At 32.2% G+C, this 144,179-nt stretch overlaps 3 protein-coding genes and 1 long non-coding RNA gene across 5 annotated transcripts; all 4 read right to left on the bottom strand.

The window, feature by feature from the left end:
• Positions 1-46,429: 46,429 nt before the first annotated feature.
• On the bottom strand, positions 46,430-48,254 carry LOC139897622 (uncharacterized). The gene is made up of 3 exons (XM_071880312.1): positions 47,337-48,254; positions 46,954-47,035; positions 46,430-46,827 (listed from the first exon to the last, which is right to left on the bottom strand). The coding sequence occupies exons 1-3, from the start codon at positions 48,026-48,028 to the stop codon at positions 46,615-46,617; spliced, it is 987 nt and encodes a 328-aa protein (XP_071736413.1). The 5' UTR covers positions 48,029-48,254; the 3' UTR covers positions 46,430-46,614.
• A 5,087-nt stretch (positions 48,255-53,341) lies between these two features.
• Positions 53,342-123,878, bottom strand: LOC139897621 (uncharacterized). 2 transcript variants are annotated; one of them, XR_011776705.1, is made up of 5 exons: positions 123,599-123,878; positions 122,983-123,168; positions 122,286-122,571; positions 122,076-122,133; positions 53,342-53,418 (listed from the first exon to the last, which is right to left on the bottom strand). It is a non-coding gene; the product is annotated as an uncharacterized lncRNA (long non-coding RNA). The 2 variants fall into 2 exon arrangements; XR_011776704.1 differs by having other exon boundaries at positions 122,983-123,084.
• Positions 123,879-125,971: 2,093 nt separating this feature from the next.
• LOC139897620 (uncharacterized) lies at positions 125,972-129,884 on the bottom strand. Its single transcript, XM_071880311.1, has 5 exons — positions 129,638-129,884; positions 128,536-128,692; positions 128,369-128,419; positions 127,908-128,000; positions 125,972-126,240 (listed from the first exon to the last, which is right to left on the bottom strand). The coding sequence occupies exons 1-5, from the start codon at positions 129,859-129,861 to the stop codon at positions 126,163-126,165; spliced, it is 603 nt and encodes a 200-aa protein (XP_071736412.1). The 5' UTR covers positions 129,862-129,884; the 3' UTR covers positions 125,972-126,162.
• A 657-nt stretch (positions 129,885-130,541) lies between these two features.
• On the bottom strand, positions 130,542-131,591 carry LOC139901278 (uncharacterized). Its single transcript, XM_071884005.1, has one exon. It carries the CDS (start codon positions 131,589-131,591, stop codon positions 130,542-130,544), a length of 1,050 nt encoding a protein of 349 aa, XP_071740106.1.
• Positions 131,592-144,179: the final 12,588 nt, after the last annotated feature.

Raw genomic sequence — 144,179 nt, 5'->3', positions numbered from 1 at the left:
GTAAAGCTATTTATAAATAAAAATAAAAAGTGTCATTTACGAAAGTTAGACAAAAGCTATTGGAGAATTGGTTTCCATAATATTCTATTAATCTATTTTCAAACGTACAAAAACGTTTTCAGTTTAAAAAGAACTTTATTATTAAAACGTATATAACTTTTATAAATATCTAGAATCACTTTTGACAACTCATTACTTAACCAGTATAATAAATATAACGATATTTATATTTTATTTCATTAAATATATATAACGATTTAAATCAATATTATATATATTTATACACGTATTATACATACATAGTTTTTATATTTTTACTATACTTTAACTTTACCTTTACTTTACTTTACCTTTACTTTAACTTTAATAATTTACTTTAATAATTCATACTTTAATAATTTACTTTAATAATTCATACTTTAATAATTCACTTTAATAATTCATACTTTAATAATTCACTTTAATAATTCATACTTTAATAATTCACTTTAATAATTCATACTTTAATAATTCACTTTAATAATTCATACTTTAATAATTCACTTTAATAATTCAAAAATCTATTATAAATAGAATTCAATAGGTTTCATTATTTCATAGAAACTTGAAAATATATTTCTCTAAACTCTCTCAATCGATTTACATATATATATATATATATATATATATATATATATATATATATATATATATATATATATATATATATATATATATATATATATATATATATATATATATATATATATATTTGCTCTATATTATTTCAAGATATTATTAGTATACATAAAATATTACGACGGAGTGATGTCCGAGTGATTTCAAAATAGTTTTTTGAATGAGTCGAAGCTAAGGAAATTATGGGTTATAGCTATGAAGGTGATGGGTATGGTTCATGGGTATGCTCGTGAGGTCAATCTAGTTTTTATCATCTCCGTTGCGTCTACGTACTTTCCTGCAATATTGAATCTCAATATTGATACGTGAGCACTCATAACTTAACTTTTATATATCAATAGTGTATCCCTGACTAGTGCTCGAGTATATAGGATTATGCATGCTTGTACATTCGATATTGTCCTTAGATAGGTTTGTTGAATCCTGAATTAGATACATATGCTACTGAGATAGGGTATATGATATGCATGTCATTGGAAAGCTAGCGAAAAATTAAGAACTTTTCATTTAGATATCGAATGGTTTCGATGAACGGATTTGAAGTTATAGTCCACTGAATTTTAGTATTATTGTTAAAATGATTATTATTACTATCGTCGTTATTATTTTAATAGAAATATCATTGTTATTATAAAATATCATTATTACTATTATGTTAGTATTATCATTTTATCATAATAATATTTTTAGTAAATATAAATATTGTTATTTTTTTTATAGAATAATAATAATTATTATTACAAAATAATACAACTTTTACTTATTATTATTATGATCAATATTATTTTATCAAATAAATAGGGGATACAAAGATATTTTTCACCACGCGTAATATAATTACATTAATAATACTTACCACTATAGTTTTACGATATTAAGTGAACTTTATAAATTTTACTACTTAAGATATATAAAAGTATATTTTATCATATATAAACGTTAATATAAATTTTTATTAATAAATGACTTATTATTATAAAATCTAATAAATATATTTAAATATATAAAACGACTATAGCTAAGTTATATAATAAACACGTATAAATTTTAGAAGTCATTTTGGGTCAAGTTGACTTTTGCATATTAGTCTCGAGCATTAGGATTGTGGTACACTATGACTTGACCAAAAATTGTTAGACAAATATTGACCAACATATAAATATATATAATTAATATAGGTTCGTGAATCCGAGGCCAACCTTGCACTTGTTAAATGACGTTATATGTATTTTTACTACGAAATACAGTATGGTGAGTTTCATTTGCTCCCTTTTATATATATTTTTGGGACTGAGAATACATGCGCTGTTTTTATAAATGTTTTACGAAATAGGCACAAGTACTAAAACTAATTCTACGTGGATTTAAACCAGAAATATACCCTTAGCTTGGTAACATTAAACTACTTGTCTATGTACGGTAGGCGCGAATCCTAAAGATAGATCTATTGGGCTTGACAAACCCCATCCTGACTATGGGATGCTTTAGTACTTCGAGGTTATTTTAAACACACCTGATCTGGTGTACTTCAGAGGGTAAAACATGAACGTTAAGGCTTGTTACCGGGTGCCTACAACTTATAGAATACTTTTATACACTTGCGAGTGTACATATATTTATAAACGGAAATCTTGTGGTCTATTAATATATTGAAATGGTTATTATGATAAACCTATGAACTCACCAACCTTTTGGTTGACACTTTAAAGCATGTTTATTCTCAGGTATTAAAGAAATCTTCCGCTGTGCATTAGCTCATTTTAAGGATATTACTTGGAGTCATTCATGGCATATTTTGAAAGACGTTGCATTCGAGTCATTGAGTTCATCAAGATTATTATTATGTCAATTATAGTTGGATGTATTATGAAATGGTGTGCATTCCATCAACTTTCGTTGTAAAGAAAGTTTATCTTTTAAAAACGAATGCAATGTTTGTAAAATGTATCATATAGAGGTCAAAATACCTCGCGATGTAATCAACTATTGTGAATCGTTTATAATGTATATGAACGGGTCCTTTCAGTTGGTATCAGAGCGGTGGTCTTAGCGAACCAGGTCTGCATTAGTGTGTCTGACTGATAGTCGTTAGGATGCATTAATGAGCCTGGACTTCGACCGTGTCTGCATGTCAAAAGTTTTGCTTATCATTTTTGTCGGAAATTGCCTGCTTATCATTCTTAGTCTAGACACGTCTTACTCCATTGATTGCATGAATAGTGTATAGACAAAATTCATATCTTAGCGTATCTGCTAATCCATATCTTAGCGTATCTGTTACTGTAAACTTTGCCTGACATATCCCGTAATTTCCTCCGTAATCTACGAAATCTTTTGCGCTATATATATAGATATTCTATGTAATTAGAATAGCACCCGATAGCCGAAAAATCATTTCATATCGAAAAATTCTATATTCAATCGAACAAAATGGAATTCGTCATTAGTTCAAGTCCCTAGAATTCCGATATGGAATCCCACTCAAGCTCCGAAAGCAGTGTGACCGGAATGGATCAACCAATTAGCCATCATCTATTATGAATGAATTGGGGATAGGTTCGTAGCCTCCTCAATAATTGGAGACAAGAAGAAGGTGATCCCTTCCATCCACTACATTGCCCTCTTGGCGATGAACCTGAAGCACTTACCAGCGAACCGGTCTGAAACACCATTTTCTCTCTCATTTTCAGAGTATCTCGTCACGATTATATACTACATCAAATTCTAGATTTTATTTATCCGCTCGTCCTAACCGATAATCACCCCGATGTAATAGAAGAAGTCAACGAGCTTCGCGCTCGAGTAGTGGCTTTAGAGAATATGGTGCAAGGGTTACAAACACCAACAAATAACGAAGTATTAATTCATAATTTCAATTTTATTGAATAAATACTCCGTAAAAGTTATGTAATTTCTAAAGTCTTTAGGGATTATTCAGTTCTAGTTTCAACCATAAATCAAATGAGTTTAATTTAATATTAACTCATTAAATCTATGTTACATCTGAAGAAAATATGCACATATATATTTTCATAAAGACTGTAATAAAATTCTGTTGTACAAAATATTAATTGTGAAATTTTTTTTAACGGGTAGGTAATACCCGAGAGATATATAAATTCACAATTAATATATTACATTTTTCGAATCTGATTAAGCAAATCATCAACTATACTCTCAAAATCTCACAACAATATACATTCTTGTATAGAAATCAAAACAACCATTCTCACCCAAATTTGATTACGCATTCTGATTTTGACAAATCAAAATCCAAGTCATGATTTAACAGAAGACATCACTCTTAGATTCCTACATCTTTCAAAGCTATACTTTGACTTCAAAACCGTGTTAGGACATCATATGTATATTAACGATTACAAACTGTGTTCAAACTCTCCGAAGTTTTCGAAGACACTTCAAACAATGAACAATCGAGATGATGATCCAATCACATATTACCCACATTTATGTACCTAAAAAGCTCTCGAAGCCAAAGTCATAGTTCGACGCGTATCCGTGTCAAACCCTTTGGCAATTATTAGCTAAAATGACTTTTCAATTCCTTTTCAAAGTAGACAGTTTTGTCACAGCTCCAGCAAGTCAACTTCGACTTTTCAGTCGGACTAGTCTTATTATAACCTCGATAGATACGTTGCCCTTTCGTCATCGTTACTGGGGACCTTTCATATCTCGCCACCTTAGTAATAAACTTACCAACAACTTCAATTATCTTTGACTTTTCAAAAAATCATTATATTTATTGAAATCACATCATTTACTCATTCGCATCTTGTAACGAGAATTGTCATACGAATCATCGAAAAATAGTAACCAGTATTTTGAAATCTCGCAGCATGTCTACGCCAACAGTTATATGTGTACGTAAAACGTCTATCTCCTGGACTTACATACTTTGAATGTGAAGTTCTGAAAAATATTCTGAACTGCAAACTAGTTCTTGAAATGCTGACGAAGCATCAAAAACTGTAAACGATCTTAACAGTAAAAAGTTTAATGACAAAGAATAGTAAGGTGGTAAAGCTGAGAAAAAGAGAAGGTTTGGAACTGGAAAACGGATTGAACAGACTATGAAGGAGGCTGTGGACAAATCACAAAGACTAAATCTGCCTTCAAAGAATTCAAATGATTCAGTGCCTGCTAAAGTCATTAACGAATACCTTACTCTTTATTCTAAACCTTTACAGACAAATCTTCATCATCATCCATCAATATTAGAAATTCTAAGATATTATCATATCTTTCATTATAAATATTCGCGATATTTCTGAAGATATTTTCACAACTAATCTTATCTGAAGTCATTTATCTCTTTGCGCTATCAGTGTTACATCATATAAGAAACTATTAGTTTCTATATTCTATAAACTTTCGAGTTTAAATTATGAATGTTTTGAAGTAGTGTTGGGAACTGAAGCATGAGTTAGTATAATATAATGACACTTGATCAACGTGATTATATTACAGTAAGTCATGCTGAGTTTCTAATGGGACATGACGATTCACAGACCATGCCGTCATCTTGTTCCATGTTACACGACTCTTGTATTCTATTTAATCTCTAAAAATATCAAGAATATATTTTCTTGATGATTCGGTCTTTTCAGGGTATTCTGGTAAATTAACAAATCAAGATTGTGCCATTACCATTTCCTTCTTAGAACATTAACTATGTTCATTCTGAAATTCATATCTGCGAATACTAGACCATTACAAACGTTGCTTAATCGCAAGAAGAAGAAACGAAAGGACAAAACTCCAAAATAGAAATTGGAGTATAAATCGCAGCAAATAGAAGGGAGCATTAACTTGGATGTCAATGATTATAGAAGACAAAAGCAGTGGCTTTGAAATATAAGGGAAGATATAAAACCCAACAACCACCCAAAAATTATAAACCGTATATATCGATGCATATAGCAATATAAAGACACAGAAGAACTAAAAACACTATAAAACCGAGAATATAGTAGAAGTAAATAGATTCTTCCGGAGGCAGATGAAAAAGAAGAATGACAGATATGAAAGTGAGGAGTATATCGAGAATCAGTACTGGATGAAGCATATTGACAAATACTTTAAAATATGAGTTGAGGGAGAAAGAATAGAAGGTGTAAGTTGTAAGGAAACGAAGGAGGTGGATTTATAGTGAAATACCCGACAGAGAAATCAAGATGGATTATCGTATTAATTCGAAGAGAATCATAATCTCCTTAATCACCGAAGCATCAAATCCAACATAGATTACAAAGATTTTCTTTAAATTCGGAGATCAATTGTGATGACGTCAAAAGATATGACGAATCACTATAATCTTATTTCCTTCATTTATGATAACTTCCCTCATACGCTTTGAGTAATCGAATTATTTTTTCCATACTTCTTAGACATGATAAAACTTCATAATCGTCATAATAACATTCTCATTGTTAGCCATAACGACCTCTATCAAATTTCGGGGACGAAATTTCTTTAACGGGTAGGTACTGTGACGACCCGGAAATTTTTGACTAAATTTAAACTTTATCTTTATATTATTCTGACACGATAAGTAATGTTTGTTAAGTTAAATCTCAAGGATTTTAAACTATGTTGATACATTCATTTAAACCTCGACCAAATTCTAATGATTCACGAACCATTAAATGAACATATATGAATATGTATGTATATGTGTATATGTTATAAATTGAAAATGTCAACAAAGTATTTAAAAGTATAATGCTTTATATGAATGTATTTGTTTCAATATGATTATCGACGAAATTAAAAAAAAATATATTAAATGATTGAATTATCAGAAACATTGAATTATGATTACAAGTCTCTGTTGAGAGGTCCACTATGATTTGAGAAATCTATTCCTCTTAACGATATTCGAAATAATTTGTAAAGCTATTTATAAATAAAAATAAAAAGTGTCATTTACGAAAGTTAGACAAAAGCTATTGGAGAATTGGTTTCCATAATATTCTATTAATCTATTTTCAAACGTACAAAAACGTTTTCAGTTTAAAAAGAACTTTATTATTAAAACGTATATAACTTTTATAAATATCTAGAATCACTTTTGACAACTCATTACTTAACCAGTATAATAAATATAACGATATTTATATTTTATTTCATTAAATATATATAACGATTTAAATTAATATTATATATATTTATACACGTATTATACATACATAGTTTTTATATATTTACTATACTTTAACTTTACCTTTACTTTACTTTACCTTTACTTTAACTTTAATAATTTACTTTAATAATTCATACTTTAATAATTTACTTTAATAATTCATACTTTAATAATTCACTTTAATAATTCATACTTTAATAATTCACTTTAATAATTCATACTTTAATAATTCACTTTAATAATTCATACTTTAATAATTCACTTTAATAATTCAAAAATCTATTATAAATAGAATTCAATAGGTTTCATTATTTCATAGAAACTTGAAAATATATTTCTCTAAACTCTCTCAATCGATTTACATATATATATATATATATATATATATATATATATATATATATATATATATATATATATATATATATATATATATATATATATATATTTGCTCTATATTATTTCAAGATATTATTAGTATACATAAAATATTACGACGGAGTGATGTCCGAGTGATTTCAAAATAGTTTTTTGAATGAGTCGAAGCTAAGGAAATTATGGGTTATAGCTATGAAGGTGATGGGTATGGTTCATGGGTATGCTCGTGAGGTCAATCTAGTTTTTATCATCTCCGTTGCGTCTACGTACTTTCCTGCAATATTGAATCTCAATATTGATACGTGAGCACTCATAACTTAACTTTTATATATCAATAGTGTATCCCTGACTAGTGCTCGAGTATATAGGATTATGCATGCTTGTACATTCGATATTGTCCTTAGATAGGTTTGTTGAATCCTGAATTAGATACATATGCTACTGAGATAGGGTATATGATATGCATGTCATTGGAAAGCTAGCGAAAAATTAAGAACTTTTCATTTAGATATCGAATGGTTTCGATGAACGGATTTGAAGTTATAGTCCACTGAATTTTAGTATTATTGTTAAAATGATTATTATTACTATCGTCGTTATTATTTTAATAGAAATATCATTGTTATTATAAAATATCATTATTACTATTATGTTAGTATTATCATTTTATCATAATAATATTTTTAGTAAATATAAATATTGTTATTTTTTTTATAGAATAATAATAATTATTATTACAAAATAATACAACTTTTACTTATTATTATTATGATCAATATTATTTTATCAAATAAATAGGGGATACAAAGATATTTTTCACCACGCGTAATATAATTACATTAATAATACTTACCACTATAGTTTTACGATATTAAGTGAACTTTATAAATTTTACTACTTAAGATACATAAAAGTATATTTTATCATATATAAACGTTAATATAAATTTTTATTAATAAATGACTTATTATTATAAAATCTAATAAATATATTTAAATATATAAAACGACTATAGCTAAGTTATATAATAAACACGTATAAATTTTAGAAGTCATTTTGGGTCAAGTTGACTTTTGCATATTAGTCTCGAGCATTAGGATTGTGGTACACTATGAGTTGACCAAAAATTGTTAGACAAATATTGACCAACATATAAATATATATAATTAATATAGGTTCGTGAATCCGAGGCCAACCTTGCACTTGTTAAATGACGTTATATGTATTTTTACTACGAAATACAGTATGGTGAGTTTCATTTGCTCCCTTTTATATATATTTTTGGGACTGAGAATACATGCGCTGTTTTTATAAATGTTTTACGAAATAGGCACAAGTACTAAAACTAATTCTACGTGGGTTTAAACCAGAAATATACCCTTAGCTTGGTAACATTAAACTACTTGTCTATGTACGGTAGGCGCGAATCCTAAAGATAGATCTATTGGGCTTGACAAACCCCATCCTGACTATGGGATGCTTTAGTACTTCGAGGTTATTTTAAACACACCTGATCTGGTGTACTTCAGAGGGTAAAACATGAACGTTAAGGCTTGTTACCGGGTGCCTACAACTTATAGAATACTTTTATACACTTGCGAGTGTACATATATTTATAAACGGAAATCTTGTGGTCTATTAATATATTGAAATGATTATTATGATAAACCTATGAACTCACCAACCTTTTGGTTGACACTTTAAAGCATGTTTATTCTCAGGTATTAAAGAAATCTTCCGCTGTGCATTAGCTCATTTTAAGGATATTACTTGGAGTCATTCATGGCATATTTTGAAAGACGTTGCATTCGAGTTATTGAGTTCATCAAGATTATTATTATGTCAATTATAGTTGGATGTATTATGAAATGGTGTGCATTCCATCAACTTTCGTTGTAAAGAAAGTTTATCTTTTAAAAACGAATGCAATGTTTGTAAAATGTATCATATAGAGGTCAAAATACCTCGCGATGTAATCAACTATTGTGAATCGTTTATAATGTATATGAACGGGTCCTTTCACAAGATTACATAATATACAATACAAGTTGATTAATTTATGGTTGGAATAGATTTGTTACCAATTTTCACGTAGCTAAAATGAGAAAAATTATCCAATCTTGTTTTACTCATAACTTCTTCATTTTAAATCCGTTTTGAGTGAATCAAATTGCTATGGTTTCATATTGAACTCTATTTTATGAATATAAATAGAAAAATTATAGGTTTATAGTCGGAAAAATAAGTTACAAGTCATTTTTGTAAAGGTAGTCATTTCAGTCGAAAGAACGACGTCTAGACGACCATTTTAGAAAACATACTTCCACTTTGAGTTTAACCATGATTTTTGTATATAGTTTCATGTTCATAATAAAAATTATTTTCTCAGAATAACAACTTTTAAATCAAATTTTATCATAGTTTTTAATTAACTAACCCAAAACAGCCCGCGGTGTTACTACGACGGCGTAAATCCGATTTTACAGTGTTTTTCGTGTTTCCAGGTTTTAAATCATTAAGTTAGCATATCATATAGATATAGAACATGTGTTTAGTTGATTTTAAAAGTCAAGTTAGAAGGATTAACTTTTGTTTGCGAACAAGTTTAGAATTAACTAAACTATGTTCTAGTGATTACAAGTTTAAACCTTCGAATAAGATAGCTTTATATGTATGAATCGAATGATGTTATGAACATCATTACTACCTTAAGTTCCTTGGATAAACCTACTGGAAAAGGGAAAAATGGATCTAGCTTCAACGGATCCTTAGATGGCTCGAAGTTCTTGAAGCAGAATCATGACACGAAAACAAGTTCAAGTAAGATCATCACTTGAAATAAGATTGTTATAGTTATAGAAATTGAACCAAAGTTTGAATATGATTATTACCTTGTATTAGAATGATAACCTACTGTAAGAAACAAAGATTTCTTGAGGTTGGATGATCACCTTACAAGATTGGAAGTGAGCTAGCAAACTTGAAAGTATTCTTGATTTTATGTAACTAGAACTTGTAGAATATATGAAGAACACTTAGAACTTGAAGATAGAACTTGAGAGAGATCAATTAGATGAAGAAAATTGAAGAATGAAAGTGTTTGTAGGTGTTTTTGGTCGTTGGTGTATGGATTAGATATAAAGGATATGTAATTTTGTTTTTATGTAAATAAGTCATGAATGATTACTCATATTTTTGTAATTTTATGAGATATTTCATGCTAGTTGCCAAATGATGGTTCCCACATGTGTTAGGTGACTCACATGGGCTGCTAAGAGCTGATCATTGGAGTGTATATACCAATAGTACATACATCTAAAAGCTGTGTATTGTACTAGTACGAATACGGGTGCATACGAGTAGAATTGTTGATGAAACTGAACGAGGATGTAATTGTAAGCATTTTTGTTAAGTAGAAGTATTTTGATAAGTGTATTGAAGTCTTTCAAAAGTGTATAAATACATATTAAAACACTACATGTATATACATTTTAACTGAGTCGTTAAGTCATCGTTAGTCGTTACATGTAAGTGTTGTTTTGAAACCTTTAGGTTAACGATCTTGTTAAATGTTGTTAACCCAATGTTTATAATATCAAATGAGATTTTAAATTATTATATTATCATGATATTATCATGTATGAATATCTCTTAATATAATATATATACATTAAATGTCTTTACAACGATAATCGTTACATATATGTCTCGTTTAAAAATCATTAAGTTAGTAGTCTTGTTTTTACATATGTAGTTCATTGTTAATATACTTAATGATATGTTTACTTATCATAGTATCATGTTAACTATATATATATATATCCATATATATGTCATCATATAGTTTTTACAAGTTTTAACGTTCGTGAATCACCGGTCAACTTGGGTGGTCAATTGTCTATATGAAACATATTTCAATTAATCAAGTCTTAACAAGTTTGATTGCTTAACATGTTGGAAACATTTAATCATGTAAATATCAATCTCAATTAATATATATAAACATGGAAAATTTTGGGTCACAACAATATTCGGGAAATGAGGGTGGAAATGGTGTTTCAGATAGATTCGCCGGTAGGTGCTTCAGGTTCTTCGCCAAGAGGGCAATTTGGTTGGTGGAAAGGATCGCCTTCTTCGTGTCTCCATTGATTAAGTCAACTACGAACCCATCAGATAAATTGGGGATGGCTGATTGATTGATTCATTCTGGTGACACCGCTTTCGAAGCTTCGGTGAATATCCATGTCGGAATAGCTGTCGAAATAACTATCGGAATAGCTATCGAAATCTGAGGGACTCGAACTGGTTGAAGGATTCATCTCGTACGATCAGATGAAGGATTTTCGATAAGAAATAGATTATAGAATGTAGATTAGTACTCTGCAATACATAATTTACATATGCATATATAATACTAAAATCCCATAAGTTACGGAGGAATCTACGGAAGCTGTCAGGCAAAGGTAACAATAACAGATACGCTAATATATGAATTTATCTATACACTGTCTATGCAATAGAGGCAGTAAGACATGTCTAGACTTTAAGGATGATAAGCAAATAATTTTCGACACAAAATGATAAGCAAAACTTTTGACATGCAGACACGGTCGAAGTCCAGACTCACTAATGCATCCTATCGACTTATCTGTTAGACACACTAATGCAGACCTGGTTCGCTAAGACCTCTGCTCTGATACCAACTCTAACGACCAGTCCTAATCCATCTGGACAAAGTCCATATCGATTATAAACAATTCATAACTGTTGATTTCATTGCGAGGTACTTGACCTCTATATGGTACATTTTACAAACATTGCATTCGTTTTTAAAAAGACAATCTTTCTTTACTCAAAAGTTGAAGGCATGCATACCATTTCATAATATATCTAACTATAATTGACTTAATAATAATCTTGATGAACGCAACGACTCGAATGCAACGTCTTTTGAAATATGTCATGAATGACTCCAAGTAATATCTCTAAAATGAGCAAATGCAGAGCAGAAGATTTCTTTCATACCTGAGAATAAACATGCTTTCAAGTGTCAACCAAAAGGTTGGTGAGTTCATTAGTTTAACATAAATAATCATTTCATAATTTTAATTGACCACAAGATTTCATATTTCCATTTCTCATAAACATACGTCCCATGCATAGAGACAAATATATCATTCATATGGATTGAACACCTGGTAACCGACCTTAACAATATGCATATAACAATATCCCCATCATTTCGGGATCCTCCTTCGGACATGATATAAATTTTGAAGTACTAAAGCATCCAGTACTTTGGATGGGGCTTGTTGGGCCCGATAGATCTATCTTTAGGATTCGCGTCAATTAGGGTGTCTGTTCCCTAATTCGTAGATTATCAGACTAAAAGGGGCATATTCGATTTCGATCATTCAACCATATAATGTAGTTTCGATTACTTGTGTCTATTTCGTCAAACATTTATAAAAGTAGCGCATGTATTCTCAGTCCCAAAAATATATATAGCAAAAGTATTTAAAAGGGAATAATGAAACTCACCTAATGTATTTTGTAGTAAAAATACATATGACTATATTGAACAATGCAGGGTTGGCCTCGGATTTACGAACCTATATTGTTTATATATATATTAACACATATAATTGTAATCGAACGAATTTATATATTACTAGTGATTTAATTGTTATTTTTATTTATGTGTCATTAATAACCTAACTAGGTATATTTATTAATTTTTATTATAAAATATTAATATAAATATGTTATATCTAGTAAATATGATTTTATATAACTAATAGTTAATTGATAAAATAATATTGACAAAAATAACTAAAAGGTTGTTTTATTTTACATTAATAATAATAATAAAAATAATAATAATAATAATAATAATAATAATAATAATAATAATAATAATAATAATAATAATAATAATAATAATAATAATAATAATAATAATAATAATAATAATAATAATAATAATAATATTAATAATAATAATAATAATAATAATAATATTAAATATCAAATTATACCTTAGAAACATTAAAAAAATAAAGTGCCTGGGACGAGACTCGAACCCGCGACCCCTCGTATAACGAACTTCTCGCTGAACCATTGAGCTGTTTATCCCTTTTGGTTTTAATTCACGATCTGTATCCCTATAACCCGTTCCTCTCTAACTTGGCCCAATTTCCCTCAGCCCAACAATGAAATCCATCACACGGCCCAACATCTTTAATCAAATTGAAGTCCAATTAACCTATTAATCCATTGGTTTATATGTGTTTGTTAGTGGACATCCGAAATAGGTTTTTTTTTTTTAACATTATCACTTCGTCATCATGCATCACTATCCATCATACGACATCATCATCTTTATTGTTCGACAAACAGAAAGATACAATAGCACGAAAATAAATAAAAAAAGAATTTTTCCAAAAGCAACAAAAAATGTCGGCCACCTTTCTTGTATCAACTAGTTCCACTTGCTATTTGATATTATGATATAATATTATATCCTCTAGTTGACAAAATTTCCATGGTACAGCTTGATATGTGAGTCAAAAGGCAAAACATCTTGATTAAAATATTGGTAGCGCTAGGCCATAAAGCCAATTGGTGTTGTGGTGTAAGTGTCGAAAATCATAAGAGGGAGAAAAGAGAGAAAAAGGAGAAATTACATTGTGGTTGATGGGTTGTTTAGTGTAACGGTTATAATGGTTTGAAACAGAAACAGAAATAACGAACTGTAGTAGCAGTTACGTATTTGTCGGTTTAGCAGATTAGGAAAATAGAAGTCATAAGTAGCTACACCATTGCGGGTTCGACAGAAAACTTAAACAGGAAACATAAATGTATAATTGTAGTAATAACATATGAATTACAAATCGTGATGTCAATGGTGGTAGAGACAGTTGTGGGCTACAAAATAGAATAACAAAAGTGATGGGGTTCAGTTGTGGGTCTTACCAAAATTGCAGTTGAACACAACAAATGTAAAAGAAGATAGCAGGTGGCGGTTGTTATGATGGTGTTTGGTTGTAGTAAAAAATGGGTTAGCAGCAACAATAAGTATGGGTGTACGTGGAGATGAAGTAGGGTGGAGAAAGTGGTCTACTTGTGGCTCGATTCGAAACATCAAACAGAAATGGACAATGGTTACCGATGGTTTTGGTTCATGGTTTAGGCTGTCCACCGTGATGGTTTTGGATCATAAACCGAGTTAGAAGCTAAGATACATAAGGTGATGAAGTGGTGCTTTGAATAATTTCTTTTGAGAATAAAGTAAATTAATTATTTGGTTTATAACCTAAAGTGTCGACAGAAGGACACTAAGATATATATAAAAAAAATATTTTTGAAAAAGACATCAAACTAATTCTTGTTGGGTTATGGCTTGGAATCGACAAACTAATTCAATCAGAAGAAAAATTTAGCAAAGTGAAAGGGAATGGAATAATTCGTACGATTTTATGTCTTTATTAATAATTCACAATAATTAATAAATATAGTAATAATAATGTTATTACTAAATAATAATAACTACAGAATTAATAAAAAATAAGATTGATAACAAAGAAAATATATTAATAATGACAAAAATTATAGTTTTAATAAAAATACTAAGTTTAATAATAATTAATAATAATGATACATTAATTAATAATGAATTTTGAAAATAATGATATCACTAATAATATAATAAGTTATGCTTATCAATTTTCCATATTTAAATTAGAAATACCGATATCAATATTATAAATGAAAGTAATTGATAGTAAAAAAAAATAACAATTTAAATGCTTAAATTTCATATCTAAATAATATCTATAATATTATAATTAATGCTAATATTAGTTATTAATATTAGTAGTGATAATAATGAAGTAATAATATCATTATAACACTTATATTTTAACTTTTTATTATTAATTATGTAAAACTTAATAATCACATAATATGTTATATAATAACTTTTATTAAGTATTTCGTATTTATAAATTATATATATTACAATGTACATATAGTGGTCGTACATAAGAATCGTATATATATTCATCTTAAATTACACCTAATTATTTTTGTATCTTATTTTACATATTTACTTTTTGTTAAAATTTTACATATACATACCTATATATATATATATATATATATATATATATATATATATATATATATATATATATATATATATATATATATATATATTTGCTCATAACAGTTCGTGAATCGTCAGGGAATAGTCAAAGGTCAAATGAATATATAAACATAGTTCCAAAATTTTCAAGACTCAACATTACAGGCTTTGCTTATCGTGTCGAATTCATATGAAGATAAAGTTTAAATTTGGTCGGAAATTTCTGGGTCATCACATAGTGTAACTTATTAATGTGAAATCTAACTATTCCTCGGGTATTACCTACCCGTTAAAATATTTTCACAATTAATAGTTTGTACAAAAGAATTTTTAATTACAATCTTTATGAAAACATATATACATATATATTCTCTTCAGATGTAATCATGAATTCAATGAGTTAATAATATATTAATCTCATTTGATTTACCGTTAGAACAAGAATATATAATCTCTAAAACATTAGAGATTACATAATCACTATGTAAACGAAGATAAATGATGTAGAACTTCATGTTGAACGATGATTATCGATGTAGAACGATATGTAGAATGAAGATTATGCTTGTAGTATAGATTGTGATGTTGAGGCGTGTGATGTTGAAACTTGGGTTGTTGGTGGTACTGTTGATGCTGGTGATGTTGCTGAAGCTGGTACATTTTGCACCATATTTTCCAAGGCTACAACTCGGGTGCGAAGCTCGTTAACTTCTTCCATTACTCCAGGATGATTGTCGGTCTGAACGAGCAGATGAATAAGGTTTAGAATTTTAGATAGTATATAATCATGACGAGATACTCTGGAAATGAGAGAGAAAATGGTGTTTTCAAACAGGTTCGAAGGTAAGTGCTTCAGGTTCTTCGCTAAGAGGTGAATTCGGTTGGTGGAAGGGATCGCCTTCTTCGCTTCTCCATTGATTAAGTCGACTACGAACCCATCCCCAATTCATCCCGAATAGATGATGGTTGATTGGTTGTTAAATTCCGGTCACGCAGCTTTCAGAGCTCGAGTGAAAATCCATATCGGAATCCGAGGGACTTGAACTAGTGGCGAGTTCCATTTCGTACGATTGAATAAAGAATTTTTGATATTAAATGATTTCCAGCTATCGGGTGGTATTCTAATTATATAGAATATATATATATATATATATATATATATATATATATATATATATATATATATATATATATATATATATATATATATATATATAACAAAAGATTTCGTAGATTACGGAGGAATTTATGGAATATATTAGGCAAAGTTTACAGTAACAGATACGCTAAGGTATGAATTTTGTCTATACACTATTCATGCAATCAATGCAGTAAGATGTGTCTAGACTAAGAATGATAAGCAAGTGATTCCCTAAGAATGATAAGCAGGTAATTTTTGACACAAAAAGATAAGCAAAACTTTTGACATGCAGACACGGTCGAAGTCCAGACCCACTAATGCATCTAAACAACTATCAGTTAGACATACTAATGCAAGACCTGGTTCGCTAAGACCACCGCTCTGATACCACCTATAACGACCTTTCCTAATACATCTGGACGAATACATTACATTTGGTTACATCGCGAGGTATTTGACCTCTATATGATACATTTTACAAATATTGCATTCGTTCTTAAAAGACAAACTTTCATTTCATCAAAAGTTGACAGACATGCATACCATTTCATAATATATCCAACTATAAATGACTTAATAATATTCCTGATGAACTCAACGACTCGAATGCAACGTCTTTTGAAATATGTCATGAATGACTCCAAGTAATATCTCTAAAATGAGCAAATGCACAGCGGAAGATTTCTTTAATACCTGATGAAAGGACCCGTCCTAATCCATCTGGACGAATACATTACATTTGGTTACATCGCGAGGTACTTGACCTCTATATGATACATTTTACAAACATTGCATTCGTTTTTAAAAGACAAACTTTCATTACATCGAAAGTTGACAGCATGAATAACATTTCATAATATATCCAACTATCATTGACTTAATAATAATCTTGTTGAACTTAACAACTCGCATGCAACGTCTTTTGAAATATGTCATGAATGACTCCAAGTAATATCTTTAAAATGAGCAAATACACAGCGAAAGATTTCTTTCATACCTGAGAATAAACATGCTTTAAAGTGTCAACCAAAAGGTTGGTGAGTTTATTAGTTTAACATAAAAATTATTTCCATCATTTTAATAGACAACAAGATTTTCATTTTCAGTTCTCATAAATATACGTCCCATGCATAGAGACAAAAATATCATTCATATGGATTGAACACCTGGTAACCGACATTAACAAGATGCATATAAGAATATCCCCTATCATTCCGGGAAATCCTTCGGACATGATAAAACAACATCGAAGTACTAAAGCATCCGGTACTTTGGATGGGGTTCGTTAGGCCCAATAGATCTATCTTTAGGATTCGCGTCAATTAGGCGTGCACTAATTCTCAAAATTAGTGATGTTCCCTAATTCTTAGGTTACCAGGTAAAAAGGGACATATTCGGCTTCGATCATTCAACCATATAATGTAGTTTCGATTACTTATGTCTATTTCGTAAAACATTTATAAAAATTGCGCATGAATTCTCAGTCCAAAAATATAAAGGGTAAGAAGGAAAATGAAACTCACCATAATATATTTTGTAGTAAAAATACATATAACGATATTTAACAACTGAACAATGCAGGGTTGGCCTCAGATTCACGAACCTATATCATTTGTATATATATTAATACACATGTTTGAAATCGAACAATTATATATATGTGAATTTATTAGTTCTATCATATTTATATTAGTAATATGTATATGTTTCCTATATTCATTTTGTATATAAAATATAAATTTTGTTATGTTATATCTATTACATATATTCATATATATAATTATATATCATTTGGTTGCTAATGAAAATATTAATTATAACAATATTAAAATAATATTAAATATGGTAATAATTATAATACTTTAATTTTCTAAGAAAATAATAATGTTAATATTTCTATTAGTGATAATAATAATGATATTAATGATAATAACTATAAAAATATTAATTTTTCTGTTAATGATAGTTATGATAATGATGTTAGTAATTACATAATAATAATACATATTCGCATTTTATTGTTTTACTAACAATTAACTTAACTATAATAATAATCATATTGATATAAATAATCATTTTAGTGATATTAATTGTAATATTATTAATAACATTTATATTAATAACAATGATAGTAATGATAAATATAATGATAAAACTAATTTTTAAGGATAATAATAATAAATTCAACATGATAGTTATAATAATACTCATCTTAACAATAATAATAATAATAATATTCAGTTTTGTATTTATAATCATAACAATAATAATATTTACTATTTGCATTAGTAATAACAATAATAATAATAATAATAATAATAATAATAATAATAATAATAATAATAATAATAATAATAATAATAATAAAACATGGGACTACCTTTGATGAAGCCTTAAAGGAAAAAAAAACTGCCCACGCCTAGAATTGAACCCGAGACCTCTCGGTCACACAAACCCACTCTCAACCATTTATCCGAATCTATTTATCTGTTATATTTAACCCCGAAATTTATATAACCCATTTTAATGTTCCTTCTTCTTCATCTTAATGCCAAACCAAAATTCAAAACCGAATTGATTGTAACAAACAAGCATTTAGAATCTATAACAAATTCACAAATAATAATACTCATATGTCTGTAAATGAAAAAAATAATAAAAAAAATATAAAAAAAATGATGAACACCTGCTGTTCGACGCAGGTTGTTTTAAAAAAAATTGATTGAGAGATGTGGAGCGTTTTAGGATATGATCACAACATGAAATATATTTCAAATAACCCCTATAAACTATTTGAACCGTCAATTTAACTTAATTCAAAACTAAAACTTCGAATTTTGCTGAAGAACAATCGTTGACTTTTTGAAATTAGAACTTTGACTGCCAAATTCTTACTCAATATAGAGAATTGAAATCTGAGATTTTGAGAAAAGATTCACGACATGAATTAGAAACGTTCTGCATTTATGGATTTTAAAAATTCTTTCGAAATCAAAATATGACCAAAAAGGTAAATAACAAAGGTATCGAGCTGTGATATAATTTTTTTTCCTGCTTTTATCTTCATGGATTGCAATCTGTAATATTTATGATGGAATGGAATAATTGAAGAGAATTAGTCATGGGTTGTTTGTAGTACATCATTGATCGACAAGGATTTCCATCAAAATATAAAGAAATCAAATCAGATAGAGAAAACAAAAACTGATTTCTGGCTTCTATTGGTATTAATACGCGAAATTTTATTATTAAGTATTATATATTATATACTGTATATATACAACGTATAATATATCTGTATAATTCAGGTTTTATCCTATTTATCTGTTTTTATATATATAAGTATATATTTTTATTCATATAACGTATATATATCTAAATGTATGCATTATAATTAATCTTATAAATATAACTACAATAATAATATCACTCTTAATATTATGAATGATAATATAATAATGATACTAATACTATTATTATTAATGATAATTATAACATTTATAAACATAATATTAATAATACTAATAATATTTATTATGATTAAATTTTATAACCATAATATTATTTATAATAATAATATTAATTATAATAATACTAATATTATTAATGATAATAATAATGTTTGTAATAATGATATTATAACAAATCATACATATCAAACTTCATATTTAGATGTTATATATTGAAAATAATACTTCTAGAAATACTGATTTCAATATTAATATTAATAATGATAATAGTAATAATCACAACTCATACATATCCAATCTCATTAAAATTAATAATATTAATAATACATATATTAATATTAATATCAGCATTAGCGAAAATAATGATCATAATACAACATTTATATTTTAAATTGTAATTACATATAATATATTAGCTTTACATTTCATTACTTATGTAATTCTTATTCTATAACATATTTGAATATTTAACATTTATATATTTTTTATATATATATTAATATACTAATTATTAATATAAATCATATATATTTATTCATTTAAATAGTAACTTAATTATTTTATTTATCATTTTACATTTTTAATTCCGATTGATTAAAGTGTATCTCAAAATATTATATATAAACTCTTACATTTGTCTTGCTATATATTTATATTTATTTACAACACTTGTTCGAGAATCGTTGGAATTAGGCATAGGGCAAATGAATTCATGTAAACAGTTTTAAATAACAAAATTTACTACGCAAAATAAATATATATTAAATAATTAAATTAAATATAACAATATATATATATATATATATATATATATATATATATATATATATATATATACAAGTAATATACATATATTATATAAAATAATAGTTTTTATTATAATGTATTTTATTTTTACATATTTATTTATAACAATAAATGTATAGAATAGTTTATTAATGTTCATGTTATTATATACATTATACATATATTTACATATACACATATTTATATATATCCACATATTTACAAGCAATGGTTCGTGAATCATCGAGAACGGTCGAAGGTCACATGAATATATGAAAATAGTTCAAACTTTTTGAGACTCAACTTTACAGACTTTGCATATCGTGTCGAAAACATATAAAGATCAAGTTTAAATTTGGTCGGAAATTCCCGGGTTGTCACACCTGAGAATAAACATGCTTTAAAGTATCAACCAACAGGTTGGTGAGTTCATTAGTTTATCATAAACAATCATTTCCAATTATATAATAGACCACAAGATACTCATATTTAGAAAATAATCTGTGCAGGTCTACTCCTGCTGTAAAATCATTCATATGAAGAACACCAGAACCTTTCAAAACAACTCACCAACGGTAGCTAGTACGTAGTGCAATGCAAAATCATAATACAATATAATTTTACAATGGTAGCTAATGCATAGTGCAATGCAAAATCATCTCATCGAGGGTAGCTAAAACGGTAGCTAGTGCGTAGTGCAATGCAAAATCATCTCACCGTTACTAACTACAAAATCGAATACAATACAATACAATACAATACAATGGTAGCTAACATGTAGTGCAATGCGAAATCATCTCACCGAGGGTAGCTAAAATGGTAGCTAGTGCGTAGTGCAATGCAAAATCATCTCACCGTTACTAACTACTAAATCAACCCATTTCGGTAGCTAGTGCGTAGTGCAATGCAAAATCATCTCACCGATGGTCGATAATACAATCTTTATAGAAATCGAACCTCTGAATCCAAATAATTCTATCATAGAATGTAGTTTTGAATACTTGTGTCTATTTTGTCAATCATTTATAAAAGCAGTTCATGTATTCTCAGTTCAAAAATATATCTCAAAAACATTTAATAAGCATTTATAAAAACAGCACATGTATTCTTAGTCCCAAAAATATAAAGAGTAAAAGGGAATCAAATGAACTCACAATCCAATATTTCATAGTAAAAATATTCATACGACGAAACTGAACAAAGCAGGGTTGGCCTCAGATTCACGAACCTACATCATTTGTATATATATTAACACGTATAATTGTAATCGAACAAATATATATTATTATTAGTGATGTAATTTATATATATAATAAATTAATAAGTTTTATTATATATATTTTTATATATAGGAGTATTAATATAGTTAAGTTATGTGTATTAAATCTTCATTTATATATATAATCTTTCTTTTTATGCTTATAACTTTAATAACATCATTAAAACTTTTATTTTCATAATCATAATTATTTTAATAATAATGATATAGATAATACTGATAACAATGATAATGATAGTTTTGGTGATATCAAAATAATAATTTTAGTAAAAATGATAATTTTAATAAAAATTAGTTTCAACAATAATACTACTTACATTAAAAATGATAATAATGATAATAATAATAATAATAATAAAAATAATAATAATAATAATAATAATAATAATAATAATAATAATAATAATAATAATAATAATAAAAATAATAAAAATAAAAATAACAATCATGATACATATAATAATAATAATACAATTAATAATAACCTCAAATCATAATAATAATCATGATAATAATTAATATTCTAATAATAATAACATTAATAATATTAATAATGATTTTTGGTTTTTGAAATTACCTCCACATGTGTCTAAAAAAATAATCGTCGCCAGTCGGACTACCTCTTGAATACCGTCAACACTCCTAACTATTGGGCTGTCGCCCATTTATCTGTTTTATATCCCTCTGAATTTATTATAACCCGTTTATATCGTTTTGGCCCAACAACTTAAGTCCCATTTTGTAAACCCATATAAACCATATATGGCCCAATTCAATATATCTGACTCAATTCTTAAACAACATACAAGCCATACAGTAATGGGTCTCGATCAAAGAAAAAGAAAAAAAATAAACGGATTCATCATCCCAGAAACCCTCTTCTCCTTCAATATCATCATCTTGTGTCTTCCATTGCGTACATCGTCATCATCATACTTCGACTACCATAATCATCATCATCACTATTTACGATCATCATTATAGACTCGTATCATCATCAAATCATCTTCATTCATCATCATTCTACATAGACATGTAACCATCGTACATCTTCACAGACTCATAACATCGTCATTATTATCATTATAACAAAAATATAAAACGATAACGAGCAGCGGAAATATCAACAACCGACAGTTTCAATAGCTGTAACCTCGTACTGTTCATCGTCTTTAATCTCCTGGGTTCTTCGTCTATTAACAGAAACAATAACAAGTAAGCTGCAATAGCGGTTTCAGTAGAATACAACAAGGAAATATGGTTTTGTGATGGTTTTGAAGTTCACGATCAAAGAAGAAGGAGAGAGAGAGACATAGGTGACAGTTGTTGATGGCATCGATGGTGGTTTTGCTTTAGATCAGTGAACAAAAAGCTGGGCAACAGGAAAATGTCTTTTGTTTTGGAGTGGTTCACGATTTAAAACAAGATCATCATATGGTGGCGGTTGGAGTGGTGTTGTGGTGGTTCTTGAATGGTGGTGACCGGTGTTGCTACGGTTGAAGAGAGTGGGGTGGATGGTTTTCATGGTTTTATATAGATGATGGTGCAAGTGAAAGATCGTGTGTGATGGCAGTTTGATTTCAAAGTGGTGGTAATTGTTAACGATGGAAATGGTGACGATGGTTGTGATGATGGGTGATCAATCGATAGCAGCTTAGGTATTGTAGTGGTGATGGAAAGTTGAGAGTGAAGAAATGTATGTATATGCCTATATTTATAAACATATAGATATAATATGACACAAAGAATCAAACTTGACACAGTAATAAATCATGATATTAATCATCCACAACAGTGTCAAATAGGAAAGCCATTGTTTATTTTGGATTGTTTCTACCGACAGTTTTTACGCACTGTGTATCGTGCGAAATCAGCGGCGGATAAAAGTGTTCAGAAAAATTCCATATTTTTAAATTAACTATATTTATTTATTTTGGTCATTATGATATAAAATTCGATCATTAACTATTAAATAAAAATTACATTAATTATTCACTCACAACCCCAAGTAAAATATGAAAAGTTTTAGAATTTAACAAATAGTTCCTAAATACATTTTTAATAAGCCTAAAATTTATATTACTCATTTTCGGATCACCGTTATTTTAAAATAATATAAGTTTGAATTTTAACTTGCTTAATATCAATCGAATGATAATTGAGTGTTACTCTCGTTTACTAAATAACTTCGAAACCCTATTTATATATTCTATATATTTTATTTATATATATAGATAATAATTATTTTATGTTATTATTATTTTACATAAATAATTCCAACAATTACAATATACAATATTTCATATTATATATATATATATATATATATATATATATATATATATGTATGTACATATATATATGTATATATATATATGTATATATATATATATATGTATATATATATATACATATATATATATATATGTGTATATATATATATATATATAAATATGTATATATATATATACACATATATTTATACTTATATTTATATTTATACACATTTATTTACAATTAATGGTTCGTGAATCGTCAGAGATAGTTGAAGGGTAATTGCGTATTTGGGACAGTTCAAAATTTTTGAGACTTAACATTACAGACTTTGCTTATCATGTCGAAATCATATAAAGATTAAGTTTAAATTTGGTCGAAAATTTCCAGGTCGTCACATAAAGTTTTTGTAGCTAAATACCATCTCTCCCCCATGTTGAGGTCTAGGAAACCTCCTTTCAACTTCTTCTTTCACGGCATCGGCCATTTGTTCTCGAATCAAATCAACCACATGTTCCGACACCGACTCTTCAAGTATTTGCTTAACTTTTCGGGAGAAAACTGAGACGTAGTTTTCTAGAGCGGCCTCTATTTTGGTGGTCATTTCGTCTGCTTCCTCATGTGGAGGACCACCACCGTTGTTTGTCTCCATTACATTTCTCATCTTCATTCTAAGAATTGAAACGGATTAGATATAATCAACAAAATAATACATATACGTATATATACATATGCATATTACCGCACACGCATCACACCTAACTCAATACTTGTTGCACGTTCTTGCTTGACTTGACTTGCAATCATAATAGTTGTCGCGAATCACTATTACGCTCACACGCCATGCCCCGCTCAAACGTATCACAACCATCTTGCTCGATGTTCAAAACAATAACACATGATTAGTAACGACATAACATTAGCATAGTTAATCCACCTATTCGCTAAGGCACTAAACTAAAACCGTACCGACCCATAGTCCTACAAGTCCCCATATAAAATAGCAACACAAAAAGTCTAAGTCTAGTCGCCTATCTCAAGTCACCTAAATCCCTTAGACCATGCTCTGATACCACTTGCAAAACATTGCAAAACATTTTTTTTTTAAAGGACAGGCCAAGCCTGTCAGACAATTCTCGCGGCGCGGTCCTTCTGGCCGCGGCGTGACCCAAGCTGGAAACTGAAGGTCAGAGACCATCAAAAAGTTGATACCAAAATGCGTTAAATCTCGCGGTGCGACAATACCCTGGATCTGGTTCTGACTTGTACAAAAATTGTACAACAACAAATTTCATGGTAAACGACAACCATCAACACAAAGACTTTCCACCACGTAAGTAAATAAAGTTTACATGTTTTAACATCCACAAATCGTATTTGACCACCGAGCATCATGCGCTCATCTACACATCAAAATATAAGTTTCGACCCACAAGTTTAAATACCAAACAAAACCCGAGCATGTTGTTTGGGGTTAAACTATCCAAACCTAGGTCGAACCTCAAAAGCAATACACTAGCATAAACATTAAGGAGCCCGCTAGTCCAAGCAAATACCCTTGTCTTTATCCACGCCGGAGCCTAAAAATGTAAACAACGAGAGGGTAAGCTAAAGCTTAGTGAGTAGAATAAATATATACATGCATATACAACTTACCCACTCGCATCCACGACATCATATAATGCATATAATTGCATGTCATCACATAACAAAAGCTAGTATCGTCAAATCGTACAACTAGCAACATCATTAGCATAGTAATCATAATAATAATGAAATGCTAAACAACAACAAGTATAAACCATGGTTAACCAATAATCGCAAGGGAATGACCTCGCGAACAAGTCATCGGTGTTCATAACAACCGTTAGTGCCCAAAAACGGCTATGGTATGCTAACCCCGAGGTGTTCCAAAAATGGCTATGACATCACCTCCAAGTGTTCCAAAATGGCTATGGCATCACTTGATCACGTGTGAGTAAGAACCGGCTATTCGGTTAGCTCCCAAAACGGCTATGGTATGCTAACCCCGAGGTATTCTAAAACGGCTATGGTATTACCCCAAAGTGTTCCAAAACGGCTATGGCATCACTTAATAACGGCTATTACTCACAACCATTGCACAAAATGGCTATGTGCACAATTAATACGGGCAAATAAATCATATACATACGTACATAAACATTCCACTCACCTTATCGTCCTCGTGAGATTCCAACAATAAACTTGCAACCTTCAAAGCAAGTCACCTAATACAATTAATGCCCAATTAATACACATAACAAGTTGGACTATTTACCAACTAACCTCACTAGTGCATTTATGACCCAAAAGGGTATTTATGACCCATTTGCACTAGAATCACCCAACAAGGTCAAAGTCCACATCTAATCACTAAAAGCTAGTGCTTAAAGTCCAATAACACCAACTAACACAAGTTAGGGTATTTTCATACCCAATTTAACCCACTAGGTCAAACTTACCCATTTGACCCATTTCAAGTCAATCATGACCCAAATAACAAATCTTTCACTAACATCTAAGTGTGCTAGTGATTCAACAACACAAATAACCCTACAACTTCAAATTTCATGGCTAAACCCTAGATTTCAAACCTTAGGGTTTCCATTCATCAAGTTCACCCCAATATCGCCCATTTAACCCTAAAATGGGCCTTACAACAAAAACCATAACCAAATCACTAGTCATAAAACAATTAAGAGTTAAAACCTGGAATTAACACTTACCACTACTATCAAATCGTAGCTAGAGACGTAGTGAACAATTTTAATACTTGGACTCGGGCGAGATTTGGCCTTCTCCTTCCCCAAAGTGAGCTCTCTCACTCTAAAACTCAATCTCTCTCTAAAATTGAATTGGAAGAGATAAGGTTGGTGTGAGAGGAGTAAATGATCCTCCTAAACTGATCTTGTGGCCTTAAATTCGTTCAACAAGTGAAAGTACCAAAATGCCCCTCTTTATAATTAAATAAAGCAAAAGAATCACCATCTGACGCTGGTCGCACCGCGAGCCTATTGCCCGTGCCGCGGCCCCCTGCTGAAACTGATACCGGCAGCTTTTAATATATTCACAAATATGTACCATTCGAATTTGGGTCTTAAAACCTTTCATTCTGATATAATTGTGAATTGCCATGGATGCTATCACGATATTAACTTTTGTTTCATATAAATAATTTACATGCATATCTTTTAATATTGCCCATCTTGTCTTCCATACTCCAAATGTTCGTTCAATCACATTTGTCAATGATGAGTAGTGTGAAAGGACCCGTCCTAATCCATCCGGACGAAGTCCATATCGATTATAAACGATTCACAACAGTTGATTACATCGCGAGGTACTTGACCTCTATATGATACATTTTACTAACATTGCATTCGTTTTGAAAAGACAATCTTTCATTTCATCAGAAGTTGACAGACATGCATACCATTTCATAATATATCCAACTATAATTGACTTAATAATGATCTTGATAAACTCAACGACTCGAATGCAACGTCTTTTGAAATATGTCATGAATGACTCCAAGTAATATCTTTAAAATGGTCAAATGCACAGCGGAAGATTTCTTTCGTACCTGAGAATAAACATGCTTTCAAGTGTCAACCAAAAGGTTGGTGAATTCATTAGTTTAGCATAAATAATCATTTCATAATTTTAATAGACCACAAGATTTCATATTTCCAATTCTCATAAACATACGTCCCATACATAGAGACAAAAATATCATTCATATGGATTGAACACCTGGTAACCGACATTCACAATATGCATATAAGAATATCCCCATCATTCCGGGATCCTCCTTCGGACATGATATAAATTTCGAAGTACTAAAGCATCCGGTACTTTGGATGGGGCTTGTTGGGCCCGATAGATCTATCTTTAGAGTTCGCATCAATTAGGGTGTCTGTTCCCTAATTCTTAGATTACCAGACTTAATAAAAAGGGCATATTCGGTTTAATAATCCAACCATAGAATGTAGTTTCGATCACTTGTGTCTATTTCGTAAAGCATTTATAAAAATTGCGCATGTATTCTCAGCCCAAAAATATAAAGGGTAAAAAGGCAAATGAAACTCACCTAATGTATTTTGTAGTAAAAATACATATGACAACATTAAACAACAGAAAAACGCAGAGTTGGCCTCGGATTCACGAACCTATATCATTTATATATATTAATACACATATTTGCAATTGAACAATTGTATATATATATGAATTTAGTAGTTATGTTATATTTATACTAATAATATGTATATATCTTTATATTTTCATTTTGTATATAAAAATATAAATTTTATTATGTTATATGTATTAAGTATGTTTTTATATGCATTTCATTTATTTACAGAAATAATATTTATAATAATATTAGAATAAATATAATAATAATAGTAAAATATATATATTTTTTTTGACACCAATAATAATGATAATGATAATAGTAATAATTTTTATTGAAGATGATAGTTTTAATAAACATAATAATTTTTGTAATAAAGATACTAATAATAATAATAATAATAATAATCAATATATTAGTAATAATAGTAATAATAATAAAGATAATACTTATTAATATTAACGATTAAGTTTTATGACTAAAACTTATAACATTTCTTTTTGTCAAGTTTAAATAATAATAACATCATTCTTATTACTTAATATTTTAATTATATTATTAAGCATAATCGTAATTGAAGTCGTTTTACCTTTATATGTCATACACGTTTTCATAAGCGTATCAAGTTTATATCTATACTTAACCATACTATATAATTATATCATTTTGTCATGTCATACATATTATAAACATAATCATACTTATTTTATCCATAATACAATAATTATAATTATCCTAACCATTATATTATTTATATCAATAACAATAAATATAATACCTATATTAATATTAGTAATAATTATCATGTTACTAGTACTCAAACTTGTCATTTTTAATTATATCAATTATAAGTAATACTTAATATTAATATTAGTATTAATGTTATCATATTAATCACAATAACAATTTCTAACAATATCATCAACAACAACAACAACAACAACAACAATAATAATAATAATAATAATAATAATAATAATAATAATAATAATAATAATAATAATAATAATAATAATAATAATAATAATAATAATAATAATAATAATAATAGTAATAATAATAATCATCATCATCATATTAATAGAAGTGGAAATGTATACCCCTTAAATAGCCATCCTAAAAAGAATTGTCCCATATGAGACTCGAACTCTCGACCTCCCGCTCATTCGAAAACACCCTCAACCGTTGCACCACTTCCATTTTTCTGAATTAATACCCAAAGTATAAATATATAACCTATATCTAATTAACTGCATCTTCTTCTTCTTCACAATTACACCGAAGTGAATCATAACAACCCATATAAAATTGATGTAAGGATTGACATTTAAAACAGACACGACCCGAATGCTTGAATTGAAGTACAGGAAAAAAATTTGAATTCAAATAAGCAACTGTAACAGTCCCGGTTATGAACACAAGAACTTGAAACTTGATTTTAGAATTTAGACACTTTTAAGCTTAGGTTCCTACACGAAATAGTTTGCAAATTACATCTAGAAACTTTCTCAATAATCGATTGCATCAGAAACACCAATACGAGTTCAAATTTCTCGATGAACAAAATTATTGACTTTTTAATAATAAGCTTTGACTCAGAAATTGAAACACGATACAAAAAATTGGAAACTATAAATTTCCAGATAGTTTAAGAAGAAGATTTATAGCAATACTGCAATTTTACATTTTAAAAATTGATTCGTTTTCGAGGGTTTTGAAAAATGAGATTTAGAACAGAGATACGCGAGCTGTAAGGTTTTATTTGGGTTTCAAATTCAGTAAATTGAGTTATCTGAAGTTGTTATTTGGTAAAGATGAAGAGAGAACTGAATTATTTGACTCATATCATTGAATGATTTGTTTATTAAGTACAGATAGCAGCTCGACAGATTAGTTTTTCATAAGGACAGGAATAATTAAAAAAATACAATTGAATAGATGGCTAACAGATTTTTAACTTTATGTGTGATGTATAATTGATTCTGATACAGTGTTAGAGATAGGAATTTAAAAGATTGATCGTGATAGAAACTGAACCTGATTCTATATACAGTTTATTTAATTAATGTTAATATTAAATAATAAATACATTAATATTACTAATAATATTATTATTTATATAATAAAAATACTGATAATAATATAAATAATTATAAATATATTACTAGTCAAAAATAATACTAATAGTATCAATAACATTCATAATATTGATTATTATAATAATAATAATAATAATAATACAAGTAATAATAAAGATATAACAACCTTACATGTTTTAAATTTTTGTATCCATATTTTATATGTTATAATAGTATTAATAATACATATATTAATATTAATATTTGATGATAATAGTGAAAGTAATAATAATAATATTAGTATAACATTTATAGTTTGATATATTAATATTACATTTTATTAATTGTGTAATATTTAACTTTTATTGAACATTTAATATTTATATATTTTACATATATTACAATAAAATTATTAATAGAAATCATATATATCATAATATTATCACATATATATTTATCTATTTTAATAATAATTAATTATTATTTTATATATATATACTTACATTTATATTTACATATTTATTTGTACACAGTTGTTCGTGAATCGTCGAGCATAGTCAAAGGTCGAATGTATTCATGTAAACAGTTATAAAGTTTCTGAGACTTATCATTACATACATTGCTTATCGTGTCAAAATCATTTAAAGATTAAAGTTTAAATTTGATCGGAAATTCCCGGGTCGTCACAATACCTACCCGTTAAAGAAATTTCGTCCCGAAATTTGAGTGTGGTTGTCATGGTTAACGTTAAATATGTTTTCCTGACGAATATAAGCTGATAAATAGAGTTTTATCATTATTGAATAATACAGATAAAATAATTCGATTATTCGAAGAGCACGAATGAAGCTATCACAAAAGTGTGAAATGAGTAAATGCAAGTTTGTCTTAACCAGTGACGTAGAAATTGTTGATTTTCCAGAATTTAAGGGATTTAAAGAAAATCTTGGAAATCTATAAGATCTGATTCTTCGAGATTTAAGGAAATTAGGATCTCCTTAATTAAATGTGATGATCTGTCCCGATTACTACGTCTGATATTTTCTTTATAAATTTACCCTTTCCGTTCCATTAGTTTTCACCACTTCTATACTCAATTCCCAATTTCAAAAGATTTATAAAAATGCTTAACCCTGTTCTGATCCTTGCTCTTATTCTAACTATCGCAATAATCGTTCTTCTTTTCCAACTCCCACCTGAAGAATCTGCTTACTTCTACTTTGCTCTTGGGGTTATAGTGCTTTTAATTCTCCCGTGTCTTTATATTGCGATAAACATTGATATACACGGTTTGTAATTTATGCGTTGTTATCGGGCTTTATATCTCTCCTTATATTTCAATGTCCCCCTTTCTGTTCCCTATAATCATTGTCATCCACAGTTAATACTCCTTCCTATTTACTGCGATTTATACTCCAATTTCTATTTCTTTTAGAGCTTTGTCCCTTCGTTTCTTCTTTTTACGATTGGACATCTCTTGTAATGGTCCAGAATTCGTAAGTATGGAGTTTTGAATGAATATAATGTTCTAAACGAGAAAGAACGTAATAGCACGATTTGATTTGTCAAATTACCAGAATCACTGAGAATAGAACTATTAAGAATATATTTTCTTGATATGTTCAGAAGTTTATCAGAATGAAAGAATTATGTAACATGTCACATGATGACGTTATAATCTGTTAACCATCATGTTCCATTTAGAAACTCAGCATGACTTACTATAATATAATCACGTTGATCAAGTGTCATTATATTATACTAACTCATGCATCAGTTCCCAATATTACTTCAATAACATTCATATTTTAAGCTCAAAAGTTTACAATTATAAAAATTAACAGCTTCTATATGATGTAACACTGATAGCATGAAGAGATTAATGATTTCAGATAAGAATAGTTATGAAAATATCTTCAGAAACATGAAGGATATTTATAATGAAAGATATGATGATATCTTGTAATTTCTAATATCGATGGATGATGAAGAAGATTTATCCGTAAAGGTTTAGATTCGGAAGCAAGGTATTCGCTACAGATTTCATCAGAAACAGAATCATTTGGATTCTTTGAAGTCAAACTTATTCTTTGTGATTTGTCCACAGCTTCCTTCATAGTTTCGCATAATCCGCTTTTCGACACTAATTTTCTATTGTGTGTTTCCAATACAATGATACACAGGAAGCACGAAGAGGTATACAATTTCGGACGAAAATATTTATGAAAATATCCTCAGAAATATCGAAGATATTGATGATGATATTTTGGAATTTCTAAGTTCGATGGTTGATGGAGAAATATTTTCCGCAAGATTTTAACATGACTTCGGAGCAAGATATTCTCTAAAGATTTCAACGGATCTAGATTTATCTGGGTTCTATGAATTTAGGGTATGTTACTTGTATTTCTCCTTGGTTTCCTTTATGGTTAGCTTAATCCGCTTTCCAGTTCCAACTTTTCTGAGCTTTTCCAACATACTAATCTTTATCATCAAACTTTCGATAATTATGGTCGTTTACGGTTATCTACAGTTTCTGCTGCTTCATTCAGCTTTTTCAATATTCAGAGTATTGATTTGTGACTGAGTGCTTTTCAGAATTTCAGAATGAGAGATCATAATTCTAAGAGATAAATGTCATATATATAACTGTTGATGTAGATATGCTGTGAGTTTTCAAAGTACTGATTGCTGATTCCCGGTAATTGTTATGGCAATTATTGTTACAGTGTGTAGATGAATACAAGATGGGGTTTCAATGAATAAATATAATGATTCTTCGGAGAAATTAAGTCGATGAGTAATGAAGTTGCTGATAAGTTTCTGTTAATGTGGTGAAATATAAACAGTTCCCCGGTAACGATGACGAAAGGTGGGCTTATAAATCAAGTTATAATAAGTTTAATCCAAATGAAAGTCAAAGTTGATTTGCTGGAGCTATGACAAAATTGGCTAATTGGGAAAGGAATTGTAAAGTTATTTTCGGTAGTAACAACGCCCAAGGAGCTAGCACAGATACGTGTTAAACGTTTACTCATGTTCTGAGTGTTTCCAGGTGCATAACTATATGCATCAATCTTTTCTTTCGTTGATGAAGTGCGGTTGGTTCATCCTCTCGATTGAGGTGTTTTCAAGAATCATGAAAGGTTTGAACGCAGATTGTAATCGTCAAGATACAAATGAGGTTTAAAATGAAATCAAGTGGGAACTTGAAGAAATGTTTAGTTTCATATGTTATATTCAATATTTTAATTCATTTTAATTGTCCAATGTCATTAGTCCACAGTCGATAGTCCACATTTAACAGTCCAATAATTCATATATAATTTAATATATAATATTCGAATTAATTAATACGTATCGTGACCCGTATACGTCTCAGACTCGATCACAACTCAAAGTATATATATTATTTGAGAATCAACCTCAACCCTGTATAGAGAACTCGATCATTACTGCATATAGAGTGTCCATGGTGATTCCAAATAATATATATAGATGCTTCGATATGATATGTCAAAACCTTGTATACGTGTCCCGATATTTAAAGTGCGTAAAATAAATACAGAAATTAAATGACGATAAATAAAATACGTAAAGTAAATAACAGAAATTAAATGACAATAATTAAAATTGCGATAATTAAATTGCGATAATTAAATGGTAATACGAAATTAACAGTTAGCTAGGAACAGTTAGCTAGGATTTTGTTAGCGTAGATTCGTAATAGAATTTCATATTGTTAATTAATCTGTTTCTAATCAATTTTTATTGTGTCAATTATTTCTTCGTTATGCCACTTAATGGATTCTGATAAATCAAAATCCAAATATGTAATTGGATGAAAATGGTTATTCTATGATGAACGGATTTGTATATCGGTGGATGTAAGTAGGATAGTAAATGAATGTTGAATCAGATTCGAAGAATGTACAGTGTAACTTATTCATGTAGAATCTAAATATTCCTCGGGTGTTACCTACCCGTTAAAATATTTTCACCATTAACAGTTTGTACAATAAAAATTTTAATTACAATCTCTATGAAAACATATATACATATATATTTTCTTCAGACGTAATCATGGATTTAATGAGTCAATGGGAAATTAAACTCATTTAGTTTTCGGTTGGAACTAGAATAAATAATCTCTAAAACTTTAGAGATTACATATTCTCCATGTAGAACGAAGATAAATGAGGTAGAACGATACGTAGAACGAAGATCATACTCAAGGTACAGATGATGATATTGAAGCATGGATTGTTGATGGTACTGGTGCTGTTATTGATGGTACTGTTGGTGCTGGTGATGTTGCTGAAGCTGGTACATTTTTCACCATATTCTCCGAATTAATTATTCGAGCGCGAAGTTGGTTGACTTATTACTCCAGGATGATTGTCGGTTAGAACGAGCGGATAAATAAGGTTCAGAATTGTGGATAGAATATAGTCTTGTCGAGTTACCCTAAAAATGAGACTGAAAATGGTGTCTCGAACAGGTTCGCCGGTAAATGCTTCAGGTTCATTGTCAAGAGGTGAATTCGGTTGATGGAAGGGATTGCCTACTACGCGTTTCCATTAATTAAGTCGACTATGAAACCATCAGATGAATTGATAATGGCTGATTGGTTGATTCATGCCGATGACGCTGTTTTCGGAGCTTAGGTGAACATCTATGTCGGAATAGCTGTCGGAATAACTATCGGAATCTGAGGGACTCGAACTGGTTGCAGGATTCATCTCATACGATCAGATGAAGGATTTTGGATAAGAAATAGATTATAGGATGTAGATTAGTACTCTGCAATACATAATTTACATATGCATATATAATACTAAAATCCCATAAGTTACGGAGGAAATCTACGAAAGTTGTCAGACAAAGTTACAGTAATAGATACGCTAAAATATGAAGTAACAGATACGCTAAGATATGAATTTTGTCTATACACTATTCATGCAGTCAATGCAGTAAAACGTGTCTAGACTAAGAATGATAAGCAAGTGATTCTCTAAGAATAATAAGCAGGAAAATTTTCGACACGAAGTGATAAGCAAAACTTTTGACATGCAGACACGGTCGAAGTCCAGACTTACTAATGCATCCTAACGACTTATTAGTTAGACACACTAATGCAGACCTGGTTCGCTAAGACCTCTGCTCTGATACCAACTGAAAGGACCCGTTCTAATCCATCCGGACGAAGTCCATATCGATTATAAACGATTCACAACAGTTGATTACATCGCGAGGTACTTGACCTCTATATGATACATTTTACAAACATTGCATTCGTTTTAAAAAGACAATCTTTCATTTCATCAGAAGTTGACAGACATGCATACCATTTCATAATATATCCAACTATAATTGACTTAATAATGATCTTGATAAACTCAACGACTCGAATGCAACGTCTTTTGAAATATGTCATGAATGACTCCAAGTAATATCTTTAAAATGATCAAATGCATAGAGGAAGATTTCTTTCGTACCTGAGAATAAACATGCTTTCAAGTGTCAACCAAAAGGTTGGTGAATTCATTAGTTTAGCATAAATAATCATTTCATAATTTTAATAGACCACAAGATTTCATATTTCCAATTCTCATAAATATACGTCCCATACATAGAGACAAAAATATCATTCATATGGATTGAACACCTGGTAACCGACATTCACAATATGCATATAAGAATATCCCCATCATTCCGGGATCCTCCTTCGGACATGATATAAATTTCGAAGTACTAAAGCATCCGGTACTTTGGATGGGGCTTGTTGGGCCCGATAGATCTATCTTTAGAGTTCGCGTCAATTAGGGTGTCTGTTCCCTAATTCTTAGATTACCAGACTTAATAAAAAGGGCATATTCGGTTTAATAATCCAATCATAGAATGTAGTTTCGATCACTTGTGTCTATTTCGTAAAGCATTTATAAAAATTGCGCATGTATTCTCAGCCCAAAAATATAAAGGGTAAAAAGGTAAATAAAACTCACCTAATGTATTTTGTAGTAAAAATACATATGACAACATTAAACAACAGAACAACGCAGAGTTGGCCTCGGATTCACGAACCTATATCATTTATATATATTAATACACATATTTGCAATTGAACAATTGTATATATATATATATATATATATATATATATGAATTTAGTAGTTATGTTATATTTATACTAATAATATGTATATATCTTTATATTTTCATTTTGTATATAAAAATATAAATTTTATTATGTTATATGTATTAAGTATGTTTTTATATGCATTTCATTTGTTTACAGAAATAATATTTATAATAATATTAGAATAAATATAATAATAATAGTAAAATATATATATATATTTTTTAACACCAATAATAATGATAATGATAATAGTAATAATTTTTATTGAAGATGATAGTTTTAATAAACATAATAATTTTTGTAATAAAGATACTACTAATAATAATAATAATAATCAATATATTAGTAATAATAGTAATGATAATAAAGATAATACTTATTAATATTAACGATTAAGTTTTATGACTAAAACTTATAACATTTCTTTTTGTCAAGTTTAAATAATAATAACATCATTCTTATTACTTAATATTTTAATTATATTATTAAGCGTAATCGTAATTGAAGTCGTTTTACCTTTATATGTCATACACGTTTTCATAAGCGTATCAAGTTTATATCTATACTTAACCATACTATATAATTATATCATTTTGTCATGTCATACATAATTATAAACATAATCATACTTATTTTATCCATAATACAATAATTATAATTATCCTAACCATTATATTATTTATATCAATAACAATAAATATAATACCTATATTAATATTTGTAATAATTATCATGTTACTAGTACTCAAACTTGTCATTTTTAATTATATCAATTATAAGTAATACTTAATATTAATATTAGTATTAATGTTATCATATTAATCACAATAACAATTTCTAACAATATCATCAACAACAACAACAATAATAATAATAATAATAATAATAATAATAATAATAATAATAATAATAATAATAATAATAATAATCATCATCATCATCATCATCATATTAATAGAAGTGGAAGTGTATACCCCTTAAATAGCCATCCTAAAAAGAATTGTCCCATATGAGACTCGAACCCTTGACCTCCCACTCATTCGAAAACACCCTCAACCGTTGCACCACTTCCATTTTTCTGAATTAATACCCAAAGTATAAATATATAACCCATATCTAATTAACTGCATCTTCTTCTTCTTCACAATTACACCGAAGTGAATCATAACAACCCATATAAAATTGATGTAAGGATTGACATTTAAAACAGACACGACCCGAATGCTTGAATTGAAATACAGAAAAAAAAATTTGAATTCAAATAAGCAACTGTAACAGTCCCGGTTATGAACACAAGAACTTGAAACTTGATTTTAGAATTTAGACACTTTTAAGCTTAGGTTCCTACACGAAATAGTTTGCAAATTACATCTAGAAACTTTCTCAATAATCGATTGCATCAGAAACACCAATACGAGTTCGAATTTCTCGATGAACAAAATTATTGACTTTTTAATAATAAGCTTTGACTCAGAAATTGAAACACGATACAAAAAATTGGAAGCTATAAATTTCCAGATAGTTTAAGAAGAAGATTTATAGCAATACTACAATTTTACATTTTAAAAATTGATTCATTTTCGAGGGTTTTGAAAAATGAGATTTAGAACAGAGATACGCGAGCTGTAAGGTTTTATTTGGGTTTCAAATTCAGTAAATTGAGTTATCTGAAGTTGTTATTTGGTAAAGATGAAGAGAGAACTGAATTATTTGACTCATATCATTGAATGATTTGTTTATTAAGTACAGATAGCAGCTCGACAGATTATTTTTTCATAAGGACAGGAATAATTAAAAAAAATACAATTGAATAGATGGCTAACAGATTTTTAACTTCATGTGTGATGTATAATTGATTCTGATACAGTGTTAGAGATAGGAATTTAAAAGATTGATCGTGATCGAAACTGAACCTGATTCTATATACAGTTTATTTAATTAATGTTAATATTAAATAATAAATACATTAATATTACTAATAATATTATTATTTATATAATAAAAATACTGATAATAATATAAATAATTATAAATATATTACTAGTCAAAAATAATACTAATAGTATCAACAACATTCATAATATTGATTATTATAATAATAATAATAATACAAGTAATAATAAAGATATAACAACCTTACATGTTTTAAATTTTTGTATCCATATTTTATATGTTATAATAGTATTAATAATACATATATTAATATTAATATTTGATGATAATAGTGAAAGTAATAATAATAATATTAGTATAATATTTATAGTTTGATATATTAATATTACATTTTATTAATTGTGTAATATTTAACTTTTATTGAACATTTAATATTTATATATTTTACATATATTACAATATAATTATTAATAGAAATCATATATATCATAATATTATCACATATATATTTATCTATTTTAATAATAATTAATTATTATTTTATATATATATACTTACATTTATATTTACATATTTATTTGTACACAGTTGTTCGTGAATCGTCGAGCATAGTCAAAGGTCGAATGTATTCATGTAAACAGTTATAAAGTTTCTGAGACTTATCATTACATACATTGCTTATCGTGTCAAAATCATTTAAAGATTAAAGTTTAAATTTGATCGGAAATTCCCGGGTCGTCACATAGTGATAGTTAAATGTCTCTTTCGTTCCTTTAGGAGCACGCTTGGCAGCAGTTTCACCGCGACAAAAATCTGGTATATGATAATGAATATTGTTTCCTTTGTACGGAGCAAGATATCCTCTGGTATTTGGATACCCAGCATCAACAACGTAGTATTTATCTGTTATGAGATAAAGAGAACATTATTGGTATATACAGAATTATATGTAAGCAACAAAATATTAAAATATATAAGTTAACTAACCTCCAATTGGTGTGGAAAATTCACTTCTTGTCTTCGTAACGCTTCTAGAAAAAATCTTGTATCATGTGTCGTGCCTTTCCAACCCGCCCAGACAAATGTAGAACACATGTTAAAATCACATGCTGCCATAATATTTTGGGTTGGATATCCTTTTCTACATATATATTTGGCTTGTTCATGCTCTCGAACAGACGCTCTCACATGTGTACCATCAATAGCTCCAATGCAATCCTATAAGCACAAAGTATTAGTTAATTATAAGCAACCTTTGTAAGTTAGATGCAACTAAAATTTCAAAGGAGTAACATTACTTACCTTGAACATAGGATAGTAGCGAGAATCGTTCAAAAGTTGTGGTGGTACTTCTTCATTGTAATAAGCACTTGGCTTTATAATGTTCCCGCTTAGATTAAGCACAGCTTTCAAAATCTTATGAAAATGTCTATGAATAGTTTCTCCCGAATGGTTAAAAGTTTTCTGAGCTAATCTATTTCCACATCCATGTGCTAGTATTAACAAAAATATACCAACTGACTCCTCAATAGAAACATTACGAGTTGACATTACACCGTAACGCATTTAAGATTTAAGCATAAGCTCTTAAACACATCAATATGTTACCTAAAATCCTTATAACATCTTCGAGGATGACCATTTAGTATTTCTTGGATAAAAATATTGCCTGTACGACAAGATGTACGATAAGGGATACGAGACTTATTCAACATATTATGACCTATAATTACCCCTTTAATGGCTATACCACATAATAATAGCCATCTATGCTCATCCTCGATCCAATCTTCTTCATCCAAGTCAATTTTGTCATCATCACCATCCGAATTAATATATACGCCCGCATTTAATATGTCCATCCTATTAGAGTACCAATACACATTAACAAATTATATAAAATAATTTTTAATATAAAATGGGCTTCAATATGTTATACGGAGATAATGATAAAACAATATGAAACATTATTCTTAACATACTAATGACTTTATTTTAAGTATCTCAAACATCAAATGACGAGAACTATGCAATTAACCATCCAAGACAAATCTAACGGGAGATAAAAAGTACATAAACAAAACATGTAATGTCACTCATCCATAAAAACATATTACAGAGTAGTACATATTATCGATTAATTTCATGGTGCACATGAATTCGTACAAACTACAAAGTGAATTTTCATACTCATCAATCACAAAATGTCAGAATCAAAAAGATAAGTCAAGAAAAAGAATAGGTGTAGCTTATCTAGAATATAAAAGGTTGAAGATAGCCACAGAGCTTTAAGAATATAGTCGGGTTTTTTATTGTAGAGAAATAATTTATTATTTATAAGGGTACAACGGTAAAAAAAATTGGCAGGAGATTTATAGAGAACAACGTTTTCTCCACAGTGACCCCTGACCCACTTTTTAGAAAACGCATTTTTGAGCTAAGAAAACGTGGAAAATCAATTTTGGAATTTATTTGCCAAACACTTGAATATTGATTTTTTATGATTTGTAAACGTGATAATCAAAAAATCAGGCTCAAATCGCAAACACAAACACCCCCTTACTTGTAAATAAATAATAAATAATAATATAATAAAGCAATTATAAAGAAGTTAAAGACATCATCATTACATAATCATTCATATCTAAATTGAAAAAGTGAAGAAAAGTTAACTAAAATAATAAATTAACAACAAAAACAAAAAGATAAATAGCATCATAATTAAACAATTATTATGCAATTTAGTCAAAAAGTTGGTTTATTTATCTATAGCCTTATGTTAACAATTTTATAATGTAAATACTTCGTTATTATTACAGAGCCATTTCTTGTTAAGAGTCAAAATCAGAAACCAAGGATGATGCATTACATATATTTCAAACTAATTTATCGAATTATATAAATTTTTGACATAGTGTGTGTGTCACCCATGCATGTGTTTATTTTTCGTTTGGTGCATCATTGCATCAAACAACAAAATTGTGATGCTTCAATTTGAAAAACAAAACTTGTGCAGAATCGTTAACTTCATTGAATACTGACCCAGTGACCTTTCATGCGATCTCATACTTAATTTCAGCTAGCGGGTCCCATGTTTTTATGTCTGGATTTTAACAGAGAAGTTAGAGTGCTCCCATCATGACCGCCCAGGCTGAGCGCCGATGGCACCAAACCCGCCTAGGGGGTCGCCCAGGCCTCCCGTCCTCATTCCCGTCCATTTACAACATGTTTGTGGACGAATTTTTGGGCATTTTTTTGACCGTTTGAAAAAAAAAATTAAAAAGCCTTCAACGGCTATATAACGGCTAATTGCCATTTTTTGTTTTTTTGTTTTTATTTATTTTATCCTTTTTACTCTATTTAAACTCCACCCATTTCCTTCATTTTACACACCCAAATTTCATATTTTCTCTCATTTCTATCTTTTTTATATACTTCAACTCTCACTTTTTTTAACACCAAAAAATGAGTTCCAAAAAAACACCAAACAAAGGCAAAGCTAAACAACGTCCTGTAGTTCAAGTTTCAAATGCGGTGAGTCGAGATATGATGCAAAATTTACTCGATTACACACAACAAACCACCGTGTTTTCTCGATATGCGGATACTAATTCATTTGCGGGTATGTTTGGAAATATCCAACAACAAAGTCAACAATCTCAACAAATACCATTCTACCCGAACCAACAACAAACTCAACAAACACCATTCTACCCGAACCAACAACAAACTCAACAAACACCATTCTACCCGAACCAACAATCTCAACAAGTTCCTTACTACCCGAACCAACAACAAACTCAACCAACACCTTATTATCGAAATCTAAGTCTCCGTGACGAATCTTCCGACGAAGAAGTTCCCGAAACACCACTCCAAAAAGAACCCGAATTCGAGCCCGAGCCCAAACCCGAACCCGAACGTGATCCGGAAAAGGGAAAATGAAAGAATGTGAAGTGTCCGAAGACTCAATGGACCGACTTGGAGAAAAAAATTTTAGCGGAGCGTTTTGTGTATGTTTCCGAACATCCGAGCGTTGGAAACGACCAAAGTCATAATTCATTTTGGGGTGAAGTCCGAAGACAATATAATTCGTTGGTTCCGGTGAAAAGACGTCCGGATCAAATAAGTGGAAAATGGTCTAAAATTCAAAGGGATGTCAAGATATTTATTGGTATTTACAACAAATACGAGAGAATGTGGGAAAGTGGTTGTAATAACGACGACATTATGACTGCGGCCTGAACCGCATTCAATGCGCAAACGAGAAGGTACTTTGTGTTCGAGCAAGCGTGGCGAGTGTTAAAGGATTGCCCGAAGTTTCTAGAAGGTGAAAGTATTTCGGCTACCAACAAACAAAAAGAACCCGATGATATACCAATTAATTTTCCAACCGAGGGAAGTTCCAACCCGAATACAAGCATGCAACCCGACTCAATCCAAATGGAAATTTTGTTAAAGGATACCGACCCAATCCGACGTCCTCCAAGTCGAGCTAAAAGTCAAAGGGACTCTTACTCATCAGATGCCGCGAGCCGTTTGTCTTCCGATGAAGTTCGCTTTAAAATTGCTCAATCAGCCCAAGCTTCACAAGATGTGGCGAATCAAACAATGAAAAAGCTACAACAAGACTCCAACATGTGGACTATGTTTAAAGGGTTGAAGCTTCTTTCCAAACCGGTGTTACGAGATTTGCCTTCCGATGAATACGATATGCTAATGCTTGCTCGAGAAAAAATTAAGAAAAAATATGCGAAGCAATTGCAAAACATGGACGACGACGACGAGGAGTAGTTTGATTATTTAGTTTTCTAGTATTTTATTTTAATTGTCGTAATGTTTTAATTTTTAACTATTATATATTTTTTTAATTTTAATGGAATGGTAGTTTTATGTTTTTTATTTAAAATTTATCTTATAAATATTAATAATTATTTGATAATATAAAAAAACTAAAAAAAAAAATAATAAAAAAATGGAAGGAGGAGTGTCATTGTTGGCAGTGTTTAGTCCAAGTTTAGTCCTGAAAAGGAAGTGAGATGGAGGTGCTGATGTGGCGCTGAATGGTTGGTTAGTCCTGGAAGAAACAATGTCATGGTTGGGAGCACTCTTAGATTGAACAGAATTTTACAATGCGAGTATGCTGACACATAGTTACAATGGTGAAATTCAGTGTAGGACAATTCAGGAAGCATAGTTTTTGGTTTATAAAAATACCAGGTTTGTAATATTGTTTATAACATCCCCCTTTATTAAAGATGAAAAGAAAAACCTCTGTTGATTCATTCCCGAATATATATAAGCAAAGTTGAAAAAGACGTGAGATGGAGCCGAAATGTTAGCGACCTCAAAATGTCGCAACGAAAAAAACGGAGTCGAGACGGATGTTGACTAATGTTAACTTATATATATATATATATATATATATATATATATATATATATATATATATATATATATATATATATATATATATATAAAGTTGGCCTTTTTTTTCTTCTTTAACCTTTTTTTCCCCGTTTTTCCCCATCTTTGACCGTTTTTTTCGTCTTTAACCGTTTTTTTTACCGTTTTTAGCTTTGTTGACCGTTTTTAAGTGTTGACCGTCTTTTTTGCCGTTTCAAGGCCCGTTGCAACGATAGTAAGGCAAATCCGTTGCGGCGTCCGTTGCGGTGCCCGTTTCGGCCGTTTTTTACAGCACTGTATATAAGTATACTAGGTTTAGAGCCCGTGCGTTGCACGGCTACTAAAAAACCGTTAAAATCATTAGTTACATATAGATACAGTTTTTAGTCTATGATTGATATTCAAATGAGGGAACCATTTTAAACAAATAAAGACCATAAGTTATTATACAACAAATTACAGTAATTAATACCACAATATAGAAAATACAAATTTGTGACTTTTACAATATGCACTATCATCCTAGAAGAACTTTGACACGGACAATTGTAGTGTTTGCCCAAAACGTTCAAACAATAACTTTGAGGTTTAACTAACTCTAACAGTCACCCTATCCAAATCAATTGTAGTTGTCGAATGCTGTTGCTTCTTATTAAGCAAGATGAGCAGTACTATGCGTTAGAAATTATGTAACATAGCATGATATGTTTATTCAAAATCACTACTAAACGGTAAAATTACAAACAAAGGTTACAGATGGCTATGTTTTGGGTTGCGTTGCACCTAAATGGTATGCATTTTCACACATGTTTTGATTCTAAATTGAAGGTATAACTTAAATGATCACAAACTATACTTAAATAAAACAGACTTACATTATACCGATTCTTATTCTTATATGCATTAAAGGAAATATATGCATTAAAGGAAATGAATACTTATTTTGGCTCCCTTTTGGGTTTTGTTCAATTTTGTTGGAGCAAGTTGCTTCTTCCATCCACAAGTATTAGTTCATTGATTAGGTTGTGCTTATCATATTCATATCCCTTTTGTACCCACATCCTTACAACTTTGATTCAGATGGCAAAATTCACGAGTTCAAGGGTACTATCACGTACATGAATGATAGCAAGTTCAGTTTTCTAATAATACATTTAAACAGGTTAGCATGACAATATATAAAATTGATGTGAAGCAAACAACAAATTATTCAAGAACTTATCACTTATGGACAAAAAATATACAATAGGACTTACAGTGATTGGAAGATATGAATTGTATTATGATTTGGTACTCTTGATGTGAATAATGGTTTGAAGGATGTTGGCGATATTTAAAATAGGAATAAACACGGAATACTATCACATTTCTATAATTTCGGTGTGGTTTGTTTAGAAGATACATTAAATTACGGGGGAAAAATCTGTACTCAGCATTAATCATTAAATTTAAATCGAAATTAAGAATAAAATAATATCTTTGTTTCATATTGTCCATAACGATTAAACAAAATCGAAAATATAAAATTAAAATTCGTAACAAAAAAAAAAAAAAACAAAAAAACAAAAGTACTAATATACATCAGTTGTCTTGGTTAGAAATGTACATCCGTAGGAAAAAATCGCCCAAACATTCGTTGTACTAATTTCAGGGCTTAAAAATAAACAATAAAAAATTACTAACAATTAACAATGATCACAGGATTAAAATTGCATAAATCAAATTAAAATTTCCAGAACAACCTAGGAATTCAGATTAAGTACCTTTTTTTGCATTAATTGAATCAAAGACAACTTTTTTGTATAAATTGAATCGAAGACAACCTTTTTGGAAGAGAAGATAGGTTTTGAGATAAGATCATCAATTAGATGCTATACGATTGTTGCGCTGTATGTTAAACCATTTGATTATAACCTTTGATTATCCTTATCCTTTGACCATAGCGATTGATAATACATCGTGATTTTTTGAAAAAGGGAATAGAGATAGAGGGAATAAAGATTAGGTTTTTGAAAAAAGAACGTGAGAGTTTTTATTAATATATTTGCTTAACTAATGTATTAATTTTTTATTGATCTCCCAGTTATCATTATTTATTTAATATATATTTATTTAATTGATTTTAATCATAACCACTAAGAATCTGACAGCTGTATTTTACACATGTCATTTGTTGCTAGTAATACGGATTTAATGACAATTAAGCTAAAATTAACTCTCTTTTATATAAGTATATAGATATAGATAGATATAGATAGATATAGATATAGATATAGAAGATAGAAGATAGAAGATAGATATCTAACATATGGGTGAGTTCTAAATGACATACTATTTGACTCTAATCACATATGCTATTTGATCAAATATTCTAATATACGCAACGAACCCACAAAAAACGATCACATCACACCAATTGACTAATAAAGGTTTCGCGATATAACCAAGTAAACGGTCTCATGTTTACATTTAAACAGCTGATTGTATATCGTAAAAACTCAATATCTTGAAAGAAATCAGTCTTCACATAGTAACAAAAAGAAAAAAATTGAAACAGACATTATACAAAAGAAAAAAAAAAACTGAATGAAAGATCAATAGCCAACTGCAGAAAGGGTGATGTGCTACCAGCAGCAACATGAAGGCAATTTAATGGAAAACGAAGAAGGCATGTGACCAGTTCTTCGTATATAATCTGCACTTTCGCTTGTTTTTACAGCTTTTTCATTCAACGCAGCCTCAGCTTTAGCTCGTTTCTCCTCTGCTATTCTCCTTGTAGAAGCGAGTTTGTTCGTATACTTCTCCTGTGCTCGAGATTTCAGCCTTTCTGCCTTAGCCTTACCACAATTTTAAGCATCACAAAATCAAATTTAATCTTTACACAATAAAAAAAGGCCAGTTTTCTAATATGATCAAGTATCATGAATTTCAATTAAGTAAACAAAAATATAAAAAAATCTTACCTCCATTTTTTTCAGTTGCATTTCGGCTTTTCTCTTTTCGTGATTCTCCCAAGCTTCTATTTTCACCTCTTCGCGCTTGAACCTACCGATCAACAACCAAAACTTCATGACTAAAAGGTATTTTTATAGATACAATAAGTGCGATATGAACCATGGTAATCAGATAACCTAACCTGAACAGGAAAAACCTTATTCGTTTAATCAGATTATAACGAACTAAAATAAAACATGGTGAGGGGATGATATTATGATGTGCTCATGTTACTAGTATCAAATGACATTTTAATGTAGCAACAACCATATAATCACTTTCAAAAGATACCAATTTAATCTAAAGTGCATATAAAAGTTAAGTACTAATAAAGTTTGTAAAAAAGGATCACCTAGCCATGTATTTAGCGCGTTCGGCCTCATCCCAAGCCATTGCTCGCGTTTCAAGAGAATTTAGCTTAGAATCTTGACATGGCGTTCGGATTTCAACCACATTAGTTTCTTCGTTTTCTCTACCAAACCTCGTGGTGGTCCCACTCGTGTCAGCTTTTGACACAGGTGCAACCACGGGTGCTACATGCGGACCATCCCTTACGGGACCCGAGGAACCAGATGCTGTTGGGCTGCGTGCAGCTGGCGTTGTGGCTCTAACTGGTGTAACAGATCTAGAAGGCTCTTGGCTACCAGCCGGAGTCATTTCAGTCCCCATATCTCTTACGAAAATCGAATTACCAAACATTGAATCACCCAAATCAACCTTTTTTGTTTCTATTGCTACATGTTCTTCATCTTCACTACTAGGATAATCTTTTTTAGGAACCAATGCAATTAGTCTCCTATCATCTGCATTTGAATCGCGTGGCTCTGCATTTGGGTGGCTCTTATCTACACCTCTTGATAAATTAACCAACCATTTTTGAGCATCATCCCATTTCGATGGTGTCGGTTTCCCTAGACCTGTTCGGTGGTGGTGCGAACCACGGCTCATCCCATTTCCTTTTGGAAACTCGAAACCTGAACCGCTACCTCGAATCTCTTGAGGTGATGCAATAGTCAAACAACCCTTATCCTCAATGGATCTCATGATCACTTTTCTTGATCAAAGATTGAATTTTCACCCTCAATACACCTGTTTTTTACTATTTGTATTGTAAATTTATATTCAAATTGTATCTAATGACATCAAACAGTAAAACAAACCACAACCCAGAAGTAAAAATCTAATTTTTAGCTAAACTACTCAAACGGATCTTACAAAAGTTGTGTCTTTATGATTGCAAGAATTCAATTTGTATTAAATGTACATTCAAGAAATGTAATTTTACTCAAAACAGTAGTTGAAATCTAACTAGTTTAGTGTAGCGAGGGTTGAAAGGTAATAGCTATAATGAATCAAACTACAATAAACAAATAACAAATAACAGGAAATTTAATGACAAAAAAGTGATATATTACTCAAACATTGTCAGCAAGAAGAAAGGGGAAGTATAAGTATGCAGATTGAGAATGTTACTGGCAAAATAAGTGAACTCAGAAGTGAGTTATAAATGCAGCAGCACAAATCAACTTAGCTTAAATCGAAGATTCTAAATGCAAATATAAGTATAAAAAAATAAAAAATAATGGTATTAATATTAATTTGTAAGATATAGGCTAATGATGTGTGAAACAAACTGTTCAATTCAAGGAAGATGAAAGGGAAGCAGAAAACAAAGCCTTTAAGGAAATTCAGGAATTTTTGAGATTTGCAAGATTATAAATAATTATTTTATTAATTTATTTAAAAATTATAAAATTGAAGATCTGGTTCATTGAACAACAAAGAAGTAAGTCAAGTAACCGTTCAAGATTTATTTCTACTTTGTTTATTTGTTACGGAGTATTTGGATATTTACATTTTTACTCGTATTTAAGTTTGTGTCATGTAAAACAAAAAGTAAATATCAAAAAGGTAATTGACCTATACAACATAAGTGTAAAAAAGTAGTTGACCTATATGAATATTCTTGAAAGCAAGCCCAACTTAAACACTAGTAAAAATTATTGAATGTATAATAAATAAGAATAAGGAATTCGTAGCATAAGTTCATCAAAAACAAGAGTTATTTTTTTTATTTTTTTTATTTTTTTTTTGGCAAAAAACAGAAATATATAAAAATGAATTTTCACAAAAATGTGCAGTTCTTTCGTTCCATTTAAAGCTAAAAAGGTTTCGGGTTATTATTTTAGGTTTTTGATTAAAAATGTTCACTTTATTATTAAATCGATAAAAGGCTTATTAAATAAATATGATATATAATTGTTGATTTAATATAATAAATATGATATATTAATATTACTAGTGAAATGATTCGTGAAATCACGGGTTTAGTTAAAAGAAATAGTTTAATGATATGTTTTAAGAATTAAGTGAATGTAAATGCTAAAGTCGTTTAGTTTAATGACCCGCAAAACTACGGATACTAAGAAACTTGTCGTTGTTTTTAAAAACATATAGAGACATGTATTTTCGCATACATATGTAACGTAATTAATCCCGAATTTGAATAGTAATATTATAATAATAATAATAATAATAATAATAATAATAATAATAATAATAATAAAGTTTGCTTTAAAATTAAGTATTTATATTTTTAATAATAATTATTACTAATGAAAAATGCCTTTTGAAATTTTTTTAAAAATTATAAAGATTAAATTATATCTTAATCATAATAATTGAATTATAACTAATCGTAAAGACTAAATTTTAATCATAAATTCAATTGATTTATGATCTCATCCAAGTATATTATATTTTTTTCTATTTTTATTTTTATTTTTTTCAATGAAGAAAAATGAGTATTTATGATGCCATCATTATAGCATTTTAATATTAACTATAGATATATTTAATCTAGAATTATAACTTTTGTGTTGGACACTGAATATATTATTGTTAACGCACTAATTAATATGTTTAGAACAATATAAACTTTGTATAAGCTTAGTAAGATTCTCTATTAGAATTTTATACATGTTCAAACATTATAATAAAAATGTTTGATATATTATAAATATCGAAAATTAAGCAGTTCAAATGCACAGTGATTTTGTAGTTCGATATCTGTTTTTAACGTTTTTACCATTTTTTAACGTTTTGATCTTTTTTACTGTCTTTGACCGTTGACTGTTTTTCACCCGTTTTTAGATCCATCGCAATAGTAGGTAAATCCGTTGTGACGGTCGAAGCGACTGTTTTCTACAACACTGCATAGGTAAATAGAGTTGAAAAGTACTCGTATATCATTTTTGTTACTAGAAGTACCGGCTCCCTTCCCCATAGAAATATATTACGGAGTAAGTAACTGAATTTAAAAAGTACGGTGATGGCTTAGATTTGGTTTGACACATTAACGGCAAAAAGGAGTAGGTGTGACACGTCGACGGTCAAGATTTAACAAATTATGGGTGTGGTTGTCCCTGAGAAATTTCACATGGGAGGTTGTCGCTAGTGATGGATAATGGATTAATGGATTTAAAGAACGTAAAATAAAACAAGTACAAATTTAAGGCGTATGGGACCAATAAGGCAATATTGTTTTATTGAATAATATAAGGTGAGGTGGGCCAGGTTTAATTCGGATCTTTCTCCGGTTCGCATGTTCAAGTTGGTGTATTGTGTAGTTTTTATTTAGAACGGCGAAGAATATATAGAAAAACAAAAGGCACTAGCAATAAACTAGAGAAGATTACAAAAGCTGAAAAAGTCAGCCGTTCTGACCATTATATGTTATCTACGTCTATACATTAATCAAGAGTGAAATTAAACCAAAATTGACTTGAGTACAAGTATGTAAAGATTGGACTAATCTTCGGAAGATATTCTTACTGTTAATAATGATGGATTTGGGTGGTGTTGTGGTGGATGTCTTTTGGCAAGCCTTCAAGGTGAGCTTGAAAAGAAGATTAGAGATAAGTGTGTGAAATTGACCTCCAAATGACAAAGCTAGTATTTTTAGTGACACAATCGACGGTTATGTTAATAACTGTTATATTATTAACTGTTCAATCAATAGTCAACTTTAAACTCTTCCAATCGCCTACAAACTACTCCATGATCTCTATGTCCTCATATAATTTCGGACATGCACTAGCTCAACATAGATTGGTCAACAATAAGACGCTACGCTACCAGTGGCCATGGCCGGATATTGGGGTGTGCAAAGCGTGCGGCCGCACATGACCCAATATCCATAAGGGCCCAAAAATTATATTTTAACTAAGTTTGTGATCCGCGCTTCGCAGCGGATTAGTATTATTTTAACGCTACTATATGGTTACCCATTTTTCGACCTGAAAGTCATCGAAATCACAATATAAACCTTGGATACAAAAGACCTGGCAACATTGTTTGTTGTGAGCATAATATGGTTCTACAAAATGTTGGTTATTGTTGAGCTAGTCTTTCTTTTTCTTTGACTTGTTCACACATGTTGAACACATACTGAAAGCATTAGATAAATAAAAATTATAAGTCAAATAATCACTTTTAACCATAACAAACTGTATATAAAGTTAGTTATTAACATAAAAACACAAAGCATACCACACTTAACATTCTCTTGGGGTCTCACAGACTGGTTAACAGGTGAATAAACCGATTTTCATCCATGCACCGTTGTTTGAAACAAAAGCAATCGTTGCACTCTTAAGCCTCTTCCTGTTCCATCTTTCTCTTTTTAAAAAGACTGACCCTTTCATATATTGCATTGTTGTTGGTACATAATTGCTAATACATGTGTTAGTACAAATGTCACACGTATAGATTCGGTTACGATATGCATCAAATTGGATTGACAGTCTGCAACTTTCCTTCCATCAACTACAAAAAACCGTCAAAAGTATAAGTTAGTTCACAAAAGTTAGTTGGATAAGGTGTGCGTTAATAAAATTCAATTATCATGTACAAAAAACGAACACACAGTTTTCAATTAGTCAACATACCTTCAAGTGCCAAATTTTCTGCATAATTAGATGATGTAGACGCACAAAGCCTCCATGTTAAAATTCACGGCTTGTTCATTTCACACGGTAACTTGTACAACCGTGTCAGTTTATAAGATACAAAGTAAGAAGTAACATAAGGAAGAAAGACTTTGCACAATATGAAATGTAAAGAAAAAAATAACACACATAGCAAGTACGAAAGCAAATAATATTTATATAACATATGAAGCAATCATTATAATCTATAAATGTTATTAATCAAGTTGCAATATCAGTGTTTGATATTAACACGAATTACATAAAATTCATGATATATAGAGTTGTTTACTGCATATGTCCTTAAACAGGTTGTATGTGCTATAAAGTTTGAAATGTTTCAAGGAGTGTAAATGTCAAATATCTATCAAAAGAGAGGAAACCTTCAAATCCAGCTATTATATTTTCTAAGAAGTTGTTGACCATGAGATTCTTCATTATTTTAGGTGGGTCTACCGCTCTAGAAGACCATACTCAACCATGTTTACAACATCCATGATAATGAATATAACGATCGTTTGAATAATACCGTAAAGAAGTGATTGCGGCATTATCAATGTGTTTGTTTTTGTACACGAGTCAAAACTTAACACCTACACACAAAAAGAAAACCATTAAAGAAAACATTATGTAACAATACATTAAGCTAAAACGATAGTAATAACAGAATGTTATGTTATTGGAATTTATTACTATTGTTTGTTTTTTTAAAAGTTCTTAGATGTTTCAATGTAAGCTTTTTTGTTTAAATGTCTGAACTTTATGCTTGGACAAACTGTAAGAGTGTAAGACACTGCCTAAAAATGTAGTGTTTAGAAAATAGTTAAATCAAGGTTATCTGGAAAAAACTTACGGTCTGTCATAAAAAAAATCCTATAATGCCATAAACTCGATCTTCATACTGGTTAAAGCTTCATGGTCTGTAGTTCTGCGCTGACAAAGAAAACATCGACTGGATAGATAAATATTATGTGTTCGTTGTACATATTTGCCGTTTGTGTTCCTCTAATGTATGTACTTGTATACGTAAAATGTTTATATCGAACTTTAGATGACAAAAATATGTACATTATCACTTATATCACACAAATTATCTGGAGAAACAACTGCTCGACCCATAAGTTGCGACTCAAAACTCTATGTGTATATCGATACATACAGTGCCATAATAAATTTAAATTATTAAGATAAATAAGAAAAATTATTTAGAAAATGATTATCTAACCTGCATCAACACTCGTTGGTTATGAACCATAAGAGTATTCTTCATGTACTTATCTGAAAATTGGAGACACCAATTTATTGGCATACATTTGGACAATAAATAGTACATTAAAACTTTGTCAATAATTTATTTTTGAACACACACCAAATAACCGAAGCACATCCGCCAAATGAGTCGGAAGCCCCAAAGATATGTCTTTGGTCCCATGGGTATACGTAAACCTATAAGAAAAATATTAAGCCATAAATTGATTTCATGCCATCCTATTTTATAAGACCATAGCTTCGACATTTACATGTTACATACTTTGAGATATATAAATGAAAAGTATCATGTATGTAATCATTAGCTACTAGAGTATAACAACCCTCACATTTTCATTCTAAAATTACCAAAATACCCTTAGGGTTTTTCATCTGTTCCTCTGAGTAATTAATTTAGGGTTGTTATCCATTTCGACCAACGAGCTAAAATTTATGCTTGCATTAAATTATCACATTTATTATTTAAACCCTAATATTATTTAAAACCCTAAACCTAACCCTATACATTAAATACGAAACCCTAATAGCATTTAATATTGAATATTAAACCCTAACCCTAATACTAAATAAATAATATAAACAATGTGTCATAAATTAAATGTGACATTTATATGAATTAAAAATTTATAAGAACTAATATGAACCAAATCAACAACTAATAAAAGTTAGGGTCTAATAAATAAATAAAATGTAATTTAAATAAATGTAACCCTAATAATAATAATAATAATAATAATAATAATAATAATAATAATAATAATAATAATAATAATAATAATAATAATAATAATATATAAATAAATAAAAGGAATCGTAAATATATATATATATATATATATATATATATATATATATATATATATATATATATATATATATATATATATAAATGAGTGATGCAAATAGATCGGCTATTAGGAAATAAAAAGTAGAAACATAAACTTGATCACTAAGTTTACATATCCTAGTTTAATACCAATTAGAGTTCTTGATCTCCAAGTAACTTGAGAGCATTTAGGAAACCAACTAATCTATAAATACCTTCATGATCTTCCAAGTAATTCACATAGATAAACCCCTAGTTTAGTCGACTATTATCCAGTCTTTTCCCTCCAAACCTGTCGATACTTCCAGCTTCTTTTCAGCCTTTTCTGTTGACTGAAAACAAACCCAAAAACCCTCCTGCCAATCGACTAAAAACCACTCATCAAACCTGCTGTAAAACCCTCCCGTTTCCTACTCCAGTTGCTGCATATTCTGCTATTGAATCTGCTGCTAATTCGCCTTCAAAAACAGCCCAAGATTTTCCATTGTTGCTGCGTTTTTTGTCCTGGTTGCTGTTGGTTCTGTCGTGATCAAACAGGTCAAGAAAACCTGTGTTTTGAGTCGTGGATTGTTGCTGAGCTGCTGCTGTTTTTCTGTCGATCAAAGAGGACCCAAGAAGACCTTTTGTGGGTCGTTATTGCTGCTGCTTGGTTTCTGTTTCTGTATCGTATCATCATCATCCTAGGTCTTAATCTTAGTAAGGTATCCTAATAACCCTAGTCTAATTGTGTGTTTAAATCAATTACTATTAGGATGATCAATAAGTATTATGTTAAGTATAATGATTATGAAGTATGAATAATAATTATGTTTTAAAGTTGATAAAGATTTATGAATGTTGTAAGGATAATTATAATGAACAATGTTAATGGATATGATCAAGATTAAAAGAATAATGATAAGGTTATGGTTAAGATTTTATGTAAGTGAATAATTAGGAGATTAATTAGTCATAATGAAAGATTAGTGTTTTGATTAATAAGCTAGATTATGATAATAGTTGTAAGATTATGATGATAAAAAGGTATGAACTAGTATTATGATTATGATTTTATGTAGGTGAAGGTTATCATTAATAAGATTGTAAAAATTTAAAAAGTGTTATGGTTGTTAATAAGCTAGGTTAAAAGATTAAAAGATTATGAATGAATATTGGTAATGTGAGATTAGGGTTAATAATAGTTGATTAGTAAATAATAATGATTATGATATAGATTATAAAGATGAGTTAAGTATGATTAATAAGGATTAGAGTTAATGAAGGTGATCAGGTTAGGTTTATGATAAAAGGTTATGATTGTGGATTAGTAAAGTAATTATGATTATGGTGTACGTGCGTGCATGCATGCATACGTGCATATGTATATGTGTGTGTATATATATACATACGTGTAGGTGTATGTGTATATATGTATGTATATGTACGTATGTATGTATGTATGAATGTGCATTATGTAAGTTATATAAGTTAGTAAACTTAATAATAAAAAGTAATAAGTGTGTGTGTATATATATATATATATATATATGTATTATCTTACACTTATGTATATGTAACACCTACACCTAATATATATAAACCATATAGTTATGAACACATACATGTATAATAATGAATAAAGAATATATATGTATGTATCACATAGGTGTATATTATCTATGTAACGTATAATGAACAAGTATTCATAATAGTTGATTAATTAAATAATAATACTATTATAACTTACACACTTAATTATATAGTAACACTTAAGTATAATATCACTTATATAAATATAATTTTTCTCGAAAACCGTCACTGTTAATATAGTTAGCTATATTAATAAACAAACTTTATGTCTATTAGACATTAACTAATCGAACATAATATCTCTAGGTTGAGATCTCCGTGTTCAACACTTCGATCATATAACTTGCGTGGAATATCTATATGCTATTAAGGTGAACTTCATAGCCCCTCTTTTTACTATTTCTTAACTGTTTTATAACTTTGGGGTGAGACACATGCTTGCTTTTTAAACTGTTTTACGCTTAGACACGAGTACATGAAAACTTTATCTTGATTAGTTCAAACTGTGCTAACATGCTTTGATTCATGCTAAATCCCTGCCATGATATCGTTAATTGCTACGTATAAAGGCAAGCTTAGTTATTGTGAATAGCGCAATTGAGAGTGACGTCTCTATCCGGATGACCGTTGGTCAATGGATACATAATAATGATGCACGACATGAACGTGATGTGTTTAGGGTAACTTATGGTTAGTATCGATATCATTTACACCAGCACTACTATCGAACTGATTAAACTTTATAATTAAATCTTGTGGTCTAAAACTTGGTTATTATTGATAAACCTATGTTGTTCACTCAACCATTTATGGTTAACACTTTAAGCATATTTTGTCTCAGGTGAAGATTGCTAAAGATTAGTTGCTATTTGGACTTTGCTGCTTTTGGAGTCCACATTTATACATTCATATTATTGCATTAGAACACCTATTGTAATGAGTTAATACTTTCCGCTGCTTTAATACATTGGTTATATTAAAGACGTCTCATATAGAGTCGTTCTCATTTATACATACTTGTGTTGTGATATTGTGAAGTCATATTTCCCCGACCTTATTTGGGGATATGACAGAGTGGTATCAGAGCCAGGTTATTATAGAGAACCAGGATTGCATTTTTATGTGTGCCTTATGTGTTAGTTAGGTGCCTTAGCAATCTATAGGTCTATAACCTTTCCTGTTTTAGTTTCTAGTGCATTTCCCCCCTTACGTTCTATTCGTGCTTTTGCGTCATCCTTAGAACCTACCTAATTATATCTCTTTCTTTTCATTTAGGATGTCTCGCCTTAACCCAATTGTCATTTCTGACTCCGAGGAATCGTACTCCGAAAGATCTGTCTGCACACCGGCTTATGGACCCGTTTCCCCGCCATTATCACCAACTCACCCATAATATATCCCTTCTAGTCAACCACACTCCCCTCATTTGGAAGAATACCACACAAATGCTAACTATGATGGGGATGACGAGGAGGAAGAGTTTGTGGAAGAGATGATTGAAGAAGAAGTGGAAGAGGAGCCTTCTAAGGAAGAACCCGAGGAAGAATCCAAGTCCGAGCCCTCTGTTGCCTTACCTTCTTCTTCAAAAAGAAAGGAACCCGAATCATCAAAAACCGAGAGTTCAAGTCCATCCAAGGAACCCCGTCTTACCACTGTACCCGTGCTTTGTACGAACTCTGTTGAACATGCTAAGGTAAAGAGTGATTTACAAGAAGTGAAGACAGAATTTGGTAAGATAAAGGAACTTCTTGATTGACAATTTAGTACGCTTGAAGATCAACAAGAGGAATTGTCAAAATACTCGTATGATGTGTATAACATCTTTAGAAAGACTGCTAGGATACATGATAGAGAGATTGAGCTTCAAGATCAAAGGATTGAGGAACTAGAGAAGGAGGTGCAGTTTCTCAAGGAACTTCTGTGGGAACATTTTCTAGACCCAACCTCCATCACCTAAGAATTTGATCTTAGGATTTCTTTTCTATTTCCGTATTAGTTTTCGTTCATTGTAAAGGCTTTGCCTAAACCTACTATCTTAGTTTTGTTTCTTGTTTATTCTAGTTTCGTTTAATGTGTAATAAAAGATGTTAGTTATCTTTGTGGTGTTTAATGAAATTCAAGTGTTTTTAAAACATCTCGTTATTTCTCCTATCTATTTTCCTAATATATGTTGTGTGAAATTTATGCATCATTAAACAAACTTATAACTTCATAACTTTTAGACTAATACTGTTGTATGTGTTGAAGATCAATGGCTCAACCAACTCATGGTGCTAACGCTCTTCCAAACGTCACTTTGACTCCCGCACAATTTCAACAACTGTTGGCTGCAGCGCAAGGCAATGGAAACAATAGCGCACCGCGAAGCCTTTCGACTATTTGTTCTCATCAAAGTTTTATAAACTACCCGCCCCCTACATACAATAGTACTGAAAAACCTGGGCTCAGTAATATAGAAATGGTGAATGCTGATCTCTTGAGCTACACCAACCGATTCCAAGAGTTTGCTCTCATGGCTACTCCCGAGTATCTAGGGATCCAATGCTACATCAATGGATTACCTGATGAAGTCCGGAGAGATGTTATCTTGGAGAACCCGAGCACCATACAAGAAGCTGCTTGCATGGCAAGCTATTTCATCGACAAACATAAGGAGAAAGAAGGTACAAAGAGGAAGAGAGAAGGAATGGAGCAAGAAAATTTTAAAAGCAAATTCAACAAGCTTTATAAGGAAAAATTCAACAAGTTGTATAAGGGAAAACGTCCTTATTGCAAAAGATGTGAGAGACATCATGAAGGATGGTGTAAGGCCAAGTGCACCAAGTGCAAGAAGGTGGGTCATGTAGCCAAGAATTGTAGAGTTGTTATTCCATCAACCAAAACTCCAGCCACAAAGGCAAATGCAACCGTTCCTACTTGCTATAACTGCGGAGAAGTAGGTCATTTCAAAAATCAATGTTCGGATAAGAAGAAGAATGAAGAGGCACATTGAAGAGTTTTTGGAAACCACTAGAGACATTTAAATTTTCATTTTCATAGTATTCTTTATGTTACCATTTAGTACTTTTACATTTTGGAAGATTTCGTTAAGTTTCTGTAATACTCTGGTTATTTTCTTTTAAATGAATGAATGATATTATTTTCTTTCCATTCATTTTCCATTGAATTATTCGCCTCGAAGAAGATGCATATTGACTAGATGACATAGTAGTAACCTTATGGAGTGATAAAAGTATGATTTAGAATAATATAATGACACTTGATCAACGTCATTATATTATGATAAGTCATACAGAAATCCTAATGGATCATGATGGGAATAAGATTTGATCAACCTTAGGACCATTGTGTACCATTACATACTCCTTATCACTATATTGTCAACTAAAAATATCAACCCTAGATATTATATATTCTTCACTTGTCAATTATCCACACCCGGTGCTGTACCTATTGCATAGGTACCATATCTCTTAGCTCCATCCGAAAGGAAGGAATTATCTAACCAACTCCAAGAACTTTTGGAGAAAGGTTCCATTCATCTTAGCTTGCCTCCGTAAGGAGCACCCGTTCTATTTGTCAAGAAGAAAGATGGCAAGTTGAGAATGTGTATTGATTACCGAGAACTCAACAAGCTAACCATCAAAAATAGTTATCCATTCCCGCTTATTGATGACCTGTTTGACCAACTGCAAGGATCAAGTCTCAATTCGAAGATTGATCTTAGGTCGAGTTATCATCAATTGAGAGTTGAGGAAACTGATGCTTTTAAGACTACTTTCCGAACTCGTTGTAGACACTATGAGTTTCTTGTTATGCCTTTTGGCTTAACCAATGCTCATGCTGTATTCATGGATCTTATGAACCGTGCATGCAAACCTTATCTTAATAAATTCGTGATCGTTTTCATTGATGACATACTTGTTAAATTGCACTTCACCGAAACACCTATAGAAGTTATGGATCGTGAGGTTAATCGTTTGAAACAAAGCTTTATTCCTGTTGTTAAGCTCCGTAGGAATTCACGTAAAGGCCCCGAGTATACCAGGGAACGTGAAGACCAGATGAAGCGAAAGTATCCACATCTATACTCACCTGCTGATGCATCCGAGAAGCCTTCCTGAAACTTCGGGACAAAGTTTAAATTAACGGGGAGGTACTATAACAACCCTCACATTTCAGTTCTGAAATTACCAAAATACCCTTAGGGTTTTTCATCTGTTCCTTTGAGTAATTAATTTAGGGTTGTTATCCATTTCGACCAACGAGCTAAAATTTATGCTTGCATTAAATTATCACATTTATTATTTAAACCCTAATATTATTTAAAACCCTAAACCTAACCCTATACATTAAATACGAAACCCTAATAGCATTTAATATTGAATATTAAACCCTAACCCTAATACTAAATAAATAACATAAACAATGTGTCATAAATTAAATGTGACATTTATATGAATTAAAAATTTATAAGAACTAATATGAACCAAATCAACAACTAATAAAAGTTAGGGTCTAATAAATAAATAAAATGTAATTTAAATAAATGTAACCCTAATAATAATAATAATAATAATAATAATAATAATAATAATAATAATAATAATAATAATAATAATAATAATAATAATATATAAATAAATAAAAGGAATCGTAATATATATATATATATATATATATATATATATATATATATATATATATATATATATATATATATATATATATATATATATATATATATATATATATATATATATATATAAATGAGTGATGCAAATAGATCGGCTATTAGGAAATAAAAAGTAGAAACATAAACTTGATCACTAAGTTTACATATCCTAGTTTAATACCAATTAGAGTTCTTGATCTCCAAGTAACTTGAGAGCATTTAGGAAACCAACTAATCTATAAATACCTTCATGATCTTCCAAGTAATTCACATAGATAAACCCCTAGTTTAGTCGACTATTATCCAGTCTTTTCCCTCCAAACCTGTCGATACTTCCAGCTTCTTTTCAGCCTTTTCTGTTGACTGAAAACAAACCCAAAAACCCTCCTGCCAATCGACTAAAAACCACTCATCAAACCTGCTGCAAAACCCTGCTGTTTCCTGCTCCAGTTGCTGCATATTCTGCTATTGAATCTGCTGCTAATTCGCCTTCAAAAATAGCCCAAGATTTTCCATTGTTGCTGCATTTTTTGTCCTGGTTGCTGCTGGTTCTGTCGTGATCAAACAGGTCAAGAAAACCTGTGTTTTGGGTCGTGGATTGTTGCTGAGCTGCTGCTATTTTTCTGTCGATCAAAGAGGACCCAAGAAGACCTTTTGTGGGTCGTTATTACTGCTGCTTGGTTTCTGTTTCTGCATCATATCATCATCATCCTAGGTCTTAATCTTAGTAAGGTATCCTAATAACCCTAGTCTAATTGTGTGTTTAAATCAATTACTATTAGGATGATCAATAAGTATTATGTTAAGTATAATGATTATGAAGTATGAATAATAATTATGTTTTAAGTTGATAAAGATTTATGAATGTTGTAAGGATAATTATAATGAACAATGTTAATGGATATGATCAAGATTAAAAGAATAATGATAAGGTTATGGTTAAGATTTTATGTAAGTGAATAATTAGGAGATTAATTAGTTATAATGAAAGATTAGTGTTTTGATTAATAAGCTAGATAATGATTGAAATGTCCCGTTCTTATTGATTAAAAACGTTCCATATTAATTGATTTCGTTGCGAGGTTTTGACCTCTATATGAGACGTTTTTCAAAGACTGCATTCATTTTTAAAATAAACCATAACCTTTATTTCATAAATAAAGGTTTAAAAACCTTTACGTAGATTATCAAATAATGATAATCTAAAATATCCTGTTTACACACGACCATTACATAATGGTTTACAATACAAATATGTTACATCGAAATCAGTTTCTTGAATGCAGTTTTTACACAATATCATACAAACATGGACTCCAAATCTTGTCCTTATTTTAGTATGCAACAGCGGAAGCTCTTAGTATTCACCTGAGAATAAACATGCTTTAAATGTCAACAAAAATGTTGGTGAGTTATAGGTTTAACCTATATATATCAAATCGTAACAATAGACCACAAGATTTCATATTTCAATACACATCCCATACATAGAGATAAAAATCATTCATATGGTGAACACCTGGTAACTGACATTAACAAGATGCATATATATAAGAATATCCCCATCATTCCGGGACACCCTTCGGATATGATATAAATTTCGAAGTACTAAAGCATCCGGTACTTTGGATGGGGTTTGTTAGGCCCAATAGATCTATCTTTAGGATTCGCGTCAATTAGGGTGTCTGTTCCCTAATTCTTAGATTACCAGACTTAATAAAAAGGGGCATATTCGATTTCGATAATTCAACCATAGAATGTAGTTTCACGTACTTGTGTCTATTTTGTAAATCATTTATAAAACCTGCATGTATTCTCATCCCAAAAATATTAGATTTTAAAAGTGGGACTATAACTCACTTTCACATATTTTTACTTCGTCGGGAAGTAAGACTTGGCCACTGGTTGATTCACGAACCTATAACAATATATACATATATATCAAAGTTTGTTTAAAATATATTTACAACACTTTTAATATATTTTGATGTTTTAAGTTTATTAAGTCAGCTGTCCTCGTTAGTAACCTACAACTAGTTGTCCACGGTTAGATGTACAGAAATAAATCGATAAATATTATCTTGAATCAATCCACGACCCAGTGTATACGTATCTCAGTATTGATCACAACTCAAACTATATATATTTTGGAATCAACCTCAACCCTGTATAGCTAACTCCAACATTCACATATAGATTGTCTATGGTTGTTCCGAAATATATATAGATGTGTCGACATGATAGGTCGAAACATTGTATACGTGTCTATGGTATCTCAAGATTACATAATATACAATACAAGTTGATTAAGTTATGGTTGGAATAGATTTGTTACCAATTTTCACGTAGCTAAAATGAGAAAAATTATCCAATCTTGTTTTACCCATAACTTCTTCATTTTAAATCCGTTTTGAGTGAATCAAATTGCAATGGTTTTATATTGAACTCTATTTTATGAATCTAAACAGAAAAGTATAGGTTTATAGTCGGAAAAATAAGTTACAAGTCATTTTTGTAAAGGTAGTCATTTCAGTTGAAAGAACGACGTCTAGATGACCATTTTAGAAAACATACTTCCACTTTGAGTTTAACCATAATTTTTGGATATAGTTTCATGTTCATAATAAAAATCATTTTCTCAGAATAAAAACTTTTAAATCAAAGTTTATCATAGTTTTTAATTAACTAACCCAAAACAGCCCGCGGTGTTACTACGACGGCGTAAATCCGGTTTTACGGTGTTTTTCGTGTTTTCAGGTTTTAAATCATTAAGTTAGCATATCATATAGATATATAACATGTGTGTAGTTAATTTTAAAAGTCAAGTTAGAAGGATTAACTTTTGTTTGCGAACAAGTTTAGAATTAACTAAACTATGTTCTAGTGATTACGAGTTTAAACCTTCGAATAAGATAGTTATATATATATGAATCGAATGATATTATGAACATCATTACTACCTCAAGTTTAGTAGGTAAACCTACTGGAAGTGACAAGAAATGATCTAGCTTCAAAGGATCTTGGATGGCTTGAAAGTTCTTGAAGTAGGATCATGACACAAAAACAAGTTCAAGTAAGATTTTTACTCGAATTAAGATAGTTTATAGTTATAGAAATTGAATCAAAGTTTGAATATGAATATTACCTTGAATAATAAAGATAACCTACTGTATATAACAAAGGTTTCTTGATCTTAGATGATTACTTGGAATGGATTAGAAAGCTTGGAAGTAAATTAGTAAACTTGAAGGGATTTTTGAAGTGTTCTTGAAGTGTTCTTCCTATGATGATTATAGCTTGATTCTTGAAGTGATTTTTAATGAAGATGATGATTAACTACTGGAAAAATACATTCATAATAGTGTGTGTGTGTTGAGAGAGAATTAGAAAGAGAATTGGAAGTGAAATGGAGTGAATGATGAGTGGTAATTGGTGAGTGGTGAGTGGGGTTAAAAGGAGTTCTAGTTAGTTGACTAGCTCATGGTAGAAGTTAAAATTGATTAGTCATACATGACATAATCAAGTGTGGAATCCCATGCTAGTTCCTATTGGTATATACTCATAGTAAGTACGTTTTGAAGCTGTGTATAATACGGGTAAGAATACGACTAGAATTCTTGATGAAAGAAAAGAATGGAAAAGTAACTGTAACCATTTTCGTTAAGTATGAGTGTTTTGATATATGTCTTGAATTCTTCCAAAAGTATTTTAATACATCTAAATACACTACATGTATATACATTTTAACTGAGTCGTTAAGTCATCGTTAGTCGTTACATGTAAGTGTTGTTTTGAAACCTTTAAGTTAACGATCTCAATTAATGTTGTTAACCCATTGTTTATTATATCTAATGAGATGTTAAATTATTATATTATCATGATATTATGATATATTAATATATCTTAATATGATATATATACATTTAAATGTCGTTACAACGATAATCGTTACATATATGTCTCGTTTCGAAATCCTTAAGTTAGTAGTCTTGTTTATATGTATATAACTCATTGTTAATATACTTATGGAGATACTTACTTATCATAATCTCATGTTAACCATATGTATATCCATATATATATCGTCATGTCGTTTTACAAGTTTTAACGTTCGTGAATCGCCGGTCAACTTGGGTGGTCAATTGTCTATATGAAACATATTTCAATTAATCAAGTCTTAACAAGTTTGATTGCTTAACATGTTGGAAAAATTTAATCATGTAAATATCAATCTCAATTAATATATATAAACATGGAAAAGTTCGGGTCACTACAGTACCTACCCATTAAATAAATTTCGTCCCGAAATTTTAAGCTGTTGAAGGTGTTGACGAATCTTCTGGAAATAGATGCGGGTATTTCTTCTTCATCTGATCTTCACGCTCCCAGGTGAACTCGGGTCCTCTACGAGCATTCCATCGAACCTTAACAATTGGTATCTTGTTTTGCTTAAGTCGTTTAACCTCACGATCCATTATTTCGACGGGTTCTTCGATGAATTGGAGTTTTTCGTTGATTTGGATTTCATATAACGGAATAGTGAGATCTTCTTTAGCAAAACATTTCTTCAAATTCGAGACGTGGAAAGTGTTATGTACAGCCGCGAGTTGTTGAGGTAACTCAAGTCGGTAAGCTACTGGTCCGACACGATCAATAATCTTGAATGGTCCAATATACCTTGGATTTAATTTCCCTCGTTTACCAAATCGAACAACGCCTTTCCAAGGTGCAACTTTAAGCATGACCATCTCTCCAATTTCAAATTCTATATCTTTTCTTTTAATGTCAGCGTAGCTCTTTTGTCGACTTTGGGCGGTTTTCAACCGTTGTTAAATTTGGATGATCTTCTCGGTAGTTTCTTGTATAATCTCCGGACCCGTAATCTGTCTATCCCCCACTTCACTCCAACAAATCGGAGACCTGCACTTTCTACCATAAAGTTCTTCAAACGGCGTCATCTCAATGCTTGAATGGTAGCTGTTGTTGTAGGAAAATTCTGCTAATGGTAGATGTCGATCCCAACTGTTTCCGAAATCAATAACACATGCTCGTAGCATATATTCAAGCGTTTGTATCGTCCTTTCGCTCTGCCCATCAGTTTGTGGATGATAGGCAGTACTCATGTGTAGACGAGTTCCTAATGCTTGCTGTAATGTCTGCCAGAATCTTGAAATAAATCTGCCATCCCTATCAGAGATAATAGAGATTGGTATTCCATGTCTGGAGACGACTTCCTTCAAATACAGTCGTGCTAACTTCTCCATCTTGTCATCTTCTCTTATTGGCAGGAAATGTGCTGATTTGGTGAGACGATCAACTATTACCCAAATAGTATCAAAACCACTTGCAGTCCTTGGCAATTTAGTGATGAAATCCATGGTAATGTTTTCCCATTTCCATTCCGGGATTTTGGGTTGTTGAAGTAGACCTGATGGTTTCTGATGCTCAGCTTTGACCTTAGAACACGTCAAACATTCTCCTACGTATTTAGCAACATCGGCTTTCATACCCGGCCACCAAAAATATTTCCTGAGGTCCTTGTACATCTTCCCCGTTCCAGGATGTATTGAGTATCTGGTTTTATGAGCTTCTCTAAGTACCATTTCTCTCATATCTCCAAGTTTTGGTACCCAAATCCTTTCATCCCTATACCGGGTTCCGTCTTCCCGAATATTAAGATGTTTCTCCGATCCTTTGGGTATTTCATCCTTTAAATTTCCCTCTTTTAAAACTCCTTGTTGCGCCTCCTTTATTTGAGTAGTAAGGTTATTATGAATCATTATATTCATAGATTTTACTCGAATAGTTTCTCTGTCCTTCCTGCTCAAGGCATCGGCTACCACATTTGCCTTCCCCGGGTGGTAACGAATCTCAAAGTCGTAATCATTCAATAATTCAATCCACCTACGCTGCCTCATATTCAGTTGTTTCTGATTAAATATGTGTTGAAGACTTTTGTGGTCGGTATATATAATACTTTTGACCCCATATAAGTAGTGCCTCCAAGTCTTTAATGCAAAAACAACCGCGCCTAATTCCAAATCATGCGTCGTATAATTTTGTTCGTGAATCTTCAATTGTCTAGACGCATAAGCAATCACCTTCGTTCGTTGCATTAATACACAACCGAGACCTTTCTTTGATGCGTCACAATAAATCACAAAATCATCATTCCCTTCAGGCAATGACAATATAGGTGCCGTAGTTAGCTTTTTCTTCAATAACTGAAACGCTTTCTCTTGTTCATCATTCCATTCAAATTTCTTCCCTTTATGCGTTAATGCAGTCAAGGGTTTTGCTATTCTGGAAAAGTCTTGGATGAACCTTCTGTAGTAACCAGCTAGTCCTAAAAACTGGCGTATGTGTTTCGGAGTTTTCGGGGTTTCCCACTTTTCAACAGTTTCTATCTTTGCCGGATCCACCTTAATACCTTCTTTGTTCACTATGTGACCGAGGAATTGAACTTCTTCCAACCAAAATGCACACTTTGAAAACTTAGCGTACAATTCTTCCTTCCTCAATACTTCTAACACCTTTTTCAAATGTTCACCGTGTTCTTGGTCATTCTTTGAGTAAATAAGTATGTCATCAATGAAAACAATGACAAACTTGTCAAGGTATGGTCCACACACTCGGTTCATAAGGTCCATGAACACAGCTGGTGCATTAGTTAAACCAAACGGCATGACCATAAACTCGTAATGACCGTAACGTGTTCTGAAAGCAGTCTTTGGAATATCATCTTCTTTCACCCGCATTTGATGATACTCGGAACGTAAGTCAATCTTTGAATAAACAGACGAGCCTTGTAGTTGATCAAATAAGTCGTCGATTCTCGGTAGTGGGTAGCGGTTCTTGATGGTAAGTTTGTTCAACTCTCGGTAGTCGATACACAACCTGAATGTACCATCTTTCTTCTTGACAAACAAAACAGGAGCTCCCCACGGTGATGTGCTTGGTCGAATGAAACCACGCTCTAAAAGTTATTGTAATTGGCTTTGCAGTTCATTCATCTCGCTGGGTGCGAGTCTGTAAGGAGCACAAGCTATTGGTGCAGATCCTGGTACAAGATCTATTTGAAATTCAACGGATCGCTGTGGGGGTAATCCCGGTAATTCTTTCAGAAATACATCGGGAAATTCTTTTGCAATGGGAACATCATTGATGCTCTTTTCTTCAGTTTGTACTTTCTCGACGTGTGCTAGAACAGCATAGCAACCTTTTCTTATTAGTTTTTGTGCCTTCAAATTACTAATAATATGTAGCTTCGTGTTGCCCTTTTCTCCGTACACCATTAAGGGTTTTCCTTTTTCTCGTATAATGCGAATTGCATTTTTGTAACAAACGATCTCTGCTTTCACTTCTTTCAACCAGTCCATACCGATTATCACATCAAAACTCCCTAACTCTACTGGTATCAAATCAATCTTAAATGTTTCGCTAACCAGTTTAATTTCTCGATTCCGACATATATTATCTGCTGAAATTAATTTACCATTTGCTAATTCGAGTAAAAATTTACTATCTAAAGGCGTCAATGGACAACTTAATTTAGCACAAAAATCTCTACTCATATAGCTTCTATCCGCACCTGAATCAAATAAAACGTAAGCAGATTTATTGTCAATAAGAAACGTACCCGTAACAAGCTCCGGGTCTTCCTATGCCTCTGCCGCATTAATATTGAAAACTCTTCCGCGGCCTTGTCTATTCGTGTTCTCCTGGTTCGGGAAATTTCTAATAATGTGGCCCGGTTTTCCACATTTATAACAAACTACATTGGCATAACTTGCTCCGACACTACTTGCTCCGCCATTACTCGTTCCGACACCATTTGTTCCTTTCGTTCTATTAACCCCTGGTCTGTAGACCTCACACTTCGCCGCGCTATGACCATTTCTTTTACACTTGTTGCAAAATTTGGTGCAGAACCCCGAGTGATACTTTTCACACCTTTGGCATAGCTGCTTCTGATTGTTGTTGTTGTTGCGGTTATTATTGTTGTTGGGATGATTGTTGTAGTTGCTATTGTTGTTGTTGTTGTTGTTGTTGTTGTTGGGCCGTTTGTTGTAGTTGCGATTGATGTTGCGATTGTTGGGATAATTGTTGCGATTATTGTTGTAATTGCTGTTGTTGTTGTATTGGTGATTCTTATCACCGTTTTCCTCCCACTTTCTTTTGACTTGCTTCACATTGGCCTCTTCAGCAGTCTGTTCTTTAATTCTTTCTTCAATCTGGTTCACTAGTTTGTGAGCCATTCTACATGCCTGTTGTATGGAGGCGGGCTCGTGTGAACTTATATCTTCTTGGATTCTTTCCGGTAATCCTTCCACAAACGCGTCGATCTTCTCTTCCTCATCTTCAAATGCTCCCGGACACAATAGGCACAATTCTGTGAATCGTCTTTCGTACGTGGTAATATCAAATCCTTGGGTTCGTAACCCTCTAAGTTCTGTCTTGAGCTTATTGACCTCGGTTCTGGGACGGTACTTCTCGTTCATCAAGTGCTTGAATGCTGACCACGGTAGTACGTACGCATCATCTTGTCCCACTTGCTCTAGATAGGTATTCCACCATGTTAACGCAGAACCTGTGAAGGTATGCATAGCGTACTTCACTTTGTCCTCTTCAGTACACTTACTTATGGCAAACACCGATTCGACCTTCTCGGTCCACCGTTTCAATCCGATCGGTCCTTCGGTTCCATCAAATTCCAAAGGTTTGCAGGCAGTGAATTCTTTGTAGGTGCATCCTACATGATTTCCTGTACTGCCAGATCCAAGGTTATTGTTGGTATGTAGCGCAGCCTGTATTGCGGCTATGTTTGAAGCTAGAAAAGTACGGAATTCCTCTTCATTCATATTCATGGTGTGTCGAGTAGTCGGTGCCATTTCCTTCAAAATAGTCAAATGGAACAAGTTGATCATACAGAATATTAAGAGTAGTTAATAGTATTTCGTAGCATAATATGAACTCATTTATAAAAGCTTTTTCTTCATATTAGCGTTTTATAAGTTTAAATTCGGGTAGTACCTACCCGTAAAGTTCATACTTAGTAGCTAATATACAATTCAACTACTACAATTCTATATGAAAAACTGATTGTAATAATATTTCGCGTTCAAACTTTTATACAATATTTTACAAACTTACAATACCGCTTATTTTACATAAAGCATGAAATATAGCACACAATAACTTTGATACAAGATAGTTGTGAAGATAATTCTAGGTAGTACACAAGTCGTTCAGCAAAGGCAATAAAGACACGTAATTCATACGTCCAGAAATAAGTCATGCATTCTGGTTTTACTAGGACTACTTCCCATCCTTGGTCTTGTGGAACATAACCGTTATGGCCGTTGATAAGACAGCGTGTTGTAACGTCGTCAAAGGGACGAGGGTTACGTAATGACCAACAGTCTCGTAATAACCTAAAAACCTCATTTCTTACCCCAATTACCGACTCCGTCACTTGTGGGAACGTTTTGTTTAATAGTTGTAGCCCGATGTTCTTGTTCTCACTTTGGTGAGAAGCGAACATTACTAACCCATAAGCATAACATGCCTCTTTATGTTGCATGTTAGCCGCTTTTTCTAAATCACGAAGTCCTATATTCGGATATACTGAGTCAAAATAATTTCTTAACCCGTTGCGTAAAATAGCATTTGGGTTCCCCGCAATATATGCGTCAAAGTAAACACATCATAACTTATGGATTTCCCAATGTGATATCCCCCATCTTTCGAACGAAAGCCTTTTATAAACCAAGGCATTCTTGGAACGTTCTTCGAATGTCTTACAAACTGATCTCGCCTTAAATAGTTGTGCAGAGGAATTCTGACAGACTCTAGACAAGATTTCATCAATCATGTCTCCGGGTAGGTCTCTTAAAATATTGGGTTGTCTATCCATTTTGTATTTTTATACTGTAAAATAGACAAGAGTTAGATTCATAAAAAAAAATACTTATTAATACAAGCAATTTTTACATATATCATAAAGCATAAGCACACTATATTACATATATTACACCACACGAATACAACTATCTTATTCCGACTCGCTCTTTTCTTCTTGTTCGGTTTTGGTTCGTTTTGCCAAGTTTCTAGGGATATATGATGTTCCCCTAATACGATGTCCACATTGGTTTAGAAAAACCTGGTGGTTTAGAGGTTCCCGGGTCATTGTTACAACTTAAGGACTTCGGGGGTTGACGATACATATAAAGTTCATCGGGGTTGGAATTAGATTTCTCTATTTTTATGCCATTTCCCTTATTATTTTCTTTTGCCTTTTTAAATTCAGTTGGGGTAATTTCTATAACATCATCGGAATTCTCGTCGGAATCCGATTCATCGGAGAATTGGTAATCCTCCCAATATTTTGCTTCCTTGGCGGAAAAACCATTGACCATAATTAACCTTGGTCGGTTGGTTGAGGATTCTCTTTTACTTAACCGTTTTATTATTTCCCCCACCGGTTCTATTTCTTCTTCCGGTTTCGATTCTTCTTCCGGTTCCGATTCTTCTTCCGGTTCCGATTCTTCTTCTGGTTCCGACTCTTCTTCCGGTTCCTCTTCGGGAACTTGTGAATCAGTCCACGAATCATTCTAATTTACATTTGACTCTTCATTATTATTAGGTGAGTCAATGTGACTTGTTCTAGAGGTAGACATCTATCACATAATATCAAACACGTTAAGAGATTAATATATCACATAATATTCATATGTTAAAAATATATAGTTTCCAACAAAAATGTTAAGCAATCATTTTTAAAGAAAACACGGTCAAAGTCCAGACTCACTAATGCATCCTAACAAACTCGATAAGACACACTAATGCAAATTTTATGGTTCTCTAAGACCAACGCTCGGATACCAACTGAAATGTCCCGTTCTTATTGATTAAAAACGTTCCACATTAATTGATTACGTTGCGAGGTTTTGACCTCTATATGAGACGTTTTTCAAAGACTGCATTCATTTTTAAAACAAACCATAACCTTTATTTCATAAATAAAGGTTTAAAAAGCTTTACGTAGATTATCAAATAATGATAATCTAAAATATCCTGTTTACACACGACCATTACATAATGGTTTACAATACAAATATGTTACATCGAAATCAGTTTCTTGAATGCAGTTTTTACACAATATCATACAAACATGGACTCCAAATCCTGTCCTTATTTTAGTATGCAACAGCGGAAGCTCTTAGTATTCACCTGAGAATAAACATGCTTTAAATGTCAACAAAAATGTTGGTGAGTTATAGGTTTAACCTATATATATCAAATCGTAACAATAGACCACAAGATTTCATATTTCAATACACATCCCATACATAGAGATAAAAATCATTCATATGGTGAACACCTGGTAACCGACATTAATAAGATGCATATATAAGAATATCCCCATCATTCCGGGACACCCTTCGGATATGATATAAATTTCGAAGTACTAAAGCATCCGGTACTTTGGATGGGGTGTGTTAGACCCAATAGATCTATCTTTAGGATTCGCGTCAATTAGGGTGTCTGTTCCCTAATTCTTAGATTACCAGACTTAATAAAAAGGGGCATATTCGATTTCGATAATTCAACCATAGAATGTAGTTTCACGTACTTGTGTCTATTTTGTAAATCATTTATAAAACCTGCATGTATTCTCATCCCAAAAATATTAGATTTTAAAAGTGGGACTATAACTCACTTTTACAGATTTTTACTTCGTCGGGAAGTAAGACTTGGCCACTGGTTGATTCACGAACCTATAACAATATATACATATATATCAAAGTATGTTTAAAATATATTTACAACACTTTTAATATATTTTGATGTTTTAAGTTTATTAAGTCTGCTGTCCTCGTTAGTAACCTACAACTAGTTGTCCACGGTTAGATGTACAGAAATAAATCGATAAATATTATCTTGAATCAATCCACGACCCAGTGTATACGTATCTCAGTATTGATCACAACTCAAACTATATATATTTTGGAATCAACCTCAACCCTGTATAGCTAACTCCAACATTCACATATAGAGTGTCTATGGTTGTTCCGAAATATATATAGATGTGTCGACATGATAGGTCGAAACATTGTATACGTGTCTATGGTATCTCAAGATTACATAATATACAATACAAGTTGATTAAGTTATGGTTGGAATAGATTTGTTACCAATTTTCACGTAGCTAAAATGAGAAAAATTATCCAATCTTGTTTTACCCATAACTTCTTCATTTTAAATCCGTTTTGAGTGAATCAAATTGCTATGGTTTCATATTGAACTCTATTTTATGAATCTAAACAGAAATGTATAGGTTTATAGTCGGAAAAATAAGTTACAAGTCATTTTTGTAAAGGTAGTTATTTCAGTCGAAAGAACGACGTCTAGATGACCATTTTAGAAAACATACTTCCACTTTGAGTTTAACCATAATTTTTGGATATAGTTTCATGTTCATAATAAAAATCATTTTCTCAGAATAACAACTTTTAAATCAAAGTTTATCATAGTTTTTAATTAACTAACCCAAAACAGCCCGCGGTGTTACTACGACGGCGTAAATCCGGTTTTACGGTGTTTTTCGTGTTTCCAGGTTTTAAATCATTAAGTTAGCATATCATATAGATATAGAACATGTGTGTAGTTAACTTTAAAAGTCAAGTTAGAAGGATTAACTTTTGTTTGCGAACAAGTTTAGAATTAACTAAACTATGTTCTAGTGATTACGAGTTTAAACCTTCGAATAAGATAGTTTTATATATATGAATTGAATGATATTATGAACATCATTACTACCTCAAGTTTAGTAGGTAAACCTACTGGAAGTGACAATAAATGATCTAGATTCAAAGGATCTTGGATGGCTTGAAAGTTCTTGAAGTAGGATCATGACACAAAAACAAGTTCAAGTAAGATTTTTACTCGAATTAAGATAGTTTATAGTTATAGAAATTGAATCAAAGTTTGAATATGAATATTACCTTGAATAAGAAAGATAACCTACTATATATAACAAAGGTTTCTTGATCTTAGATGATTACTTGGAATGGATTAGAAAGCTTGGAAGTAAATTAGTAAACTTGAAGGGATTTTTGAAGTGTTCTTGAAGTGTTCTTCCTATGATGATTATAGCTTGATTCTTGAAGTGATTTTTGATGAAGATGATGATTAACTACTGGAAAAATACGTTCATAATAGTGTGTGTGTGTTGAGAGAGAATTAGAAAGAGAATTGGAAGTGAAATGGAGTGAATGATGAGTGGTAATTGGTGAGTGGTGAGTGGGGTTAAAAGGAGTTCTAGTTAGTTGACTAGCTCATGGTAGAAGTTAAAATTGATTAGTCATACATGACATAATCAAGATTGGAATCCCATGCTAGTTCCTATTGGTATATACTCATAGTAAGTACGTTTTGAAGCTGTGTATAATACGGGTAAGAATACGACTAGAATTCTTGATGAAAGAAAAGAATGGAAAAGTAACTGTAACCATTTTTGTTAAGTATGAGTGTTTTGATATATGTCTTGAAGTCTTCCAAAAGTATTTTAATACATCTAAATACACTACATGTATATACATTTTAACTGAGTCGTTAAGTCATCGTTAGTCGTTACATGTAAGTGTTGTTTTGAAACCTTTAAGTTAACGATCTCAATTAATGTTGTTAACCCATTGTTTATTATATCTAATGAGATGTTAAATTATTATATTATCATGATATTATGATATATTAATATATCTTAATATGATATATATACATTTAAATGTCGTTACAACGATAATCGTTACATATATGTCTCGTTTTGAAATCCTTAAGTTAGTAGTCTTGTTTATATGTATATAACTCATTGTTAATATACTTATGGAGATACTTACTTATCATAATCTCATGTTAACCATATGTATATCCATATATATATCGTCATGTCGTTTTTACAAGTTTTAACGTTCGTGAATCGCCGGTCAACTTGGGTGGTCAATTGTCTATATGAAACATATTTCAATTAATCAAGTCTTAACAAGTTTGATTGCTTAACATGTTGGAAACATTTAATCATGTAAATATCAATCTCAATTAATATATATAAACATGGAAAAGTTCGGGTCACTACAATGATAATAGTTGTAAGATTATGATGATAAAAAAGGTATGAACTAGTATTATGATTATGATTTTATGTAGGTGAAGGTTATGATTAATAAGATTGTAAAAATTTAAAAAGTGTTATGGTTGTTAATAAGCTAGGTTAAAAGATTAAAAGATTATGAATGAATATTGGTAATGTGAGATTAGGGTTAATAATAGTTGATTAGTAAATAATAATGATTATGATATCTATATATACTTAAATTTTGACTCCTAAGGCCATAAATTAGGATATTTAATTCATTCTTCTACTACATGGTGACTCATTATGGTAGATACTACATAGTAACTCATTATGATTTAAACCCACTATTTAATATTATGATTTAAATCCACTTTTTAGCCTAAACATACATAACTCTACCAATATTATTATTATTTTATTATTTATACTTACTATAGATACATAACTCTACCAATATTATTTTTATTATTATTTATTGATTGATTATGAAAAAAATAAAAAATAAAACCCTTGAACCCACTTGAGCTCTACATTTAATAAAATAAGATATACATTTGTCACCGTACTAAATAAATTTTTTAAACCCACCGCCTCCTTAAACCTCCCAAATCTAAGAACCCTGTATAACTGACAAATTCACCTTCGATGGGCAATAGGGTCGCCGTTTTTACATGTCGTCGTCGTCTGCTGCCTCCACCACCGACTGCCTCTCCTTCGGCCTCCATGTAATCTCAGGTAAGAGGTTGTCCTTCTTCGATGAGGGTCCATTCACGTTCCTCAGCAAAATGCTCTAATTTGGCATTAATTCTGTTCATTAAGTAGGTTGATTCCATTCAATTAAATTAAATTTCGTAACTCCCTGACATACAATTGGGGAATTTGATTGGAAGGTCCATTCATATTCTTAATTAAATTATGATTCCAAAAAATAGCTGCATTACTTACCGTTCATAGCTGGGTATAAATTGAGGGGTTATACATTAGTATTATGCATTATCATTGTTAGCTTATACATTCTTCGCTTATACATTGTTATCTTCCAATGGCACTATCAACTGAAACATCCAATGAACATGCTACCCAAAGAACGTATGCTTACCTCCATGATTTGCAGATATGTAAGGAAGCGGAGGTGAAGATCATGATATGCCGGACGTGGGATACTCACACGGTTTACAAGGAAACTTTCACAAACCTTAGTCATAATATATAAAGGTACTTCTACTCCCAATCTACTGCCACTTTTAAACTGTTTTTAAACTGTTTTTATTTATTATTAACTCACATGCCATGTGTATTTTCAGTGTTAACTCCATAGTCTCTCGTTACCTTCACATAGAAACTCTCATTTCTCACTACACTGTCCCCTTCTAAAATGAATTCTGTTTGGATTTGAATTCGATGATATATGCTTAATATTTTACCAGTCTTCTGTTTTGACCTTCAGGACTATATCTGGAACACCCTGTTGTTATGTGATTATAGCCTTGGTTGAAGTTTTTTGGTGGGAGACATATCTATATTGCAATCCAACTATGATCCATAGAAAATATACAAAGTAGGTTTGTTTTAGAATACATATTGTTATTTTTTAATCAGATTTACAGTTAGCTAAAATTCTGTGATAACTGCTCTAATCATTCTTCTCATTTTGGTACCTAACTCTGTAGGTGATGGCAACATGATTTTGGAGGTTCCTAACCTATGCACTGCTTCTGTCTTTCAAAATTAGTGTATTCTTTAGTAATATGTATTTGTTACTCCGAGATAAGTAAGATAAATAATTTGTGGCTATGGAAGTCGTATGAGTCATATATTTTATTAAAAATAACTACGCCATTATAATTTTATTTGGGAGTGTTTAACAGGTGTTTTCATTTCCTTGCATCACCGTCATTTCCCTGTATAACCTTATACATGGAATTTAAGACAATTGCAAATTTGCAGTCCAGTTAAGTCATTCCAAAATTGAACACATTCACTAAATTTTCAACAAGTTATGACTTTATTACCACTAAGTTTCAGGAACGTTGCCTGCCATACCCTCATTAAAAAGGACATTATTATCAGCTTTACATTTTTTACATCCCAGGTAAACCGTGACGCTCTTTAGAACGTTAGCTGCATTTTTACCACTATATGACTTAAATTCCATTTTGTTTCGCCATGTTGGTAGATAAATTGTCTGCTCCTAAGACACCCAGCTACCCAGCTCACGCATTCAGGCAACTTAAACTGGTCCACCATCAAATCTACTGCCCACATAATATATTCTTTTTACTTTTCGGAATATTTGTTTCCTTTTACCACCCCAAAAACAGTTTACTATTCAAAAAGTAAACTTTGAACCACCATACCATGAACCAACATTCCCAATCGACATATCACAAAATTACTGTTCACGTGCAACGCACGGGCATTGTTCACTAGTAGATTATAAAGATGAGTTAAGAATGATTAATAAGGATTAGAGTTAATGAAGGTGATCAGGTTAGGTTTATGATAAAAGGTTATGATTATGGATTAGTAAAGTAATTATGATTATGGTGTACGTGCGTGCATGCATGCATACGTGCGTATGTGCATGTATACACTGTATGTATATATGTGTGTAAATATATACATACGTGTAGGTGTATGTGTATATATGTATGTATATGTACGTATGTATGTATGTAAGAATGTGCATTATGTAAGTTATATAAGTTAGTAAACTTAATAATAAAAAGTAATAAGTGTGTATATATATATATATGTATATATATATATATATATATATATATATATATATATATATGTAACACCTACACCTAATATATATAAACCATATAGTTATGAACACATACATGTATAATAATGAATAAAGAATATATATGTATGTATCACATAGGTGTATATTATCTATGTAACGTATAATGAACAAGTATACATAATAGTTGATTAATTAAATAATAATACTATTATAACTGTAGTGACCCGAACTTTTCCATGTTTATATATATTAAATGAAATTGTTATTTACATGATTAAGTGTTTCCAACATGTTAAGCAATCAAACTTGTTAAGACTTGATTAATTGAAATAGGTTTCATATAGACAATTGACCACCCAAGTTGACCGGTGATTCACGAACGTTAAAACTTGTAAAATCTATATGATGACATATATATGATTATACATATAGTTAACATGATATTATGATAAGTAAGTATCTCATTAGGTATTTTAACAATGAGTTATATACATAAAATTGAGTTTATTGAATTAAGAAACTCGAAACGATATATATAACGATTATCGTTATAACAACGTCTTACTAAATACATATGAATCATATTAAGATATTGATACACTATGTTTAATCATGATAAATGATAAGTAAACATGTCATTAAGTGTATTAACAATGAACTACATATGTAAAAACAAGACTACTAACTTAATGATTTCGAAACGAGACATATATGTAACGATTATCGTTGCAACGACATTTAACTGTATATATATCATACTAAGATATATTATATATCATAATATCATGATAATGTAACAATTTAAGATTTCTTTAGAAATAATAAACATTGGGTTAACAACATTTAACATGATCGTTAACTTAAAGGTTTCAAATCAACATTTACATGTAACGACTAACGATGACTTAACGACTCAGTTAAAATGTATATACATGTAGTGTTTTAATATGTATTCATACACTTTTAAAAGACTTCAATACACTTATCAAAATACTTCTACTTAACAAAAATGCTTACAATTACATCCTCGTTCAGTTTCATCAACAATTCTACTCGTATGCACCCGTATTCGTACTCGTACAATACACAGCTTTTAGATGTATGTACTATTGGTATATACACTCCAATGATCAGCTCTTAGCAGCCCATGTGAGTCACCTAACACATGTGGGAACCATCATTTGGCAACTAGCATGAAATATCTCCTAAAATTACAAAAATATTAGTAATCATTCATGACTTATTTACATGTAAACAAAATTACACATCCTTTATATCTAATCCATATACCAACTACCAAAAACACCTACAAACACTTTCATTCTTCAATTTTATTCATCTAATTGATCTCTCTCAAGTTCTATCTTCAAGTTCTAAGTGTTCTTCATAAATTCTACAAGTTCTAGTTTCATAAAAATCAAGAATACTTTCAAGTTTACTAGCTCACTTCCAATCTTGTAAAGTGATCATCCAACCTCAAGAAATCCTTGTTGTTTATAGTAAGATATCATTCTAAATCAAGGTAATACTCATATACAAACTTTGATTCAATTCCTATAACTATAACTATCTTAATTCGAGTGATAATCTTACTTGAACTGTTTTCGTGTCATGATTCTACTTCAAGAACTTTCAAGCCATCCAAGATCCTTTGAAGCTAGATCATTTCTTGTCACTTCTAGTAGGTTTACCTACTAAACTTGAGGTAGTAATGATGTTCATAACATCATTCGATTCATACATATAAAACTATCTTATTCGAAGATTTGAACATGTAATCACTAGAACATAGTTTAGTTAATTCTAAACTTGTTCGCAAACAAAAGTTAATCCTTCTAACTTGACTTTTAAAATCAACTAAACACATGTTCTATATCTATATGATATGCTAACTTAATGATTTAAAACCGGAAAACACGAAAAACACCGTAAAACCGGATATACGCCGTCGTAGTAACACCACGGGCTGTTTTGGGTTTGATAATTAAAAACTATGATAAACTTTGATTTAAAAGTTGTTCTTCTGGAAAAATGATTTTTGTTATGAACATGAAACTATATCCAAAAATCATGTTTAAACTCAAAGTGGAAGTATGTTTTTCAAAATGGTCATCAAGACGTAGTTCTTTCGGCTGAAATGACTACCTCTTACAAAAATGACTTATAACTTATATTTCCGACTATAAACCTATACTTTTTCTGTTTAGATTCATAAAATAAAGTTCAATATGAAACCATAGCAATTTGATTCACTCAAAACGGATTTAAAACGAAGAAAGTTATGGGTAAAACAAGATTGGATATTTTTTTATTGTTGTAGCTACGGGAAATATTATAACAATTCTATACAAATCATATCCTAGCTAACTTATATTATATTATACATATATTCTAATATATTATGTAATCTTGGGATATCATAGACACGTATGCAAATGTTTTGACATATCATATCGACCCATGTATATATATTATTTGGAACAACCATAGACACTCTATATGCAGTAATGTTGGAGTTAGCTATACAGGGTTGAGGTTGATTCCAAAAATATATATACTTTGAGTTGTGATCTAGCCTGAGACGTGTATACACTGGGTCGTGGATTGATTCAAGATAATATATATCGATTTATTTTTGTACATCTAACTGTGGACAACTAGTTGTAGGTTACTAAGGAGGACAGCTGACCTAATAAATTTAAAACAGTAAAACGTATTAAAAATATTGTAATTATATTTTGAACATACTTTGATATATATGTACATATTTGTTATAGGTTCGTGAACCGACCAGTGGCCAAGTCTTACTTCCCAACGAAGTAAAAATCTGTGAAAGTGAGTTATAGTCCCACTTTTAAAATCTAATATTTTGGGATGAGAATACATGCAGTTTTATAAATGTTTTACGAAATAGACACAAGTAAATGAAACTACATTATATGGGTGAATGATCGAATCCGAATATGCCCCTTTTGCTTGGTAGCCTAAGAATTAGTAAACCGATCTACTAATTGACGCGAATCCTAAAGATAGATCTATTGGGCCTAACGAACCCCATCCAAAGTATCGGATGCTTTAGTACTTCGAATTCGTTTATATCATGTCCGAAGGATTTCCTGGAATGATAGGGGATATTCTTATATGCATCTTGTTAATGTCGGTTACCAGGTGTTCACCATATGAATGAATTTTATCTCTATGTGTGGGATGTATATTGAAATATGAAATCTTGTGGTCTATTATTATGATTTGATAATATATAGGTTAAACCTATAACTCACCAACATTTTTGTTGACGTTTTAAGCATGTTTATTCTCAGGTGATTATTAAGAGCTTTCGCTGTTGCATACTAAAATAAGGACAAGATTTGGAGTCCATGCTTGTATGATATTATGTAAAAAATGCATTCAAGAAACTTATTTTTGATGTAATATATTCTTATTGTAAACCATTATGTAATGGTCGTGTGTAAACGGTATATTTTAGATTATCATTATTTGATAATCTACGTAATGCTTTTTAAACCTTTATCGATAAAATAAAGGTTATGGTTGTTTTTAAAAATGAATGCAGTCTTTGAAAAATGCCTCATATAGAGGTCAAAACCTCGCGACGAAATCAATTAATATGGAACGTTTATAATCAATATGAACGGGACATTTCAGTTGGTATCCGAGCGTTGGTCTTAGAGAACCAGAAAATTGCATTAGTGTGTCTTACCAAGTTTGTTAGGATGCATTAGTGAGTCTAGACTTCGACCGTGTTTTTCTTCAAAAACGATTGCTTAACATTTTTTTTGTTGGAAACTATATATTATTAACATGTAAATATTATGTGATATATTAATCTCTTAACGTGTTTGATATTGTGTGATAGATATCTACCTCTAGTACAAATCTCATCGATTCACCTAATAATAATGAAGAGTCGAATATATTTTGGGAAGATTCACAAATTCCCGAAGAGGAACCGGAAGAGGAGGAACCGGAAGAGGAGGAACCGGAAGAAGAGGAACCAGAAGAGGAGGAATCGGAAGAGGAGGAACCAGAAGAAGTAGAGGTTCCGGAGGAAGAAATATTGATACCTATAGTAAATCGATTAAATAAAAGAAAATCCTCAACCAACGGACCAAAGTTAATAATGGTCAATGGTGTTTCCGCCGAGGAAGCAAAATATTGGGAAGATTACCAATTTTCCGATGAATCGGATCCCGATGAGGATTCTAGTGATGTTATAGAAATTACCTCGACCCAATTTAATAAAGCGAAAGAAAATAATAAGGGAAAAGGTATAAAAATAGAGAAACCCGATTCCAACCCCGATGAACTTTATATGTATCGGCAACATCCGTATTTCCTAAAATGTAACAATGACCCGGGAACCTCTAAACCACCAGGTTTTTCTAAACCATTATGGAAAACGACGGCTCGTATTAGAGGAACACCATATATTCCTAGAAAATTAGGAAAACGAACCAAGTCCGAAGAAGAAGAAACCAGTGATTCAGATTAGAGGGTTGTAATCATGTTGTGTATTATATGTATTGTAGTGTGCTTGTACTTTTATGTTCTATGTAAAAATTGCTTGTATTGTTTGTTATTACGAATCTAATCCTTGTCTATTTTACAGTATAAAAACAAAATGGACGTTAAGGGTAGACAACCGAATATTTTAGAAGACCTACCAGAGGATATGATTGAGGAAATCTTGTCTAGAGTCGGTCAGAATTCATCAGCACATTTAGTTATGGCGAAATTAACTTGTCAAACATTTGAAAGACTTTCCAGAAATGCCTTAGTTTATAAAAGGCTTTCCTTTGATAGGTGGGGTATATCACATTGGGGAGACCGTAAGTTACGCCGTGTTTTCTTTAAAGCATTAAATGCGGGGAACCCAAATGCAATTTTACGCTACGGGTTAAGAACCTATTTTGACTCAACATATCCCAACATAGGATTTCGTGAATTAGAAAGAGCTTCTAACATGCAACATAAAGAAGCATGTTATGCTTACGGGTTAGTGATGTTCGCTTCTTACCAAAGTGTGAAAAAGAACATCGGATTGCAACTTTTAAATAAAACCTTCCCACAAGTGACGGATTCAGTAGTTGGGGTGAGAAACAAGGTTTTTAGATTATTACGGGGCTGTTGGACATTACGAAACCCTCGTCCTTTTGACGACATTACAACATGCTGCCTAGCCAATGGTCATAACGGTTATTTCCCACAAGACCAAGGATGGGAAGTCGTCTTAGTAAAATCAGAATGCATGACTTGTTTCTGGACTTATGAATTACGTGTCTTTATTTCCTTTGCTGAACAACTTGCGTATTAACTAGATTTATCTTCAAAACTGTCCTGTATCATAGTGTACTATATTTCATGTTATATGTAATATAGCGAAGTTGTAAGTTTGAAGAATATTTGTATGTGATATATTATTATAATCAGTTTTTCATATGGAATTGTAGTAGTTGAATTGTATATTAGCTACTAAGTATGAACTTAACGGGTAGGTAGTACCCGAATTTAAACTTATAAAACGCTAATATGAAGAAAAAGCTTTTATAAACGAGTTCATATTATGCTACGAAATACTATTGACTACTCTTAATATTCTGTATGATTAACTCGATTCAGTTGGCTATTTTGAAGGAAATGGCACCGACTACTCGACACACCATGAATATGAGCGAAGAAGAATTTCGTACCTTTCTTGCTGCAAACATAGCCACAGTACAGGCTCTGCTACATACCAACAATAACTCTGAATCTAGCAATGCAGCTAACGGCGCAAGAAATCGTGTAGGATGCTCCTACAAAGAATTCACTTCCTGCAAACCTTTGGAATTTGATGGAACCGAAGGACCAATTGGATTGAAACGGTGGACCGAGAAAGTCGAATCGGTGTTTGCCATAAGTAAGTGTACTGAAGAGGACAAAGTTAAGTACGCTACGCATACCTTCACAGGTACTGCGTTAACGTGGTGGAACACCTATCTTGAACAGGTAGGACAAAATGCTGCTTACGCACTACCGTGGTCGGCATTCAAGCAATTGATGAACGAGCAGTACCGTCCTAGAAACGAAGTCAATAAACTCAAGGCAGAACTTAGAGAGTTACGAACACAAGGGTTCGACGTTACCACATATGAATGACGATTCACAGAGTTGTGACTATTGTGTCCGGGAGCATTCGAAGATGAAGAAGAGAAGATCGACGTGTTTGTAAAAGGGTTACCAGTAAGGATTCAAGAAGATGTGAGTTCACACGAGCCCGCTTCTATACAGAAGGCAAGTCGAATGGCTCATAAACTTATAAATCAGATTGAGGGAAAAATTAAAGAGCAGGAGGCCAAAGAAGCCAACACGAAACAACTCAAGAGGAAGTGGGAGGAAAACGGTGACAAGAGTCACCAGTACAACAACAACAACAATTACAGCCACAATCGCAACAACTATCCCAACAACCGCAACAACAATCGCAACAATAACCGCAATCCTAACAATAACTACAACAAACATCCCAACAACAACAACAACTACAACAACCGTTTCAACAACAATAACAATCCCAACAACAACCTCAATAACAACAACTGCAATAAAAACCAAAAACAGCCATGTCATAGGTGTGAAGAAAATCATCAGGGGTTTTGCACGACATTTTGCAACAGGTGTAAAAGAAATGGTCATAGCGCGACAAAGTGTGAGGTCTACGGACCAAAGTTTAATAGAACCAAAGGAACAAATAATATCGGAACAAGTAATGCCGAAACGAATAGTGTCGGAGCAAGTAATACCAACGATGTTTGTTATAAATGTGGAAAACCGGGCCACATTATTAGAAATTTCCCGAATCAGGGGAATACTAATGGGCAGGGTCGTGGAAGAGTTTTCAATATTAATGCGGCAGAAGCACAGGAAGACCCGGAGCTTGTTACGGGTACGTTTCTTATTGATGATAAATCTGCTTATGTTTTATTTGATTCGGGTGCGGATAGAAGCTATATGAGTAGAGAATTTTGTGCTAAATTAAGTTGCCCATTGACGCCTTTGGATAGTAAATTTTTACTCGAATTAGCAAATGGTAAATTAATTTCAGCAGATAATATATGTCGGGAGAGAGAAATTAAACTGGGGGATGAAACGTTTAAAATTGATTTAATACCAGTCGAGTTAGGAAGTTTTGATGTAATAATTAGCATGGACTGGTTGAAGAAGGTGAGAGCAGAGGTCATTTGTTACAAAAATGCGATTCACATTATGCGTGAAAAAGGAAAACCTTTAATGGTGTACGGAGAAAAGAACAACGCGAAGTTAAATCTTATTAGTAGTTTGAAGGCGCAAAAACTAATAACAAAAGGTTGTTACGTCATTCTAGCACACATCGAGGAAGTTAAACCTGAAGAAAAGAACATCAGTGATGTTCCCGTCGCAAAAGAATTTTTCGATGTATTTTTGAAAGAATTACCGGGATTACCCCCACATCGATCCGTTGAATTTCAAATAAACCTTGTACCAGGAGCTGCACCAATAGCTCGTGCTCCATACTGACTCGCACCCAGCAAAATGAAAGAATTAGAAAGTCAGTTACAAGAACTTTTAGAGCGTGGTTTCATTCGACCAAATACATCACCATGGGGAGCTCCTGTTCTGTTTGTCAAGAAGAAAGATGGTACATTCAGGTTGTGTATCGACTACCGAGAGTTGAACAAACTTACCATCAAGAACCGTTACCCATTACCGAGAATCGACGACTTATTTGATCAACTACAAGGCTCGTCGGTTTATTCGAAGATCGATTTACGTTCTGGATATCACCAAATGTGGGTGAAAGAGGATGACATTCCGAAGACTGCTTTTAGGACGCGTTATGGTCATTACGAGTTTATGGTTTTGCCGTTTGGACTGACGAACGCACCAGCTGTGTTCATGGACCTCATGAACTGAAATGTCCCGTTCTTATTGATTAAAAACGTTCCATATTAATTGATTTCGTTGCGAGGTTTTGACCTCTATATGAGACGTTTTTCAAAGACTGCATTCATTTTTAAAACAAACCATAACCTTTATTTCATAAATAAAGGTTTAAAAAGCTTTACGTAGATTATCAAATAATGATAATCTAAAATATCCTGTTTATACACGACCATTACATAATGGTTTACAATACAAATATGTTACATCGAAATCAGTTTCTTGAATGCAGTTTTTACACAATATCATACAAACATGGACTCCAAATCTTGTCCTTATTTTAGTATGCAACAGCGGAAGCTCTTAATATTCACCTGAGAATAAACATGCTTTAAATGTTAACAAAAATGTTGGTGAGTTATAGGTTTAACCTATATATATCAAATCGTAACAATAGACCACAAGATTTCATATTTCAATACACATCCCATACATAGAGATAAAAATCATTCATATGGTGAACACCTGGTAACCAACATTAACAAGATGCATATATAAGAATATCCCCATCATTCCGGGACACCCTTCGGATATGATATAAATTTCGAAGTACTAAAGCATCCGGTACTTTGGATGGGGTTTGTTAGGCCCAATAGATCTATCTTTAGGATTCGCGTCAATTAGGGTGTCTGTTCCCTAATTCTTAGATTACCAGACTTAATAAAAAGGGGCATATTCGATTTCGATAATTCAACCATAGAATGTAGTTTCACGTACTTGTGTCTATTTTGTAAATCATTTATAAAACCTGCATGTATTCTCATCCCAAAAATATTAGATTTTAAAAGTGGGACTATAACTCACTTTCACAGATTTTTTACTTCGTCGGGAAGTAAGACTTGGCCACTGGTTGATTCACGAACCTATAACAATATATACATATATATCAAAGTATGTTCAAAATATATTTACAACACTTTTAATATATTTTGATGTTTTAAGTTTATTAAGTCAGCTGTCCTCGTTAGTAACCTACAACTAGTTGTCCACAGTTAGATGTACAGAAATAAATCGATAAATATTATCTTGAATCAATCCACGACCCAGTGTATACGTATCTCAGTATTGACACAACTCAAACTATATATATTTTGGAATCAACCTCAACCCTGTATAGCTAACTCCAACATTCACATATAGAGTGTCAATGGTTGTTCCGAAATATATATAGATGTGTCGACATGATAGGTCGAAACATTGTATACGTGTCTATGGTATCTCAAGATTACATAATATACAATACAAGTTAATTAAGTTATGGTTGGAATAGATTTGTTACCTATTTTCACGTAGCTAAAATGAGAAAAATTATCCAATCTTGTTTTACCCATAACTTCTTCATTTTAAATCTGTTTTGAGTGAATCAAATTGCTATGGTTTCATATTGAACTCTATTTTATGAATCTAAACAGAAAAAGTATAGGTTTATAGTCGGAAAATAAGTTACAAGTCGTTTTTGTAAAGGTAGTCATTTTAGTCGAAAGAACGACGTCTAGATGACCATTTTAGAAAACATACTTCCACTTTGAGTTTAACCATAATTTTTGGATATAGTTTCATGTTCATAATAAAAATCATTTTCTCAGAATAACAACTTTTAAATCAAAGTTTATCATAGTTTTTAATTAACTAACCCAAAACAGCCCGCGGTGTTACTACGACGGCGTAAATCCGGTTTTACGGTGTTTTTCGTGTTTCCAGGTTTTAAATCATTAAGTTAGCATATCATATAGATATAGAACATGTGTTTAGTTGATTTTAAAATTCAAGTTAGAAGGATTAACTTTTGTTTGCGAACAAGTTTAGAATTAACTAAACTATGTTCTAGTGATTACAAGTTTAAACCTTTGAATAAGATAGCTTTATATGTATGAATCGAATGATGTTATGAACATCATTACTACCTTAAGTTCCTTGGATAAACCTACTGGAAAAGAGAAAAATGGATCTAGCTTCAATGGATCCTTGGATGGCTCGAAGTTCTTGAAGCAGAATCATGACACGAAAACAAGTTCAAGTAAGATCATCACTTGAAATAAGATTGTTATAGTTATAGAAATTGAACCAAAGTTTGAATATGATTATTACCTTGTATTAGAATGATAACCTACTGTAAGAAACAAAGATTTCTTGAGGTTGGATGATCACCTTACAAGATTGGAAGTGAGCTAGCAAACTTGAAAGTATTCTTGATTTTATGAAACTAGAACTTTTGGAATTTATGAAGAACACTTAGAACTTGAAGATAGAACTTGAGAGAGATCAATTAGATGAAGAAAATTTAAGAATGAAAGTGTTTGTAGGTGTTTTTGGTCGTTGGTGTATGGATTAGATATAAAGGATATGTAATTTTGTTTTCATGTAAATAAGTCATGAATGATTACTCATATTTTTGTAATTTTATGAGATATTTCATGCTAGTTGCCAAATGATGGTTCCCACATGTGTTAGGTGACTCACATGGGCTGCTAAGAGCTGATCATTGGAGTGTATATACCAATAGTACATACATCTAAAAGCTGTGTATTGTACGAGTACGAATACGGGTGCATACGAGTAGAATTGTTGATGAAACTGAACGAGGATGTAATTGTAAGCATTTTTGTTAAGTAGAAGTATTTTGATAAGTGTATTGAAGTCTTTCAAAAGTGTATAAATACATATTAAAACACTACATGTATATACATTTTAACTGAGTCGTTAAGTCATCGTTAGTCGTTACATGTAAGTGTTGTTTTGAAACCTTTAGGTTAACGATCTTGTTAAATGTTGTTAACCCAATGTTTATAATATCAAATGAGATTTTAAATTATTATATTATCATGATATTATCATGTATGAATATCTCTTAATATGATATATATACATTAAATGTCTTTACAACGATAATCGTTACATATATGTCTCGTTTAAAAATCATTAAGTTAGTAGTCTTGTTTTTACATATGTAGTTCATTGTTAATATACTTAATGATATGTTTACTTATCATAGTATCATGTTAACTATATATATATCCATATATATGTCATCATATAGTTTTTACAAGTTTTAACGTTCGTGAATCACCGGTCAACTTGGGTGGTCAATTGTCTATATGAAACATATTTCAATTAATCAAGTCTTAACAAGTTTGATTGCTTAACATGTTGGAAACATTTAATCATGTAAATATCAATCTCAATTAATATATATAAACATGGAAAAGTTCGGGTCACTACAGTACCTACCCGTTAAATAAATTTCGTCCCGAAATTTTAAGCTGTTGAAGGTGTTGACGAATCTTCTGGAAATAGATGCGGGTATTTCTTCTTCATCTGATCTTCACGCTCCCAGGTGAACTCGGGTCCTCTACGAGCATTCCATCGAACCTTAACAATTGGTATCTTGTTTTGCTTAAGTCTTTTAACCTCACGATCCATTATTTGGACGGGTTCTTCGATGAATTGAAGTTTTTCGTTGATTTGGATTTCATCTAACGGAATAGTGAGATCTTCTTTAGCAAAACATTTCTTCAAATTCGAGACGTGGAAAGTGTTATGTACAGTCGCGAGTTGTTGAGGTAACTCAAGTCGGTAAGCTACTGGTCCGACACGATCAATAATCTTGAATGGTCCAATATACCTTGGATTTAATTTCCCTCGTTTACCAAATCGAACAACGCCTTTCCAAGGTGCAACTTTAAGCATGACCATCTCTCCAATTTCAAATTCTATATCTTTTCTTTTAATGTCAGCGTAGCTCTTTTGTCGACTTTGGGCGGTTTTCAACCATTGTTGAATTTGGATGATCTTCTCGGTAGTTTCTTGTATAATCTCCGGACCCGTAATCTGTCTATCCCCCACTTCACTCCAACAAATCGGAGACCTGCACTTTCTACCATAAAGTGCTTCAAACGGCGCCATCTCAATGCTTGAATGGTAGCTGTTGTTGTAGGAAAATTCTGCTAATGGTAGATGTCGATCCCAACTGTTTCCGAAATCAATAACACATGCTCGTAGCATGTCTTCAAGCGTTTGTATTGTCCTTTCACTCTGTCCATCAGTTTGTGGATGATAGGCAGTACTCATGTCTAGACGAGTTCCTAATGCTTGCTGTAATGTCTGCCAGAATCTTGAAATAAATCTGCCATCCCTATCAGAGATAATAGAGATTGGTATTCCATGTCTGGAGACGACTTCCTTCAAATACAGTCGTGCTAACTTCTCCATCTTGTCATCTTCTCTTATTGGCAGGAAGTGTGCTGATTTGGTGAGACGATCAACTATTACCCAAATAGTATCAAAACCACTTGCAGTCCTTGGCAATTTAGTGATGAAATCCATGGTAATGTTTTCCCATTTCCATTCTGGGATTTCGGGTTGTTGAAGTAGACCTGATGGTTTCTGATGCTCAGCTTTGACCTTAGAACACGTCAAACATTCTCCTACGTATTTAGCAACATCGGCTTTCATACCCGGCCACCAAAAATGTTTCTTGAGATCCTTGTACATCTTCCCCGTTCCAGGATGTATTGAGTATCTGGTTTTATGAGCTTCTCTAAGTACCATTTCTCTCATATCTCCAAATTTTGGTACCCAAATCCTTTCAGCCCTATACCGGGTTCCGTCTTCCTGAATATTAAGATGCTTCTCCGATCCTTTGGGTATTTCATCCTTTAAATTTCCCTCTTTTAAAACTCCTTGTTGCGCCTCCTTTATTTGAGTAGTAAGGTTATTATGAATCATTATATTCATAGATTTTACTCGAATGGGTTCTCTGTCCTTCCTGCTCAAGGCATCGGCTACCACATTTGCCTTCCCCGGGTGGTAACGAATCTCAAAGTCGTAATCATTCAATAATTCAATCCACCTACGCTGCCTCATATTCAGTTGTTTCTGATTAAATATGTGTTGAAGACTTTTGTGGTCGGTATATATAATACTTTTGACCCCATATAAGTAGTGCCTCCAAGTCTTTAATGCAAAAACAACCGCGCCTAATTCCAAATCATGCGTCGTATAATTTTGTTCGTGAATCTTCAATTGTCTAGACGCATAAGCAATCACCTTCGTTCGTTGCATTAATACACAACCGAGACCTTGCTTTGATGCATCACAATAAATCACAAAATCATCATTCTCTTCAGGCAATGACAATATAGGTGCCGTAGTTAGCTTTTTCCTTAATAACTGAAACGCTTTCTCTTGTTCATCATTCCATTCAAATTTCTTCCCTTTATGCGTTAATGCAGTCAAGGGTTTTGCTATTCTGGAAAAGTCTTGGATGAACCTTCTGTAGTAACCAGCTAGTCCTAAAAACTGGCGTATGTGTTTCGGAGTTTTCGGGGTTTCCCACTTTTCAACAGTTTCTATCTTTGCCGGATCCACCTTAATACCTTCTTTGTTCACTATGTGACCGAGGAATTGAACTTCTTCCAACCAAAATGCACACTTTGAAAACTTAGCGTACAATTCTTCCTTCCTCAATACTTCTAACACCTTTCTCAAATGTTCACCGTGTTCTTGGTCATTCTTTGAGTAAATAAGTATGTCATCAATGAAAACAATGACAAACTTGTCAAGGTATGGTCCACACACTCGGTTCATAAGGTCCATGAACACAGCTGGTGCATTAGTTAAACCAAACGGCATGACCATAAACTCGTAATGACCGTAACGTGTTCTGAAAGCAGTCTTTGGAATATCATCTTCTTTAACCCGCATTTGATGATACCCGGAACGTAAGTCAATCTTTGAATAAACAGACAAGCCTTGTAGTTGATCAAATAAGTCATCGATTCTCGGTAGTGGGTAGCGGTTCTTGATGGTAAGTTTGTTCAACTCTCGGTAGTCGATACACAACCTGAATGTACCATCTTTCTTCTTGACAAACAAAACAGGAGCTCCCCACGGTGATGTGCTTGGTCGAATGAAACCACGCTCTAAAAGTTCTTGTAATTGGCTTTGTAGTTCTTTCATCTCACTGGGTGCGAGTCTGTAAGGAGCACGAGCTATTGGTGCAGCTCCTGGTATAAGATCTATTTGAAATTCAACGGATCGATGTGGGGGTAATCCCGGTAATTCTTTCGGAAATACATCAGGAAATTCTTTTACGACGGGAACATCATTGATGCTCTTTTCTTCAGTTTGTACTTTCTCGACGTGTGCTAGAACAGCATAGCAACCTTTTCTTATTAGTTTTTGTGCCTTCAAATTACTAATAAGATGTAGCTTCGTGTTGCCCTTTTCTCCGTACACCATTAAGGGTTTTCCTTTTTTTCGTATAATGCGAATTGCATTTTTGTAACAAACGATCTCCGCTTTCACTTCTTTCAACCAGTCCATACCGATTATCACATCAAAACTCCCTAACTCTACTGGTATCAAATCAATCTTAAATGTTTCGCTAACCAGTTTAATTTCTCGATTCCGACATATATTATCTGCTGAAATTAATTTACCATTTGCTAATTCGAGTAAAAATTTACTATCCAAAGGCGTCAATGGACAACTTAATTTAGCACAAAAATCTCTACTCATATAGCTTCTATCCGCACCCGAATCAAATAAAACGTAAGCAGATTTATTGTCAATAAGAAACGTACCCGTAACAAGCTCCGGGTCTTCCTGTGCCTCTGCCGCATTAATATTGAAAACTCTTCCGCGGCCTTGTCCATTCGTGTTCTCCTGGTTCGGGCAATTTCTAATAATGTGGCCCGGTTTTCCACATTTATAACAAACTACATTGGCATAACTTGCTCCGACACTACTTGCTCCGCCATTACTCGTTCCGACACCATTTGTTCCTTTCGTTCTATTAACCCCTGGTCCATAGACCTCACACTTCGCCGTGCTATGACCATTTCTTTTACACTTGTTGCAAAACTTGGTGCAGAACCCCGAGTGATTCTTTTCACACCTTTGGCATAGCTGCTTCTGATTGTTGTTGTTGTTGCGGTTATTATTGTTGTTGGGATGATTGTTGTAGTTGCTGTTGTTGTTGTTGTTGTTGTTGGGCCGTTTGTTGTAGTTGCGATTGATGTTGCGATTTTTGGGATAATTGTTGCGATTATTGTTGTAATTACTGTTGTTGTTGTATTGGTGATTCTTATCACCGTTTTCCTCCCACTTTCTTTTGACTTGCTTCACATTGGCCTCTTCAGCAGTCTGTTCTTTAATTCTTTCTTCAATCTGGTTCACGAGTTTGTGAGCCATTCTACATGCCTGTTGTATGGAGGCGGGCTCGTGTGAACTTATATCTTCTTGGATTCTTTCCGGTAATCCTTTCACAAACGCGTCGATCTTCTCTTCCTCATCTTCGAATGCTCCCGGACACAATAGGCACAATTCTGTGAATCGTCTTTCGTATGTGGTAATATCAAATCCTTGGGTTCGTAACCCTCTAAGTTCTGTCTTGAGCTTATTGACCTCGGTTCTGGGACGGTACTTCTCGTTCATCAAGTGCTTGAATGCTGACCACGGTAGTGCGTACGCATCGTCTTGTCCCACTTGCTCTAGATAGGTATTCCACCATGTTAACGCAGAACCTGTGAAGGTATGCTTAGCGTACTTTACTTTGTCCTCTTCAGTACACTTACTTATGGCAAACACCGATTCGACCTTCTCGGTCCACCGTTTCAATCCGATCGGTCCTTCGGTTCCATCAAATTCCAAAGGTTTGCAGGCAGTGAATTCTTTGTAGGTGCATCCTACACGATTTCCTGTACTGCTAGATCCAAGGTTATTGTTGGTATGTAGCGCAGCCTGTACTGCGGCTATGTTTGAAGCTAGAAAAGTACGGAATTCCTCTTCATTCATATTCACGGTGTGTCGAGTAGTCGGTGCCATTTCCTTCAAAATAGTTAAATGGAACAAGTTAATCATACAGAATATTAAGAGTAGTTAATAGTATTTCGTAGCATAATATGAACTCATTTATAAAAGCTTTTTCTTCATATTAGCGTTTTATAAGTTTAAATTCGGGTAGTACCTACCCGTTAAGTTCATACTTAGTAGCTAATATACAATTCAACTACTACAATTCTATATGAAAAACTGATTATAATAATATTTCGCGTTCAAACTTTTATACAATATTTTACAAACTTACAATACCGCTTATTTTACATATAGCATGAAATATAGCACACAATAAATTTGATACAAGATGGTTGTGAAGATAATTCTAGCTAGTACACAAGTCGTTCAGCAAAGGCAATAAAGACACGTAATTCATACGTCCAGAAACAAGTCATGCATTCTGGTTTTACTAGGACTACTTCCCATCCTTGGTCTTGTGGAACATAACCGTTATGGCCATTGATAAGACAGCGTGTTGTAACGTCGTCAAAGGGACGAGGGTTACGTAATGTCCAACAGTCCCGTAATAATCTAAAAACCTCATTTCTTACCCCAATTACCGACTCCGTCACTTGTGGAAACGTTTTGTTTAATAGTTGTAGCCCGATGTTCTTGTTCTCACTTTGGTGAGAAGCGAACATTACTAATCCGTAAGCATAACATGCTTCTTTATGTTGCATGTTAGCCGCTTTTTCTAAATCACGAAGTCCAATATTCGGATATATTGAGTCAAAATAATTTCTTAACCCGTTGCGTAAAATAGCATTTGGGTTCCCCGCAATATATGCGTCAAAGTAAACACATCGTAACTTATGGGTTTCCCAATGTGATATCCCCCATCTTTCAAACAAAAGTCTCTTATAAACCAAGACATTCTTGGAACGTTCTTCGAATGTCTTACAAACTGATCTCGCCTTAAATAGTTGTGCCGAGGAATTCTGGCCGACTCTAGACAAGATTTCATCAATCATGTCTCCGGGTAGGTCTCTTAAAATATTGGGTTGTCTATCCATTTTGTGTTTTTAAACTGTAAAATAGACAAGAGTTAGATTCATAAAAAAATACTTATTAATACAAGCAATTTTTACATATATCATAAAGCATAAGAACACTATATTACATATATTACACCACACGAATACAACTATCTTATTCCAACTCGCTCGTTTCTTCTTCTTCGGTTTTGGTTCGTTTTGCCAAGTTTCTAGGGATATATGATGTTCCCCTAATACGAGCCGTCGTTGTCCACATTGGTTTAGAAAAACCTGGTGGTTTAGAGGTTCCCGGGTCATTGTTACAACTTAAGGACTTCGGGCGTTGACGATACATATAAAGTTCATCGGGGTTGGAATTAGATTTCTCTATTTTTATGCCCTTTCCCTTATTATTTTCTTTTGCCTTTTTAAATTCAGTTGGGGTAATTTCTATAACATCATCGGAATTCTCGTCGGAATCCGATTCATCGGAGAATTGGTAATCCTCCCAATATTTTGCTTCCTTGGCGGAAACACCATTGACCATAATTAACCTTGGTCGGTTGGTTGAGGATTTTCTTTTACTTAACCGTTTTATTATTTCCCCCACCGGTTCTATTTCTTCATCCGGTTCCGATTCTTCTTCAGGTTCCGATTCTTCTTCCGGTTCCGACTCTTCTTCCGGTTCCTCTTTGGGAACTTGTGAATCAGTCCACGAATCATTCCAATTTACATTTGACTCTTCATTATTATTAGGTGAGTCAATGGGACTTGTTCTAGAGGTAGACATCTATCACATAATATCAAACGCGTTAAGAGATTAATATATCACATAATATTCACATGTTAAAAATATATAGTTTCCAACAAAATTTGTTAAGCAATCATTTTTCAAGTAAACACGGTCGAAGTCCAGACTCACTAATGCATCCTAACAAACTCGATAAGACACACTAATGAAAAATTCTGGTTCTCTAAGACCAACGCTCTGATACCAACTGAAATGTCCCGTTCTTATTGATTAAAAACGTTCCATATTAATTGATTTCGTTGCGAGGTTTTGACCTCTATATGAGACATTTTTCAAAGACTGCATTCATTTTTAAAACAAACCATAACCTTTATTTCATAAATAAAGGTTTAAAAAGCTTTACGTAGATTATCAAATAATGATAATCTAAAATATCCTGTTTATACACGACCATTACATAATGGTTTACAATACAAATATGTTACATCGAAATCAGTTTCTTGAATGCAGTTTTTACACAATATCATACAAACATGGACTCCAAATCTTGTCCTTATTTTAGTATGCAAAAGCGGAAGCTCTTAATATTCACCTGAGAATAAACATGCTTTAAACGTCAACAAAAATGTTGGTGAGTTATAGGTTTAACCTATATATATCAAATCGTAACAATAGACCACAAGATTTCATATTTCAATACACAACCCATACATAGAGATAAAAATCATTCATATGGTGAACACCTGGTAACCAACATTAACAAGATGCATATATAAGAATATCCCCATCATTCCGGGACACCCTTCGGATATGATATAAATTTCGAAGTACTAAAGCATCCGGTACTTTGGATGGGGTTTGTTAGGCCCAATAGATCTATCTTTAGGATTCGCGTCAATTAGGGTGTCTGTTCCCTAATTCTTAGATTACCAGACTTAATAAAAAGGGGCATATTCGATTTTGATAATTCAACCATAGAATGTAGTTTCACGTACTTGTGTCTATTTTGTAAATCATTTATAAAACCTGCATGTATTCTCATCCCAAAAATATTAGATTTTAAAAGTGGGACTATAACTCACTTTCACAGATTTTTTACTTCGTCGGGAAGTAAGACTTGGCCACTGGTTGATTCACGAACCTATAACAATATATACATATATATCAAAGTATGTTCTAAATATATTTACAACACTTTTAATATATTTTGATGTTTTAAGTTTATTAAGTCAGCTGTCCTCGTTAGTAACCTACAACTAGTTGTCCACAGTTAGATGTACAGAAATAAATCGATAAATATTATCTTGAATCAATCCACGACCCAGTGTATACGTATCTCAGTATTGATCACAACTCAAACTATATATATTTTGGAATCAACCTCAACCCTGTATAGCTAACTCCAACATTCACATATAGAGTGTCAATGGTTGTTCCGAAATATATATAGATGTGTCGACATGATAGGTCGAAACATTGTATACGTGTCTATGGTATCTCAAGATTACATAATATACAATACAAGTTAATTAAGTTATGGTTGGAATAGATTTGTTACCTATTTTCACGTAGCTAAAATGAGAAAAATTATCCAATCTTGTTTTACCCATAACTTCTTCATTTTAAATCCGTTTTGAGTGAATCAAATTGCTATGGTTTCATATTGAAATCTATTTTATGAATCTAAACAGAAAAAGTATAGGTTTATAGTCGGAAAAATAAGTTACAAGTCGTTTTTGTAAAGGTAGTCATTTCAGTCGAAAGAACGACGTCTAGATGACCATTTTAGAAAACATACTTCCACTTTGAGTTTAACCATAATTTTTGGATATAGTTTCATGTTCATAATAAAAATCATTTTCTCAGAATAACAACTTTTAAATCAAAGTTTATCATAGTTTTTAATTAACTAACCCAAAACAGCCCGCGGTGTTACTACGACGGCGTAAATCCGGTTTTACGGTGTTTTTCGTGTTTCCAGGTTTTAAATCATTAAGTTAGCATATCATATAGATATAGAACATGTGTTTAGTTGATTTTAAAAGTCAAGTTAGAAGGATTAACTTTTGTTTGCGAACAAGTTTAGAATTAACTAAACTATGTTCTAGTGATTACAAGTTTAAACCTTCGAATAAGATAGCTTTATATGTATGAATCGAATGATGTTATGAACATCATTACTACCTTAAGTTCCTTGGATAAACCTACTGGAAAAGAGAAAAATGGATCTAGCTTCAATGGATCTTTGGATGGCTCGAAGTTCTTGAAGCAGAATCATGACACGAAAACAAGTTCAAGTAAGATCATCACTTGAAATAAGATTGTTATAGTTATAGAAATTGAACCAAAGTTTGAATATGATTATTACCTTGTATTAGAATGATAACCTACTGTAAGAAACAAATATTTCTTGAGGTTGGATGATCACCTTACAAGATTGGAAGTGAGCTAGCAAACTTGAAAGTATTCTTGATTTTATGAAACTAGAACTTTTGGAATTTATGAAGAACACTTAGAACTTGAAGATAGAACTTGAGAGAGATCAATTAGATGAAGAAAATTGAAGAATGAAAGTTTTTGTAGGTGTTTTTGGTCGTTGGTGTATGGATTAGATATAAAGGATATGTAATTTTGTTTTCATGTAAATAAGTCATGAATGATTACTCATATTTTTGTAATTTTATGAGATATTTCATGCTAAATGCCAAATGATGGTTCCCACATGTGTTAGGTGACTCACATGGGCTGCTAAGAGCTAATCATTGGAGTGTATATACCAATAGTACATACATCTAAAAGGTGTGTATTGTACGAGTACGAATACGGGTGCATACGAGTAGAATTGTTGATGAAACTGAACGAGGATGTAATTGTAAGTATTTTTGTTAAGTAGAAGTATTTTGATAAGTGTATTGAAGTCTTTCAAAAGTGTATAAATACATATTAAAACACTACATGTATATACATTTTAACTGAGTCGTTAAGTCATCGTTAGTCGTTACATGTAAGTGTTGTTTTGAAACCTTTAGGTTAACGATCTTGTTAACTGTTGTTAACCCAATGTTTATAATATCAAATGAGATTTTAAATTATTATATTATCATGATATTATCATGTATGAATATCTCTTAATATGATATATATACATTAAATGTCTTTACAACGATAATCGTTACATATATGTCTCGTTTAAAAATCATTAAGTTAGTAGTTTTGTTTTTACATATGTAGTTCATTGTTAATATACTTAATGATATGTTTACTTATCATAGTATCATGTTAACTATATATATATCCATATATATGTCATCATATAGTTTTTACAAGTTTTAACGTTCGTGAATCACCGGTCAACTTGGGTGGTCAATTGTCTATATGAAACATATTTCAATTAATCAAGTCTTAACAAGTTTGATTGCTTAACATGTTGGAAACATTTAATCATGTAAATATCAATCTCAATTAATATATATAAACATGGAAAAGTTCGGGTCACTACATGAACCGAGTGTGTGGGCCATATCTTGACAAGTTTGTCATTGTTTTCATCGATGACATACTTATTTACTCGAAGAATGATCAAGAGCATGAAGAACATTTAAGAAAAGTGCTAGAGTTGCTGAGAAAAGAAAAACTGTACGGTAAGTTTTCAAAGTGTGCATTTTGGTTGGAAGAAGTTCAATTCCTCGGTCACATAGTGAACAAAGAAGGTATTCAGGTGGATCCAGCAAAGATTGAAACCGTTGAGAAATGGGAAACCCCGAAAACTCCAAAACACATACGCCAATTTTAGGGCTAGCTGGTTATTACACGAGATTCATCCAAGATTTTCCCAAAATAGCAAAACCTTTGACTGCATTAACGCATAAAGGGAGAAAATTTGAATGGAAGGATGAACAAGAAAAAGTGTTTCAATTGTTGAAGAAAAAGTTAACTACGGCACCTATATTGTCATTACCTGAAGGGAATGATGATTTTGTGATATATTGTGATGCTTCAAAGCAATGTCTCGGTTGTGTATTAATGCAACGAACGAAGGTAATTGCTTATGCGTCTAGACAATTGAAGATTCACGAGCAGAATTATACGACGCATGATTTGGAATTAGGCGCGGTTATTTTTACATTAAAGACTTGGAGGCACTACTTATATGGGGTCAAAAGTAATATATATACCGACCACAAAAGTATTCAACACATATTTAATCGGAAACAACTGAACATGAGGCAGCGCAGATGGATTGAATTGTTGAATGATTACGACTTTGAGATTCGTTATCACCTGGGGAAGGCAAATGTGGTAGCCGACGCCTTGAGCAGAAAGGACAGAGAACCCATTCGAGTAAAAGCTATGAATATAATGATTCACACTAACCTTACCACTCAAATAAAGGAGGCACAACAAGGAGTTTTAAAAGAGGGAAATTTAAAGGATGAAATACCCAAAGGATCGGAGAAGCATCTTAATATTCTGGAAGACGGAACCCGGTATAGGGCTGAAAGGATTTGGGTACCAAAATTTGGAGATATGAGAGAAATGGTACTTACAGAAGCTCATAAAACCAGATACTCAATCCATCCTGGAATGGGGAAGATGTACAAGGATCTCAAAAAACATTTTTGGTGGCCAGGTATGAAAGCTGATGTTGCTAAATACGTAGGAGAATGTTTGGCGTGTTCTAAGGTCAAAGCTAAGCATCAGAAACCATCAGGTCTACTTCAACAACCCGAAATCTCGGAATGGAAATGGGAAAACATTACCATAGATTTCATCACTAAATTGTCAAGGACTGCAAGTGATTTTGATACTATTTGGGTAATAGTTGATCGTCTCACCAAATCAGCACACTTCCTGCCAATAAGAGAAGATGACAAGATGGAGAAGTTAGCACGACTGTATTTGAAGGAAGTCGTCTCCAGACATGGAATACCAATCTCTATTATCTCTGATAGGGATGGTAGATTTATTTCAAGATTCTGGCGGACATTACAGCAAGTATTAGGAACTCGTCTAGACATGAGTACTGCCTATCATCCCCAAACTGATGGGCAGAGTGAAAGAACAATACAAACGCTTGAAGACATGCTACGAGCATGTGTTATTTATTTTGGAAACAGTTGGGATCGACACCTTCCGTTAGCAGAATTTTCCTACAACAACAGCTACCATTCAAGCATTGAGATGGCGCCGTTTGAAGCACTTTATGGTAGAAAGTGCAGGTCTCCGATTTGTTGGAGTGAAGTAGGGGATAGACAGATTACGGGTCCGGAGATAATACAAGAAACTACAGAGAAGATCATCCAAATTCAACAACGGTTGAAAACCGCCCAAAGTCGACAAAAGAGCTACGCCGACATTAAAAGAAAAGATATAGAATTTGAAATTGGAGAGATGTTCATGCTTAAGGTTGCACCTTGGAAAGGCGTTGTTCGATTTGGTAAACGAGGGAAATTAAATCCAAGGTATAATGGACCATTCAAGATTATTGATCGTGTCGGACCAGTAGCTTACCGACTTGAGTTACCTCAACAACTCGCGGCTGTACATAACACTTTCCACGTCTCGAATTTGAAGAAATGTTTTGCTAAAGAAGATCTCACTATTCCGTTAGAAGAAATCCAAATCAACGAAAAACTTCAATTCATCGAAGAACCCGTTGAAATAATGGATCGTGAGGTTAAAAGACTTAAGCAAAACAAGATACCAATTGTTAAGGTTCGATGGAATGCTCGTAGAGGACCCGAGTTCACCTGGGAACGAGAAGATCAGATGAATAAGAAATACCCGCACTTATTTCCAGAAGATACGTCAACACCTCCAACTGCTTAAAATTTCGGGATGAAATTTATTTAACGGGTAGGTACTGTAGTGACCCGAACTTTTCCATGTTTATATATATTAAATGAAATTTTTATTTACATGATTAAGTGTTTCCAACATGTTAAGCAATCAAACTTGTTAAGACTTGATTAATTGAAATAGGTTTCATATAGACAATTGACCACCCAAGTTGACCGGTGATTCACGAACGTTAAAACTTGTAAAAACTATATGATGACATATATATGATTATACATATAGTTAACATGATATTATGATAAGTAAGTATCTCATTAGGTATTTTAACAATGAGTTATTGATGTTTCGCGAGGTGTATATAAAATAGCTATTAAATTTAGCAGGAAATACTATTAAATACGATACAATTTTACACAAGATATTTATTTATTTAGAGAATGGATATACTTAAACCTTGCTACAACACTTATAGGCAGTGTACCTAATTGTACAGTAGTGTAGTTTTTAGTAAGTCCGGTTCGTTCCACAGGGAAATCTTTAAACAAAGCTTAACGCTATATTAGTTTACTTTTATGAAAATACAAATATATATATAAGTAATATTATTATTATAAAGGGGGGTTTTTACCGTTTAATGACCGGTTTGTCGATTTTAAAACTTTAGTCGCAGTTAAAACCAAATGTAAAATATTAAAAATAAATACAAGACTTAAATTAAAGCGTAAAGTAAATAACGATAATGAAATTGCGAATAATAAAAGTGCGATAAAATAAACTTGCGATAATTAAAAAGTACGATAATTAAAAGTGCAATTAAATACAATAACAATAAAAATGCGATAATTAGAAGTGCAATTAAATATAAAATAAAGGAAATTAAATATGAAATAAAAGAATTATGCTTATTTAAACTTCCGTAATCATGATGTTTGACGTGCTGATTTTAGTTTTATGCCCATGGGTTAATTGTCCTTTGTCCTGGATTATTTAATATGTCCGTCTGGTTTTTGTCCATAACAGTCCATCAGTCATAAATATAAAGTGCGAGTGTCCTCGTCAAATTATCCTTATACCCGAAGTTAAATATTCCAACTAATTGGGGACTTAAACTGTAACAAGATTTTAATACTTTGTTTAATAATTACACCAGGATGTCGACTGAGTGTAACCCAAGGTTTTAATATTTTGTTATCAATTATGCCAAGTGTCCTTTTACATAATTTCACCCCTATTTTAATTATTCTAGTGGCTATTAATCCATTCCCGTGTCCGGTTAAATGAACGATTATTCGTACATATAAATACCTCGCCCATCGTGTCCGATCGAGTGTATATGGTAATTTATAGGGACGCCCAATTGTAAATCTTTATATTAACATTAACAAACTATCATTTAGTTAAACAAATATAAAGCCCATTAATAGCCCATAGTCTAATTTCCACAAGTGTCGTTCTTTTGTCCAAACCCCAATTATGGTACAAAGCCCAATTACCCAATTTTAGCAATTAGCCCAACATCATGATTACTTCGGATTAAATAAGCATAATAATAACTTAGCTACGAGACATTAAATTAAAAAGGTTGAACATAACTTACAATGATTAAAAATAGCGTAGCGTTACACGGACAGAATTTCGACTTACACCCTTACAATATTCGCTAACATACCCTTATTATTAGGATTAAAAAGTAAAATTAAAATTAAAATATAAATTATATATATATTTTTACGTATATATTGAGAGAGAGATAGATATTAGATGATGAAAAATGATCAGAATTCGGTTGGCTTTATAGGGAGTTTCAGAAATTGGGGCTCCGCGACTCGCGGCATTTTTTGCCTTCAAACTCCGCGAGTCACGGAGTTTGAAATTACAGCTCACAAACTTTGGAGTCTTTCTTGCCGACGGATTTTTATTATTTATTATAATATATAAATAATTATAAGAATTATTTAAATATTATATTATATTTATGTGCATAGTTGACTTGTAATTTTTAGTCCGTTGCGTCGAGCGTTGAGAGTTGACTCTGGTCCCGGTTCCGGATTTTCGAACGTCCTTGCGTACAATTTAATATCTTGTACTTTGCGTTTTGAATCTTGTACTCTTGTAATTTCGAGACGTTTCTTATCAATAATTGGAACCTCTTTGATTGTATTTTGTACTTTTGAGCTTTTTGATCGTTTGCATCTTCAATTCGTCGAATCTGTCTTTTGTCTTCACCTTTTATTATTTAAACGAATATCACTTTTAAATAGAACAATTGCAACTAAAAGCTTGTCTTTCTTGAGGAATAATGCTATGAAATATATGTTCGTTTTTAGCATTATCAAATATTCCCACACTTAAGCGTTGCTTGTCCTCAAGCAATATCGTCTTGAAATACTAGAATCACTTCTTTATTCTTCACACTTTGTACATCAGTGATTTCTATACGGCGGTATAAACAATGGTAGTAACGATATGGTTTACAGTCCCACATGACTATAAAAATTTAGATCCATTAAGGAAATTGGATCTTTATGAAAACATTTGATCTTTTGAAAATTAAATCTAGTTTTTACCCTAGATAAGTTTTTCGGAATAACCCTTCACCGGTGTTTGCAAAATATTTTTGTGGGTTTGGTGGGTTTCAGATTTGAAAATTTTAGCTCAAAACTTGCGGTTTTGTGTCACCCACTTGCTAACCTTGTATTTGGAAAGCAACACGTCCAGTTTACTTGTCCCGTATATTACCTTTCGGTAAACTACCGTCCGGTTATAAAGGAAAGCGTTGAACAAGCAACTGTTAAGGCAATGCCCCCTGACATGCTTTTAATTATGGTCTATAACGTGTCGGACGCAATTACTATCCTTGGTAGAAGCAATAGTAAAGCTCACCCTTATGATTTTTCGGTCTGGCACAAGGTCCTGTCTTTGACCATGCTATGCAACCACCGTTCTTACGGTTGACACCCGATTTGGTTCAGGTGACCTAATGAATTCCAGGTGAATTCCTAGGATTTTACGTTCAATGGTAATGAACGCATTGAGAATAGGGTTTTCAGAAAACAAATCGGTTTATAATTTTGATCAAAATATTTTCTCGTTCAAGCTCGAGTTTAGATATCATTGAATTCCATGAGTTTGAATTCTCAATCTTTAAGATCAATCTCAAGGATTGAGTAATATCAGTCTTAAAAGCTGATTTTTAATCTTTAAGGAGATTATCCTTTCTGGAGATCTGATTCATTAGTCTTATCAAGCTAATTTGCACGATGTTCCCCCCATTGTACGAGATAAATCCTTCTCATGGTTAGGATAAATCTGACCACTTGGCGACCCTGTTTGATGCTGAGGTCCATGGATTTCCTGCTGATTTTAGTGATGACTTTTCTAGATTTTTCGTCAACCTACAGCTGGTCTGGACGACAACTTCATGACCTAAATCAAGAAGCGCGTGTCTTTTTCGGAAGACTTTACTTCCTTTTAATGATGGAATTGATTCATCGTGTAGATCCATCTTTCTTACAGTAAATCAGGTAAAACTTTTTAGTTTAGTCCAAAGCAAAAGTATTTTCAGTTATTTGTACAAAAATATGTGATATATGTTTTGAATAACTTGAAGAATTTTCCCACACTTGGCTTTTATTTTCCTTTTTATCGTCCTCTATTCCATTTTAAATGAATTTTAACATTTTGGTTTGTTTCTCAATTTATGTCCTTTCCGAGGTAACAATAATTTCGGTGTTAAAACCTAGTTTTATCGTTCATAAATATGTATAAACATGATTTTGAGTTCATTTAATTGAAAATTTTGAAAAATTTTACTAGAATTGGGTAGTCAGTATATAAGACTAGGGTTGTTCTTTATTATCAGAGAGCACTAGATTCTAATACAACTACTGCTTTACTAGTATTTTTAATGGTAACCAAGTGTTTAAGATAAAAATTATAAAATCCGAAAGAATTTAACCCCTTCCCACACTTAAGATCTTGCAATGCCCTCATTTGCAAGAAATCAGTAACAATTTAAATTATTGAGGGTGATTTGTGTGAAAATGATTAAATTTTTACCAAAGTTTCCAAATATATTGGCGTTTGTTTGCTGAATGATAAATGGTGCACATCATTTGTTCATTCCGTCTAGTTGTTATTTCACATATATTTTGCATCTTGTCGTCAAAATTAGTTGCTTTTGCTGAACTTAATGCCAGTCTTTGAAAATGCGTTGTTTTACCCTGTTGTGTACATAAGATAAACTGCAAACATATATACATATTTTTGAAGTTTGGTATATTACCCCACATTCAAAAATTATTAAAATCTAAGAATAAAAGTTAGAAAATTATAAAAACTATTACAATATTAACATAAGTATTAAACGTATCAATATTACAAATTAAAAAATAAATAAAACTAAGTAGACTAGGGATGATACTGATACCAATAGGGGTTCCAAGCATAACCATAGGTGCTATAAAATGCTTCGGCAGGGTTATACGTAGGATACGGTGGTTGCATCTCTATAGACCAGGGAGGGAATATGGGTTTTGGCGTAGGAATATAGTTTCTACCTATATGTTGGCAATGAGCTATGATTTGGTTTTGATGAACTTGCCAATCTTCAAATGCTCTCTGTCTAGCATTTTCGTACTCCTGTGAAGCTATAAACCTTTGCATTTCTTGCATTTCATTTCCCCCTCCTACATTACCTTGCTGTTGGTTTCTCTCAACCTGTGGATGTCTACCATGGTATTGTACTGCGGCGTTATTTCGCCTCTTCAAAACTTTTGCACCATGGTATACATTTAAACCTATAGTATCGCGGAGTTCTGGTTCTTCGACTAATAATCCCCCCGACTTATATCCACACCGAGATATTCAGCAATCAAAGTAATAAAAATACCACCTCCTATTATGATATGCGGTCTCATCCCCCTAACCATAGCTGATAAATAATAACCCACACAATAAGGTATACTTACAGCGCTTTGTGGGTCTCGAATACACATATGGTAAAATAAATCCTGTTCATTTACCTTTTCCTTGTTCTTACCTCTTTGTGTAATCGAATTAGCTAAAAACCTATGAATCACTCTTAATTCAGCTCTATCTATATCCAAATAAGAATAATTTCCCCCTTTGAATCGGTGATGGCTTGTCATTTGACTCCATACACCGTGTGTATCAAAATTTTCATCTATCTTTCTACCATTTAGTATCAACCCTCTACAATCGGCAGATGCTAACTCCTCAGGCGTATATATACGTAAAACCTGAGCCATGTCTAGTAAAGACATGTGGCGCATCGAACCTCCTAACAAAAATCTAATAAAAGATCGATCGGTTAAACTAGCTACCTGATCATTTAATTCTATACTACACAACAATTCTTCACACCATACTTTATATACAGGTCTACGCATGGTGAATAAACGTACCCAGTCATTAAAAGTAGAATTACCATACCTCTGTGCAAGTAATTCCCTAATTGGCCCGGCCAATTCTACAGCTTCTAATGGTCCCCATTCTATGACCCTAGGTACCTCAACAACTTTAGAATGAAGAGTATGCAAACCTCTTTGCTATTTTGGATAATCTATCCAAAGTCTGTCAAATCTCAGGTTCGGATGCAAATCTTCCAAGTGCATATCAGAAAATGTCATGACTGGATGAGGTATATCTTACTTGTAGTAGTTATCCACCTCCTGTTGTTCTGCATTCTCAGCAGGAGCATTGCGAGCTTGGGATGAAGATTCACCCCTTTCAGTCTGCAAAACACATCAAACACAATTTTTGTGCATCCAAATATGCATTAGTATCAACAAAATCATCAATCAAAATAATTACAATGACATGATCAATTTATATCAAATTTAAGCTCATTTTCACATTTTTATCAAATCTACACTTTTTCAAATAAGCATATACGAAAATGTTCGCCAAGTTCATAAGCATTCAACTCAAATAATCTGTCAAAATAATCATTACTAGCAGTTAAACAAGTTTCAAATGGCATTATCTCTCAAAAATCAAGTTCATGAATTTTAGACTTGAAAAAGTCCACTTTAATTCTCAAAATCATGTTTAGGCTCAAAGTTTGGATCATTTAACTACCTAAACATGTTACACTACTTAATTTAGCAACAATTCATGACAAAAATCGGCCATAACCTGTTTATATCAAAAAGCCCCAAATTTGCTCAAGAACACAAACCCTAGATTACTCAAAATTTGAAGTTTAAGGCTTCTAATCATGTTAAATAGCATCAATCTAGGTTATACAAGCATAATACATAACCAATTTAAGCATAATTACACTAAAAAGCATCAAAATCAAATTGGGGAAAAAATTGCTCAAGAACACTAATTTTCGGATTAAATGGTGTTTAGTGTAGAAATTTACCATTTTTCTTGAGTAATTCCTTGATAGCATCCTTCTCAACATGATTTTAGTAAAAGATTTGATGATTAACGGTTAAAAATTGTGATTTTGGGGGTGTTTTTTCGAGTTTTTTCGGCAGTATTTCGCTGTATTTTCTGTTTTTGTGGTGTGGACTGATCAGTTCTTGCGTTTTTATTTTTTCTGAGTTTTGGTCCTCCCGCGAGTCGCGGTGTTTGGACCCTTCAAACTCCGCGACTCGCGGAGTTTGTTTTTTTTTTATTTTTATTTTTTATAACATCTTATACTAATTAAAACAATTAAGTAATTACTTTTAAATTTTTGTTTCCCTTGTTATTTAGGACGAGGTCGTTTCGGATTGATGTCCTAGTCCATCCTTCGACAAAATTTTAAAATTTGTCTTTTTGTAGCGATTGTTTTAAAAGCTAAGATTTTTGGGTTTTTAATGTTTTTGGCATACTTTAATTCAATAAGATTAAAAATAATGATAATAAAAGTTCCCGTCCCTCCCTTGGGTAAAGCAATTTCGGTTTAAAGACCTAGTCTTCAACTTACGACGAATTTTAAAAATCATATTTTTAACTTAATGAGATAAAGTAAATTTTTGTTTTTAAATTCACACAATTTAAATATAAAATTCAAAATTAATATTAAAAATTCACACCAAACTTAAAATTTGAAATGCATAAAATTAAAAATTCATATTTTAAAAAATAAAAATTCACACCAAACTTAATTTAAAAATTCATATTATAAATTCACACCAAACTTATATTAATTTTTCAAATATTTACAATTTTAAATATATTGTTTTTACAAAGTTTACAATATTAATTTAAGATTTATATATTAATTTTAAAAACATGGTAAAAATAAAATTAAAAATCTTTTTGGCTTTTTATCCCACTTTAATCAATCAAATATTATCAAAAATATGCGCCCCTCTTTTCGGTAAAGTAAATTCGGTTCCAAAACCTAATTTAACTCATGACGAATTTTTGAAATATTTTGGGTTGATTGTTTAAAGATATTTATACCTTAAGAATAAACGTTAAATTTTGCAGTGATGTAATAAATTTTTGAATGATATCAATAATTTCGGTCGCCAAACCTAATTTTATTCAATACCAATTTAATACTTTATAGCGAACAAATTAGCGTTTATTATCAAAAGGTTAAAAATAAAAAAAATAAAATAAAAACTGTACAAACTTACCTGTGAGATAGTATTCTTAGTTATATGATCTATCCCATTCATAAGATAGTCGGTTTAATTGGTTTTCCATAGCTACATAGGCGTAACCTCGAGCATTCAGTGTCTTTTCTTCTAAACATATGAACGGTCCGTCTCTGCATAAAGTAACAAATTCGGTATTTGAATAGGTTTGATTATTTGAACATTTACCTCCATGTGACCATTTTCCGCATTTGTGACATCTTTCTAGGTGTCGTGCTCTTCTTTTCGCTGCGGATTTTGATTTTCCTTTACCAAATTGTAACTTATTATCTTCGCATCTGGATTCTTTTCTAACTCCGTCCATTCTTTCTCTGATTACTGATACTATTTCACTGGGAAGTGTGTCATTATTACGTTTAGTGATCAAAGTGTGTAGCATTAGACCATGGTTTAGTTCACAGGAAGTCTTCATTTTGTAAAAACCTAAAAAAAATAAAAATTCAGAATGGTGGGAGAAGACTAGTTCTTTAGGGTCTGCTAGGGAAAGACCATTCAGGTTCCATTTTCGAGAACTACACGAAAACAGACAATCTAACTCTAACAGAAATACATATTATCCTTTAAAGACTTGATTCTCCCCACACTTAGTTAGCTGTGGTGTCGAAATTGTGATTAACTTCGTTGTCGACTTCCATCGGACTATCTATGTAGTGTTTAACTCTGTGACCATTAACTTTAAATTCAATCCCATTTGAATTTATTAATTCTATCATTTCGTATGGGAAAACTCTTTTAACTATGAATGGTCCAGACCATCTTGATTTCAATTTTCCAGAAAATAGCTTGAATCGTGAATTGAAAAGAAGAACTCTGTCTCCTTCTTTAAATTCTTTTGAACTTCTGATTCTTTTATCATGCCATTTCTTAGTTCTTTCTTTATAGATTAACGAATTTTCGTATGCTTCATGTCTTAATTCTTCTAATTCATTTAGTTGACTTAATCGTAGACGTCCGGCTTCATGTAAATCAAGATTACATGTCTTCAAAGCCCAAAATGCTTTGTGTTCAATTTCTACTGGAAGATGACATGCTTTTCCATAAACAAGTCTAAAAGGTGTGGTTCCAATTGGAGTTTTGTAGGCTGTTCTAAAAGCCCAGAGTGCATCCTCCAATTTAATGGACCATTCCTTCGGATTTGATCCTACGGTTTTCTCTAGAATACATTTTAAAGCTCGGTTGGTATTTTCAACTTGTCCACTTGTTTGTGGATGATATGCGGTGGAGATTTTATGAGTTACTCCATATCTTTTAAGAACTTTCTCAAGTTGATTATTACAGAAATGAGTACCCCGATCACTTATTAAAGCTTTCGGTGTTCCAAACCTTGCAAAAAGACGTTTTAAAAAGTTGACTACAACTCGTGCATCGTTAGTTGGGAGAGCTTGTGCTTCCGCCCATTTAGATACATAATCAATGGCTACGAGTATATATAGATTATTATGAGATTTTGGAAATGGACCCATAAAGTCAATACCTCAAATGTCAAATACTTCACATACTTGGATGACATTTTGTGGCATTTCATCACGTTGACTTATTTTTCCGGCCCTTTAACAAGCATCACAGGATTTGCAAAGAAGGTGTGCGTCTTTGTAAATTGTAGGCCAATAGAATCCAGCATCATAAACTTTTCTTGCTGTTAGTTGAGGCCCATAATGCCCTCCTGTTGGTCCTGTGTGACAATGGTTTAATATTTTACTAGCTTCATTTCCAAATACACATCGGCGTATTATTCCATCGGGACAACTTTTAAACAGATGTGGATCTTCCCAAAAATAGTGTTTTATATCACTGAAGAATTTCTTTCGTTTTTGGTACGATAATCCTTTTTCAAGGAATCCACAAACTAAGTAGTTTGCATAGTCTGCAAACCATGGAATTTCTTTATAATCTATCTTCAATAGATATTCATCAGGAAAGTTGCCTTGTATGGCCGATTCATTTAGAACTTCTAATTCGGGATTTTCAAGACGAGAAAGATGATCAGCGGCGAGATTTTCTGCTCCTCTTTTATCTCGGATTTCAATATCAAACTCTTGTAAGAGTAAGTTCCAACGGATTAATCTTGGTTTAGCATCTTGTTTCGAAAATAGGTATCTAAGAGCAGAATGGTCGGTATAGACCACCATTTTTGCTAGAACGAGATATGATCGAAATTTGTCAAAAGCAAAGACAATAGCAAGGAGTTCTTTTTCAGTAGTTGTATAGTTCGTTTGTGCTCCTTGTAACGTCTTACTAGCATAATATATAGGTTGAAATCGTTTTTCAATCCTTTGTCCTAAAACGGCTCCCATTGCAAAATCACTTGCATCGCACATTAGTTCAAATGGTAGATTCCAATTTGGTGTTATCATGATCGGCGCATTAGTTAGTTTCTCTTTAAGAATATTAAAAGATTTGATACACTCATCTGAAAAGATGAATGGAGCATCCTTTTCTAGGAGTTTATTCATAGGAGTGGCAATTTTAGAAAAATCTTTTATGAAACGTCGGTAAAAACCCGCATGCCCTAGAAAACTCCTAACTCCTCTAACATTGGTGGGATGTGGAAGTTTAGCAATTACATCTACTTTAGCTCTATCCACTTCAATTCCTTCTTTTGAAATTTTATGACCAAGAACGATGCCTTCTTTAACCATGAAATGGCATTTCTCCCAATTAAGTACTAGATTTGATTGTTCGCATCTAATAAGCATTCGTTCCAGATTAACTAGACATGATTCAAATGTATCACCGAAGACTGAAAAGTCATCCATGAAAACTTCCATGCATTCTTCTATCATGTCATGAAAAATTGCCATCATACACCTTTGAAAGGTTGTAGGGGCGTTGCAAAGTCCAAATGGCATGCGTTTGTAAGCAAAAGTACCATAAGGGCACGTGAATGTGGTTTTCTCTTGATCTTCGGGTGCTATTGGAATTTGAAAATATCCGAAAAATCCATCTAGAAAACAATAGTAACTATTTCCGGCTAATCTTTCCAACATTTGATCTATGAAAGGTAAGGGAAAGTGATCTTTTCTGGTGGCGTCATTTAATTTTCTATAATCAATACACACACGCCATCCTGTTACAGTCCTAGTAGGAATAAGCTCATTTTTCTCATTTGTAATGACAGTCATGCCACCCTTTTTAGGCACGCATTGAACTGGGCTTACCCATGGACTATCAGAAATTGGATAAATTAGACCTGCATCTAGCAGTTTAATAATCTCTTTCTTAACTACATCTTGCATATTAGGATTTAGTCTTCATTGGCGTTGCACATATGTTTTATGACCTTCTTCCATAAGGATTTTATGCGTGCAATATGAAGGACTTATTCCTTTAATGTCATGAATCTTCCATGCAATGGCTGGTTTATGAGCTTTCAACACAGAAATGAGTTGTGATTTCTCATTTTCAGTAAGAGAAGACGATATTATTACAGGTAATTCAGATTCACCATGTAAATAAGCGTATTCCAAATGGTTTAGAAGTGGCTTTAACTCTAATTTCGGAGGTTCTTCTATCGATGATTTGTATCGATATCTGTCTTCTTCTTTTAGCATTTGAATTTCTTCTGTTGTTGGTTCATATCCATTAGCTATAAGTGTAGCTAACATTTCAGCTTCATCAATTGGTTCATTACCTTCTCCTAAAGAACATTCTCCTGTTCCTTGTAATTCTGGAAATTCTTCTAATAATTCTGCATGTGCATCTATAGTTTGAATATAATAACATGTATCATCTGCAGATTGTGGTTGTTGCATTGCTCTATCAACTGAAAAGGTAACACTCTCATCCTCTATACTTAGGGTCAATTTCTTACCGAACACGTCTATCATTGCTTTAGCCGTGTTTAAGAATGGTCTTCCTAATATGAGAGGAACTTGAGAATCTTCTTCCATGTCCAGAACAACAAAATCTACTGGAAATACTAAAGTACCAACTTTAACTAGCATGTTCTCCATTATCCCTCTAGGATATTTTATTGATCTATCGGCTACTTGTATGCTTATTCTGGTTGGTTTCAATTCTCCAAGGTCTAGTTTAGCGTATAATGAATACGGCATTAGATTTATACTAGCACCTAAGTCTGCCAATGCTTCTATTGAACTAAGACTACCCAGAAAACATGGAATTGTGAAACTTCCTGGATCAGATAATTTTTCTGGTATCTTATTCAACAGCACTGCTGAACAATTAGCATTCATGGTAACAGCCGAGAGTTCTTCCATTTTCTTTCTATTTGAGATTAGATCTTTCAAAAATTTAGCATATCTAGGCATTCCTGAAATCACATCAATGAAAGGAAGATTTACATTTATCTGTTTAAACATATCCAAGAATTTGGATTGCTCGGCTTCAAGTTTCTCTTTCTTCATTTTACTTGGGTAAGGAAGTGGTGGTTGGTATGGTTTAACATAAGGTTTAGCCTTAACTGTGTTATCTTCATTAACCTTTTCAACTACCGGTTCTTTTTCCTTATCTTGATCAGGTTGTGGTTCTTGTGGAGTAGGAATAGATTCATCAGAAGTTACAGGTATTTCAGGTGGTTTAATTATTGTACCACTTCTTGTGGTAATGACTTTAGCTGTTTCATTCCGGGGGTTAGCGTTTGTATCACTAGGTAGACTTCCCGGTTTTCTTTCACCTATTAACCTTGCTAGGTTACTTACTTCTTGTTCCAGATTTTGAATAGAAGCTTGTTGATTTCTAAATGCTTGAGCATTTTGTTCATTAGTTTGTTTTTGAGATGTGAAAAACTGCGTTTGAGTCTCAACTAGCTTCGTCATCATATCTTCTAAATTCGGCTTTTTATCATCGGTTTGTTGTGGTGGTTTGTTTTGAAAATTAGGTCTTTGCTGATTGTAATTATTATTGGATACTTGTTGATTGCTAGGATCTTGTTGATTGTTGTATGGAATATTTCGGTTATAATTCTAGTTTTAATTGTAAATTGGTCTTGGCGGTTGATAATTATTCTGATAATTATTTCCAGGCCTTTGGTTTATGTATGAAATATTCTCTCTTTGTTCCATTGTTAATTCAATACTGAGACAATCTTTTGTCAAATGTGGTCCTCCACACTGCTCACAACTAATTCGTATTGAGTGAATATCCTTAGTCATCTTTTCCATTCGTCTCTCGACAGCATCTATCTTTGCGGAAATGGAATCTAAGTCATGGCTAGAATCGGCTCTAGCTGCTTTAGATGATCTAACGATATCTTTTTCTTGGTGCCACTCATGTGAGTGGGAAGCAGTGTTATCAATAATTTTGTAAGCATCAGTTTCGGTTTTCTTCATAATAGAACCACCAGCTGCTATATCTATGTCTTTCCTTGTAGTGATGTCGCATCCTTGGTAAAATATTTGTACTATTTGACAGGTGTCTAAACCATGTTGCGGACATCCTCTTAACAACTTTCCAAATCTTGTCCACGCCTCATATAGAGTTTCATTTGGCTTCTGTGTAAATGTAACAATTTCTGCTTGAAGTCTTACGGCTTTAGATGCAGGAAAGAATTGTTTAAGAAATTTTTCAACTAAAACATCCCATGTATCAATCGCCCCTTCAGGTAACGATTCCAACCAATCTTTGGCTTCTCCCTTTAAAGTCCAGGGAAATAACATGAGATATATCTGTTCATCCTCCACTTCTCGGATTTTAAATAGTGTGCAGATCCTATTAAAGGTACGTAGATGTTCATTTGGATCTTCCTTCGGCGCACCACTAAATTGGCATTGATTAGTCACCATGTGTAGAATTTGTCCTTTGATTTCATAATCTGGCGCATTAATGTCTGGATGAGTAATTGCGTGACCTTGGCCAGTGCGTTTAGCTCTCATTCGGTCTTCCATACTTAAAGGTTCCAGATTCTCCATAATTGAATTTGTTGAATCGGAATCACTAGAGGATTCTGATTTTATGGTTCGTTCCTCAACAATCTCTGTTTGAATGATTGGTGGTTCTGGAGGAAAGTTTAGTGGTTCAGGATCTATGAATCGTCCCTGAATATTCTCCGGATTCTCAATTGTGAGGTCGGGTTCAAAAAATGGATTATCGGAAATTTGAACTGGAGTACTTGGTCGACTGGATGACGATTCTAAAGAAAAATCAACGGCAGTAATATTTGCTAAATGTCTTGATCTAGTTACAGGTGGTGAACGTACAAAAGGTGGTGAACGTCTTGCTCGGTGCATTCACTGAATATCCTATTAGTTTTTAAAAGGAAAGAAAAATTATAATAAGTTATCCAATCAATAGACTTTTCTGATTTTACCCACGTTTCGAATAGCCAAAAGATGCAGCAGAGGGGCAGGATTCGTTTGGTCTCAATATAATTGAGGACTGTTTGGCTCCAATAACCCGGTCCACGTACAAATTCAACTATTACTACGAACCAGAAAATTTTGATGTCTATCAATTTAACCACTTAAAATAAATTTTCGAAATTTTAAGAAATTTAGATAAGAAGTAGAATAAAAATCTATGTCCTAAAACTAGAATATCGAGAAATAAGAAAGAAAAAGAGTTCGTCGAAAAAGGTCGAAAAAGAAAAATGGTTGAAAAATAAAAGGTGACGGAAAAATAAAAGAAACTTATAAAACTTAAAAACACTTGACTAACCTAACCTTATTACTACAACTAACTTAAAATTATAATCGCAAATTGAGATTACTAATTGGAATGATAATTGATACATAGGTAAAAGTCGTCTAAAAATATTAAAGCTTACAGGAAAAACTAAATCCTAAATGGAAATAACTTAAAAAGAAACTAAAACTTAAAAAGGCGTCGCAAAACTCTAAAGCACCTAAATCTTAGTCTAAAGAAAAAGCACTTAAGGAATTCTACGGCAAAGTCTAAAAATCTAGAAGTAAAAATAACTATGGCAAAAACTAAGTTTAAAACTAAATATGAGCTAAAAATACAAATATTACGCTAAAACGATTAAAAAGGGACAAAATATAAAAATATACAAAAAGTTGTAAAAAAATACAATTTTTTATAAAAATATTATTTTTATATTATTTATTTTATAATAGTATTAATTTTTATATATAAATAAAACTAATTAAAATTTAATATTACAAATTAATTAAAAACTTAAACTAAATAATATTATATATATAACCTAATTAGGTTTAATAATAATAATAATAATAAATAATTAAAACCTAAATCGTATTAATTGCTGGACCAGGTTCGTGTCAAACGGCTCCGCGAGTCGCGGTTCTCGAAGCTTCAAACTCCGCGAGTCGCGGGGTTCCAATTTTCAACTCAGGTACAGTTTAAAATTCGACGCGTTATTTTTTTTTTTTTTTCTGTTTTATATTTTTCTGTTTTATAATCTAAAATTTATATAATAAAAACTTATATTTAAAAACTAAAATAAAAATAGAATTACTTTATAATTTTATAAATATCTAAAAAATAGATTTATATATATTAAATTTTTTTTTATATGTTTTAAATAAAAACAAAATACTTAAAAAATAAAGAAACTTTATAAAACTTAAATATTTAACAAAATCTTAAAAATACTTTATATTTTTGTTTTTCTTTTTATATTTTCGAATATTTAAAAACGTATTTTTATATAAAAACGAATTTTAATAAAAGTAAACTAAAAATCTGTTTTTTTTTTTATATTAGCGTTGCGCTTCCGGCGTTTTAAGAGTTTCCCCGGCAGCGGCGCCAAAAATAACTTGATGTTTCGCGAGGTGTATATAAAATAGCTATTAAATTTAGCAGGAAATACTATTAAATACGATACAATTTTACACAAGATATTTATTTATTTAGAGAATGGATATACTTAAACCTTGCTACAACACTTATAGGCAGTGTACCTAATCGTACAGTAGTGTAGTTTTTAGTAAGTCCGGTTCGTTCCACATGGAAATCTTTAAACAAAGCTTAACGCTATATTAGTTTACTTTTATGAAAATACAAATATATATATAAGTAATATTATTATTATAAAGGGGGGTTTTTACCGTTTAATGACCGGTTTGTCGATTTTAAAACTTTAGTCGCAGTTAAAACCAAATGTAAAATATTAAAAATAAATACAAGACTTAAATTAAAGCGTAAAGTAAATAACGATAATGAAATTGCGAATAATAAAAGTGCGATAAAATAAACTTGCGATAATTAAAAAGTACGATAATTAAAAGTGCAATTAAATACAATAACAATAAAAATGCGATAATTAGAAGTGAAATTAAATATAAAATAAAGGAAATTAAATATGAAATAAAAGAATTATGCTTATTTAAACTTCCGTAATCATGATATTTGACGTGTTGATTTTAGTTTTATGCCCATGGGTTAATTGTCCTTTGTCCTGGATTATTTAATATGTCCGTCTGGTTTTTGTCCATAACAGTCCATCAGTCATAAATATAAAGTGCGAGTGTCCTCGTCAAATTATCCTTATACCCGAAGTTAAATATTCCAACTAATTGGGGACTTAAACTGTAACAAGATTTTAATACTTTGTTTAATAATTACACCAGGATGTCGACTGAGTGTAACCCAAGGTTTTAATATTTTGTTATCAATTATGCCAAGTGTCCTTTTACATAATTTCACCCCTGTTTTAATTATTCTAGTGGCTATTAATCCATTCCCGTGTCCGGTTAAATGAACGATTATTCGTACATATAAATACCCCGCCCATCGTGTCCGATCGAGTGTATATGGTAATTTATAGGGACGCCCAATTGCAAATCTTTATATTAACATTAACAAACTATCATTTAGTTAAACAAATATAAAGCCCATTAATAGCCCATAGTCTAATTTCCACAAGTGTCGTTCTTTTGTCCAAACCCCAATTATGGTACAAAGTCCAATTACCCAATTTTAGTAATTAGCCCAACATCATGATTACGTCGGATTAAATAAGCATAATAATAACTTAGCTACGAGACATTAAATTAAAAAGGTTGAACATAACTTACAATGATTAAAAATAGCGTAGCGTTACACGAACAGAATTTCGACTTACACCCTTACAATATTCGCTAACATACCCTTATTATTAGGATTAAAAAGTAAAATTAAAATTAAAATATAAATTATATATATATTTTTACGTATATATTGAGAGAGAGATAGATATTAGATGATGAAAAATGATCAGAATTCGGTTGGCTTTATAGGGAGTTTCAGAAATTGGGGTTCCGCGACTCGCGGCATTTTTTGCCTTCAAACTCCGCGAGTCGCGGAGTTTGAAATTACAGCTCACAAACTTTGGAGTCTTTCTTGCCGACAGATTTTTATTATTTATTATAATATATAAATAATTATAAGAATTATTTAAATATTATATTATATTTATGTGCATAGTTGACTTGTAATTTTTAGTCCGTTGCGTCGAGCGTTGAGAGTTGACTCTGGTCCCGGTTCCGGATTTTCGAACGTCCTTGCGTACAATTTAATATCTTGTACTTTGCGTTTTGAATCTTGTACTCTTGTAATTTCGAGACGTTTCTTATCAATAATTGGAACCTCTTTGATTGTATTTTGTACTTTTGAGCTTTTTGGTCGTTTGCATCTTCAATTCGTCGAATCTGTCTTTTGTCTTCACCTTTTATTATTTAAACGAATATCACTTTTAAATAGAACAATTGCAACTAAAAGCTTGTCTTTCTTGAGGAATAATGCTATGAAATATATGTTCGTTTTTAGCATTATCAGTTATATACATAAAATTGAGTTTATTGAATTAAGAAACTCGAAACGATATATATAACGATTATCGTTATAACAACGTCTTACTAAATACATATGAATCATATTAAGATATTTATACACTATGTTTAATCATGATAAATGATAAGTAAACATGTCATTAAGTGTATTAACAATGAACTACATATGCAAAAATAAGACTACTAACTTAATGATTTCGAAACGAGACATATATGTAACGATTATCGTTGTAACGACATTTAACTGTATATATATCATACTAAGATATATTATATATCATAATATCATGATAATGTAACAATTTAACATCTCTTTAGATATAATAAACATTGGGTTAACAACATTTAACATGATCGTTAACTTAAAGGTTTCAAATCAACATTTACATGTAACGACTAACGATGACTTAACGACTCAGTTAAAATGTATATACATGTAGTGTTTTAATATGTATTCATACACTTTTGAAAGACTTCAAGACACTTATCAAAATACTTCTACTTAACAAAAATGCTTACGATTACATCCTCGTTCAGTTTCATCAACAATTCTACTCGTATGCACCCGTATTCGTACTCGTACAATACACAGCTTTTAGATGTATGTACTATTAGTATATACACTCCAATGATCAGCTCTTAGCAGCCCATGTGAGTCACCTAACACATGTGGGAACCATCATTTGGCAACTAGCATGAAATATCTCATAAAATTACAAAAATATTAGTAATCATTCATGACTTATTTACATGTAAACAAAATTACACATCCTTTATATCTAATCCATATACCAACGACCAAAAACACCTACAAACACTTTCATTCTTCAATTTTCTTCATATAATTGATCTCTCTCAAGTTCTATCTTCAAGTTCTAAGTGTTCTTCATTAATTCTACAAGTTCTAGTTTCATAAAAATCAAGAATACTTCCAAGTTTACTAGCTCACTTCTAATCTTGTAAAGTGATCATCCAACCTCAAAAAATCCTTGTTGTTTACAGTAATATATCATTCTAAATCAAGGTAATACTCATATACAAACTTTGATTCAATTCCTATAACTATAACTATCTTAATTCGAGTGATAATCTTACTTGAACTTGTTTTCGTGTCATGATTCTACTTCAAGAACTTTCAAGCCATCCAAGATCCTTTGAAGCTAGATCATTTCTTGTCACTTCCAGTAGGTTTACCTACTAAACCTGAGGTATTAATGATGTTCATAACATCATTCGATTCATACATATAAAACTATCTTATTCGAAGATTTGAACATGTAATCACTAGAACATAGTTTAGTTAATTCTAAACTTGTTCGCAAACAAAAGTTAATCCTTCTAACTTGACTTTTAAAATCAACTAAACACATGTTCTATATCTATACGATATGCTAACTTAATGATTTAAAACCGAAAAACACGAAAAACACCGTAAAACCGGATATACGCCGTCGTAGTAACACCGCGGGCTGTTTTGGGTTTGATAATTAAAAACTATGATAAACTTTGATTTAAAATTGTTCTTCTGGGAAAATGATTTTTATTATGAACATGAAACTATATCCAAAAATCATGGTTAAACTCAAAGTGGAAGTATGTTTTTCAAAATGGTCATCAAGACGTCGTTCTTTCGACTGAAATGACTACCTCTTACAAAAACGACTTGTAACTTATATTTCCGACTATAAACCTATACTTTTCTGTTTATATTCATAAAATAGAGTTCAATATGAAACCATAGCAAATTGATTCACTCAAAACGGATTTAAAACGAAGAAGTTATGGGTAAAACAAGATTGGATATTTTTTGATTGTTGTAGCTACGGGAAATATTGTAACAATTCTATACAAATCATATCCTAGCTAACTTATATTATATTATACATGTATTCTAATATATTATGTAATCTTGGGATACCATAGACACGTATGCAAATGTTTTGACATATCATATCGACCCATGTATATATGTTATTTGGAATAACCATAGACACTCTATATGCAGTAATGTTGGAGTTAGCTATACAGGGTTGAGGTTGATTTCAAAAATAAATATACTTTGAGTTGTGATCTAGCCTGAGACGTGTATACACTGGGTCGCGGATTGATTCAAGATAATATATATCGATTTATTTCTGTACATCTAACTGTGGACAACTAGTTGTAGGTTACTAACGAGGACAACTGACCTAATAAATTTAAAACAGTAAAACGTATTAAAAATGTTGTAATTATATTTTGAACATACTTTGATATATATGTACATATTTGTTATAGGTTCGTGAATCGGCCAGTGGCCAAGTCTTACTTCCCGACGAAGTAAAAATCTGTGAAAGTGAGTTATAGTCCCACTTTTAAAATCTAATATTTTGGGATGAGAATACATGCAGTTTTATAAATGTTTTACGAAATAGACACAAGTAAATGAAACTACATTATATGGGTGAATGATCGAAGCCGAATATGCCCCTTTTGCTATGTAGCCTAAGAATTAGTAAACCAATCTACTAATTGACGCGAATCCTAAATATAGATCTATTGGGCCTAACGAACCCCATCCAAAGTACCGGATGCTTTAGTACTTCGAATTCGTTTATATCATGTCCGAAGAATTTTCCGGAATGATAGGGGATATTCTTATATGCATCTTGTTAATGTCGATTACCAGGTGTTCACCATATGAATGAATTTTATCTCTATGTATGGGATGTATATTGAAATATGAAATCTTGTGGTCTATTATTATGATTTGATAATATATAGGTTAAACCTATAACTCACCAACATTTTTGTTGACGTTTTAAGCATGTTTATTCTCAGGTGATTATTAAGTGCTTCCGCTGTTGCATACTAAAATAAGGACAAGATTTGAAGTCCATGCTTGTATGATATTATGTAAAAACTGCATTCAAGAAACTTATTTTTGATGTAATATATTCTTATTGTAAACCATTATGTAATGGTCGTGTGTAAACGGTATATTTTAGATTATCATTATTTGATAATCTACGTAATGCTTTTTAAACCTTTATCGATAAAATAAAGGTTATGGTTGTTTTTAAAAATGAATGCAGTCTTTGAAAAACGCCTCATATAGAGGTCAAAACCTCGCGACTATATCAATTAATATGGAACGTTTATAATCAATATGAACGGGACATTTCAATAACTTACACACTTAATTATATAGTAACACTTAAGTACACTAAGTATAATATCACTTATATAAATATAATTTTTCTCGAAAACCGTCACTGTTAATATAGTTAGCTATATTAATAAACAAACTTTATGTCTATTAGACATTAACTAATCGAACATAATATCTCTAGGTTGAGATCTCCGTGTTCAACACTCCGATCATATAATTTGCGTGGAATATCTATCTGCTATTAAGGTGAACTTCATAGCCCCTCTTTTTACTATTTCTTAACTGTTTTATAACTTTGGGGTGAGACACATGCTTGCTTTTTAAACTGTTTTACGCTTAGACACGAGTACATGAAAACTTTATCTTGATTAGTTCAAACTGTGCTAACATGCTTTGATTCATGCTAAATCCCTGCCATGATATCGTTAATTGCTACGTATAAAGGCAAGCTTAGTTATTGTGAATAACGCTATTGAAAGTAACGTCTCTATCCGGATGACCGTTGGTCAATGGATACATAATAATGATGCACGATACGAACGTGATGTGTTTAAGGTAACTTATGGTTAGTATCGATATCATTTACACCAACACTACTACCGAACTGATTAAACTTTATAATTAAATCTTGTGGTCTAAAAACTTGGTTATTATTGATAAACCTATGTTGTTCACTCAACCATTTATGGTTGACACTTTAAGCATGTTTTGTCTCAGGTGAAGATTACTAAAGATTAGTTGCTATTTGGACTTTGCTGCTTTTAGAGTCCGCATTTATACATTCATATTATTGCATTAGAACACATATTGTAATGACTTAATACTTTCCGCTGCTTTAATACATTGGTTATATTAAAAACGTCTCATATAGAGTCGTTCTCGTTTATACATACTTGTGTTGTGATATTGTGAAGTCATATTTCCCCGGCCCTATTTGGAGGTATGACATACAGAGTATTATTCATTATTCTTTCATTGCTTATTTTAAACCCACAATCAACACATAAACCAAAAGAAAACCTTAATCAATAACAACAAATACTTACTCTTAGTAGAAGAATCCAGGACCAGATAAAATAGACAACATTTATCGAAAATATATACCTTCAATGTTCAAACTTCAAACTTTTAAAAAACTCACAAAACGTACTACAATTACCACTTGTGCTCAAAGTGGATAAATAAATGTTATAAAGTCCAAATAAACAAACAAATTGATGTTACACAATCGAATTGAAACAAATAGAAAAACTCACCAGTTGCAATCACGCCTTGTTGGTGCACATATCCATTATAATTCTCATTGAAACTAACAACAATCATCAAAAGATCAGCTACAAAAACAACAAAATCATATGATGCACAAACCACACCATACTAAGATCATCACAAAAGCAAATCAATTTATATTGTAGTAATAAAAAAACAATTTAACATATGCAAATATCCCTTCAAATGCATTCACCATCATCCACTTTCTCTAACAGTAGCATCATAAAATGAGTAAGTAATGGCTCTGTATGTCTATGAGTTTCCTTATGACTGAGATTAATCAAACATCATGAAAACTGTTAGCAATGCAATCATTCTTTTGACCAAAGTGCACAATTATTAATTACGTCACATTTGTAGTCCTCATTCCACAAACTCCAAACTCCTTATTGCCTCACAATTTATAACTTTTGACCTCTTACAGGTCAAATGGGTAAACATTGAAAACTTGTTTATAAAAATAGAATGGGCCAAAATGGTTTAACACACTTCGAGTAATCTTTGACTCACTTTTGTTTTGTGCTAAAGGTGACTTAAAAAGGATCTCACAAAAGATAGCATTTAGTGACTTCAGTTCCAAGACTATTGTATTCCAATGACTTAACAAATACATCAAGTTAGCTGAAAACTATACCATTATAACAACTGTTAATAAATTTTAAGTGATTATAAAATACTCACCACCATTATCAGCATCAGTAAAGGAATAATGCAAATCTTTATCCAAAGTTTTGTTTGTAGATCCTGCACTTGCCCTGCTCTTTGTAAATTCAGTACCTGCATCTGCAAATAACTCTTCTTATGATCTACTAATACTTATCGTGATCCCACCACTACCAATACTTGTCTTCTTCTCAATAATAGGACCTTTATAAAACACAAAAAAACTTAATAAAGATAACAGATTTGTCTCAATTAAAAAAACAACATTAACAAACTTTGTATGAAAATTGGGCCCTTTCTTTATCATCATCTGGATTATATTCATCATCCGAAATAACAAAAGAAGCTACAACCGCCAGCAATTATAATGCATTATAAACAGTCTAAGAGAATAACAACAACTAAATATGCTACCATAAAGAATACAGAATAACAGAATTTGAATTGAAAATGTAAATTTGCACAACATGAAAAGTTACTAAAAAAAATTAATTAGTCAATATACTCTAATAATCAGTCATGAACTAAAAAACACAAAACTCTAAATTCACATTTGACAAACCCTAAATTGACACTCAGAACGGAGGACCAGAAGCGGAAAAGAAAACATTAATACATCAATGAAAACCCTAACCTTTCAACCATACCGTTAAATCAAAGAATGCATATGTTATTCAATCAATAAATAGGGGAAAGAGACGACAGCGGAGACGATGATGTTGATTGCGACTCTGATAGTTACAGGCGGAGAAGATGTTGTAGAGGATGTTGTTGTGGGAGAGTAGGGAGTCCTTTGATGGGACAACTGAGTTTGAAGAAAAGGGTAGGGAGTGAGGAAGAAGAAGAAGAAGAAGAAGGGTGTGGAAGATGTGAGAAGGTAATTTGATTAGCGGGGAGTATTAGGGTTAAAAGAAAACCGGGTTGGGCAAGGCGAGGTTTCGGGTGTTAAAAAGAGTTACTATTAACGCTGGTTATTGGCCAATCATATATTGAAACCATTTCTAGCAATTTATACATATTAACGCTGGTTATTGGCCAATCATATATTGAAACCATTTCTAGCAATTAATATATGTATAAATACTACATACCAATGCCTAATTTACATAGATGGGTTCATTTTTTAACTAATAATTAGAAAAGAAAATACATAATCAATATCGAATACTCCGCTCCAATATTCCTTGTTTGGCTCCAATTCTTCTACATCGATTTCATCAATTTATAGGTAATAATTTAAAAAGTTACAGCTACATGTTTATAAAAGGGCCCACTTTTATTTTTTTGAACAGTGCCCATAAAATTGACAGAACGACCCTACTAGTGGCGTAGCCAAGGTTGAAAAAGACGCGAGACGGGGCCGAAACGGTAACGACCTCAAAACGTCGCAACGGAAAAAACGGGGCCGAGACGGGGTCGAAACGGATGATGACTAATGTTGACTTATATATATATAAATATATATTTACACATATTTTAGAGCCAAAAAACCTTTGTTGACAAGTTTGTACCTACAATTGCTATTAACGTTAATATAATACAAAATGGAATACTAAACTAAGTCAATTTTGATTGATTTGACCAACTTATGACCGATTTTAACATAATTTTTGACTTTTGACCGGCGTCGACCCAATTTTTCCTGCATTTGATCTGACTTTTGACCGTTGACCGGCTTATAAGAAAACGGGACGGGGTCGAAACGGTTTAGTCACCAAAACGCCGCAACGAGCGTTGCAACGGACGCAACGGACGCCGTTTACAACAGTGGGCGTAGCAATACGTTGGCTGGTCAAAATGGGAGCCCGGTCAACATTTTTTCTGCCTTCTCGGCAGACTCAGCATCCAGAAACGTAACAAAAGCGTATCTTCTAGCAAACCAATGTTTGATTTCAAAAATTTGCCCAATCTTTTCAAAAACGTTCTCGATCATGTGCTTGTTCACCTCCTTCTCCAATCTACCTATAAAGATAGTTAAACCTGAGGAATCATCTGGCGAAGATCTCTTTTCCGGCGAAGCAGCACCCTTGTCTGTATTCTTAATACCATCGGGAACCAGATAGGAATCATGAATAAAGGAAAAGGACATAGAAGATGAAGGGGGTTGCAGAGTACTCTTAAAAGATGAAAGAGGTGGGAAATCTGAAAATGAAAAGTAATTGGACATAGTTATATGGATAAAACAGGAAGTGAGTAATTGCTTTGTCAAATACGAGATTTAAGGAAGAGAATAAATGAAGGCGTTGACGAAGATAAGTAGTAAATGAAGGAGCAGAAAGTAGGTGGAGAGTGGCGGAATAAGGCGGAGAGAGGCAACGGAGGGAATAAGATTAAAAAAATTCCGATGATGGGGTTCTCTAGGTAGAGAGCATAAAGCAACGGGCATTTTTTATTGTAGGAAATGTTTTACTCCAATTTAACATTTCTTTGAAATTGAAATCATTATCCTTTTTTGGATTCCAAATTAAAAAACATAATCCTTTCGGGACAAATTTCATATCGTCTTTATTGTAAAAAAAAAAAAAAAAAAAAAATTCCTGAGTAAGTGAGAAAATCCTCCTATGAACAAGCACATCGGCTTCCCATAAAAGGTAAAATATCAGGTAATCAAGTCCCCCGAGCGCGAGACCTGGTACTGGGTAAATTGCGTATTATGCACTCTCTAGTCTCTAGTTACACTTCCTTTTTGAATAATTTGGCATAACGAGGAATTAAACCCGGGTGATTTGCTTCATTTGGCAACTCGGTGGCCACTTCTCTAAATTAGGAATGATATACTTTAGGTTGTAAGTTCGAGTCCGATGGACTATTTGTAACTGGGTGTGTTTATTTGCCGTTATAAGAAAAACAGCACCTAGTTATTATGTACGCAATGACACACCCAAATACCATTAACATCACAGATCTACCTATATACAGACAACTATATACCATCAACCAACATAGATGGCACTTTCAAAACACACAAGTTTAAGCAATAACATCTAATCTAATTATCTAAGCGCTTTAAAATCCAACAAAATAATGGTTTCACTATGAATGTTGTACTATCAAACAACAATTTCAATGGTAATAGAAGCAGATCTACAAGAAAAAAAATGTTTTACATTACTATACCTTAAAATTCAAACACCACTACACCACCTTCACATTCAGATTTGAATATGGAGTCTTTCACTGTCAATGCGTACGGAGCGATCAAGCATTACTACCAGAAAGCGAGATTAAGTAAATGATGGATGCTGTCATCGTTCCCAGCAACCCACCAGCGACAACCTGCAATAATGACTTACATTATTCGTGGAATCCATTTATTTATTTATTTATTTATTTATTTATTTATTTATTTATTTTTTACCTACATACTAAACCTCATGGCCGAATTCGTCGTTTCATTTCTATTTTATTACCGTTTTGAGTTTGCGTTCACACTACAAACGGTCCCTCAATTTTGGCTTAATTTACACAACGGCCCCTCAGGTTCCCACTTTTTCAGGGTAGAAAGCGTGTGTATATATATATATATATATATATATATATATATATATATATATATATATATATATATATAATTCTATTAAAATAAAAGAAACTAATTCCACCCGAATTTTCAACGGGCCCTATCTTCTCGCTCGGTCCGAGTTAAATTTTTCCGAGACCACCGTTCAACTCGAAAAAATCTGAGGGACCCAACGGGACTAACTATACGCGAAACGGACATCGTTAAAAAATCATTAAATAACGGGCCGTATATTCTCGCTCGGTGCGAGTTAAATTTTTCCGAGACCACCGTTCAACTCGAAATAATTTTACGAACACAACGCGACTAACTATACGCGAAATGGACATCGTTAAAAAATACTAAATATTTCGGGCTATATTTCATACACATACAGACACGTCCAACAAACAACCCAACCTACTAGATATATTAGGTACCAAAAACGTATATCCAAATTCGACCGCGCGTTGAATACAATCGCAGCAACGCGCAGTCGAATTTTTTTCTAGTTTATTTCTAATATGACAATTGTCAAATATCCTTGTGTAAATGGCACCATTTTGGAATCTACCTAAATTATTGTGGGAAATTAAGAAATTGAAAATAGACAAAGAACAGGACTGATGTATATCATTTTTTCATATTAAGGAAAACGATGGGGGAACTATGGCTCTATTAATCGAGTCAACAGCAAGCGTCGATTTATTGACGACTTGACTGTCGCTTAGAGCCTAAATTGAATTCCAGGCAGGATTTAAAACCCATGGAAATTTGATTCTACCATTTTCATGGCGTCTCATTTTTTATTTTTATTTTTTAAAATTTTTCCTACTTATAGGCCGGAGGTCCTTTTGGAAGCAATCTCTCTATCCATAGAACATTGAGAGGGATGACTTTCTCTACTCTTGGGAGTGTTTCACTTCGGGTGGAGATATGACTTGTATTTTTCCAGGATAGGGGAAGGATTGTCTACATCTCACCTCTCCCATACCTCGCATATGCGGGATTGGGTTTTGTTGTTGTTGTTGTTACTGGGGGAACTACGGGGTATCACCATCAGAATATAAGTTTAAGTATAGGATTAAGTTACCCGCTGATCAAAAAAGGTACACGGAAATTTCAACCCATTTACTTAGAAAACGTTACCTAGAGTAATGTATTTTTCCAATGGGTCAAATGGGTATGAAAAAACTTCGTTAGATCTAAAATGGGTTAATGGCAGATTGCCAAAGGCCCAAAGTGCATTATAATGTTTACAAACACAAACACCTAAATAGCTTTATTCTCTTTAACAAAACTATTATTATTCATAGTACAGTTTATAATCATGTAAATATATTAATTAGGTGAAATACTAAAACTATTAGACTATGAACAACCCAAAACCAAAATATATTTACTTGTTCCTAAAACCCACTTGACTACAAACATGAAAACAAACCTGAGGAGGCGTGTGGCCAAGAAGTTCACGTAATGGCCTACTCTCAGCCAAGGGATGTTCAGCAGGTAGTTCATAAACAATCTGATTCAGAACCTGAAAATTTCCAAACTTTAGACATCAAAAATGACAACCTTATAACCACTTTATCAGCTAATAACTACGTATAACAAACTACGATATAATCAGTGACGGATCTAGGAATGGTAGTCACGGGTTAAAAGCGCAAATTTTTTCTACTAGATAGCTTATTATAATGGTGTCACTCAAAAAATTTACAATATCCACGGGTGTCACTAGTTAAAGACCTAAAAAAATTTCTACTAAGATCGCGTATTTCACTGGTAGCACGTGCTACTAGTGCTAGCCTTATACATCCGCCCCCTGTTATATCACATATAATGAAAATTTGGCCATATCCAACAAGAATTAGCTGACTTCAGCATAAGGTAACATAAACGAACCTCCGCTTGTCGGCCAGCATGTAATCGTACACCAGTTGCATCATACATGACCTGCAACAGATTTCAAATTTATAGGAGATTAGAAGTCAGGGCACAACACAAATCCATTTTCGGTTTATTTCATAATCAGCTTATTCAAAATTTGCATTTAAGGACAAGGATCATACAATACAAGCTAAAATGAGTGTGATTGCAAAAGTTGAACTGCCAATGCCTTCTTGTAAACCAACAGCAACGGCAAGAGCAGTGACGGTTGCAGAATGCGATGATGGCATACCACCAGATCCAACCAGTTGCTTAAGATCCCATCGGTGTTCCTTATACCTGCATATCTATCAATTGAATATAAGACTCATAATATGTATCAAACTATCAATAACAATAGTCCATAAACCACATATTTGAGGCTATAAAAACGTTTAAAATTGTTTATTCAAAATAAACATCCAACAGTCAAACTCATCATACTACCAATAAAATTCTGAGTTTCCAATGGCAGAAGATTATAATATCAGATTTAATCACGCATGATTATTAGACTAAAGTTGTTCTCTGATTCTAGAAATGAGTTAGTTGTAAGATAATTCTAGATATTAAATTTATATAAATACATATACATATGTATATTATATGCAAGGTTGGAGAACTCGGATCTCGGGAGATCTCGTTTGGACATTTTTGGGGAGATCTCGGCATCTCGGAAAATTTTTGGGGAAATCTCGGGCGTTGACTTATGTTGACTTTTTAGTTTTGTTAATATAAATATACAAAAACAAATGAATATACGTATATTTATATACATTTTTACGAGATTTTACGAGAAAAATCTAGAAATGAGTGAGAAAATCCGAGATTTTACGAGAAAGTCCGAAAAATGAGCGAGAAAATCCGAGAAATCGTGACTTTGACCAAGTTTGACCCTATTGACCGAGAAATTTCGGGAGATGGACATCTCGTCTCGGCTTCCTTCCAAAAACGAGATCTCGGGGAGAAATAACGAGATTTACGGCACTGATTATATGTATATCTAACAGTATCATAAAACCCTAGCATCAATCAACATTTATAATAAGGTCATTACCTAATCAAATATATTTGAAATCACAATCTCACACAATAGCTTTACAGTCTCTATCAGTTACAGTACTAGATACGGAAACCTAAAATTGACCGCCTAAAATAATTACCTAAATATAGAAATATCGTAATCTAAAACGTAATTAAAAGTCAAAATAGGTCAAAATTAAGGAAACGAACAAAAGAACATACCTCGTGGTGAAAACCTTGATCGATTGCGCAAGTGCGAACGCGACAAGTGCAGAAAGTAAAGCATAATTCACATAAACAGGTTCTGAAGATGAAGGTGATGATGAAGTGAACGAATTAACTGATTCCGTAATTATCTTTGAAGTTGATGAGGTTGTTATTTCACTTATTGATCTCATATTTTTATTTTTAATATATAAACTAGAAACTGTTACTAATATGTGCATCTATAACTTAACTATACGTATATATAATATGTATATGTATTATCTGAGTGTATGTATAGTTATCCGTATGTATATGTGATATGTCTGAATATTTTGGGGATGAGAAAACGTAGTAAGAAAAAATAAGGAGGAAACGTGAAGGGTTTATTATGTCTACAAGAAGAGGAATGTTGAAAGAAAGAATCTAGAAGATGCCCTTTTTATTTAATTACATTATTTTTCCCTCTCTTTGAATTTACCAAGTATTTAGAAGATTGAGTATATATGATACTATGATATGATATGATAGAATATGCTAATGTTATTTTTTGTAGATGCCTTCAGAGCAATTATTCATAACATACTTTACCATGTTGATTATATTTTTTTTTTTTAAAGCAAGAAATATTATTATTATTATTAACGAGATAGCATAATTACAATGAACCTATAATCAACTATACAAAGCGTTTTTGCTATATAGAAATATATGGAAACTAAAGTGATATGGTGATGGACCTATGATAACCCTTTATTGACATATGTAGGAAAAACGAACTTGAAAATTCAAGCCGAGGGAATGGAGCTAACAGTGCCGATCTTGCGACTACAAAGCTAGCAAGCAAACCACCCGATTAATCGATCCCACATAGAAAATAAATAGCAATCATAGGCCATCCGATTAAGCAAAAATTGAAATATTAACCAACTCCAACTCTATGTGAAGAAGTCACGACATAAGAAGAAGGATTGATAAGCCATTGTTGCCATTCGATAGGTTTCTTTTTTTTAGATCGTTTGGAGATCCAACTGTAGCTTTGTGTTTGGATTTCAGAGACGATTGTTGCGGGAGACCATTCTTTTTTCAACAAGACTTTTAAATTCCTATGTTTCCAAATAATGTAGCACACGATCCATTTGGTAGCTTGCCACAAAGAAGATCCGATGTTGTTAGAGGTGAAACTTTGATTATTGATTATGACATCGCCAAGATTGGTGATGGAAGTGATAGCTTGACTCCACCAAGTTAGTATGAGCTCCCGAATTTGAGATGTTTTGGGACAAGTTACGAATGTATGATCGATGGTTTCAGTGTCCGTGTCGCAAAGAGGGCATAAGATGGTGTCAAGGTCGATGCCTCTTTTATCTAGTTCTACCCGTATCGGAATCTTTCTTTGTATGACTCTCCACGCAAAAAAGTTGACTTTTTGTGGAGTGAATTTGTTGCGTTGTATCAAAATGGCGGAAGCGTGTATACCAAGTTTTAGATTATTAATTATTTGAGATAATGTCTTGGTAGTGTAAATGCCTGTAGAATCGAGATTGAATTTCCATGAATCCGATTGGTCGGTGAGTGTTACGGATGAGATAAGGTTATTTAGTTCCAGAATTTCATTAAGAGCACGCCCTCTAGGTGGCCTAACCCAACACCAGTTACTAGTTGACGTAGAATTAACATTTATAATTCTATCAGCAACAGTCGCATCCTTGTTGGACTCGAGCATATAAAGCCTATGAAAAGTGTCACCTAAACGTTCAGAGCCGCACCAGATTTCGTCCCAAAACAATATAGTGTTACCGTTTCCGAGTTTTTTGGAGAACGAAGATGAGAATGAAGCACCTGTATCGTCCGCCATTTTTCCTGCTTTTATGATTTCTTTCCAAATCGTGCGTCCAGGGATGTTCATGCAAGAAAAGTTAGTATCGAGCCCTCCCCCAACCCATAAATACTCGTGATAATTTTTACCCATAGTGCATTTTTTCGTTTTTGAAACTCCACCATCATTTACATAATAATGAAATGTTTTTAACAAAAAGAGATCCAACGTTTAACCCGCCCTTATCGTATGGTAAAAGTATTTGGTCCTATTTTATCCAATTAATTTTATTTTCATTTAAGGATCCACCCCAAAAAAATTTCGTCTTTTAGATTCAAGTAATTTGAGGATGGAGGTCGGTGCGTGGAATAGTGAGAAGTAGTAAAGTGGGACACTACTTAAAATGGATTTAATTAGCGTGAGGCGTCCACCGAATGAGATGGATTTCGCTGTCCAATACGAGAGCCTTTTGTCGAATTTTTCGACTATCGGCTTCCAGGAGGAAGCGTGAGATGTTGGGACGCCTATAGGCAGACCAAGATAGGTGAAGGAGTAGTGCCAGTAGAGCAGTTAATGTAGTTGGCCATTTGCTTCGTTTCAAGATGGGATGTGCCAATGCCATAGAACTTACTTTTTTTAAAGTTTACTTTGAGACCCGAAATTTTTTCAAAGCATTTTAAGAGTTTGGAAATGTATTTTGCATTTCTTTTGCTCCATTCGCCGAAAAAAATGGTATCATCCGCATATTGGAGGTGAGTAATAGTGATGTTATCGTTACCAATGTTGAGACCACGAAGTTGGCCGCTGGCAACAACCCTTTTGGTGAGGATGTTGAGGCCTTCGGCGACAATGATGAAGAGGAACGGAGATATAGGGTCTCCTTGGCGGATTCCTCTTTCAGGAATGAATTCTTTTGTAGGAGAGCCGTTAACGAGTACGGAAATGGATGACGAAGAAAGACATGCACGGATGAGACTAATCCATTTGGGACCGAATCCCAGGTATTTCATGGTATTGAATAGAAAGTCCCATTCGATGCAATCAAAAGCCTTTTCAAAGTCAACTTTAAAAACAAGCCCTTTACGTTTTTTACGCTTAAGTTCGTCGATGATTTCATTAGCGATGAGAACACTATCTATGAAGTGCCCCGTTCATATCGATTATAAACGCTACATAATAATTGATTTCATTGCGAGGTATTTGACCTCTAAATGATACATTTACAAACATTGCATTCGTTTTTAAAAGACAAACTTTCATTACATCGAAAGTTGACAGGCATGCATTTAACGACCCGTCAAAGTACACTTGACGACCATAGTTATCTTGGTCCCACAGCTTGATCATAACTCTATATGAATTTAATAAATAACCTTGCATTCTTTGTTTAAAAATGATTTTCTATAAAGGAAATCTACCAAAATATGTAAGTTTAGAAAACTCATACATTATTACTTAACCAAAAGTTGACCAAAACAAAGTCAACAACATCCACTATTAAATGTATCAAAATAGAATGCAAGTTATTGTTTAACAAAAGCTGCCATCATAAATATGCAGACTCTCTAAGCACAGCGGAAAAAATCAATCATGAACCTGAGAATAAAACATGCGAGTAACTGTCAACAAAAATGTTGAGTGAATTATAGGTTTAATATTGCAAACAATATTTAATTTAAACCATAAAAATTTATGTTTGAAAACATAAAAACCACTTTTTGGACCACAAAATTATATGCTAGAAAACATATAAAAACATTATTCCATTTTCCGTGAGCCACCTGGTAACCACTTAACCATTTATTTACCCTTGCCAAACACAATAAATAATATACACCGAACAAGTGTATCTTCAACTAAATACGAAGTACTAAACATTCCGATTATAAATTGCTAGCCCGACTAGCTCGAAATGGGGTTGTCAAACCCGATAGATATATCCGTAGGATTCGCGTTCACCAGTAGAAACCAGTGATTACAGTTACCAGACTAGGGAATATTTTTGTTCAACTCACAATGAATAATTTAAACCAACTTCCACATGTGTCCAAAAATATAAAATAAATTGCATGTATTCTCATCCTAAAAGATTTAAAATAGAAAAATGGGACTATAACTCACCTTAATAGTAACGAAGTAACCAACACAATTAAGCGAACAGCAAATGAGTACAGTGATCAGGAATGATCACAACGCCGACCTATAAATAAAGCAGGTCGATATAAATAACTAACTTAGGTCAAGTCTTAGTATGATAGCTATTGTACATGTTGCAAGTAGACATAGAAAAATACTCAATATGCTTCAGTTTGATCGGAACAGCTTACGGACACACACTTTCTATTTTTAGAAAGTTTCTATTTTTAGCAGGTTTTCATTTTTGGAAAGTTTCTATTTTTGGAAAGTTTCTATTTTTGGAAAGTTTCCAAATTTAGAAAGTCAACAAAAGTCAACTAAAAGTCATAGTCAACCGAAAGTCAACTCAAAAGTCAACTTTGGTCAAACATAGTCAACGTTAATTTTAAAAGTATAAGTTATAATAATAATATAGGTTATAATGTTTATTAAATTTAAATATGTCTAATTATGTCATAACATAAGTTTAATTAAATTAAAATGAATTATTAAAGTTAATATAAGTTTAAATGATATAATTAATATAACATAAGTATTTAATTAATTAATTAATTAAATATTAGTCATAATATAAGTATTATTAATTAATAATAAATTTTAAATCATACCATAAGTATTATTAATTAATAATGAATTATTAATCATATCATAAGTTTCTAATTATAATCATTAAATCATAAGTAATTAATAATTAAATTATAATTAAATAATAACTAAGCCTTATAATAATTAAATAATTAATTAATCCTTATTATAAGTTTTATAATAATAATCTTATAATATAAGTTTAATACTTATCATAAGTATTTTCCATTAATAATAACAGTATTATTAATCATAAGTTTAATTAAAATGTTAATTAAATCATAAGTAATAATTAAATGATATAATAAATATATATATCATAAATCTTAAAATTTTAATAATTACTTTTTATATCATAAGTAATTAAATGATAATGAAATTCATTATTTATCATAAGTTTAATAATTAGTCATAAGTTTTAAATCAAAAGTTCATCGGGTCATATCCTGAGCCCCGGGTGTCGGTTTTCGGTGAGCCTTACATATATCTCCGCCTAATCAAACCACCCGACACTTTGGTACACTCAAGAACACACCAAGAACATCCCACAAGTCGTGGTGATCAGCCATGACACCACTTGAAACTTTAATTCAATCAAAATCGTGTTTTAGACGTAACGGGTGATTCGTGGCTAGAATTTAGATGACCCGAACCATTAATCCTAACACACTAACACACCCTAAAGTCACCAAATATGGTCACAAAGTCGGATCAAACCTGGTTCATACCAAAATCACATTTCAATCTTAACAAAATACCACTTTGATCATATCTAGGGCTCCGGGAATCGAAACGACATGAATCCGGAGTCTAAAATTAATGTCTTGATGAGAGGAAATCATCTAGATACTTTATTTTAACTTTTATATCAGTCACAACATCAGAAATACACGAAATAGCTGCTGTCCCAATTATATCAAACCGAAAACATGTGTTTTTGAGTAATTCTATGCATACAAACAATATTACAATAACAAGTAATCATCATATCATCATACTATTAAAATAGACATCAAATACAGAAAAATAAAGAAAAATTAAAAGTTCTAGGGTTAGGGTTTATACCCTAATCAATAATCAACAAGTATAATCGCGTAGAGAACGGAATGAGGAACGCGTTGGTGTTAATTGTTTCTTGATCCAAGCAATGATTTGATGAAGGATGATGATGATGGTTTTGGTATTGGTGACGGAAAGGGGAAAGGGAGAAGAGAGGAGAGAGCACAAAAATAGTTAGGTTTTGAAATAATGTGTAAATGAAAAATGAAATTTCTAAATGGAAGAATCAAGGGAGTTTACTCCCTCCCCCATGAGGCTTCGGACGAATTTTGTAGTGGGGTGGGCCTCACTTAGCCCAAATTACTTAAATGTTATTTCCTTGTGGCCCGAAAGTCCGATCGAACCCCGAAACGCGAAAACACGCTTACGCGATTAAAAATCCGGAGAGATAACAAATACGCAACGAAAAATAAATATAAATACTATATATAATTATATGATCTTAAAATATCATATTTAAAATAATTAGGATTTTAATATCCCAAAAACTCGACCGTTGGTTTGAAAACCGAAAAGATTCGCCGGATAGAAATCCGCGACACGTAGAAACGTATAACTCAAAATATGAATACAAATATTCACATAACACATAATAATTAATATATTATTATTAAAATAATAATATAGGTCATAGAAATGACGTAGCACAATTAACAGTTAACGGTCGTTAAATAATTAACGGTAAAAGATAACGAAAAAAGTAGGGTCGTGACAGTACCTTTCCGTTATGGAAATTTCGTCCCGAAATTTAAGCAGGTGCAGAGGTTGACTCAGCATCTGGGAACAAATGCGGGTACTTCTGCTTCATCTGATCTTCACGCTCCCAACTGAACTCGGGACCGTGTCTGGCGTTTCATCTAACCCGGACAATAGGAATTCAGCTCTGCTTAAGAGTCTTAACTTCTCGATCTATAATTTCAATAGGTTCCTCAATAAAGTGTAGTTGCTTATCAACATGAAGTTCTTCCAAAGGAATAGTTTTGTCAGCTTCAGCCAACCACTTCTTTAAATTCGATACATGAAAAACATCGTGAACAGCACTGAGTTCTTGTGGCAACTTCAAACGATAAGCCGCCGGTCCAACTCTTTTAATGATCTCAAACGGTCCAACAAAACGAGGACTTAACTTTCCCCTTTTACCAAAACGGATCACACCCTTCCAAGGTGAAACCTTTAACATAACACGATCACCAACCTGATACTCAATATATTTCCTTCTCCTTGTGGCATAGCTCTTTTGCCGTCCTCTGGCAGTTCTCAATCTTTCTTTAATCTGTACGATTTTCTTGGTAGTCTCATGAATAATTCCTAGACCTGTGAGTTGAGCATCCCCAACCTCATTCTAACAGACAGGAGACCTACACTTTCTTCCATACAGAGCTTCAAACGGTGTGGCCTTAATAGTTGCATGATAACTATTGTTATAAGAAAATTCAGCCAACGAAAAGTATCTATCCCAACCATTACCAAAATCAATTACGCATGCCCTCAACATGTCTTCCAACGTTTGGATGGTCCTTTCACTCCGACCATCCGAATGTGGATGATAAACGGTGCTCATACCCAATTTAGTTCCCAAAGCATCTTGTAAGGACTGCCAAAACCTCGATGTAAATTGACTGTCTCGGTCCGAAATAATCGATACAGGAACACCATGTCTCGAAACAATCTCCTTCAAATACAAACGAGTAAGCTTCTTCATTGAATCTGTTTCCTTAATTGGCAAGAAATGAGTTGACTTAGTGAGTCGGTCAACAATCACCCAAGCGGTATCATAACCACCCACAGCTCTTGGTAACTTCGTAATTAAGTCCATCGTAATACCTTCCCACTTCCACTTGGGAATTTCAGGTTGCACCAAAAGTCCTGACTGTTCTGATGTTCAGCTTTAACCTTAGCACTGGTCAAACACTTAGCCATATACGTAGCCACATCAGCCTTCAAATGAGGCCCCCAATACAGCTCCTTAAGATCATGATACATCGTTCCTGAACCAGGATGAATAGAGTACCTAGACCTATGAGCCTCCTCTAGAACAAGTTGTGGCAGATCACCAAACTTCAGAACCCAAAGGCGCCCCAAAAAATACCGAGTACCATCGGTTCGTACATCTAACTGTTTACTCAAGCCTCGGACCTTCCCGTTATAAAATTCTCCTTCGTCAAGGCTTCTTGTTGTTCCTCAAGAATCTGCCTAGCGAGGTTTGTTCGAATTGTCATATTCAAGGCCCTAAACCTGCGAGGTTCAACTCCTTTCTTTACGACTTAATGCATCAGCCACAACATTGGCCTTTCCAGGATGATATAAAAGCTCACAATCATAATCATTCAACGTCTCAATACATCTTCATTGCCTCATATTCAACTGTTTCTGATCAAGGATATGTTGAAGACTTTTGTGATCGGTGTACACAGTACTTTTGACCCCATAAAGATACTGTCTCCAAATCTTAAGCGCAAACACAACAACTCCCAATTCTAAATCATGGGTTGTATAATTCTGTTCATGGATCTTTAACTGACGTGATGCGTACGCAATAACTTTCTTGCACTGCATCAAAACACAGCCAAAGCCCTGACGCGATGCATCACAATAAACAACAAAATCATCATTACCCTCAGGTAGTGACAATATCGGAGCGGTAGTCAACTTCTTCTTCAAAATCTGAAAAGCATTCTCTTGTTCATCCTTCCACTCATACTTCTTCCCCTTGTGCGTTAAAGTAGTCGGAGGTTTTGCTATACGAGAGAAATCTTGAATGAACCTTCTATAGTAACCTGCCAACCCTAGAAACTGACGAATCTGAGTAGGAGTTTTCGGAATTTCCCACCTTTCAATCGCCTTAATTTTAGCAAGATCAACTTGTATTCCCTGTTCACTAACAATACGTCCAAGGAATTGAACTTCTCTTAACCAGAAAGCACACTTAGAGAACTTAGCGTACAACTATTCTTTTCTCAATAAATCAAGCACTATCTTCAAATGTTCTTCGTGCTCTTCATCATTCTTAGAATAAATAAGGATGTCGTCGATGAAAACAATAACGAATTTGTCCAGATAGGGTCTACACACACGGTTCATGAAGTCCATGAACACAGCCGGTGCATTTGTCAATCTGAACGGCATAACAAGGAATTCAAAGTGACCATAACGGGTGCGAAAAGCAGTTTTCGGAACATCAGATTTTTTAACACGCAACTGATGATAGCCGGAACGAAGATCGATCTTAGAATAAACAGACGATCCTTGAAGCTGATCGAATAGATCATCAATTCTCGGAAGAGGGTAACGGTTTTTAGCAATTAGCTTGTTCAATTCACGATAATCAAAACACCATCAAAACGATCCACCCTTCTTCTTAACAAACAAAACAGAAGCTCCCCAAGGGGACGAACTGGGACGAATGAAATATAGTTGCAATAATGAAGGAAGAAATATATGGAGTAGTCACATAAGTGGCATAGATATTTAAGGCAATTCTCTCAAAGGAGATAACGAGGATCATGGATTTCAAAGTAAATTTTCATTACATTTCCGAAAGGAAGACGTACGAAAGGTATGATATTTCAACGAGAGTGAACTCCCTTGCTCAATGAGCGAGGAAATCTAGGATTTATCCATATTCTTAAATTTATGTGCGGATGAAAAGGACGCGAATCATGGGTTATAAAGAATGGCCGACTCCAGGTGGGATGAATCTCCAAAAATAATTTCATGCACCTCAAAGTATTGAATCCTAGGATTGATGTTTACGAGGGTGTTGCGGTTGACAGCGAATATTGAGAGTAGAAACTCCTCAAACGGTCTAGTGTAATATATATCCATGATACCCACTATAACAACAGTTGGGGTAGAAACCCACCTAGCGCCTTTTCTACAATAGGGTGACCACCGAGCGTATCCCAGAAAATTGATTTATCGGTCCGAGTTTCGGCCATGTCCAACATAAGAGGGAAAATTTTATGAGCGCAAAGACTTTCCAACAAATTTTATAAAACTGGCATCCAAAGTGGCGTAAGAGTTTCTATCAATGAACTTAATGGTAAGTTTCATCCTTAAAACGAGGATGAGAAGAACTGTGATCCAGACACTCTGTAGGGTAATGCGAAAAGTTGATAAAATTAATCAAAGGATTTTGAAAAAGCTTTAAACGTTTGATGTGACAACATAAACGGAACGAAGTTCTTAGTAATTTAGAAGTATGTACAACGTGTACCATTTTATATAAAATAAATTGACTTAGTCAAACAGCTCAATAATTGAGTGGTTTTTAAAATAATTTTGAAGGTATAATTTAGTATGTACTAATCAAAATAGGTTAAAGTAAACTTATTCATTTGAATCCATACGTACATATACGATTTTATAAATTGTATACATGACAAAATATTTCATTACTTCTATTCGCCCATAAATCCGTGAGAACCACCCAATTAAACAAATGTGTAAAACTTCCAATGATAAACAGAGTATCTGTATTTCAGAGGTTACAAGTTGAAGTAAGATTGTGAAAGATCGAGTAAATGACCTGAATCGTCGTGCGACATTTGACCAACAAATGTTACGAGGTCATGAAAACCAATGAGTTAAATGTTGTTTTGACTATTATCAGGACATAAGTCCTTGGGCCAAAACTGTTCCCGAGCGAAGCTGTTGCTAACAAGCGAGTTATGAAAGGGTAGAGCATGAGATAGATAATCTAGTTAAGACGAGCTCCTCGTATATCAACAAATAAGATAATGAATATTTTCCCTACCCATGTAATACATCGGAATTTCTAAATGAGTAGTGTAAAAATTTTCTTTGACTCGCTTTCTATTCCTCATGTCACAATATTGGGACTTCTTTATGAATTAACGTAATATAATCACGTTGTCTTGACGTCATTATATTTCACTAATTCATAGTTCCATTCCAATAGCACTACATGAGGTCAGGACACGCGATCAACCTCAAATTTCCACACAATTTATCTAAAACGATTTCTTAAACAATGTGCTAAGGATAGCACAAGAGACAAAAACATTAAAAGTAATGAATAGGAGTAACGATGACATAAAAATGTCTTCGAGGTACCAAGAATCTCTAAAAGTCAAGAATGACGTTTTCCGGTTCAAAAACCAAAGTACATAGGCACAACGGCACAAAGGCACGTAATATAACAAGAATGTTATATACCTAAACATAATAGCTGACATTGAAATGCCGAGCATTTTGAAGTCAAGAATGACATCTCGCGTAACATAACTCAAACGTCAAACACATAACCATAATAGATGACATAGGAATGTCGAGAATTTCAGAAGTCAAGAATGACATCCCTCAGTTTTACTATCCGAGGTGTTCTTTTAAAAGATAAACTCGCATGAGTCGGAGAATACGTTTAAATCGGAATGGGAGTTCCTCTCGGATTCAGAACATAACAGAGATGTATGTATGATAACAATATACATGGCAATATGATACAAATAATCACATATAATAATATATAATAGGTCGGGCTGTTGACTAGACTCACTAATGCACCCTATTGACTCGGGTAACGCCATCAATGCAGCCTAATTCCCTACAACCAGAGCTCTGATACCAACTTTAACGACCCGTCAAAGTACACTTGACGACCATCGTTATCTTGGTTCCACAGCTTGATCATAACTCTATATGAATTTAATAAATAACCTTGCATTCTTTGTTTAAAAATAATTTCCTATAAAGGAAATCTACCAAAATATGTAAGTTTAGAAAAACCATACATTATTACTTAACCAAAAGTTGACCAAAATAAAGTCAACAACATCCACTATTAAATGTATCAAAATAGAATGCAAGTTATTGTTTAACAAAAGCTGCCATCATAAACATTCAGACTCTCTAAGCACAGCGGAAGCAATCAATCATGAACCTGAGAATAAAACATGCGAGTAACTGTTAACAAAAATGTTGAGTGAATTATAGGTTTAATATTGCAAATAATATTTAATTTAAACCATAAAAATTTATGTTTGAAAACATAAAAACCACTTTTTGGACCACAAAATTATATGCTAGAAAACATATAAAAACATTATTTCATTTTCCGTGAGCCACCTGGTAACCACTTAACCATTTATTTACCCTTGCCAAACACAATAAATAATATACACCGAACAAGTGTATCTTCAACTAAATACGAAGTACTAAACATTTCGATTATAAATTGATAGCGCGACTAGCTCGAAATGGGGTTGTCAAACCCGATAGATCTATCCGTAGGATTCACGTTCACCAGTAGAAACCAGTTATTACAGTTACCAGACTAGGGAATATTTTTGTTCAACTCATAATGAATAATTTAAACCAACTTCCACATGTGTCCAAAAATATAAAATAAATTGCATGTATTCTCATCCCAAAAGATTTAAAATAGAAAAATGGGACTATAACTCACCTTAATAGTAACGAAGTAACCAACACAATTAAGCGAACATCAAATGAGTACAGTGATCAGGAATGATCACAACGCCGACCTATTAATAAAGCAGGTCGATATAAATAACTAACTTAGGTTAAGTCTTAGTATGATAGCTATTGTACATGTTACAAGTAGACATAGAACAATACTCAATATGCTTCAGTTTGATCGGAACAGCTTATGGACACACACTTTCTATTTTTAGAAAGTTTCTATTTTTAGCAGGTTTCCATTTTTGAAAAGTTTCTATTTTTGGAAAGTTTCTATTTTTGAAAAGTTTCTATTTTTGGAAGGTTTCCAAATTTAGAAAGTCAACAAAAGTCAACTGAAAGTCATAGTCAACCGAAAGTCAACTCAAAAGTCAACTTTGGTCAAACATAGTCAACGTTAATTTTAAAAGTATAAGTTATAATAATAATATAGGTTATAATGTTTATTAAATTTAAATATGTCTAATTATGTCATAACATAAGTTTAATTAAATTAAAATGAATTATTAAAGTTAATATAAGTTTAAATGATATAATTAATATAACATAAGTATTTAATTAATTAATTAATTAAATATTAGTCATAATATAAGTATTATTAATTAATAATAAATTTTAAATCATACCATAAGTATTATTAATTAATAATGAATTATTAATCATATCATAAGTTTGTAATTATAATCATTAAATCATAAGTATTTAATAATTAAATTATAATTAAATAATAACTAAGCCTTATAATAATTAAATAATTAATTAATCCTTATTATAAGTCTTATAATAATAATCTTATAATATAAGTTTAATACTTATCATAAGTATTTTCCATTAATAATAAAAGTATTATTAATCATAAGTTTAATTAAAATGTTAATTAAATCATAAGTAATAATTAAATGATATAATAAATATATATATCATAAATCTTAAAATTTTAATAATTACTTTTTATATCATAAGTAATTAAATGATAATGAAATTCATTATTTATCATAAGTTTAATAATTAGTCATAAGTTTTAAATCAAAAGTTCATCGGGTCATATCCTGAGCCCCGGGTGTCGGTTTTCGGCGAGTCTTACATATATATCCGCCTAATCAAACCACCCGACACTTTGGTACACTCAAGAACATACCAAGAACAGCCCACAAGTCATGGTGATCAGCCATGACACCACTTGAAACTTTAATTCAATCAAAATCGTGTTTTAGACGTAACGGGTGATTCGTGGCTCGGATTTAGATGACCCGAACCATTAATCCTAACACACTAACACACCCTAAAGTCACCAAATATGGTCACAAAGTTGGACCAAACCTGGTTCATACCAAAATCACATTTCAATCTTAACAAAATACCACTTTGATCATATCTAGGGCTCCGGGAATCGAAACGACATGAATCCGGAGTCTAAAATTAATGTCTTGATGAGAGGAACTCATCTAGATACTTTATTTCAACTTTTATATAAGTCACAACATCAGAAATACACGAAATAGCTGCTGTCCCAATTATATCAAACCGAAAACATGTGTTTTTGAGTAATTCTACGCATACAAACAATATTACAATAACAAGTAATCATCATCATACTATTAAAATAAACATCAAATATAGAAAAATAAAGAAAAATTAAAAGTTCTAGGGTTAGGGTTTATACCCTAATCAATAATCAAAAAGTATAATCGCGTATAGAACGGAATGAGGAACGCGTTGGTGTTAATTGTTTCTTGATCCACGCAATGATTTGATGAAGGATGATGATGATGGTGGTGGTATTAGCGACAGCAAGGGGAAAGGAAGAAGAGAGGAGAGAGCACAAAAATAGTTAGGTTTTGAAATAATGTGTAAATGAAAAATGAAATTTCTAAATGGAAGAATCAAGGGAGTTTACACCCTCCCCCATGAGGCTTCGGCCGAATTTTGTAGTGGGGTGGGCCTCACTTAGCCCAAATTACTTAAATGTTATTTCCTTGTGGCCCGAAAGTCCGATCGAACCCCGAAACGCGAAAACACGCTTACGCGATTAAAAATCCGGAGAGATAACAAATACGCGACGAAAAATAAATATAAATACTATATATAATTATATGATCTTAAAATATCATATTTAAAATAATTAGAATTTTAATATCCCAAAAACTCGACCGTTGGTTTGAAAACCGAAAAGATTCGTCGGATAGAAATCCGCGACACGTAGAAACGTATAACTCAAAATATGAATACAAATATTCATATAACACATAATAATTAATATATTATTATTAAAATAATAATATACGTCATAGAAATGACGTAGCACAATTAACAGTTAACGGTCGTTAAATAATTAACGGTAAAAGATAACGGAAAAAGTAGGGTCGTGACAATGCATACCATTTCATAATTTATCCAAACTATAAATGACTTAATCTGTCATCTACTTAATAATAATCTTGTTGAACTCAACGACTCGAATGCAACGTCTTTTGAAATATGCCATGAATGACTCCAAGTAATATCTTTAAAATGAGCAAA

The sequence above is a fragment of the Rutidosis leptorrhynchoides genome, chromosome 3 (assembly GCF_046630445.1).
Source record: "Rutidosis leptorrhynchoides isolate AG116_Rl617_1_P2 chromosome 3, CSIRO_AGI_Rlap_v1, whole genome shotgun sequence".
Classification (NCBI taxonomy): domain Eukaryota; kingdom Viridiplantae; phylum Streptophyta; class Magnoliopsida; order Asterales; family Asteraceae; genus Rutidosis; species Rutidosis leptorrhynchoides.
The sequence above is the reverse complement of the archived record's forward strand: the minus strand, read 5'-3'. Positions and strand labels throughout refer to the sequence as shown.

Coding starts and splice junctions, on each gene's coding strand:
- LOC139897622 (XM_071880312.1), bottom strand. CDS start 48,028: ATGAGATCCATTGAGGATAAGGGTTGTTTGACTATTGCATCACCTCAA. Junction 47,036..47,336: donor CGCGCTAAATACATGGCTAG/GTGATCCTTTTT, acceptor GTTGATCGGTAG/GTTCAAGCGCGAAGAGGTGA. Junction 46,828..46,953: donor TGCAACTGAAAAAAATGGAG/GTAAGATTTTTT, acceptor AATTGTGGTAAG/GCTAAGGCAGAAAGGCTGAA.
- LOC139897620 (XM_071880311.1), bottom strand. CDS start 129,861: ATGCACATATTAGTAACAGTTTCTAGTTTATATATTAAAAATAAAAAT. Junction 128,001..128,368: donor ATGCTGGCCGACAAGCGGAG/GTTCGTTTATGT, acceptor GGAAATTTTCAG/GTTCTGAATCAGATTGTTTA. Junction 126,241..127,907: donor TTGGCCACACGCCTCCTCAG/GTTTGTTTTCAT, acceptor TCATTATTGCAG/GTTGTCGCTGGTGGGTTGCT.
- LOC139901278 (XM_071884005.1), bottom strand. CDS start 131,591: ATGGGTAAAAATTATCACGAGTATTTATGGGTTGGGGGAGGGCTCGAT.